We start from the raw sequence: 115,743 nt of genomic DNA, 5'->3' as shown, positions 1-115,743 counted from the left end.
AGCACTATTTTTTTTGTGTTGTCTCGAAATGGTATCGAATTTACTACATGTATTTTAGGAATACATAAATTTACACTATTGTCATCACTAGTCAAATAATTTTACATTGTTGTTGAGTTTAATTAGAACTTCAATCCCATATCTAATGGTCAACCAACAAAAAGCAAGAAGACATGATCATAGCCATCCTTCAGTGCTCTTGATCTAGAAGATTGGAAGTGTGATAAACCAATCTATACAAATTATCTGTCACCGCAGAAATCATGGTACAAATTTTTTAGTGCCAATTTTTGTTGGTATATCTAATGTGACTCCATCTTGTAATGATGAGCACCAATGGGTTTAATGCTTCACAATATTATTTGTAGATATTTTACTAGTTTAGTGCACACTTTGGTGAGAGATACCCCCACATCCATTTAATTCAGCCACTATATGTGTTCATCCTATGGTGCCGCTATACACGAATCTTGATACAAATCCTCTAATATTCAAATCAAAGTCACAATCATGCCCCATGCAGACCGCACTAGACACACAAACCTTTTGCATGGGGTCCATATATGTTTCCTCTCCTCCATATATTTCATTGTTATGGGAGTAAATGTTTCTCTCTACCACCATAGGCATAAGGAAGCTTCCCGTTCTCCTCTTTCTTTTTCATCTATCATGGAGAAAATGAAATCATTTCCCTATTATTCAGCATCTTATGCAGAAGCAAGATTTGATTTTGAAGACAGAAGCAAGTCATATAGCTTTAATGGCCCTGGTGACAATCCTGAGGTCAAGAGGAGAAAAAGAGTTGCAGCCTATAATATGTATACTATGGAAGGCAAGCTCAAGTCCTCTCTGAGGAACAGCTTCAAGTGGATCAAGAGTAAATTCACAGATACCTATTATGATTCTTGATCCAGAAACAAGAATCACTCCTAATATATCATATCTTCTTAAGGGTCTACCTTTTCTTTTCTTTTTTAATGAGATGGAGGAGGGCTTTGGATGGTTCTGAAAGGAGCTGAGGTTTGCTGCTTCTATAAAGAGTAAATACTTTCATCCTGGGCTGAGAGTTCCTTCATCACTATGAATATATTGAGAAAAGTTGTGAACAAGGGTATACAGCATTATTAGCTTTGAAAGCATGGAAAAATTATGTTTTCATGTAATTTGAATTATGCGTTGGCTTGCTGTAAACAGACTATATATATAGTATTTATGTAGTTTTTTTTTCCTCTTTTTTGAACTTCAAGAATTGTAATATTCGTACATCATGTACGATGCTAATGAAATAATTGGACATACAAATATTTCCACTGGCGCAAGTACTTTGAGTATATGATGATGTCTTCCATCTAAGAACCCAAGGTAAGATGAAAATTATACTTATGGTTTAATTTTTGGTTAGTTCTGTATCCCGAATTAGCCTTGGTTAAGTTCATTTTCTGTCATTTTTCCATGACTTTGGCATGGGATTGAGCAACCGGGAGCTACTCCGCAAAATTTTTACCTATTCGATGGTGAAGAAAGTGAACGAAAGGAAAAGTAGGGAAAGAGTACAACTGCCATGCCCAAGGAGATTGTATATATTCCACTCCTGAAATGGAAAGATCAACACAATTGGGATTTGTTTTGGAAATTGGCTACGCTTACAAAATGAAAACTTCATTTGTGATTCCACGAGAAATTTAATGAAAGGATAGAAGTTTAGTTCTCCGTGAATGTATCATAACTTTTGGCCAAAATCTTCTTCTGATGATCGATTCATCCTTGGACAAAACGATATACATTTACTAGTTACTTTCTAAATTCTTTTTTTGATCTTCTTGTGTAATTTTACATTATTTGGATCTATTAGTCTCCTTCTTGTGTTTATGTAATATACTTAGGTAAATTATTGTGAATTTATAACCTCACTAATCAAGTCCTCCATTATGTTTTTTTTTTTTTGATTTTATAACACTAATGAAACAACTAATTCACTTCCTCTAGAAATGGTATATCAACTTTTGCGTAGTATTTCAACACTTGGTGTCTTTCTCTAAAATTTTTACTTGGAGCGTGCAGAATTCATGACCTTCTTGGAGAAACTCAAAAACATTAGTTGTTTCCTCCTAGAAGTATCCTTTTCCTCTATGAAGTGATATACTATTACATGCATTTGATGTACACACAAACAATCTATATCTACCTATCTATACTCCCTCGATAATCTAGGCAAGTTCAAATGCATACATAAACAATCTATATCTATTTATCTATCTGTATATATCTATGCTTCTTGGATAGTCTAGGCAAGGGGACTGTGAAGCGATATACTATTACATGCATTAATTAGGAGTGTCAATTGGATTTTTTGAGTCGGGTTTTAACAAGTTCAAACTCGACTTACAAATTATATGAATTTGTGGGATTTGGACTCATATTTAAAGGCTCAAATTTAGCTTACACTATTATATAAGTTTTGGGTTCAAATCAGATTTGATCCAAACTCATAATTAAATACATAATTATATAAAGGGTTAAATTCACCAATTACTTGCATGAAATTAATTTTTGAATTATTTTTCAGTTGATCAAGGTGTAAAGTGCCTATTAGAATACTTTAGGGTGTAAAGTTCAACTAGGATAATAGTTTGTTAAGTTTTTATACATTTAACCCTTATATATAATATATTTGATAATTATGAACTAATACAAATTTATATAAATTATTAACATTTTATGTCATAATATGTATAATTATAAATTATAAATATTATTATATATATTTTACGTCTATAATCATACTCATACATGGGTCGGACTTTAATCAAACTTGAGCCTAGTATCGCCTAAATTCTACTCACATTTAGTTCAAATCTAATATTTAGTCCCAAACTCTATCCGATCCAATTAAAGCTTAGGCTCAGTGGGCCTTTTTGGACTGGATGGTTCGAATTCAGGATAATCCGGCTCCATTGACAGTTCAACATTTGATGGATACGTACATAATCTATATTTATCTATATCTATACTCCTTGGATAGTCTAGGCAAGTGTTTAGTAAGTAATTAGGAGTGTAAGCATTTTTTTTGTCTTAGTTGTTGGTGTGATCAAAGTACCCTTTTATCTAATTATTAGAGTCATTTTATTTCGGTTATAATAGTAATGAAATGAATAAAATGTTACCAATTGATTGATAACTTTTGCATACACGGTCAGTGTAAAATTTTTTTTACACAAGCAAGTTTGGTTTAGATCATAGCACATAACATGAATTCAAATTATGCACATATGGCATCCATTCAAAGTTGTTAGTGTAAAAATATAATTATATTGTCAGTGCATAAAAAGTTAATTTTTTATTATACTAAACTTCTTATAAATAATTTCAAATGTCTTCTTTCACGTGGTCGGTAAAGAATATTTTACTTTTACTAAGTAGTGCGAAGAAATTTTCTAACATTCCAACCACTCATAGTGCAGGTAACTAATTGTAGAAGAAGCTAATAAGAAACCAAGCAAAACTGACCAATTGATATCTATGGGAATTATAATACGCTAGACTCAAAAACCTTTTTTTTAAAAAAAAAATTCTTAAAGCTTTTCATCATATTCTTCCAGAACAAGAATCAAAATTTCAAGATCATGAAGTCCATCTCAATGATAACATCTAGATTTATAGAATATCCAAGTTTAAAAAATATATCAAACGTCAACAGAAATATAGCCAACTTGGTTATTACTTTCACTATTAATCACACAAGCTCTAAAATTGTAAAGGTAATACAAAACTTAACGCCCACATTACAGAAAAAAAGTTTTAAATTGACATACAACTATCAATCATTGACACCAATTGAAAGAGCACTATTAATCATTTACACCAAATATTAATAGCCAAAAATCATTTAGACCAATCATTAACGGCTAAGAAGAAAAAACCGAAAGAATCCACTAAAACTAAAAATACAATCTTAAAATGACATGAAGGTAAACAACAAATTAATCACAAAAACTGAAAATTTACTTCGTATATATACAACAAAAAAGAAAAATCACATCAGTAAAATGCAACGAATACACGAAGGCTCTTCACATATCTCATCTATACAAATATCACATTTTTACTAATTTCTAAACCATATTTCCAAAGGTCTTACACACAAAAAAAGAAAGAAAGGGAACAGGAGATGAGCAAAAGGAGTGTTATAGGCACCAATATTACATTTGCCTTTTTTAAAAATTGTTATTTTGGTGAAATTCTTTATATTACCTCAGATACCATCGATGAGCACAAATTCATCGATTGGCATTAACAAATAGCATAATTTGATTGTACGAAAAAAAGGAGAGACAATCGTTTGTGGAAAAATAAAAAGGAGAGACAATATTAGGAAGCGATGTTAGAATGGTAGTTTATATTAATTTTTGGTGAAAATCATCACCTATTAAATCCAAAATTTTTATGATGATTATTAAGAAATAAATAAACGGCAAAATTACGGAAACATACCTGAATTCATATTGACAAACTGGTATTTGAATCTCTAGAGATTTTGGAGTGGCATTTCAGGTCAACACGTATTTGTCAATTCTTAAAAAATCATTTAATTTCTCTTTGGTATCTTTCCTGACGATAGGATATCAGGAAATAGTTATTTTGTGATATTAGAAAAAAGCGATAATAAGTATACGTGTGAATTGGGGACCATAACTCTATTTATAAATAACATTTTTGTTACCTTTTGCATTCATATTTCAACCCATCATAAAACTAAAAAATATTTTTAAATCTCTACACATTAAAAATCAACATTCTATTAGATACATTAAAATCCAATTCATAATTGATCACTTTAATTGAATTTAATCTTATTTGACAGTCTGTAATACATAATTATTCACATATAAGTTCAATGATGGATTCTTGGATTAAGAATCCACCAATTTTTTACTTGGACTACATGTGTAACTTTATAATTATATTTTACAATTAACCATATGAGTTCAATTTTACTGTCATTATCAAATGTATTTGTAACCAAATCAGTCCATCAATCACATCAACATATGATCAAAACGGCATTTGTCACAATTTCGTAATTCGATCCATCAATGGTCACATATGCTGATACAATTGAATGACATGAATCATGATGTGAATGTATAGTATAAAAATTTCAGGCAATGTGATTATAGCATGCCTATTTTCAATTGGTTCACATTAAACTTTGTGAGATCAAATCATATAAAAAATAGAATGTAAATAAATCCAAACTTTATTTATGCATAAAATATCTTTAAAATATTAATAATAAAAAATATCATAAGAATATTTAACACAATAAACTCCCACTAAAATTGTACATCATTTAATAGTATGAAACAGTTTGGTATTTGGATGGTGATCTCTTAGTAAGCGGATCCGCAACCATGAAATTTGTCCTGATATACTCTATCTATAACTGTCCACTTTGTACTTTTTCTTTAACGGTCAGAAATTTGAAATCTATACGTTTAGATTTTGTCGAACTTCCGTTGTTATTAGAATATAGAATTACTGATTTATTGTCACAAAATAATTTAAAAAGTCTTTCAATATTATTCACTACACATAATTTTGTAACAAAATTTCACAATCAAATTTCATGGTTAGATGTCTCATAGCAAGTTATAAATTCTGCAACCATATTAGAAGATGTTATAAGAAACTGTTTAACACTCTTCCAAGATACAACACCTCTAATCAACAAATAGATACAGTTTGATGTTGATTTCATACTATCTTGACATCCGGTATAATCGAAATTAGTATATTCAATGATTTCGAACTTATCTGACCTCCGATATGTGAGCATGTAGTTTTTTATTTTCTGTAAATACTGCAAGACCCGTTGGGTTACATTCCAATGATTTAATTCAAAATTGTTTAAATATCTATCTAATATCCCAATAATGTAAGAGTATACAATAGACTCTCTACTGGTGACGCATAAGAAATCCTTTCTTTTTTTTTTTTCTTCAAAACCATTTTTAGGATACTGATCTAGATTAAACTTGTCTCCGTTACCCACAGGGGTGTCTTTTGATTTATAATTTTGCATGTCATATTTTTTAAGAATCTTTTTTATATAATTCTTTTGCGATGGTTTCATAATACCCTGAGAGCGATCCTAGTATATATGTATGCTTAATACAAAAGATATATCACCAAAATCTTTCATCTCAAAATTCTTAATTAAAATTCTATTGATTTCATGCAATAGGCACATATCATTGTTGGCAAGTAAAATATCATCAACATATAATATCAGAAAAATATATTTGCTCTTATAGAACTTATGGTATATACAATCATCTACTAAATTCATTTCAAAATCAAATGAGATGATCACTTGATGAAATTTGAAATACCATTGTCGAGACGCTTGTTTGAACCCATAAATGAATTTTTTAAATTTGTAAATCATATTATTGGGATCTCCCAATACAAAGTTTTCTGGTCGTATCATATAGATCATTTCATCAATATTATCATTGAGAAACGCTGTCTTTAAATCCATCTGATGTAACTCAAGATTGAAGTGCGCCACTATTGTCATGATAAATCTAAAAGAGGCATTCGAAAAGATCAAAGAGAACGTTTTTTTTATAGTCGATACCTTTCTTTTGTATAAATTCCTCAAGCACAAGACGAGTTTTGTATCCTTTCATATTACCCTTCTAATCTCTCTTGATTTTAAATATCCATTTACAACCAATGAATTTTGTTCCTTTGACAATGGAACAAGATTTCAAATACCATTGTCTTTCATAAATTTAATCTATTCATTCATGGTATCAATCCATTTTCGATGATTTAAATTTTTCATAATTTGATGGAAGTTGATTGTGTCATCTTCCATCAATCCAGTATCATCCTCATGTTTTTGAAGAAAAATAATATAATCATCTAGCACTGTACTTCTCATTTCTCCAGTGGATCTTCTTAATGGCATTGGTTCTGGAGTAGATAGAATTTGTTCTTCTATTACAATTTGTTTTTCGACATTGTCTTAATTTGTTGTATCACGATCAAAATCAGGAATAGGATCCTGAACAATATTAATGACACCTATAAAAATATTAACATATTTCTCTTTAAAGACAAGGTTCTTTACTGTATCTTCTCCCCAAAATTCGACATCCTCAAATAACCGAGCATTTTTCATCTCGAAAATCAATTTAGTCGTGGAATCATAAAATTTATAACCCCTTAATCTTTCAGAGTATCCAATAAAATAACAGCTAATCGTTTTTTAATCCAGTTTCTTTTCATTTGGGTTATAAAGTCTTGTCTTAACTGGATATCTCCAAATATGTAAATGTTTCAAACTAAGTTTTTTTTTTTCTGTCCAAAAATCATATGAAATTTTGTTAGTTGCTTTAGTTGAAATTTTGATAAGGATATATGCTACAGTTTTAAGTGCTTCTCTTTAGAGTGATTCTGGAAAGGTAGAATGATACATCATACTCCTTATCATGTCTTTAAAATTTCTATTTCGGCTTTCAACTCTACCATTCATAGTGGGTGAACCCGACATAGTGTACTGTGGGACGATATCGCATTTTTCTAAATATTTAGCAAAGGCCCTGGACATTGTTCATCTGAACTGTCATATTTGTCATAGTATTCACCACCACGATCAGATTTAATACTTTTGATTCTTTTGTTGAGTCGATTTTCAACTTTAGTTTTAAACTTGTTGAACACGTTCAGTGACTGTGATTTTTCAGAAATGAGATATATGTAGTGATATCTTGAAAAATCGTCTATGAATGTTATAAAATATTATTGACCATTCTAAACAGATGTAGAAAATGATCCATTAATATCTATATGTATAAGTTCTAAGACGTCTAAAGACCTATTGGTTTCAAATCTCCTTTTATTGATTTGTTTCCTTTTTGTACAGTTAATACAATCATTAAAATCTGTAAAATTCAAGGGGTCGAAAATTTCATTTGACACAAGTCTTTTCATTTTCTGTTTAGAGATATGTTCTAATCTCTTATGCCATAATGCTGTCGAATTTTCATTGGTTAATTTTCTCTTTACTCTTCTAGTACTAAAATGTAAAATTTTATTAAATGAGACAATTATATCAATTAAATATAAATTATTGTAATGCATTAAAGAATCAAAACCAATCAATTTTGAATTATGAAATAATTTAAATTTTTCATTTTCAAATGAACAAAAATAACCAAATTTGTCTAAAATAACAATTTCTTTTGTTGTTTCTTTTGAGGTGCCATACGTGCAGTTTTTGTATCTTTCTTTCTTTTAAATTCTTTACTTTTATTATTAGTGGTTGAAATCAAATAAACGCTTTCTGTTTGATTTTACTTAACATTTTCTCTTCCTCTACATAGTGTGAGATGAGTTCATTTATAGATAAAATCTCTTTTTGACAGTTATAACCCACCTTAAACAGGTTAAACTGTGTAGGAAGATATATTAAAATCAAATACACTAGTAACTCTTGATAGAGTACCAATTTAAGTGCATTTAAATTCGAAATAAGATGAGATATCTCCATGATATACTCTCTGATATTATCTTTATCACTATATTTCATTGAAAGTAAGCGTATCAAGAGCGTACAAATTTCAGTCTTTTTGTTCATGACAAATCTTTTTCAATGTTCTGAAGGAATTCTTTAGCGATAACTGACGTTTTTTACATTATTTTTTTGAATGTTTCTGAAACGGCCTTTTAATGATCATCAAACACAAGCGATTTGATCCCTCCCACCTTTCCTTATCGCCTTTTTCATCAGAGGTACTCTAATCTATAAGACGTGGAAGAGAATCATCCCTTAACTTAAGGTCGAGATCCATTATTTCAAATACTATCAAGAGATTTTCTTTTCAAGACTTGAAATTTGTGCCATCAGCATAGAAATATTATTGATATTGATAGTAATATTCGTAAGATCATTCGCAATAGAACAGGAAATATAAAATAATTAAAACAAACTCACATAAACCAAAATAATAATAAATTCAAATAATGATAACCCTATCTCAAGATACCGATATTCTATTAATATTTTATTTTTGGACAAAAATATTAGCTTCTAACTGATATGTTGACGTAGTAATAAGTACTGACAATAATAACATGTTAAAAAATAAATTTTTTTGCCAATTTATAATTCACATGTAAAAAGTCGAATAATTATCACATGTTTATCATCACAAGTGCATATGCAATTCTGTTAAACATTGATCTTCCTTTGGACTAATCAATATTCGTAAAATTACAAGTACCCAACTAATTATATTTTAAAATAAATTAATTTTCACAATATAGGTATCTTTGGTGGCATATTGTTTCAATTAATTTATTTCAAAATACATATAATCACATCAATATTCAAATTTAAAATTATACAAATTACAAAAAATATTTAATCAAAGTCAACTTTGGTCAATTTTGATCAAAACGTGGTCCAACCTGGTCAAACCAGTCAATTGGATCAAGACTTATTGGACCAAAAGCCCATATTCATAACTTGATCCAAATTTATTATTTAAACCCAAAATTTTCTTGAAATCCATAATCCTTGTCTTACTTAATTTTATTAGGGTTCACTTAAATTAAAGAAATCCTAATTTCCTTGACATATTAATAAATTACATATCATGCAGGCCCTATCAAATATTATGTTAATCAAAACTCTTGAATGAATAAACTAACAAAACAAACTATGAAAAAGACGAACAACTTTTCGAAACCAAAAATCAAGTTAATTTATATCATGGAAAGTATGTGGATCCCACATATCATGACTTGTGCCCACATATCAAGAGTTTAACAAAATTTAACAATTAAGCAAGACAAGCACACGTGTACTTGAACCATGTGCTAACTAATCATAACAAACAAACCAAATATGTGTACTTGATTGTGCATCATGATTATTGATTTCGGTAAACTCATGGATTCATATGTAATCAAAAGCAATAAATTGGACAGTACAAATTTACTGAAAATATGAGCAAACAAATTACATTAAATTCACAATTCAAGATTGTCAACCGCCACACAATCAAAATAAAAATAATTCTACTTTAAAAAAACTTGAAAACTATGAATTATTTAAAACCAAATTATTTCTTAATAATCAACCATATCTTACTCTGATATCACTTGTTAGGGTGATAGTTTATATTAACTTTTGGTGAAAACTATCACCTATTAAATCCAAAATCTTTATGGCGATTGTTAAAAAATAAATAAACAGCAAAATTATCAAAGTGTGTATTCATATTGACAAACTGGTATTTGAATCCTTAGAGATTTTGGGATGACCTTCGAGGTCAACACGTATTTGTCAATTCTTCAAAAAGTCATTTAATTTCTCTCTGGTATCTTTTCTGATGATAAGATATCAGGAAAGAGTTATTTTGTAGTACTAGAAAAATACGACAATAATAATACATGTGACTTGGAGACCATAACTCTATTTATAGATAACATTCTTGTTATCTTTTATATTCTTATTTCAACCCATCATAGAAATTACCCTTAAGTCTCTACACATTAAAAGCCCACATCTTATTAGATACATTAAAATTCAATTCATAATTAATCACTTTAATTAAATTTAACCTTATTTGACAGTTTACAACACATAATTATTCACATATAAGTCTAACGTTAGATTAAGGATCCAACAAGGGAAAAGTTGAATCAGGCAGGTGACCGAAGAGATGGAATGGACGACAAAAACAACGAGAGTTTTGGTGTTGGAGAAAATGACGGTGGTTTGATAAATTCACTAAAGTTGGATAAAAAGATGTGGACAATTTGAGTCTTTCTATTATGAAAATTTAATATTGAGCTTTATGTTGGAAAACAAAAATCTAGAACACTAATAGAAATTAGTTTTGTTGATGATTTGGTGAGAAAATATATACTTTCATATTTATCTTTTAATTTATATTGTACACTTTATTACCATTTCTAAGTTATAACCAAAAAAAATATCAGGGAAAAAGAGTTTAAGCTACATATTTGATGATATCATCACAAAATTAGGAAATACAATAAGTCGTACTTGCTCTCAACTAAAAGTGTCAACAAAACAAACACTTTTTTATGCAAATGTCAACAATGAAATTGAATTGATTTTGTGAAATTATACGCATGTCAAAGAAGATAATTCTCATAACAAGGAATATTGTCTATGCAACTATCTTGCTTGAAAGGCCAAAAAAAAAAAAAAAAAAAAACTTCCTCAAAAAACGAATAGGTAACTTTTGTACCAAAATTATATAGATTTCTTACAAACCTTCTAAAAATATTCTACGTTTATTAGATTGGATTGGTATAAACAATAAAAACCAATACAAAATTATCAAACTACATTTAACACGTACAACATTACTAGTAATAATTAAAAAAAATAGAAATTCCCATTCTACTGATCAAAATCCATTTTGCCATATGCCTTTGGCTTCTTTGCAGGCTTCATTAATATTATCAGGGGATATCTCATTCATAATCATAGATCATGATGAAAGTAGAAATCTTTATGATTGACATTGGTGCTAGTTTCTTCCTTTTCTGACTCTGGCAGTCGGAGGAGACAGTATACCAGTACTGCAGCCAGGGAGCCAAGGACGGGTGCCACGATGTAGACCCAAAGGTTTTTGTAGGCACCAGCTGCTATTGCAGCTCCGATACTCCTTCCAGGATTCATTGAAGCTCCAGTGATGGGCCTGCATTTTTCATTAAAAAGCAAGTCACCTTTACAAGTTTTTTTTTTAAAAATTTTTTTTCTTGAAGGAGACCGAAAGAATTGGTAATGTGATCTAAATTGAGGTTATCTTTACCCGGCTATGATGACATTAAACGAGACTGCACCTCCAAATGCCACCCCAGATAGTGCCTTGTTCTGTTTTCATGCATGAATCAAACAAAGCTTTTTGTCAAAAGATCACAAAATGCTGAACTAGGTTATTAGACAAGGCTTTAATCTTGACACTCTTTCTGGTCCTGCATGTAACTATTTACTTAGATGACAACCTTTTGGCAATCAGAACACTTTAGGCTCTAAATCTAGCTTTGAGTTCACGTTAGATGGTTTCTCAAGAAAATTTGTGCCATGACTACTAGAGCTCCATGGGAAGACAACAATAACAATAAGGCATGAACTCCCAAAAAAAAAAAAGATTTTAATGAAAAGTCCCCCAGTATTTAGAAGTGGAAGTTTTTCCCATGTACCTAAAGATCTAGGGCAGCCAACCTATTTGAGTATAATATAGAGGACTAACATCTTTGTATGCCATGGTTATATTCATGGTTATCATCTAAGTATTATGCTTAGATAGGCGTTTATTTGAAATAATTATTGTAGTATAAATATGTTTTATACAATGTATATGAGATAAAAAGTTGATTAGAAAAATAAAAAAAATGATTGAAAAATGTGTTATAATATAAATAAAATATTGAGAAAAAATTGATATTTGACTTTTTCAATAGTAACTGTGTAGAGGTAATGTTGAAAGTTTTTTATCCCAACTAGAATGCCAACCAATATATGAACATCATACTTAGCAGTTAGCACACTTCCAAAACTGACCTGTATGCTTGGATCGCATCTTCAATATTATCTTATCTCAGTAATGCTGAAAAAAAAAGTGACAAATTTTGATGCGAATCATCAAGGTGATGTATATGACACTAAATAATCAAGGAATATGAAGGTGATGATGAGTCCAACTTACAAATAAACAAAAAAAAAATCACATATCCGTCTCATTTTACAGGGTGATGATGAGTTCAACTTGGGTACTACTCTTCAGGTTTTTATAACTACACTTTTTCTCCATCACTTTTTGTGGGTTCTTGAATATATTCACTATTTGGATGGTCTGTTTGGATGGCATATATTTTTGACTCATTTTAGAAAAATAAAGTTTGTTTAAACATCCATCGCAACACTCTACAACACCACAAATTTTTTAAAAACACCCAAAAAAAAAAATACATAAAGTAGGGTACTGGTGACAGAAGTAGGCATTGGTGGTGAATGGTAGAGGTTGCCAGTGATGGATAGCGAGTAGAGGGGGATAGGGGAAAGGGTGTTTTCTAAAAATAGTGTGTTTTGCACAAATACCAACCTTTTTTTATAGAACAACTATTGTTTATAGTAAAATTTTAGATAAACATATTAAAAGAACTTTGCCCAGGTAGAACGTTTAAAAGGAAATGCTGAATTTTACTTTCAAATCTTTTGCTGCCATGCTCCAAAAAGAAGGGGATACAAATTATTTCGTGAAAAGGGAGAGCTTGAATCCATGTTCAAAAAGAAAGGGATACAAGTTATTTTATCTGTCTTTTTCCTTTTTTTTTAGATTTTTTTTTCCAATTGGAAAAGCTGATTTCGTAACTGTCGATCAGATATTTACTTTTTGGGATTTAAGAAAAATCTTTCAATTTGAACAAATTATTTAAAAGAATATTTTTTAGCAGCTGTTGGTACCAAGATAATTAAATATAAGTTGTTATCCAATAATCATTAACTCACAAGATTTATTTTTAAAAAATTCTAACTATACACTTTTCTTACGGCAATGTACTACCATTGTACAAATGTACGACTACTATTCCTAGCTTTGTTATAGTCCATTTCTCCGCTCTCCTAACTTGTACGAGTGTGTGTGTGTGTGTGTATATATATGTGTGTGTGTGTGTGAGAAAAAATAACAAAGAAAAATCTAAACTAAATTTTGTTTGATTAGTTGTTGGTTAATCATTCAAATTTGATGTATAAACATAGTCATATCAGAGAATATGTAGCAAACTCAAGCGATACATGCACGTTTTTTGCCAACTCATATGAAGGTTCAATTGATTGCCAAAAAAATTTAAAAATACCACCAATTTTGTAAAAAATTTATACTTTGAAATCGGTTTGATGGTTTATTTCTATATCATATTATTGGTTATCTATTGTGGCACTGAATAATTTACCATAATAACTGATTAATCTCCATTTCTGCACTCAAGAACTCATACGGCATCTTTGACAAGGAAAAAGATATATGCATGTTGCTTATCGTTTTATGCGTTCACTTTCTCAGAATCTCCTGCTTTGTTCTTCATTTCTTGAATCAGAAATTCTTTTTTAGGGGGTGGGTGGGTTTGAATTTTGAGAAAACCACTTGCATGATATCAGGCCATTTTTTAAATAATAAATTATGGAGTTAAAATCATAAAGGAGAAAGGACAGGAGACCACATGTAATTTCAATTAAGCTTTTCTCTCACCCTTTTTTTTTGTTTTTTGTAAATTTAATTTTAATTAGCATACAAACTTTGTAATTTATACACTATTTAGATAGAAATTCAGACAATAAAATTCCAATTAACATTGCACAAGACTGCTAAGTGCTACAGCTATTCCTCTCTCTCTCTCTCTCTAAGAAAAAAAAATGTATTGGCTAATCAGCTAAGTGTATTTTAGTTTGCATCTTTCTTGATTAAGCTTGATTCATCTTAGTCCCTCTGTTCCAAAACTGTGCATAGCTGTAGAGGAAGTAAACAGGGATTAAATCGCAATTTTCAATGTTGGGATTGGGTTTTATCCCCGATTGGTGGAATAAAACCCAAGTCTAATCGGGGATAAAACCCAAGTCTAACATTCATAATGGAGAATAAAATCATCTAAGCTAATTAATAATATGTCAATTTTTTTAAAATCAAATGCATAATAATGTTAACAAGCTGGGAAATTAGGAAGCATAGCATCTGGAAACAACTTTTGAAACTGAATCTAAAGCACATACTCAAACACTTCACTGGAAGTGTTTGCAGGAAGGTATAGCTGTGAAAGAGGCTATCTATAAAAGAACTGGTAAAGGGGACAAGATCTGTACAATTTGTGGGGAAGAAGTAGAAACAGTTGAACACATGTTCTTCACATGCCCAAGAGCCCAAATAGTGTGGAAACTAGCACCGATTAGATGGGAGAAGCTGAGAGACTTACAATGTAATTTGTGGAGATGGGGGGAGGTGGTAGCTCAGACAGGATCAAAGGAAGATGGGATGAAGCATATCAACTTGACAGTAAACATCCTATGGCAGATTTGGAAAGCAAGGGGCAATGTGGTTTTTGAACAGCAAAGGGGTGAAGCAAGAGATATAGTTTTGAGAGCACAACAAGAATGGCTCGAATATGAAGAGGTGTTACAGCAGGAAGGAGCTACCAAACAGAAAGGAATGGCTGCGAATCAGAAGGAACAGGTAAAGGTACCATCAGTAGAAGGAATCATCCGATTCAGTACAGATGCTGCACTCAATGCAAGGATGATCAGAACAGGAAAAGGAATAGTTGCAAGGCACCGGACAGGCAAGATTATAAGAGCAAAGGGAGTAGTAGAAAGAAAGAAGGGTGAAGCTCTAATGGAGGAAACATTAACTATTAGATTAGCTCTCCAAATGGCACGCGAAGTAGGCTGGAGGAAGATAGCTATCCTATCAGATTGCAAGATGGCCACAGACTACATCAGATGCAACAATGTGTAGGATGGGATTCTAGCAACCATCTTGGAAGACATTGAGGATCTAACACTAGATTTTGATTACTGCATAATATCTTAGGTGCCTAGAACATCTAATATAGCAAGTCATAGGCTAGCACTTTTTGCATCAAAGCTAATTAATGACATAGATTGGGTAAATGACTTCCCAAGTTGGTTGATAGAAGCAAATAGAATAGATGGAGGGGCTGTTGCCCCCTTTTGTAATTAATCCTTGTATTATCAAGTGTTAATATATATAAAGATATTATCGTTTGTTGAAAAAAAAATGCATAATAATGTTAGATTGTCTAATGAATTGTCTAAGCCATAGAGCAGACAATGGAACAAGTTCTAGTGATCAAGTTTTTTCAGTACCCTCATTCAGAAGACTACTGGCAATTAATTTTCCTGAATGGAGGCAGGCAACAGCGGGATGTGTAAGTGCTATGTTATTTGGTGCAATTCAACCATCTTATGCATGTGCCATGGGGTCGATGATATCAGTGTATTTTTTGACGGATCATAAAGAGATCAAGCAGAAGACAGAAGTATATGCCTTGTGCTTTGTGGGGCTTGCATTGTTCTCAGTGTTTATAAACATATGCCAGCATTATAATTTTGCATCAATGGGGGAGCACTTGACCAACAGAATCCGAGAAATGATGGTTGCCAAGATGCTCAGCTTTGAAATTGGGTGGTTTGATCAGGATGAGAACACAACTGGTGTTGTTTGCTCCAGACTAGCCAATGATACCAATGTGGTAAGTAGGATTCTTCCCTGGGAAACATCATTTAATGCAGCTTTGAGTATTGAATCTAATCTTGTAACAATGGCTTACTCAGTGTTGGCTCTGATTACATGATAAACCAGTTTAGATTTGTTACAACCAAGTCTATGTTTGAAACTTTCGACTATTGGTCTAGTTCATTTAAGGATCCATTTCGCCTGTTCAAAATGAAACATATATTTTTATTTAAAACCAGTTATCCTAATATCTATTGAAATCCATAATTTACTAGATTTATTTTGGAGGACTTCATGAAGACAGTGAGCCTTCAATGCTCACTTTTAGATGATTTGCCTGTAAAACAGGCTAATTATCACTATGCTGGTCTTATTGTCCTCATGCCATATAGTGCTGAACAGAACCAAGGTTCACTATGGAAAACTATTTTCTGAACTATCCTAGAGATGTCCAACCAAAATGGAGAAAAAAAATCCTATTAGTCTGGTGCTACAGGCTTGAACCAATCCAGGCTTGAATGGAAACTGTGCAAATCTGTATACTTGGAACATGTTACCCTGTAGCTCTCTTTGAACTAATCATTAAGAAATGACTCATTTTAAGATACAAGTTAGAAAATATACTGAAAAGAACAACTTTGTTGCATTACCTGTTGGAAAAAATGCACATTCTGTAGCTGAACTCTCGTATCTAAGTGACGTTTACTTGGCATGCACAGGTGCGGTCATTACTCAATAGCGGGTGATCGCATGGGGCTACTCATCAATGCTTTTTCGGCAATGGCCATTGCATGCACCTTGGGCCTTGTTATTGCATGGAGGCTTGCGTTGGTGATACTAGCCACTCAACCCCTTCTCATTTTTTGCGATTATGGTATGTTTGCTCTCCTGAAAATCATGTCAAAAAAGGCCATTAAAGCTCACGAAGAAAGTAGTAAGCTTGCAGCAGAAGCTGTCACCAATATTCGAACTGTCACAGCCTTCAGCTGCCAAGCCCGAATTCTCCATATGCTCGAAAAAGCACAAGAAGGACCACGACAAGAAAGTATTCGCCAATCATGGTTTGCTGGTATTGTGCTTGGGGTATCCTCTAGTTTGTTGACATTAACGTGGGCTCTTGATTCTTGGTACGGGGGTAAACTCATTGCCGATGGCTATCTAGGAGCAAAAGCACTTTTCCAAACTCTTTTGATGCTGATAAGCACTGGTCGTTGCATTGCTAATGCAGGAACAATGACTAGTGACCTAGCTGCAGGTTCAGATGCAGTTAGGTATGTATTTGCAATTCAGGACCGGTACTCCCAAATTGATCCTGAAGACCGAAAAGGCCACATGACTGAAAAGATCATAGGCCATGCTGAGTAACTTGAGTTGCATGATGTTGTTAGTGCGGTTTTAGTCCCAAATCGCTAATAGCAAAGAAAATTCTTTTCTTTGTTACCTATAAATACAGGTGTCCTAAGGATTAAGTGCACCACTCAAGAGAGTATTATATGAGCTATTAGCTTCTTGGGCTTTGAGTAGTGCACTCAAAAAGCTAATAACCCATATAATATTTTCTTGAGTGGTGCACTTAATCCTATCATAGGATCCCTATATTTATAAGTAGCAAAGGAAAGAATTCCTTTGCTATTAGCGATGTGGGACTAAAGCCACACTAACAGATGTTGATTTCGCATATCCTGCCAGGCAGGACGTCATCATTTTCAAAGGATTCTCACTCACATTTGAGGCAGGAAAGTCAACAGCAGTGGTTGGACAAAGTGGCTCAGGAATGTCAACCATAATCAGCTTAATTGAGAGGTTCTATAGTCCACTTGGAGGAACTGTGATGATTGATGGTCAAGATATAAAATCATATCACTTAAGATGTTCAAGACGACACATAGCACTCGTTAGCCAGGAGCCCCCATTATTTGAAGGCACCATACGCCAAAATCTAGCATATTGTGCATCAGAGGATGTAAACGAGTCAGAGATCATTGTGGCTTCTAAGGCTGCCAATGCTCAGGACTTCGTTGCAGCATTGCAGGACGGATATGATACATGGTGCGGGGACAGGGGATTGCAGCTATCTGGTGGTCAGAAGCAGCGTATTGCCATTGTTGCTATACTTAAAAATCCAGCAATATTATTGTTGGATGAAGCAACAAGTGCACTTGACAGTCAATCAGAAAAGCTCCTACAGGGTGCACTTGAGGGAGTGATGGTGGGAAGGACTAGTGTGGTTGTAGCGCATAGGCTAAGTACAATCCAGTGCTGTGATATAATAGCGGTTTTGGACAAAGGTAAAGTAGTAGAGAAAGGGACTCATTCTTCTCTGATGGCTAAAGGTCCAAATGGAGCATACTACTCACTTTTCAGCCAGCCTCCAAAGTGACCGCTATGCCACCAATAACATCAGCTAAACTTCCTACACCTTCTGCATGCTTCTCTGCAACTATCTTTGAGATGAACAATGGGGACATGAATTTACAGCGAAATGTTGCATTGGCTATTAATATTCATTTTACTAGTGCTTTTCTAATATTGTACTAGGAAGAAATAAATGCTGTTTGTGAATGAATGCTTATGTAACCTTATAAACTTATTGTAGAAGATCAATTGTAACTAAGAGAAAATGAAATACTCAATCAACATACATTACTTCACAGATTAATATTGGCATGCTCATCAATTCCTGATTTTTTTTTCTTGGTCTCCTCCTTTTACTCCTTGCCTTTTGAGTTGACTTTAGCATTTTTCAGATCGTTTCATAGTTTTGTTGCTCATCTTTTTAGTTTGTGTGTTAACAGAAACCTTTATTTACCAAAGAAAACTATCTTTCATGAGACGTTTCTACAATAGATTGTAAGACTTACCTCCTTTAGAGGCAAATTATGACCCACATGATTGATTGATATTCTAATTAATTGATTGACAATTAATTGGTATCTCCCATTAGGCAATGATTGATGATTGGTATCTTGATTAATTGATTGACATTTTGTCAATAATTAATTAGTATATTCCATTTGTTAGTGATTGATTGATATCTATTGTCAATTGATATCTTATTCAATCAGTTAATCAATCAATTGGTCAGAAAATATTAATTTCAGTTATGAATTTTGGCAAGATTTCCTTGATGGAAGGAAACCCTAGGGATTTTTGTATTTGTCAGTAAGGGTCCCTAGCCTATCCTATAAATAGCCTGTAGTATTCCATCAATTGTACACTTTTGGGTTAGGCATAGGCTAGAAGATCCTTACTCTAAATTCTCTTTCTACTTTTCCTTCTTCTACATATTTTATATTGTTAGAATAGACAAGAAGAAATCAAAGATATAAGAAAAGATCAACTTGTACTTGACAACAATGGTTAGAGGTAAGTATATTTAAATTTCCGCTACGTAGTACATTCACATGTACATAGTTAGTTTAACATGTGGTATCAGAGCCAACCTCTAACCATGTTGTTTAGCTTATAATTTCATGGTTTATTGGCAATCTGATAAAAGTTTTAGAGATTCGTATCAAGTTTAAACGAATCGAATTTAATTTGCCATGGGATCTATGGTCTATTTTCTCAATAATTGAGATTTATTGACTAATCCTATGTATATGTATCATTCATATGATACCTTATTTGGTTATGCAATTCATCCAGATTTTCTCCAATAATCTGGTATGATTGCAAGTAATTTGAATGTTTCTTGGACTTACATATTTGTGATTGCAAGGGTTATATGTATTGATTGTTATTATCAATACAATATAACAATTCGAGAAACATATAAAGAGTTGTTATATTCAACAATCAAAAGATTAATATCATATTAATCTATGCAAGATAATTGGTTGACTTTATATGAATGGATCTAGTGGTTTATTGAATCTTTGCTACCTTATTATGAGATAAATATCTGAAGGCATGATTTCAATATGAGTTTGCCTCCATGTTTCTATTGTTATTTGGAATTATGTAGTATTTTGTGCACTACACTTATGTCCATTTATCTCATATTATAAGGTCAACATTAGTATGATTGATTACATTTAAATTTCAGAGAATTTCCTTTATAAAGTGTGTTTTGCATCTCAATTATTTGATGCATGAAGTATTTTAATCACATAAAGGCTGGTGGTTAAAAATGAATATAAGAAAAAAAAAAGGAAATTATGAAATTCTTTTGTCAAAATACAGACTTTTGACTATTTTGATATCCTTATAAAGTCTAGTACACTTTATGTTTGAGAGTAGCCATATCATCTCAAACATTGATGTACTACAATTTTGATCACATATGGTTTAGTGATCAAAATCAAGGATTTTTTGGTCAACAAATTGACTACTGATTTTCTATGAATTTTCATTAAAAGTTTTCTTACACCATATATTTGGGAGTAGCCACAGCATCTCAAATATACGGTGTAAATAACTTTAATCACATAAGATTGAGTGATTATAAAACGAAAGGAAAATTCAATGAAATTCAGTCAATATAAAGTTTTTTGACTATTGATAAATAACAAGATGTCATGTTAAGAATTTTACTTTTACATTACTATTTGGGAATAGCCACAGCATCTCAAATATTTGATGAAAAAAGTTTTTCATCACATATAGTTTGGTGATTGAAATTATGGATTTTTAGTCAACATATTGACTAGTTGACAATTTTTCTTATAATGCCGTATACTTAGGAGTAGCCACAACATCTTAAGTATATTGGTGTTTGGAGAAATTTTGCATTTCTTTTTCACATATTGTTGAGTGATTAAAGAAATTAAAAAAAATTTGCATCTATATCAAGTTGCAATTAATTCATTGAGATAGTTATCCGGCCCCACAGGGAGGTAATTATTTTGATGAGATTAATTGACATAAGATGGTAAATTAGACAGTCAATTAAGAGATATTTCTATGCCCACAGGTACGAATTATTTCTTTAATTCATTGTTCTAGATTACTAATCTTATGATTAAGTAAAGTAAATTCTATGCATATTTGCAACCTTTGTCCACAGAAAGGTTTGAATTTACTATTTGAATTGACATAAGGTTGATTCAAAATCAAGGTACAAATTTCATAGCTTTTTTTTTTGATATAGTTATTGATTGTTAATTCAGTGTTTCATTCCAATGATTTTATGGTTCTTATTAGCTTGATTTTTAAATTCATCCTCTTTTGTTTTGGTGCAAGTTTTAAATTAGCACTTCCATGAGAATGAACAAACCATTCTCATAATGTGGATATATTTGCTAATATAGAGGTTGAGTATGAGAATTAGAAGCAATTTAATAGTTTGCTCATTTTGTCTCATATTCATATAAAATAGGGTTCAAACCCTAATTATTTATAGTTAAATCTTGTATGAAAGCCATAAAAGAAATTGTTGCAAGTTCTAACTAGCACCATTAGAAGGCTTTCTTTTGTGACACTTAAATATTGAAGTGTATTTTAGCTCATTTCTTAGAGTTGAGAATTTTGCTATATCATTAATTAAAGTCCCCTCAAATTGAGATTGAGTTATTTCTATCGCATTTCAATCTTGATTCTTTCATGCAGAATTTCTTAACCATTCAAACCTTTATAATACACATAAAGCTATATGGTTAATTACTTGTTTTAACCATGTGTATTAAGAAAGGATAAAGATGTTAAGAAATAAGAGAAACTTAACCTTCATGAAAGAAGAAATGGAAAGAAAGGTATTTTTGTTCTCATTAAATCAAACAGCGATAAAGACCAACGTTGTTTGTAAGAGAATGATATTTGATACTCTACTTTGAGAGAAAGTAACTCAAAAGAAAATCTCAATTGTTGAGTGTTATAAATTGTGATATATTTGGTGAATTGACTAAAACTGTCAATTTACGCTGCCAGTATAATAAATTTCTGATTATATGAAAAGTGAACAAAAGTTTCTTTATAGAAACTAAAAAAAAAAAATTGTTCACATAAAGATAAGTGATGTGTTATTGCTCATTTAAGAAAATTTGTTTTTTCAAAAACATTATTTTCTTGTTACTTTAGAATTTCTATTTTCAAATTAATTACTATTGGGTATGATTATGAATCTCATTATCCAGTAGTAGATTTTGAAAATAGTAAAGTTATTAATTCTAAAGTTTCTAGTACTATCCTTTGAATTGAGCAATAAACTGCACTTGATCATAATAATTATATTGGCAGCAAGTATGTTTATCATTGGAGAAACTCCTTAAATTTTGGCATAAGAGATTGAGATACATCTCTATAAGGAAATAAAAGAGTTGATAAATCATAAATCTTTAAAGATTTTAGATTTATTGACTATAATATTTCAGGTAGACTGCATAAGTAAAGCAGACTATTCAACCATTATGGATGCAATAAGAGTTTCTTTATAACACTAAAATTTTGTGAATTATTTTCTATCATTTTTTATTGGTGAGAGATATTTATCTCATTATTAGGTAACCATTCATCAAATATAAAGTTCCTTTCTTATTTGATAAAGGATCAATATTTGATACCTTTGTAAGTGTTCAAACAAGAAAGAAAATTTGAAATTTGAGAGATAGAAAATGAAGGCACACAAAATTAGAGGACAATCCTATATGTGCTCATTTTACAAATTCTTTAATTATGAAGCATTGCTAATGAGTAAAACAATGCTTGATTAGTTACATCCAAAATGATGTATCTTAAGGAAATAATGAGATAGTTGTGGATATAGTATTTTGACAATCTTTATATCTTGTGAGTAATGCCTTGAAATTTAAGTATATACTTAAACAATTTCCTCCAATGTTGTTTAAACACCACGTTGATTTTGGTATGGATGGAAATTAAGTTTACAATATTATGTTCAATTTTATAAGGCTAATCAACCTACACATAAAGAAACTGTACAAAGGAAATAAGGCTATTTTACTTCAAGAAATTTAGATTCCTTTACACTTCAAGAATTATTAGAACTGGAGATTTAAATTTCTTAAGAACATGAAGTAAGTGGAAGTGTTTTGACTCTCGAATGGAGTTTTGAAATGGTAAGGATTCATATTGACTCCTTTGCATATCAAAAATTGATAGCTTTTCTCAAAATAATTATTTAATTATTTTAGATAAGCAATCAATTGAAAAACTCCTTGTCAAACAAACACATAAAGATAAATCCACTTTTAACCTACTGGTTAAGTTATCTTTGACGCAGTGGGAGGCAAAATGTTCTCTATAGAGAATTGAAGTTCTCTGGTTACTATGTTGTATACTTACAAGAGTTTAAGGATGAATTGGGTAATGTATTCTTAAGGTGCAAATGGAGAATCTCCATATTCAGGAATAATGTCACAAATTACCACAAAATCTCTACCAAGTTTGAGAGATTTTATTTAGGGTAATTATGACACTAATAACTCACTATTAGAGTTACATTAAATATGAAAACAAATATCCTTAACGTGACTCTTGATAATTAGGTGTACACATGTGTCACCATAATACATTTTTGTAGAGAATGCAATTTAAATTTTTTTCCCAATGGTATTCTTCATTTGATCTTAGAAGAATTTTTTCTAGTAAATTAATATACATTAAGGTTAGTGAGAGTAATACTATGAGAGTTTTTTTCAATCATGATATTTGTGAAATCCTTCTATCATTGATATTCACAAAATAGAATGTAAAAGATAGTTAATCTATCTTAAGACGTTCATGCAAGAATTCTTTGATTGCTTTTAAGTAATAATAGTGAACAATTGCATAATGTTCGCATCATGTATTGGAATGAATATAAATTCACCAAAGATGCTATGAAATTATACCACAGGTATCTACTATTTGGCATAAAGTTTGTCGATATTGTATTATAGCCATTATAGTTATTTGATTTGACTATACCCTTTCATTATATATACATGAAAGAGTGGGAGTCAAAATAGGCAAGTCAACATAAAGTATACAATAATTATTTGAAAAGCAAAAAGTAACTATTGAGTATACAGTAAAGAGTTATTATTATTGATCAAACAACTAAAGATTGCCGGCTGAATTGTTAATGAACAAATAACTCACATGGAACTCAATAGTTCATTTCGTATTTTGCTTTTATTCTCAAACTATTGTTATTGTCTAGACACTCGAAATATTTATATGATTTTGTGCACATTGTTGTTCATGTATAAAGTAAGGATCATGTGATCCATAAAGTTAGATCCTGAATAACTTATATGAAGTTATTCATAAAGTTTTTTAAAAGCACTTGATTAGGAAGTATAATACATTATAATACATGGAAGGAAGTGTTTGCCATGAGAGCATAACCACCATGATTCGTGCATTATTATTTTCTAATTAAGCAACTGTTACATAACTGCTGAATTTGGTGAGTGACAAACAAGATTTATGGCCATTTTTAACTAGTTAGTCACTCATAAATTATCTGACTATGGCATGTGGGTCAAGTGGGAGAATGTCAGACTTACCTCCTTTAGAGGCAAATTATGACCCACATGATTAATTGATATTCTAATTGATTGATTGACAATTAATTGGTATCTCCCATTAGGCAATGATTGGTGATTGGTATCCTGATTAATTGATTGACATTTTGTCAATAATTAATTAGTATATTTCATTTGTTAGTGATTGATTGATATCTATTGTCAATTGATATCTTATTCAATCAGTTAATCAATCAATTGGTCAGAAAATATTAATTTCAGTTATGAATTTTGGCAAGATTTCCTTGATGGAAGGAAACCCTAGGGATTTTTGTATTTGTCAGTAAGGATCCTTAGCCTATCCTATAAATAGCCTGTGGTATTCCATCAATTGTACACTTTTGGGTTAGGCATAATCTAGAAGACTCTTACTCTAAATTCTCTTTCTACGTTTCCTTCTTCTACATATTTTATATTGTTAAAATAGACAAAAAGAAGTCAAAAATACAAGAAGAGATCAACTTGTGCTTGATAACAATGATTAGAGATAAGTATATTTAAATTTTCGCTGCGCAGTAGATCGATTCACATGTACATAGTTAGTTTAACATAGATCACTTTGCTTTTTATCATTGCAAACACTTCGTCTGCCAATTGGAATGCTTTGCTTTCTATTTGGCGTAGATCTCGATGAAAGACCTTGTACCTTACAACTTGCAAACTGCAACTCGTGAGTTGATGATGATATCTTTTTCCTTTTCTGGTTGACAAGCATGCAACTGAATGAAAGTGATTACTAAAGTGTTTTTGGACAGCTAAAATATTCTGAGATTTAACTATAACTGATATTCTTTTTCCCAAATGAAGAGAGTCAGGTTCTCTACATTATTTCTCTACAATTTAAGCATTTGATTTGTTGACTCCTGCATTTTCCTTTCCTTCTTATGGCTTGCTTCGTTTGCCAAGATATACGGTAAGCTGGCTTAAAATAAGCCTGACATGCTACTTAGTTTCTTTGCACATTGTTGGATGTTAACTTACCAATTTGTTGTGTGTGGATTTTCTGCAACTACTCAAATGTTGAAAATGTTAACAAGCTAAAATAACTGGCATGTGTTTCTGAATTCTGGTTGTGATCATTGTATAAGAATGAGTTTATCAGTAGCCTTTCTAAAGGAAATTTTCACTGCTGTCCAATTGTTATCAGATAGCTACTCGTAGAAGCTTTTCAGTTGCTGATGAACCTTCGTGCAATTTTCGGCAAAAGCACAGGCAGTTGTAATTTTACAGCTTGCTGATGTTCCTTGATATGTGTTAAATGCGAGAAAATCTTATTTTAATCTGTTTCTGGATTCAAACAGGTTGCTTTAATAACCTTAGCCTTGTCCTAACTGCCACCTTGAATGTCTTGCTAAGAAATGACAGCACGTATTGCACCTTAACTTCCATATCTTTTGTTATTACTAGGTCATATCTTAGCATGTATCTTCATACAAAGTTCTATGGTCCTTGAATATCATCCTCAATTTGCTATACCAGTTGGTGACTATGTAGTTACACAAAAAGAGAGTAAAAAATTTTCCAATTGGGAACGTTTTCCTCTAATATGTGTTTCCCGTTTTTGGAATAGAAAAGTCCATAAAGATTTGAAGTTCATATCAAAGAAGTGAACTGGGCAGCTGGCAATTATGCTGTTTGACTCGCTCAAGCATAATAGTAATGGAACTATCATAGCTCCAATGAAACTTTCATGAAGCATAATAGAAACATGGTCATGACACATTTGCTTCAAGTTCTCGAAAGGAAACGACCTAATAGCGAGCTACAGGACTAGGAGCTAATGATAGCTTATATGAAGCGAGATGCCAAGGTACTCCAGTTTCTGTCTGCTTTAGAAAGGTTTCATTTGGTGAAGAACTGAGGGGGCAACATACGTTTTAAACCTGAAGATAAAGTGGAAAAAACAGGATTTAAACTTGATAGCTTTAGACGTCGCTGCAGACCACAGAAATGAAAGGAAACCGGGGGTACATTTCGGTGCTTACTGGGGCTACTGCCCCGGATATGGAGAACAGCAGCCTTTGCATTCATGGAATCATCTTTTAGAACAGCAGCCTTTGCATTCATCTGCAACTGAGGCTACCGCCCCGGATAGGGAGAAAGCAAATTTTCACTGACAGATGCCATAAACGACACCAAATCAATTTGGCGCGTTGTAATTAATTATTTGTATGTATAATAGCCACTTTCCAGACGCCAATGATCAAATTTAATTAGATAGAAAGCATTTGTCGAAGTACATGAGTGAATCAAGATCGGGCTAATGAGACTTGATCTGAACTGCTCATTTCAACCACTCATTTCAAAATAAAAGGAGTAATCTAGATCAAGCCGGACCTCATTAGCTCGATCTTGGCCACTTACCGCACCGGCCAATTGACCCTATAACATTAGAGGTCTTGGATCGCACGAAAAATTTTATGTAACTTATGATATTTAAGCATAGTTATTAAATTTGGCTCGACTTGACAGTTGAATTGGTCGGCCGCCATGACCTAGGTATCAAGTCAGATCGAGTCTCTATTTTGACTGAACAAGCAATTGATCCGTTCAAATCTGTTTGATCCGTTGATTCAACTGAGAATCTATTCAGTTTTTCAGTTGACCCACCTTTTTTTTTTACAACAGTTGTGGATCTTTGTTTCTTAAACAAAATGTATATATGCTCTTAACAGGTTTTGTACATTATATCTTCATTTAAATGTGCACAAGGGTTTACCGCTTGCAAAGTTTTTATTTGATAAATAAATATTTTTTAAATAAATTTGTTTACTTTTTTATTATACAATTAATCTTTTCAACTTTCAAATGGACAATATTTGAGTATTAAAAAAATTATTTTATTTTTTAACAAAAAATAAAAAAGAGGCTATATCTTTCAAAACAAGTGATGCAATTTATTTTATATTTGACTATATTATTTATTTATGTAAAAGTACAATAAAATGAAATTAAATCTTCTATTAATATTTATATCTTCATTATATATATATATATATATATATATATATATATATATATATTTTAAGTACAACAATTAGTATCTAAAGCACTTAATAAGACATTTTACGTATATTAAAATTACTATTTTGTATTTATAAATATTAAATTAGTATCCACCAGTCCAATCAATGATTCAATTGTTGAACAAGTGACCGACCCATTGACTCGATCCCTCTACCAAGTTCCTTATCGAATTGGGTTCAATAACTATGCATTCAAATGACAATACAAATTTTGATTTGACTTTTGCTTTTTAGGATCGAAAACATAAGAATAATCCCTCAATTCAAATAATAATTTAACAGAAAATTTTTTAGCATGATTTGGTAAAGAGAAATGACCCTAATTAATTAAGTTGTCATCCAATACTCATTAACCGACAAGCTTTAATTATAAGGAAAGAAAAAAAACCAAACTGTCTCTTTTTTCCCATTCCCTAAAATATTAAGCACACTGTTGAAAGTTCAATTACCTATTTTTTGTGTTTTCGGATTTTCTGCAAGTACTCATTCTTGATTAAATGAAAATTTCCCCCTTGTAATAGCTAAGATTTCAATATTTAAAAATGTTAACAAACTGAATTAACTGGCATGTATTTCTTGTTCTTTCTCAAGAACAGACTTTATTGGTAGCCCTTCTGAAGGAAGTTTTCACTGCTGTCCCATCGTTCGCAGACGTAAAGTTATCCCTTTGCTTTTCATCTGTTATGGTCCGCGAGTATAATCCTCAACTCGCTACATGAGTTCGTGAGACATGTAATTACACAGAAAGACTGTAAAAATGTCCCATTGACAACATATTCCTCTAATATATGTTTCCTTTTGGTGAATGGAAAAGTCGATACTGTTTTGGAAGATCATATCCAGCAGTCCATCACTGACATTAAACCATCATAGAGCATTAGAGAAACATGTTAATGATGCATTTGTTTCAAGCTCTTAAAAAGAGCAGAACATGATAGCAATTTTGGTACATTATACGGAGCTACTCCTAGCTTATATGAAGCGAGATACAACATACAAGGAACTCGAATCTCCAGTTAATTTCTCTCTGCTTTAGAAAGGTTTCATTTGGTGAAGAAAACGTTTTGCAATTAATGTATGTTTTGAAGAATAAAGTATAAAAGAAAAAAAAAAAAGGGAATCTGAAGTTAATAGTTTTTGATGCCGCAATTTGTTAAGAAAAGGTCAATGCATTGAAGTTTCTGCATTCGAATTACCTTCAGGACATTGATCAACAACATAAATTTTATTTGGCAGAAATTTGTTGGTTGCATTTCAGTAAAGAGTCGAAGACATGCATACATGTGATTGCTGCAAACCTTTGAAATTATGTGAAAAAAGAATGCAGGCATGACCATATAGATCTAAACTAATCAAATATGTATATGAACCACCAACTAAAGGGGAATTTTTCTATACTACTTTATTTATACATCATTAATGTACATTTCTGGCATCAAAATATCATCATCCAGTTCTCCGGTTTTATACTTTGGCCCAACCAATCGAATCCATGACCCCTGAGTTCATCAAACAGCTCAATCCATGTTTGAAAACACAGGATTTCTTGTAGCTTGTTGAGGAAGTAGAACTTCTTCTTCTTCTATCTCATGGCTGGAGCTAGTTGGCTCCCTAACTACTTCATGAGGATTTTCCAGAGCTTTAAGAACAAATCTCATCAAGGGTCGCATTGAAGGTCTGGGATTAAGGCAAGACCTGGCAACTATAGCCACAGCCCATGCTTCCTCCAACAGTTCTTCGTCTATGAACAAAGATGGATCGATAATTTTTGTCACAAGCTCTTTATCATAAATGCTGATGTAGGGTAGTGTCTGCTCCAACCACACCTTCATGACTGCTTCACTGGATGCACTGATACCTAGCTTTCCTGTTACAAGCTGAAGCAAAACCTTCCCAAAGCAATAGACATCATCCGCCCATGTAGCCTCTGGGGTACCTAAACATGTCAAAATAAGAAAAGATGTCCGGTAAATAGTTAATGAGTAAAAGAAAACTTTAAGGTAGATATTCAGTTGTCCTTCAAAACTTTCCCTCTTTACATCTCCTTAAAATCTAAAATGCATTGCAAAGTTGCAACATTTCACGCAAAGACCAAAAATCGCCCAGGCACTGACCATATAGATGGACAACAGAATTGAGCATCAAATGGAGGGAAAACGAAGAAATATGACAAAGAAAAATCTGCAAAAAAAAAAAAAGAAAAAAGAAAATAAGGGTATGCTTACCAGAGGTGCCTTGATTAGAGCTCCTGCGTCTAGGGAAGAATTTTCTTTATCAGAGCCTTATTTTGGAATAACTTTGCAGTGTAATAGTGATATTGCAACTTGCAAATAGTGGTAAGAGCTAAAGAATACTGCTCCAGAAGAAAGAAAACAAAAACTTATATGCCTCAATGATAAAAATTGAATGTTTTATTGTATAGCTGAGCAATCCATACTACATTTCTGGTGGTGGTAGCTCATAACAATAGCTTTCAGAAGATCAAAGATCCAAGATTTTACTGTTCCAAGATCAAATTAGAAATCATCTAAAAGCAACATGAATCTTAAGAAAGTGTAAAATCTGTGGCTGCCTTCAGTTGTATATATTACTGAGCTTTTTTTTTTAAGTGTAAGTGATGTTACTGAGCTTCTGTGTTCTCATTGTAAATATTTTTTGCCTAATCAGTAACGAGAATAGTTATATTTGCCTAAAAAATCTTAATTAAAATGGAATGTTCCATTTAATTTATATCGTTGTATTACGACAACAACATTAGCACACTAAAAAAAATAGGTCCTCGTTCAAATTAAATTGGATAGGAAAAATAGGCAACTTCTCCACAAAGAAAGGCAAGAACAATTGTCAACACAACCACTTTAAACGCCGTAACTTAGTATTAACAAATTATATGTTACTGTGAGGAGAAAGATGAGTCAAGTGGCAAGGGGAGAGGGATTATAAGTAGGAGGTTTTCTGAATTCAAAACCTCCTACTTACTAAAAAAAAAACCACACTTACCCAAAAAAAAAAGTTATAAGTTACTGTGAATAACTTGTGCAAAAAAAAAAAAGGTTATAAGTTATTGTGAACAACATGTGCAAAAAAAAAAAAAAAAGTTGTAAGTTGTTGTAAACAACTTGTGCAATTCCATGATAAAGATGCAATTAATATGTAAACAATCCACATGAAGAGCAATTGAATATCACGCCTTTGTCACAAAGTTATACAAGTAGTTCACAATAAGTTATAACTTGTTCAAACAAACGTCAAGTGGTAAGGGGAGAGGGATTATAAGTAGGAGGTTTTCTGAGTTTAAAACCTCCTACTTACTAAAAAAACCCCGCTTACCCAAAAAAAAAGCTTTAAGTTATTGTGAACAACTTGTGCAAAAAAAAAAAATTTATAAGTTATTGTGAACAACATGTGGAAAAAAAAATTGTAAGTTATTGTAAACAACATGTCCAATTCCATAATAAAGATGCAATTAATATGTATACAATCCACATGAAGAGCAATTGAATATCATGCCTTTGTTACAAAGTTATACAAGTAGTTCACAATAAGTTATAACTTGTTCAAACAAACCTACATCAATTCGAAAATAAGTTATACCTCGTTGAAATAAACTTACATCAATTAAAAACCGTTATATTGGTAATTGTTTCTGCCTTTTTTCCTTTCTAAGCACAAGAGTGTATCACAATCATGCCTCCAAGCTAAGACGTAGAAGTCAGGTATTAAGGCTACTTACTGAGGCAACCGCAAGAACCTGCTAATTATATTTTGACGACTCTCAGTAGTCTCCCGCTTTTGAGCATAGACCTCACTTAAGCTTCCCAAGCGTACTTCAAATCTATCATCGAGGAGTATGCTAGTGGCTTGAATGTCCCTTCAGGAATAAGAAAAGAATATCATCAACAGGAATTTTTAGGGTTTTTTTTTTTTTTGTAGGAAAATGTATTGTAGCGATTTAATATACATATGGTAAAAAGGTGATAGAAAAATATATTCACAGAAAACGTAAAAAATTTTTGACAGAAAATCACAATGCAAACAAGGCCGCTTGTAGAAAAAAGATATTCTATAGAATCATACAAAAAAGAATCACCACTCACAATGGTAGAAAAGGGGTTCAGATTTTGAGGACAAGATTAGTAGGGTTGTCTTGCATTTTTGCAAAAGACTTGGGGGCAAAGGCTAATTTTTCAGGATATAAGTGAAATATTCTTTCTTTCTTTTTTTTTTTTTGAGAGGATAGAAAAGATTTTTAAATCTTGGAGGACAAAGTCTAATTTCCACAAGGATATGATCGAAAAATTCAAGCAGCTCCCCAACGAGAAATCCATCTATCCTAAAGGTGTGAGCGAGAGATAACAGTCATCACTTTGAATATGCCGAAAGCAGATGTTAAGGAAGATTATAGCACATTATAGAATGCCAAATGCAAAGTTTGCAAACTAAGAATGTCCTATAACGATCTAATATATGTGAGTTAAACAGCTAATTAGAAAATATAATCACGAAAAATATAAAAATTTTTCATTAGAAAACTTCAGTCCAAACAAAGCCATAAATATTCATCATGTCCCTCTTTTTTATTTTCCAAGCAAGAAACCATCAATACCAACCAACCTGACCATCCAATACTCTAACATGTGCATGTTCAAAACAAGTGCCACCAAAATGCATCTATAATATATTATCAGCCCCCCTTTTCATCAATCTGTTTAAGGTCAAACTTTTCCAACCTTTGTCTGGCTGAAGCAATTTTTTTCCCGGGGTATTTGAGGTGATTGGATTATGAATTAGTGGCCAAAATGATCACAGGCCGCAATAATTGAAAAATTTTTTCAGTTCCAATATATATTTTCAACGCGCTTTATGGACTCCATCAAATGGTGCGTTGAACAAACATCCTTCACGAATTGATGAGTGAAGATTGCAGAAAAGTTTGAACAAAATTGAAAAATTGTGTTGAATGTGACCCCAATGTTGTTTTAGAAAGATTTTAAGTACCAAAAATTTCTTGTACCACCAATAAAATAGGGAAGCATGTCAGAGGAAATTCTTGGAACGACCATTAAACTAGGAATGCACCACTACTCGTCAATTTTCCTAAACTCAGCCGTGTTAGCCTGTTCAACAGATTTGACCCGTAGCTACCCAGTCCAAAAGGCCAAAAAAAAAAAATAGGTTGCCCAAATTATTAGCATGGTTTTAACATTATTTACTATCATTCTAATCGATTGAACCCTCGACCCTGACCTCACTGCAGCCCGATCGGTTTTAAGACATTGCTACTCATTCATTTGAACCAGTAAAAAGAAGAAAAGAAAGAGATAAAACTATACCTAAAATTAACATGTAAAGTAAAATCATGAGGTACCTATGAACAAGAGGTGGATTGCATTCCTCATGCAGGTAGCACAGCCCTTCGGCAGCTCCAATTGCAATCTTCATCCTCCTAACAAAATCCAGCGATTGGGAACTCTCATCATCACCCTCCAATCCTTGAAAACTCGACAAATCCTTGTAAGGCATATACTTGTAAACCAGAAACTTGTCATCATTAATCCCATTCTCCATGCAATACCCCAGCAGAGGAACCAGTCTGCTATGCGAAACCTTCCCTAAAACACCCAACTCCGTTATCAACCGCGCTTGCTTCTCAACAGACGAAGACAAATCAATTCTCTTGACCACAACAGGAGTGTTACCTCGCAGACTACCCCGAAAGAGATCTCCAGAGCGTCCACGCTTGATCAGATTCGATTTGCTCAAGTAACCTGTAGCAGCAAGAATTTCAGCGTACTCGAACGCCTCTCCAGCTGCTGATAGTAGTAAGGTGGAGAAGTTGAAAGACGAAATTGGCCGGAGAGGGGAAGAAGCAGTAGAACTAAGATTGAAGGAGGATGACAAGAGGGATATAGCGGACACGTCGCTCGGAGTCCTTTCGCCGGTATACCGGAGATCCTCCATCCGCAGGATGGTTCGGACAAGCCTTTCCCAGTTGTCGTAAACATGAGCCATGGGGAAAGCAAGTCATACAAAGGATGAAATGATGAATTTTTTTTTTCGGTTGCACACAATTAGTGCTGTTGATTAATGCAGGAGTTGACGAGTTGGGGTCAACTTTATTCGGATATCTTACTCGTGCTTTTTAGCTCTCAAAGTCAACGCTCTTTGTGAAAATCTCGAACTCTTTTCAACACCGTCCGACCAGACCACTAAGGCCGGCTTTTGTCTTGTTTGATGGGCGTGTCTTGCTGTCAAGCTCCTTTCTGCCTTTGCACTCTATGGCCAAATTCCGTCCGATTCGAGGAAACCTTTGTACGGTTTCGTTTCCTTCCAAAGTTAGCTAACCTCTAATTTCAATTGGATTTTTCCACTTTTTTGTTTGGGTATTCGAGCTAAGCCATGTTAAAGCCAATCTTAGCAGAAAAAGATGGCCTGTTTAGGAAATTCAACTTATGATGAAAATACAAGGAAATTGTGTGTGTGTGTGTGTGTGTGAGAGAGAGAGAGAGAGAGTGAGCGAAGTGAAATACTAGATTTTAATGTTTTGCGATTTTTCCATGCTTGCAATATTGGTGTTTATTCACTTTGAGGGCTATAAATTGAAAGGAGGCAAAAGTTATTTAAAAAAAAAAAAAAGCAAATAGATTAAAGGTAATTATTTCAATTTTTTTTTTTAAAAAAAAAAAAGCAACATTCAATTCTTTCATAGCCTCAAAAGATGAATAAGCAGAAGAATATTGATTATTCAATTCATATTTAAATCAATACAATTGGTTATTGTTTCAACACGAAAAAAAATTTAACAAATTGTGATAGTTTAATTTATGTGCTATATTTATGAGTCGAGATGAATCGAGATTGAACCGCCGAGACCACTCAAAAAGTCCGATTGAGACACAACTTAGGAAGATAACGAAGAAAAGAAGAGGTGTCATGCGTTAGTTTCTATTTGTGTTTTGTATGCATGTGTGGAAGAGGAAAGGACAGAGATACCGTGTGCAAAGGGAGAAGAAATAGTGGTTTTTTTGTTTTGACCCCTCAATGTTTCAAGAAAATGTATAATTGACCTATATATTTTGCAATTTACAATTCTACCTTAATTTCTATAACTTTTTAAGTGGAACTGTTTGTGTTGAGTCTAAATCCATCAAATGTGTAAATGAGTTACAAACTCAAGAGAAAATTTTCTCTCATTTTTTTAGTTTTTTTATTATCCGATCCAATCGATTATCGAACTCATGGGCCATGAACTTGACCAAATCAATATTGCCTTGGCCAAATTTCAAGACACTAAACTTGTTGTTGCTTGTTGAGGAAGTAGTTATTCTACCCTGATGAGAAGGGAGTCAATGGGCTCCCTCAATACTTCATGAGGGTTTTCCAGAGCTTTAAGAACATATCTCATCAGTGGTCGCCTTGAAGGTCGAGGATTGAGGCAAGACCTAGCAACTATAGCCACAGCCCATACTTCCTCCAATAGATCTTCGTCTATGATCAAGGATGGATCGATAATTATTGGCAGAAGTTCCTTTTCATAAATGCTAATCAAGGGTAGTGTCTGCTCCAACCACTCCTTCATGGCAGCATCACTAGATGATGCACTCATACCTAGCTTTCCTGTAACAAGCTCAAGCAGAATCTTCCCAAAGCAATAGACATCATCCTCCCATGCAGCCTCTGGGCTACCTGAACATGTCAAGCCAAAAAAAAATTTCAAGTAAATAGTTAGGTGAGGGGGGAAAACCTCCAATTATTTTGCATTGCAAAATTTCGCATAAAGACCAAAAATTGATCTGGGCAGTGACCGTATGACAGAGTTGAGCATCAAATGGAGGGAAAAAGAAGTAAAGAGGACAAACAAAAAGCTGCAATGAGAAGAAAGGTTTACTTACCAGATGGACCTTGATCAGATCTCCTGCATGGGGGGAAAATTTTCCTCTATTAGAGCCCTTATTCAGAATAATTTTGCAGTGCAATAGTGGCATTGCAATTTGCACAAATTGGTAAGGGCTATAGAATGCTGCTACAGAAGACAGTAACTTAGATGTCTCAATTATTAAAAGGGAAGGGAGGCAATTTCATAACCTGAGAACTGTATTAAAGAAAGATAATGCCAAGTAATAAAAGTACCAGCTAGTATATGGTTCCATAAGTGAGTTCCAGACATGACAGTAAAGACTAGTTCTTCAATGCATGGTTCTATTACATGTGCTTATATGACTGAAGCCGGCATACTAAACATGTTCTTCAATGGTTCTATTGCATGTGTTTATAGAGAGTCAACAAAGATGTTACTAAACTGAAATCCGACTTCATTTACACTAAACAAACTGCATTTCACGAGAATGTTGAACATCTTAATTGATAGCAGAGCAATCCATACTACATTGCTGATGGGGTGATAGCTCACAACATTCATCTACATCTGGATCCTCTCTTTAGACTAATTCTGAATGGAAGCATATAATGTGTCCATTAAACAGTCAGCAAGACTACTTAACTTGTATAGTGCATTCAGTTTTCAGAAAATCTAGGATCCAAGGATCGTACTGTTCTAAGCTCCAATTGGAAATCATCTAAAAGCCAAATGAGTACCTTAAGTAGAACGGAGTGTATAATACCATTTTGTACCTTTGTATCAGGGCAACAACATTTATATAGTAAAAAGTAGCTTGGCTTTAAATTTAGCTGGAAAGGAAAAATAGGCAATTTCTCACCACAGGTGTGGATCAAAATCATGCTCCAAGCTAAGACGTTGAAGTGAAATGAGGTATCTGGACTACTTACAGTGGCAACCGCAAAAACTTGCTAACCATATGTTTATGACTCTCAGTCTCCCACTTTTGAGCACAGACATCACTTAAGCTTCCTAAACGTACTTCAGATCTATCATCGAGGAGTATGCTGCTGGCTTGAATATCCCTTTAGGAAGGGGAAAAGAATGTCGTCAGCAGGACCATAAAACATGTTTGTATTACTCACCAAATGGAGAAGAGTCATCACTTTGAATATGCCAAAAGCAGATGATAAGGAAGACTAAAGGAAGTAATAGAATGCTAAATACAAAGGCTTCAAACCAACGTCCATCAGGTCTCTCTTTTATTTCCTAAGCAAGAGTGCTGATAAGCAAAGCCAACCAACTTGACCATCCAATGGTCTAGTATCATATGCATATTCAAAACAAGTTCAAGAGTACAAAACTAGTGCCACCAAAATGCATTTATAATAAATTCTTATCAGCCATTTTTATCAATCTCTTTAGGGTGAACACTTTTCAACTTTTCATGTGGCTGTAGTAATTTTTTTTTTTTAATGTCCTTTTCGGGTATATGAGGTGGTGGTTAGGGATAGATGTTTTTTATGAGAGTGATAAGGTTGAAATATCGGTGGCCAAAATGATTACAGGCCCCAATGATTGAAATATATTTTTCAATCTCAACTCTATATATGTGTGTGTATATATATGTATATATATATGTATATATATATATATATATATATATATATTTAAGCAAATCTCCTAATTAACTCAAATTGCAAAATATTGCTACTGAAAGACAAAAGTATACCTGAAACATGCTCAATTATTTCAGGTACCTGTGAGCAAGAGGTGGAACGCATTCGTGATGTAGGTAGCACAGACCCTCTGCAGCTCCAATTGCAATCTTCATCCTCCTAACAAAATCCAGCGATTGGGAACTGTCATTACCATCACTCTCCAATCCACGAAAACTCGACAAATCCTTGTAAGGCATATACTTGTAAACCAGAAACCTGTCATCATTGTTCTTATTCTGCAAGCAATACCCCAGCAGAGGAACCAGTCTATTATGGGAAACCTTCCCTAAAACTCCCAACTCTGTTACCAATCTCTCTTGCTTCTCAACAGAGGAAGACAAATCAATTTTTTTGACTACAACATTACTTTTATCTCTCAACCTACCACGAAACAGATCCCCGGAGCGTCCACGCTTGATGAGATTCGATTCACTCAAGCGATCTGTAGCTTCAAGAATTTCAGCATATTCAAATGCCCGTCCCGCCGCTGCCAGCAAAAAGCTGGACAAGTATAAAGATGAAAATTGCACAGGTGAAGCAGCAGTTTTACTAAATTTGAAGGAAGATGATGCAGTTCTAGAATTGAAGGAAGGTGATGAGAGGGATGATGATATGGAGGAAACCTCACTGGGAGTCTTTTCACCGGTGATCCGGAGATCCTCCATCCGCAGCGTGGCTCGGACAAGCCTTTCCCAGTTGTCATAAACATGAGCCATGGTTATAACCCAAGTCATGCAAACCGGTGAATCATGAAATGATGAAATGATGGATTTTCAGATCAGTTGCATATAATTACTACTGTTTTGGAAATAATTCAGGAGTTGACGAACTGGGGTCAATATGATTTGGATAATTTTGTATTGTGCATATGTTCGAATTCTCAAATTCAACGCGCTTTGATAAACTAATCAACTATCCACCTTTTTTTTAATGCCTTGTGGGTTTTTTTTTAAGAAGGAACAAGCAGGGGTTCACAGCGCCGCACGCGGTGGCGGTGGAACTGCAAGTATGGCCGTTGTTCCCACCACGAGATATATATGTTTGAAGACAACTTTTCACCGTTGAGCTTCCAAGTCTTCATTCTTTTGTTTTTCAATTTTTTGATTTATTTTAATTGTTTAGATATTGTTTAAAATAGCATTAGTACCTTTAGTTTGGAATATGTACTTTTATTAGTTAGGTTTAGTCTGTAAAAATTAGAAGATTCTTCCAAACGTAGCATACCAAGAAATAGGAAAGACTGCCTATGATTTTGCAATCTAATTTCAATTTTTATGAACGTACCAAAATAAAATAGGGTAAAAAACAAAAAATCCTGTGATAAATCTAATATACAGAAAAGCCCCACGTGGTTTCAAAACATACGACACAACACCTTATATTTTGAACTAAATTGTAAAGGTAATAAAATCCATTAAAATTAACGGGGACGGACTAAATGACAAAAATGCCCTAATGTAACTGAGCAAAAAGCAGTTTAACAAAGTCATTTGTTTCATTCTCTACAAAGAGAGAATTGGGGGTTACGGGGTAGAACAAGTATATTTGTTAAAAATTAGGTATAAAAATTTTGTTTTTAGGTTCCAATAAGTCATTTCCATTAATTTTATTGGATTCCATCACATTTATAATTTAGTTCAAAGTATGAGATGTCGTTTTGTATGTTTTTCTATATATTAGGTTTACTACAAGGGATTTTTTTGTTTTTTACCCAATAAAATATGGTCATGTTTGATATTGGTTAATTTTATCAAAATTAGAATGGACAATTAAATTTTTGAAACTAATAATAAGGAAACCTTTCCCAATTCTCTTGGTCTTTTATTAACCTTAACCAAAAAGAAAAAAAAAAAAAAAAGTTCGGCCACTTAATACACATAAAACAAAGTTAAGGAAACATCTTTGCATTAATTGTTTAATTATACTGAAAAAAATTATGAACATATTAATGGTTTGAACATCAAATTAAGGAAACTCTAAATGATATGATTTGAAACAAACATTATACTTAGAAATTTCCTCACTTCTCATGATATAAACACCACATATGATTTTAGAAGCCAAAAAAAGATATCATGACAAGCCCAAATATGTTTCACTTCTTTGATATTTCTACAAAATCTATTATTTTACTAAGAAACTGACTCCACCGTAATCCAAGGCATCAAAATCTATTAGTTTCTAGCTATATATATATCTGATACAATAATACGATCGAGAAGAAATGACATGATTTCCTAAAACTTGCTTCTGCTGGAATAAAACATACAATCCACTCACAAGGAAAGGCCGCCTGCATGCTTTCTCTAATAAGACCCGCTTCTTCTCTACATTGACAACAAAATAGAGAAGAAAGCCAAAATGGAGAAAAAATATAGGGAATCTGGTATAATTTTTCAAGGAAAATTGTAGGGGGATGAAACTGAAAGTCGAGTCATTTCATCGATCGGCTTCTAGTATCATATTTTCCCTGCTAGTTCTCTGTGTTGAGACAAAAAGGAGAGCCAAAATAAAAGAACAAAGAAAACCACGGATAAGAGTGAAGCAAAGGTTAAGAAAAAGTAGAAAATAGCCTAAAACAGTTTCTCGATTCTTTAGCTATGCATTCTCCTTCATATGGAACTTATCCTGGATAATCTTGTGACTTGCAATGGTCTTTTTTAGCACATTTGCATTGGAATAAATTAAGAAATCCAAGACCGAAGATCAGCAAGTAGCAGACTCTTCAAAGTTCCGGCATATTTTGGCACATATTTGTAAAACAAGAAAAACATAAAAGGACAGGAAGTCCAACTAAATCACGTCTAAAATTGATAGTGGTGCAATCGAATCAAGTCGAGTCAGGTTTGAGTAAAGCATGACTCCAATTAAAAAGTTTGGATTCGAGCTCCGAGCTCACTCGACTTTCAAGAAGTCGAGTTCAAACTCGATTTTGTTTTGCCTTACTTGAGTTTAAACTCGAATTCATGCAAATTGAGTTCAATCGAGCTTAATTTGAATTCAGTTAAACTTAATCGAATCTAATCAAGTTTAAGAAATATAAATATATTTATTATAGTTTTAATTAAGGGACAAAATAACTATTTCATATCAATAAAAAAACAAATATAGGTGAAACTCGATTAAACTCGACAAGGTTTCAAACTTTACATATTAGGTTCAAGTTTGAACTTATCAAGTAACTTGAATTCAGTCAATACGAGTTCAAACTCGAACTTTGACTGAGCAAACTTGCAAACTACTTAATTGAGTCCAACTCGCTTGCATCAGTAAATTTTGGGAGGAAAGCCAATTTAAATTGCAACGAATATTCATAATATTTAAAGGATTGCAAGCTCCAAATCTCAATAACGAATAAGGATAGGGCATGGGGTAGTTTTCTGCTACGCTACACACGAGCCAATGCTAATAGCCTTGCCATAAAACACAATACGACAATTTTCACTAGAAATCACTCAAATTTAGACAGAGAATTTACTATTGGGTTAAAAGTATTAAACCTTCCTAAACTTTACCCTCAGTTACACTTTATTCCTTTTCAACTCAATAAATAGGTACTTTGTCCCCTTCCTTCCCCCCTCTTCCCCTCGTACTTTATATTTTAGTATAAAAGTGTTTATTCCATATTAATTATTATCTTATTATTTTCTTTTTTGCCCTTCTTCTACTTGTCTCTGTTCTTTATTTATTTTATTTTCTCCTTTTTTTCATGGATCAACTACTTTCTTTTCTTTGCTATTATCTCTGTATTAATTTCAATCTTTCTACAATTATTTTTATTTATTTCAATTTTTTTACTTTTTGTTATTGAAAATAACAATATCATAAAGTCTATACTATAACAAAGTATATATTGTCTATGCGCATAGACTATTTTATATATTACTTAAATCAATACATCTAGATTTTATAATAAATTAATTATTAATACCAACGATAACAAATTCAGGTGGTATTGATATAGTGGTTAATCAACTATATGTTTAAAAAGTAAATAAAAATATTAATTACCTTATTTTTTTTATATGCTTTTCTAAATATTAAGCAATTTAAAGTTCTAGTTTGCTAATTTTTTAAATAGTCAAATTGCTAGTAAAATATACTTTTTTATTTTATTATAAGGATTTATCAGTTTTTATGTTATGCAGTTTGTCTTGACTTTTTTAGTAGTGTAATAAATAAAACAATAATAAATTATAAGTAAAAATAATTACAATATGACACTAAGCATACAAGTGAAACAAAGTAGTGGCATGAGAAATGTAAAAAATAAAAGGAAATAGTAAAAAAAATAAAAGAAAGTAGTGAAAAAGAAAAAAAAGGGAATGAATAAACAAGAAAGAAACAAAATAAAATAGCAAAGGCACTTTTACTTTAAAATATCAAATAGAGAGGCAAAGTGTTTATTAAATGAGTTTGTGGAGGGCAAAGCGCAACTAGGAGTAGTGCATTTGACCCTTACCATTTTCTTCATCAAAATAGTTAGTGGGTGCTGGGTGCATGATATGGTGCAAAATCCGTACTTCGATTTCTATCATCTCCAACCAAATCAAATGTATTATCCACTCTAAAACAAACACTGCAATAATGGCAATAGTGACGCATTTCCTCCCTTTTCCCGGTGCCAAAAAGTTGTAAAAACGTAAAGAAGATATCATCCACCACTAGCTCACCACAAGCAGGCAGCCAGGGAGGCCTCACCACCTATTGCAGTAGCAAATCAAAGCAACAAAAGAGAAATCCTGACTAAATTTTTCTCTCTTTCTCTTGTAAGTATTCATATTCTCCTTCCCTTTTGGCCCAATTGTCCAGCTTGCAGAGTGCCCACTTTTCAGTTTCGTTCATGGTTCTCTCAGTTATGTGTGGTGGTAGCTACTGTCTACATTTTTTTAGTTGCCCACATTTGGATTTATGCAATATTTGGCTTTGGAATTTATGATTTTTGCTAGTAGAAGACTTCTTGAAACCTAGACTGTATTTTCAAGAATTGTGAAGACCCTTTTGAAATAACTTGAAATAAAGTGTACCCACTTGGAAAAAGATGGGGATTTTGCTGAAGACACCTAATAAGCTTCATTTTGTGTCTCCCTTGTGTGGTTTTGCTGATAAAGTTAGTGCCTTGAGCTCTTTGAAGCCTCAGATTAGTCAAGAATTTAGCAAGTTTGGTTGTAAAAAATCTTGCTTTAGAGGAGGGAGTGGTAGAAATGGTTGGATTAAGGCTAGTAGTAGTGCTATTTTGGAACTTGTTCCTGAAACCAAGAAAGAAAATCTTGAATTTGAACTTCCTTTATATGACCCCTCAAAAGGGCTGGTTGTGGATTTGGCTGTTGTAGGGGGTGGCCCTGCAGGGCTTGCAGTTGCACAGCAAGTCTCAGAAGCAGGGCTTTCTGTTTGTTCAATTGATCCTTCTCCCAAATTGATTTGGCCTAATAATTATGGTGTCTGGGTCGATGAATTTGAGGCTATGGATTTGTTAGATTGCCTCGACGCCACGTGGTCAGGTGCTGTTGTTTATATTGATGATCAGAATACTAAAGATCTCGATAGACCTTATGGGAGGGTTAATAGGAAACTGTTGAAATCGAAAATGATGCAAAAATGCATAGTGAATGGTGTCAAGTTTCATCAAGCTAAGGTTGTGAAAGTTATCCATGAAGAGTCCAAATCTTTGTTGATCTGTAATGATGGTGTTACCATTCAAGCTGCTGCAGTACTAGATGCAACTGGTTTTGCTAGATGTTTGGTTCAGTATGATAAGCCATATAATCCTGGATACCAAGTAGCTTATGGAATTTTGGCAGAAGTAGAAGAGCATCCCTTTGATGTAAACAAGATGGTTTTCATGGATTGGCGAGATTCACATCTTAATAATAACTTGGTACTAAAGGAGAGAAACCGAAGGATACCAACTTTTCTTTATGCCATGCCATTTTCATCAGATAGGATTTTTCTTGAAGAAACTTCCCTTGTGGCTCGTCCAGGAGTTCCGATGGAGGATATTCAAGAGAGGATGGTTGCTCGGTTAAGGCACCTTGGGATAAAAGTTAAAAGTATTGAAGAGGATGAGCGGTGTGTGATTCCGATGGGGGGCCCTCTTCCAGTAATACCTCAGAGAGTTGTTGGAATTGGTGGTACAGCTGGCATGGTACACCCTTCAACTGGGTATATGGTAGCAAGGACTCTAGCAGCAGCTCCTATTGTTGCCAATGCCGTAGTTCGATACCTTGGTTCAGATAAAACTCCTGTGGGTGCAGATATATCTTCAGAAGTCTGGAAAGATTTGTGGCCAATAGAAAGGAGACGCCAAAGGGAATTCTTTTGCTTTGGGATGGATATTCTGTTGAAGCTTGATTTAGATGCCACAAGAAGATTTTTTGATACCTTTTTCAACCTAGAACCTCGATACTGGCACGGGTTCTTGTCATCTCGATTATTTCTTCCAGAGCTAGTTCTTTTTGGGCTTTCTCTTTTCTCTCACGCCTCCAATACCTCAAGATTTGAGATTATGACAAAGGGAACTCTCCCTTTGGTAAATATGATCAATAACTTATTGCAGGATGGAGAATAAGAAACATGGACTTGCAGTCATCATGTACCAGATAAGGTGATGCATCTGTCTCTCTAATGTTAACCTCTCAGCAATCAGGAGTTATAAATGAGTTTCCTTGTTTAAGGGAAACCTTTCGTGTAACAATTTCCATTTTTTGTTCTTTTTCCTTTTTGGTTGTACCTCAGATTTAGTTCTTGCATTCGTCCTATAAGAGCAAAGTGCAAACAGGGATTGTATGGGTTCTGTGTGTTAGGATGACTAAAGCTTTCCATTGTACATAAGGAGATACCATGCCAGGTGCATTTGCATCCTGAACCGTAATTTGCTTACCAAACAAACACCGCTGGAAATATCCAGTCACTTTAATAGTTTTGCCAATAATTTTTTAGCTTTTGTCACTTTCTGTGCCTTCTTTCTGTAAATGAGCTAGAGTTTGGAAACAACGTAGACTTTGAGAATAAATCATAACATCCAGAGCATGTCCATGAAGGAAACTTTGTTGTGCTTTTTGGGGATGTACTGATACTGAAACATGTGTAAGTATGAAACTAAAGCCCCGCCCTGGGGTTGAGGTTGCGGTGATTTATAAAGAAACACTTTTGGTACAAATGCTTTTAAAGTTGGGCTCTTTAAATTTTGAAAAATTTAGTTACCAAACACTTTAGAAGTACTCTTAGTTAGGCCTGTCAACGAGTCGAGTTCAAGTTGGAATAATGCAAGTTGGAATTCATTATTCCGGACTCGGATTCGGCATACTATATTGGATCTGGATTCAACCCGTTTACCCGACGGATCTTCTACTCTATATTCCGGATCTGGATCTAACGAGTCTCGGATCCGGGTCGGGTCTACCCGAAAAAAATCTATTGAACTTACAATTTCTAACAAAAATAAGAAAAAATATATATTTGTAACTAATTTCTAACTAATACAAAAAAAATCAAATTGACCTTACTTAAATACATCACCCTAATCAAATTATATTGATAAATATATAATTTTTAAATTATTAATTCATTTATATCCGGATTCGAGTTGGACATGGATCGGAATATTATATTTCGTATCTAATCCTTTTTTTTTTTTACAAAATGGATCCGGATTTGGATTCGAGTAACGGAATTATCCCTACGGATCCGGTCCGGGTCCAGGTCGTTGACAGGCCTACTCTTAGTGCTTAAAAGCACTCCTTTTGTAAACTCACCGCAGCCCTAAATGGGGTCCAAGTTCGGCAAGCAAACATGAACACCATTCTCTATATTTTCATCCTTGGTGGCTTTTCAAATTTCTGTAGAAATCCTTTCTCGTCGAGGCTACTACAGCATGCCATGATCATTCAGTTTCTATATTTATGTTTGACCTTCTTCTTGACATTCCAAATCAATTACTCGGGGCAGAAGTTCAGCAAAATTAAGGTTGATCTAGTATTTCATCCATCCCTTTAAATGTGTGCTTGCTACCAATCCAGTCTTTCATCAATCCATTGAATGTAAATTTGCCATTTTTTGGATGTATCGATTTACCTAAAAGGTAAAAGTGCTGAATAATTATCGCACCATAATATTAATGTTGAATCAACAATAAGTTCTGTTTTCATGTCAGATTAGATACAACAAAACACGTTCAACCAACTTCTCTTTTCTTTTATTTGACTTTCCTACACTGTCAACTCTTACATAAACCATCATGCCTAGTTAAACTCGGTAGCATGATTGTGAAGGATGGATTCCCATAATGACAACATGCTACTCTTATAATTTTTGACCCAGTATTTTCCTTGGTAGAACCACCAAGATGGACATTACTTAATATGTAAGTAGCTTATACATATAAAGTGAAAAAAAAAAAAAATTGTAAGCAGATAAAGTGAAATGTCCAAGTGAAGGCGTTTGTTTTTCCTGGCATTACTGATCCTCCAAGCCAAAGAGTTTTGATATCTTCTCAGTATCCAGATTTCTGAAGTCCGTTGTGGAAATAGACCTGTGATTGAGACTCAATCTGTTCTGTTCAAAACGGCTGGCAGCTTCAGTTAGAGAGGCTAGCAGGAGAGGATAGTTCTGGATATTCTTGAGTGCATTAGGATGTGCCTCTGTTTTTGCAGATCTGCCTTGCCGAGAATGAAAAGCTGGACGTGGAGATGGAGGTGACCTTTCATGAGTCCTTCCTTGTTTTGCACTTGAGCTGCTGCTACTTGCACTATTCATTATCTCTTGGCTATGTAAGCTTATCTCTGCTGGCTTTTCTTGCTGTGATGAGACAAGTATATCAATGTAAACGTGTCTGTGATGCATATAATCCATTGTGAAGAAAGGAAAACATAATTAAGCAGGTCATATAGCTTACCGAGGGAAAATGTTGGAACTTGGTGACGTAATTTCTTTATCTTAAGAGTTCCTTTTGAAGCTTAATTAAAAGCATGATCACAAAATTGGTAGATATCTTGTTTTCTACATATAGAGGGTCATTTATTTTCAAACGCACAACTCTTATAGATTTAAGACCAAAGGGTTCTGTGGATTCTTGGCCAGGTAACACTTACACTTGAGATGTGTAGAAATTACAAAATTAAGTACCTCTTTTGAAGATCCATAATCTTCTTTGACCGTTTCAGGGAATGAGACCTTTTCTTTATGCCCTTCACGATTTCTGCGGGACACTTGCTTTGCTTTTGAAGCCCTGATCCTATCAGGAAAAAAAATGGTGTGATCAGTTTATCTCACCGCCATACTGGAGAGTGGATAAGAATCAGAACGTTAGGAGTATATTGTGGATTTTAAAGAATGGGGAAGATAGTAGCCTGATATGTGGTACGCCAATAGGCATTACTAAACCACTTGAATTGCTTCAGATAGTACAAAGAACAAAAGAAAACTAACGACTTAAGCCACAGGTCAAGAAAGAATTTACTCCTATCCTTCCCCTCCATCTCAAGTTATCTTGAGTTATCATGGTGTTTTCCAGTACAAAACAAATAATCAAAGAAACTGAAGCTCTTCTGAGTTGGTTATAAAGCTCTATTCTTGATTCCATTTATGCTAATAAAAGGGACAGCAAAATGATCATGGTTCAAAAGTATACAATCTCATGGCATATCCTCTCCTGTACATATCATTTTGGACAATAAACTGAGATCCTAGATTTTGGAACCTTTCTAAGCTGGTAATGTGTCTGTTAGAGCTATTGAAGAATACATTTCGACTCGAGTGTTGCGTTTTGTGAACACAAACTGTTGCCTCTCCAACAGTTGAGGCTTTTAGATGAAATTGTACAACGTTGTATCAGAATTTCAGAACCAGCAAACTGAAAACTTGATGATTGCAACCTTCTCTTTGAGGTGAATATTGTGAACTGTCAAACTATGTCCTCTCTTTGTGCTTTAGTGAAAGCTCAAGTAAGAAATACATTACACCCAGCCCGACTGGATTGGAGTTTTCGTAGAAATATGTTTATGAGATAAAAGGGTAATTAGAAAATCTATCAAGAGAATATTCCAAAAAAACAATTTTCCTGGATAACTCGAAATCAAACGGGCTCCATGTCTGTTTTCTAGAAATGGAAACTTCTGCAATTAACTTTTAACTTGGATAAATGAAGAGAAAGACTAGGAATTTCTTCCAATAACTGCTTGGCAGTAGAAAACCTTTGCTGCAAGAAGAAAAGGTTTTGCATTGTATCCGAGAAATGAATAAAATACATATAACAACTGTGACTTCTGAAAGAAAGAGTCTTCAGATTCTTGCCAAATACATACCTTATGCGATCAGTGTATTGGGATAGGTCATCCTCCTTGATTTTCAGCACCGGCAGACCAGAAAGATCACATGCTAATGGGCTCGTATTAAAGAACTGTAAACATGAAAGGAGCAAACCTAAGCAACAAGTATAAACGTTCACACTACGATAAAGTGTTGAATACTTGAATAAATGTTCATATGGTGAGAAAGCATTTCTGATGCATTATTTGCAATCAAAGGTGGAGATTATGCCTCTACGTCGCGAACTTAACCAAGTTCATCAGTTATATTTATACTTTTCACTGGGTTTTGACAGGTAAGCAAACAATTTTTGGGTCTGAAATTCAAGTTCCAGCATCTTCAAGTAGGCAATTTTTTTTTTTTTTATCATTCATGAGGATAGGCTACTGCAACATAAAGTTTTAGAGCGTGGCCATGACTTTTCAATGATGACAGTTCCGGTAACTAGTAAATTAGATAGAAATATATCCTCCATCATCTAGACAAGCATGATATCTTGTTTGCCAGCTAAAATCAGTATTCAGCATCCATAGTTAAGATGCAGAACATGGCTATCATTCTACAAAACAGAATGTGACAACTCACTTCACTTTCAAGAGCTCTAGTAGCAGTTCCACGATATGCTGGATCAAGAGACAGAAGTGTAGCCAAAAGATCTGTCGCCGAATCAGGTAAATTTGGAAAGGATTCCCGGAAACAAGGTTTATAATGTGGAGGTGGTCTGAAGGTTGTTGGTGGCTTGACTTTCTTCCAATAGTCCTCTGGAGGTGAACCACACAGCTTGAAGATCTTGTGAAGCTGCTCAATCTGAACCTCAGTAAAGATAAATAGATTGTAAAGGTTAATAATACGCAACCTAGAAAGTAAAATAACTGGACCCTTTACTTTCTGCTACTAAGCAGTGTAAGCCGGTTCATTGTTCCAAAATATGTTTGTTGGAAAGGATTGAAAACAACACATTTTGGTCTTGAAATTTGCTTTTGATTCGGGCAGTTACAAGCCTGTTTAACAACCAAGAGTAGGCAAATAGTCCCTTGCAAATTTTGCTTGGTGTGTTTGATCAGCTGTCGAAATTTATAGAGTGTTGACTTGAGTTGTCCTCTGAGTTCAAGGATTTATGCAGAAGTTTACCTCATTTCTGCCGGGCATGATAGGCCTTCCTTCAAACATCTCCCCTAGAAGACATCCGGCACTCCAAAGATCAATGCCAACTCCATAATCAGTAGAACCTAGAAGAAGTTCTGGAGCTCTATACCATAACGTGACAACTCGGCTTGTTAGGGGCCGCTTTGGTTTAGGCTGATAGAAGTTAGCAAGGCCAAAATCTGCGATTTTGAGCATTCCATTTTTATCAATCAGCAAGTTAGATGCTTTAATGTCCCTATGCAGAATTCCTCTCTCATGGCAATGCTGTAGACCTGAGAGCAGCTGCTGCATGTAACTCTTCACCTGCATCAAGAAATATTTAAGTGCCAAATTTCGCGAATAAGATACTCTTAATTCTCTCAAGGAAGCATGACTATATCCCACTATCCCAGTCGTGCCACATGCTGTTTCTGTACTACAAACTTTTTGACGAGTAACACTCATTTATTCTTTCTGTAATACAAATTTTTTCAGAACCATGCCTTGTAAATTTTCTGAGTAATATACCGGGAGAACATTCACTCTCAATATTCAAGTTGTTTATATGGCTTCAAAAAGCTACCAGAAAAAAGTTTCTGATGATAACTTGAGTTGCTAAATGCAGATTATCTGACCTGTGGCTCAGTAAGCCTGCCTTCCGGACGAGATATGATTCTGGTCAAGTCTGACAGCATGAAATCAAAGACCAAATAGAGACTATACTGCATCCTTGAAGTGGCCAATCCTTCAAGCTTAATAACGTTAGGATGATCAAGCTTCCTTAGTATGATGATTTCTCTTGCCATAAACTTGACACTTTCTGGTTCTGATGTATTGAAACGGATCTTCTTTAGGGCAACTATTTTTCCAGTGTCCCTATCTAGAGCTTTATACACGTTGCTATATGTTCCTTGGCCTACCTGCATAGACCAAATAACAGAAAAACATTTATTCATGATCTTTTCTGCTCCTTCATAGCAATATGTAAACAGCCATATCCATCACCTTCAAAGGTGATTGTGTAGATATGAACAGACGTTGTACTGTAGTACAATTTGTTTCTCTTAGAAAATCTAGCCGGAAGAAATATAAACTAAAAATATAACAACACTCAAATGTCTAGGAACTGGAAAGTAATACAGTAATACCATTTTACTTGAAGAGGACAAAAGTCAGCAACTTTACATGTAAAAGACAGCACTGCACGATATATGAAACTTATATTGAAGAACAGCACCATTTTAGTGTTCTCATTTTGATCTTCTTTTGCTAAACCTTTTAGTCTTGATTCTTGAACAAATGAAACTCAGCTTGTATATTTTATTTTTCTCTGCTATACTGACCTTTGCAAGTTTATCATAAGAATCAGCACTCTTTGGAACCAAGCCAGCAAGAGCATCTCTAGGAATGTTATCAACAAGCCATTTAGGCCATCCTTCAACGAAATCATCCCCAGCAATCTGCTTAATACTAATCCTCCGCGAAACATTCCCACCATGATCACCTTCTTTCTCACCTTCTCTGCTGATTTTTCTATCTTCTCCACTTCCATTAATCCCAACAGCCACATTCTTAACATTATCTTGAGGCCTTGAATCCCTCTTCAAATCCTTAATATGCACTACTTTTGAACCAACAACAATAACTTTTTGTTCGCCACTATGGCCACCTCTAACATATAAATTTTCGTTCTTCAACCTGTCTAGATTCCTAGTAGGTGTGAATGATCCACCTTTGGCCTGAACGCATCCCATGATCACTTCACCGCGGCGAGTCTCCGAGTCTTCTTAGACTTTTTCTGAGTATCTAAGTGACGATAATGACTAGGAAATGTTGTTGTATTACAGGAACCATAAGTGCTGATCATCGTAACTATGACATTCTTCGGGCATTTTGATCAAAACAAAGTGTCTGAAAAAGAATTTACGAGATGAAAATGACAGGTGATGTCCTTGTCACTTTGGCCGGCTACTGTGATATACATGCTAGAATTAGAGCCAGTGATGGCCTCTGCTTTCTCCGTCGCAAGAAAGAACCAAGGTTGGAAACAATACGTAGACATTACCAATGAATATTGGACCATTATTTCAAGGAATTTCGTCGTCTCTAGTTAAGAAATTTCAACTTCAAACTTTTTGAAAGTTCTTTTGCTCCAATTTTCTCCTTTCATCGCTAGTTTTAAGTAGTTTTCAGTGTATAAATTAGCAAAATCTTGAATAATTCTTCTTAGAGCCACTGCCCATTAAGAGAAAAATTATTTTGTTAATCCCTACCAGTAGTAGCACGCTTTGAGCTAATAACCAAAAACATATTCCCCCATTTAACAATTTAATCTAAATTGATTGAATAGTTCAAAAATCATAAGTGAAATGACTATTCAATTAAGCCAAACAGAAGAATAAGAAAAAAGAATACAAAAACAATGATCAGAAAGTTATAATGGATACTGCGTATTCTCGACCCTCATACAACACCAAATTGTTCGGCCAAGTATCAGATATTTATCAGCAACTTTAATTGCTTAACTGTAACTCTGACCACCAGGCAGTCACAACTCACAAGAAAAATCTCTTTGCTCTAATTTTTAAAAATGTGGTGAAGACACCAAAATTCACATACCATTAACTAATCTATACCTGAAATCCCAATTTGGGGATTTCCTAATTTGTATATGATCCAAAGCAAGATGTAATTCTTGCCATGGTCAATTTGCAAATTTTCCTTGCAACTATCATTCCTCCTACACAACGAACCAAATCTGTCTTTGCAATACTACCAGGTAAGGAAACACAAATTTCTCAGTTTCTAGAACTTTTTCCTCAAGTGGTTTCAAGTTGATTTGCTTTCTTTCACCACAGAAATTTGAGAGCTACCAAACAAATCCGCTGAGACTAAGACCGTCTCCACCAGTAGTAACCTGCAGTGCAGTGGGTAGACTCGGATCAAAGGGTCCCATGAACTCGTTCTGCGAATGCCATCGTGATAAAGAATGTCAACTATTTGCCTAATTTGATTAATGACATGACCCAGAGAGAGCACCATGAAAAATGTTTGATTTACATACGCATTTATTTGCTCTTAGCCCAAGGCTGCTGGCTTCATCAGACGCTCCTTGACGATGAGGCAAAACTTTAGTCATCAGTTTCTGGTCAGCAGGATCATTTGCAAGCTTGGCTTGGTTCGTCGAGCTACAAGATCAGCAACAGAAAAGTCTCTTAACAAGTGCCAGCCAGCTGACCAAAAATCATCAGCTCCAGATGTTATACAACAGATTTAATCTACTATTAGATGGTTCCGTAAGTTAATATAACCTCCTCGACCAAGAAGACAATTTTCATGAATTAGTGAATCAAGAATGAGAAACAGCATCATGTCAGGCAGAGTGCTAGAAGATTGATAGAAACTAAAAAAACTTGCGTTATTGAAATAGCATATTTCTAAGTTATAGACACAATATGCACCAGCTCATTAAACCGCACAAAAAATGTGGTGCTTCAGGTACAACACTGAAGTTGACTTCTGAAGCCTAGGAATAACATTCAGCTCATTAAACTATGTTATTGAAATAGCATATTACAAAGTCATAGATACAATGTGCACCAGCTCATTAAACTGCACAAAAAATGTGGTGCTTCAGGTACAACGCTATAGTTGACTTCTGAATCCTAGGAATAACATTCAGCAAGCTGACAAATATAGCCCAGTAATTGCTGACAAATCTCCTTCAAACACAAGGACCAAGCACTATTCTATAAGGGGCTAATCTAAAAATAGATAGACCATGATATTAACGAAACTGACCATATAAAAAAAAATCCCAAGCTTACTAAGACTTGTTCAATTCATAAAATGAAACCCCAAGCTCTGGTGACAATTTCTTCCCACAAGAATAGCAAAGAGACCTCACTCTAGATCATCGAATCACTTCACATCATTTTTATAAGTAGTACATATACTTCAATTAAGATCATTTTGGAATGTAATTGCTAGTTTCAAACAGTGCTTCAACTAAATTTTGCAAGTCATCAATTTCAAACAAGCTATCAAAAATGAAGCCAAGAAGTTTGCTTGCAAAGGTATACTAACTTGGAAGCCAGTGCAGATGATTTAGTACATCCATTGGCTCAACTTCCAGATTAGATATGAACAAAGAATGCTGTAAATCAACTTGTACCTTTGGCTCAAAAATCATCTTTGACACACAAAATATAACCTTGACATCTATTAGTATAAACCAACTGTTCCCAATGTTTACAGCAGTCAAGCTATAGCAAGATTCAACAAACCTCATTTGTATGAGGCGGTGTGGATGTCTTTGATTTGAAGGCATTGCAGGATCCCGTAGATTTGTCTCCTCCATCAGAAGTCATAGATTTTTTTCTTGATGAAGAGAGATTTTCAAAGGAAAAGGCATGGCATGTCTCTTCAGCATCCAAGATAGAAGAGAATGAGTCAGGTACAAGTGACTTAGGCGCTGGAGGATGTAAATTAAGTTGTGAGGCAGCAAAAGGTTCAGATGAATTTAAGGTAACGCTTGATGCAGCCTCTTTTGACTTTGGGTTGCAACAACTAAAGTACCGTTGTAAGGATGCTTCAGAGAGCAAGCCTCCAATACTCAAGGATATCATACTATCATCCCATGGAAATAAAAATTGTGAAGCTCCATTCTCCATAGTTGGCTTCGGTCCTGGCCTGCTGGATGCTGCATCAAAGGCATTAATCTTGCCTTGCAAGGATTCTTCAGACTGTAAGCCACCAATAACTATTTCTGAAGCTGAGTAAACAGGCTGAAATCCTTTTTCATTTTCTGCCTTCAAATCAGGGTTCTCAACATTGCATTGATAGGACACCCCAGACATCAAGTCCCTTCTACATGAATCAGACACTGGCTGAGTTAGCTGGAAGCTTAAAGACTTGCATGATCTCTGTTCATGATTATTGATCTTGTCCAGCAAAGATGCCTCAGACAGCAAAGCTCCTATGCTTATATCAGAAACTAACTCAATAGGCTGCAAGTTGGATTTGTTGTCTGATCCTTCAGTGGGATTATTTATCTTATTTAGCAAAGAAGCTTCAGATAGCAAACCTCCTATGCTCAAGCTAGTGAAGCTGTCATCCCATGATACTGCTGGGGGTAGAGGAACATCATTGACGACCTAAAATAATATGCAGCCAGTTTGATAAAGAAAACCAATTGCAAATTCATTTTAAACAACATACTGGAGCCAAATATGCCAGCCCCTTAGGCAAGTATTTGCCAAAAAAATGGTTGCAGTTCATTATATTTAAAAAATAACAGTCGTGTGCTCCAAAAAAAACCTACTCATAGACTCTCAAAGTTTATGTTGGGCAGTCAACCCTTAATTCTGTCCAATTCCATGTGCCATAACAACCACAACAACCATGTGCAACTAGAGGATCCAAATTTGTAATATTGCTACTTTAGTTACTCTATCAATGTGATCCCTTCAATAGGTTTCCATTAAAGTCCACTAAAAATGTTACACTACAATACGTTTCTTATTGTGCTACTATGTAACACTATAATCATGCCTAATTTGGAAGCTAAGTTAACAACAATCTACAAATCAGATAATTGCAAACTGTTCAAACTTTAAAACGACAAGCATATTATGCCTCAAATGCCTCTGAACATCTCAAAATTGCTCTGACGAGAAGTCACATAAATTTCTATTGCCTGAATAAAACTTCTACTCATCTAATACACATCAGTCTTGCAAAAGGGCTTAACAAATTGATTATGGATTTATAAATCAAATTGTTTATGAATAATATAAATCACCTTAACAATTCAAAATTGTGGCAGCAAGATTTTTTGGTGAAATCAAATGCAAAATCCTTTTGAAACCTTTTGTAACAATGAACGGTCAAAACTTAAGCACTCAATCTTGTAATTCATAGGTGTAGCACAAAAGGCCAAAACTGGGAAGTCACTAATGATTTGAAAGCGAGTAGATATTCACTTGAAATGCTTTGGCATGTGTTAGATTAAAATCAAACCTAGACAGCAAAACATAAAAAAATTACCACATGGTCAACAGATAACAAAGTTGGCATCTGCTTAGTTCTGGCTACATCCTCCTCTTCATGCATGTTGATTGGGCTTTGGATCCCTTGACTTGCAGCAGTAATAGTTTTCCTTTGATCATGTGTCATCCTTGAAAACAAACTGCAGTCGTTCTGACTATGCTTGGATTCTGACTGCTCCTCCGTAGCTGTAGATGTAAGAGAAACCCCACAAGCCTCCACATGAAGATTAGTGAACCATCCATACCTTTATAACAAGATAGAATCATAACGTAATACAGCAAATTAGAAGCACATGCTAGATGGAATAGTTAGTCCACATACTTTAAGCGAAAAATTGAAGGAGTTTCTAGAGCCTCATGCAGCTCTCCAGCGGTAAAGCTACCACAATCTGAAGTCCAGCTTCTGGATGAAGCAATGTTTTCCAATCTTACATCATAGGGAAAAAGCATAAGCTCTCCAAGCGCTGCACTAGAACAGCCCCACTTGGTATTAAGGTGCTTAATCACAGATGAAACTTTCTTCTGAACACTTAGAGTGAGTTCCAAGAATGGATTATGACCATCCTAAAAAAGTCAAATGAACACAGTGTCACTTTGAATATCCTGAATTTCATTCAAAAATCCAACTCGTTCATGATCACAGTAACAATTTCACCTTCTCCAACTTCAACCGAGTCATTGAATTTACTGGAAAGAGCTGCAATTTAATCTTTGAAGAAGTCAATCTGTCTCCCTTCTGAACCTTGACGTTTTGAACCTTCGCTGTTTCCTTATTAGATGGGTTAGTAACTTTAGTTGTTTCACCAGGTGAATGAGCAGTTGTTGAAGGTTTCTCCTTTAGGTCATTTTTGGGCAACAAAAGTTTACACTCCCCTGAAAACAAGAAGGTCGAAGACATGAAAAATTAGTGCCGTGTAAACAGACATCCGGCTCTAATTGAGTTCCTTGTATATCTTTCCCCTCATGCAACCTTTTTTTTTTCTAACGATACCATTTGAAAGTGAGTTCGGGGGTATTCAAACAATAACAACCAAAAAAGTGGAACGGGCAGAATAAGTCATCTAGAAATCCCTAAGCAACCAATTAGCGAACACCCAAATGTAATTTCCATAAATGATAAAACATTTAAATTGGACACTCATAATGAACCAAACTAGCCAAAAAAAAAACACAAAAGGAAAGCAATGCTGCAGCTGTATCTTACCAAAAAAAAAAAAGAAGAAGAAGAAAGAATTAATGGATAACAATAAGAATGGGTCCCGAAGAAGATACAATTAGGAGTAAAATCTTAAATCAGAAAAAGCTTTTTTTTTTCAAAGCTGCTTACCTGCTGGTTTCGGACGCCGTTTACAGCTTCCATTTGCAGATTTCTTCATTACCGCACCAATACTTTTCCGATTCTCTTCAGAAACCTCTCCTACCTTTCTCTTCCGCTGACCTGAAGCTTTCATCTTGCCTCAACTTTCTTCTGCAAATTCCATCGCGTCACCAGAAGAACAAATTCAAATAAAATTTATCATTTCAAAACTACCAATTAACCCAAGAATTATTTACAAAAACGTCCACAGCAGATAAACTAGTTTAAATCAACCAGAAAAAAAACATTAAAAGCCCAAAAAAAAAAAACACAAACGAGGGGAAAAAATCTAGGGTTTATGCGTTATAATTGGACATGCAGAACCGTACAAGTGAAATTCATCAAGACATCAACAATTGAAATCTGTCAGAAATTCGATTAAACTTCGATGAGTAAAATTCAAGGTAGAATTGAACTTTGAATTTGTCTGGTAAAATCGAGCGAGAGAGAGAGAGAGAGATTGAGAAATCGTGGCGGGAAGAATTTGGGGAAAGAGGAGAGAGAAAGAGCCGCCTTGAATTTTTTTAATTTGAATGTGAAGGCGAGCTGATCTGGCGTTTGGCATTTATAGGAGAAGAAAAAAATTATTTAAATGAGTTTCTCTCAAATCCAAATATCCAATGATATTTTGCCACGTTGGTTTATTGTTTCTAAATAAAGTTGGATCAAAAAATTTGGGGAAGCCCACCTGACTATGGATTTCGGGGCTCCCTTCTGTGTGCCCATTTCCGTGGTGTTTGATGTTGATTGGGCCAAATAATCATTTACTTGTGAGTTTTGAGAATGAGATTTGTCCAACTATTTGTGCTAGTGGCCGGTCCAAGGGACAATCAACAAATTTTGTGCTTTCTAAAAAAAAAAATTTTTGTGCTTTTAAGTTTTAATAGTACAAGCATTATTCTTGATGGGTAAATTTTTTATACACTATCAATGTATACACGTACGATATTGGATGTATGTCGCATATAGGATTGAAAGATATCAAAGTACTTGATACTCGAATTAAGTTGGATTTGGTAAGAACTCATTCGATCTTGATTCAACAACTAGTCAAGTTAAGATTAAAAGTGTGATATTTGATAACATTCAAATTCAATGAAAAAAAATTCATTCAAACTAGATTCAACAAATAAATAAATCCAGTTTAAACAAAATTTTAAACTCGTTAAAATAATCAAACAACCTTGAACATGTGGGTATTCGGTTTGAGTAAACCCATTTCCACCCCTAGCAGCATAATCTAATTTTAGATTTGAAATTTAGTTTTTACATAGATGGCATATATCAATAACTACAAATGTAAGCGAAAACTCTACATTAATAGTTTATAAAAACTTAATCCTTATTTTTTACTTTATTATTACTACAATTATCTTTTTTTTTTTAACAAAAGTCTAGGACCTATACTATCTTATTTTTAATGGAAAAGGACTTGATCAAACAATTTTTTTTAAAAAAAAAAGGGAAAATAGATGCTTTTATGTAGAGGGATTAGTGATGTCTAAATTATAAAAGATCTAGGCCTGATTTGGGTTTGCAGTGCTTTTGAGTTAAAAAAGAAAAAACTTTTGGGTGTTAAAAGTATTTTTAAAGTGTTTGATAAACATCATATGATGAAATTAGAAATGGAGTTTTTTGTGTTAAATGCGCTTTTAGCAAAAGCTAAAATTTTGTGCTTTTAGGATAGTTTTTGTGTTTAAAAAAATACATTAAATTTAATCATTTTATCTTGTATTATGAACTAAATAAAGAGATAAATATATTTAAAATATATAAAATTATACATTATTCAATACAATAAATACTTACTTAACTATGTATCCAAATAATATAATTAAAAATACTTGAACACTTAATCAACCTTTAAATTTTTTGAACCGCAGATGGAAGAGTCTTAAATTTCATGTGATGGTCAATTTGGTATTGACTAGTTGGTTTATAAGCTTCATTCAAAAAACCCAAAAAAAAAAAGGAGTATGGTTTATAAGCAGTATTCAACACAAGTGCATTTATTCCTAGCATTTTTTCTTTACCCACTTCAATGTACAATCATCTTATATGAATAGAGGTTATTCACTACACTGCTCAAATGGGACTTCAAATGTTAGCGTATTGCAAATCGTAGTCATATCAAAGTTTGTTTGGATAACTTATTATTTCCAAAAAATTATTTGATTGCATCACAAGTAATAAAAAAAAAAAAAGATTGCATCACAAGTATATTTTTCAATCACCTTCTTATCTTTTTATTTCACATACATTATATTATAAAAAAGAGCTACATTGTCTTTCCAAAAGATTATCTCAAATAATCTCATATAAAAACACAACCAATGTTACTTGGTGATAATAAATTAAATTGAGTGTTTACAGGTACCCTATCCAATTAGAAAAATCCTACAGTCATAGATAAATGTTTACTACTAGAAAGGCTTAAGTTTTGGCATGGGATATTTGTTGAAAATTTACCCCCGAAAAAGAGATATGTACTAAAATAATTAAGTTCCATTTCAATCGAACCCATCTTAATATAGAGATCGACACTTAACCCAATTCGACATTTAAATTTAATAGATTTATATCTCATCGTGTGTCGTTTAATAGCAAAAAATTGAACATCTAAATTAATTAAGTGACACTGAATTTCATACGCAAAACTTGCTCCAAAAAATAAGTGATAATCTATTCACTTATTACTTAATGTGATATACATTCAAATGTTTCAAATTTAATTTAACTATTCAATAACTTAATGGATTCAGATTTTAGACTTAAAATTTCAGATTTCAAAATTCGGTTTTTTATCAAATGCACCCTCATGAGAAAAAAAAAATGAACCCTCATGGAGAAGTGTAAGATTTAGTACGTAACTTTGCATTCTTTCTCTTGCTTTCCTATTGGAAAATGCTAATTTCTTGCGTCTGATATTAATTCGTTACTTTTGCCCCAAAAAAAAAAAAGAGTACTTGGGAATATGGAGATATGAATGTGTACTGATTACGCGTAAACTTAACTTAGAAAAAGCAAGGTAGCAGACCAGATTCATCGCCACGTGTACATAAATTGCTCTAAAAGCAAGAATCCATAAAAGTAGCCTCCGATCTAGGAATTACTCTTACATCTACTAGATCTAGATCACGACCCGTTTGGCAAGCGAGTCTTTCACGTGTTTGTTTAAAATTTTACTGTAATTTATTGTAAAAGTTTTTGAATTTTTTTTTTGAATTTTTTGAGATTACTGTAGTTAAAATTTTTAAAAAACTTGTAGCAGATAAACTTGACAAAAAACTCAAGTGCCAAACAGAACAAATTCACTACCTAAACAAGAGAAATAGTAAAGTAATCACTTACTTCTTGAATTGCAATTTTAAAGTTTTGTTATGTAAAAAAAAAAAATTTATATCGAGCTCACTTCTTATTCTTGTCCTACATCTTCGTACCACATATTAGAATAACAATTTGTGCACCAATTTTTAGGTCGTACTTGTTAGAATATTCTTAAAAAAATTAAAGATAAAAAAAATAAGCAAGAAAGAAAGAGGGAGAGAGAGATCTAAAAGGTCCCCCCCCCCCCCAATATATTACATACTACGATAGAGAGCATATGCCTTTGAATTGATTACCAAGCATCATGGGAAAATGATTATCCTGAAATTCTCAAACGTATTGCTCCCTTCCTGTCATTGAAATTGCTATACTTTCATTTTGGAATATTCTAAAATGTTTATTGTGTTAAGAAAGTCAAGGCATTTTTTAATCTTTTCTTCCAATATAGTCCATTCTTTAAAATCATATACATGTTACCATTCAAATTCAAAATTTGAATTTGTGGGAATAGGATTGAAAATAGAAGCACAAACATAACAATTAAATCACTATTTTTAAAATTTTGAATTTTCAAAAAATAAAAAAATAATTGAGACGGAGAAAGTATGTTTTTATAGGCCACCAATTTACAGGCCAAGCCAGTAGTCTATAAATCGATATTCTTCTGATATTCATGGATGGAGAGCTGGGAGTGCTTGGGACTTGTGGCTAAAGTTTAATAAATCCTACCTAAAAAAATATATTTAATGCATCCCAAAATCGTTTAGATTGCTATGTTTTACGGTATTTATAGAAAAATATACTATGGTGATTGAATATCTATGAGATAAAAGATGAGTAAAAAATGCGTGCATGGAAAATATAAAAAAAATTTAGAGAAAAATTGTAATTCAAATAAGGCCTTAGCTTCTTTTTTGTAATTTGCACAAATTTTTTTCTCTCTTTGTTTTCACGATTTTGGGAATGACGTACCATGTTCGGGCCAAATCATGTAGGACTAGCAAAATACTTGTTGCAGCAAGGGGAGGGGTGAGATTTAAAATGTAGGAATGAAGCAAAAAGATTATGATCAAGAATCTCTAATTTCTAGAACTTCAATTTTAATCAATAAACTGAGGCGTTCTTGACACCTATTATTATAGTAATAAAAACTAGTAATAGTATACGAGAAAGCTCCTTTCTCTTTTGAATTAATTTGCATATTATTGTGCTTAGGAGCCTTGTCCTTTTTCCTTTTCCAAAAAGAATACCGAAAGAGAAAAAGTCCATAATAATCCCAAACATCTTCGTTTATACGGATGGAATTAGAAAGTACCCAAAAAAGTGACAAATTGTTCTCACAAACGTAAGCTTGCTATTTTATTATTTTTTTTTTCGGAGACGATAAACCTATTCTATCCTACATTAAGGGGGAGGGGGCGGATCTAAAAAGGTCCAGGGGTAACTCAGAGAGAACTGAACCACCACCGGATCAGACGGATGCACAGCACACCCACCTAGATTTTTCAGAAACAAACCACTTAGATGTGACATTTTTTGGACGGGAGGCAAGGGTTCACCCCATCCACTTAGGTGGTGGCCTAGTGGTTTTGCTGTTTTTGTTATTAAACGGAGACTATTCAAGCGAAGTTGGCCCCAACTCCTTAGTCCCTGCTTTCATGAATACAACAAATGTTTCCATAATACTTCTTTTTTTTCGTCATTGTATATTATTGATCTTTATTAATTATAAGACTAGAGGAGGAGTGCCCGCGTATCACGCGGGTGTTTGGTGCCTGTAGTTAAAGAATGTTTTTTGGTTGGACAAATAATAATACATTGCGAGAATAATACGTTGCAATAAATAATTAGAAACATGTATTGTTATAAGACAAACAACATAAGAGTCTTCCAATATTAGAATCAGGAAGTTCCCGAACACAAATAATTAGATGCAGCAAGTTTCCAAAGGTGTACGGGCAAATATTTATGAAATTATTTCAGGTAATAACTACGAGATAGATAGCAGAGTATGTTAAATAAGATATCATGTATGTCTACTTATTTAGTGATACGAATAGTAGTAAACTCATGTAGATACTGTAATAGACAGCAGTCAGATGCATTGCTTCTTGGTGGTTTCTTCATTTTGGTCCTAACTTCAGCATCTACATGATGAGTGTAGAGCATACATGATTGAGGGCCCTCCGCAACTTCCTGCTTCAACTACTCTAACTACTGAAGTTGAAAGTGGAGGCAACGCAAGGATGTTAGTGCTTTTTCTTGTCGTAGTAGTTACGCTTGGTGCCTTTGGCTTAAGGAAGCAAGTCAGTTGTTGGCTTAAGGAAGCAAGTAAGTTGAAGGAGTTATGTGGTGAAGGACTACACACTGCTAATGTCCACATTCGGTCGATCTTCAAGTGAGTGAGTCATTAACTTACTAATAGAAGGTGATTAAGGACAAGCCATAGCAGAATGAAGAAATCATGGGACCAAAATGAAGCAGAGGCCAAGTGAAAGCCTCATCAAATCCCAAATTAACTTAATGACCCTCATAAAGATTGTCGGTCGGACCCTCCGCAACTTCTTGCTTCAATGGGTGGTGATTGTTCCATGCCTAGGATTTATGCAGTATAAGAGCATAAAAAAAATATCTCAACCCCAAAATATGAAAATGTTAAAACTGAAGAAGGTGAAGAGGAGGCATGGAAACAATCATAACCGACGCAACCGTTGGGCATTAACTTACCAACGTCTGGCTATTTAATTGAGGCTATAATGAGAAAGAAATGGAGTGTTTCGGCCATAAGTTCAGGTGAGAGGGGAAACGATGCGACATTCTGTTTTAGACAAAAGTTGCAAGAGAAAACCCAATTCTCGAAACTCATGAGCCATTAGTAGGCCCACGTTTTTTGCCATTAAATTCAAGTATAAATCATAGAGAATGAGGTCTAAAAGGAGGTGCTTCCACACTTAAGATCTAACCACGGTGACGGTTGAGCAAGGTTGGCTTTTTTTTATTTCCTTTCACTTGTGGGCTCCCTATACAAGTGATTTCCAAGTTTAGTGATCATTAGTTAAACGACAGACTTATGATGTGTGAAGGCCATTTCAGTAATGACCGTGTGATTCAATTGCCGTATTTATGGTCATGACTTTTTCTTTTCGTAATGACCGCACATATGATGTGCGAAGGTTATTTAAGTAATTTCACAAACCACAGGCTTATGTGTGTTGTACCAAAAGCAATAAATGGTTGCAGATTAATTGCATATACCATAAATATGCATATGTTTCAACAACATAAAATTTTAAATGTCTATAAATAAGGGTATTTCGGTTAATATACTTAACCACAAGTTTTCCTCACTTGTACCTATAACTTGTAAAACACTGCAAAATATTTCACATTCTCAAAAAGTCTCTGCCTATGCGGTTGAAATGCAACCCCCTCTTTCACCAAAACTCAATTTTATATAGTATAAGGATATTGGATTAATGCAAAATTGACCCGTCAAAGAATAAAATAACAAGAAAATATGTTTGGATTGCACATTATTTACACATACTAACTTACTTGCACTACCAACACCTTTTTTATTCACCTTTTTATCTCACATACATCATACAAAAAAAGTGATATAATATTTTTTTGCAAAAAATTTATCCCAACTAATCTCCTTTTCCAAACACACTGCCCCTATAAAATTGTTTCGATTGCTATTTTTTTTCAAAATTATTACGTTTTCTATGAACATATTTTTCAATCACCTTTTTATCTCATATATATCAAATCGTTATAATACATTTTTATATAAAAACTTCAAAATCTACAAAATGTTGTTCCACAAAGGCCCTTCCATCCAACTCCATCTAAATCCAAGCATTTGACTATTCCATTGGAGGCCTAGTTGTGAAACGTGAACATTTGACCATTCCGTCTAAGGGACTTAGTCGCAAATATTTGACTATTTCATGAGAGGCCTAGTTGCCTATTACGCGTATAAATTGGTACTCAGTACTCCTAGAGATGTGTACATTTACTCCCTTCCTCCCTTTAACGGAATTAATCTGTTAGTTTTCTTTATGACCAAATGAACAGTACTATCCTTTTAAATTTTAAACAAAATTTTTAAATATAGTCCACAGGTATTCGTATCCATTTTATGGTCTGCGACTAATTCTGTTCGAATCGGATCGACCTCTTGCGGGGAGAAGCTCTCCCAACATTGTAATCCTTTTCATTCTCATGAATTTTGAATCCGAGTGCTCATGGTACAAGTCTCTTCTACTTGCACCAATATTTTTTGGTAATTTTAGACAGATTCAATATGAGATGATAATCTCTTTTTACCCAACTTTAAATTTTATACAGAATGTCAACTGCAAGATTCTAGATAATGTTCTATTTTGCAGGCTCGTTTGTTGTTTTGTTTTTGCTTTTTTGCCAGAGTAGGGTTAAAAGAGTCCAAATGTTAGTGTTTAAAATAAAAATGAAATTAAATAAAATTATACCCAATAGGGTATATATATATATATCCAAAGGAAAATGGGCAGGCGTGCCGGCTTTTATAAAATTATTTAATTAAGTACACTTTCCCTAATTTTGATCTGAAAAAAAATAAATACGACTCCTCATTAAACACGAAACGACAAAACCAAGAAGAGGAAGGACCGAAGGAAACAACTGTGCCCGGATGGCACCTTTCCTTTTCTTCAGTCTACGTCTCCTTCATAATGGCTCCCCCTCCTCTTCTTCCTCCACTATTGCTACTTCTGCTACAACTATATATTATTGTCTAAGAAATCACGAAATTCAATTCGCCATTCCCCAATTTCCAGGTGCTAAGCTCGTTTAATTTAATCTAATTTAGTTTTTTTGGTTTTGACTTGGTAGAATTAGAAGATCGATCGCCATTGGTAATTGTTCGTTGTTTTCTGATTTACGCGTGTGTTCGTTGTTTCGTGTGTTTTGAATCTTTAATCATGTGTTTGTAGATAGAGTTTAGGTAGGCTATGTAAGTGCAGAGCTGTATTAGTTGCTGACCGGATTTCTTTGTGGAATGTTTGGTAGAAGAATTTGGATGGGTTAAATTTAGCTTTTATTTTATTTTTGGTGGGGGGGGGGGGGGCTGGGGTTTAATGTTAGGTAAGTTGTAAAAGTTCTTGCTTAATCTAAGTAAAATTTAGACATAGCAGATCATATTAGTTTCAGATTTTGTTTGACATTTTTCTAATCTTGTATGTTTTAAGTTTGGAAATTCATTTGGAATTGAAAATTCACCAGGATGTCGTTTTTTAGAAGATTCTTTTTAGAAAATCGTTTACTTTAGTACTATTGTAGACAAGTGTGTCTGTTAGATAAATAGGCGGTTTAATAACTTGTGTAAAAAGTCATTCTCTAGAAAAATTAGCAATCAAAATGCTTTGTGATGACTGATTAGTGATTTTAAGGGGATGGTAATATGGCGTGTGCTACATTAATCATTTGTGGCTGTCATTTTAGCTCCTTTAAGCTACTTATGAGTATATAATTGTTTTTTATGCCATGGAAAATTCATTGCTTTTATTGCTAGTTGTTTGTAAGTTGCATCTTTTGATCCCCATTATTTGTAGCATCTTGTGATTATTTAATGTTATGTCTGTGTGGATAATGTAAATTTCTACTTGCCCTCAGGTGGAAGGTATTGTTAAGGCCAGCTTGTGAGCTTTTGACCTTGTTCAAAATGATTACTTACTTTTTGTACAAAAATGTGCGTGTGGTTATTAGGACATATGACATTGCTAATTCAGGATTCAATCTCTGTGTCATTAAATTGGGTTTCCCTTTTGTGATTTTCTGCATGTGATCATGTATACAGCTGACAATGATTTTCAATGTCTTGGAAATTTCTCTGTAGGCCAGAAATCGAAATTTGTCCACTTGAGGAACTTGAATCCGAAATTGCTTCTGAAGGTTAATTGAAGGAGCATCTTGACACTTTGGTGGCAGGGGAATACAAATGTCTCTAGCAAGCAAGGATGAAAATAAAAAGGTCATTGATGTTGCAGCATGGACGTTTAATATTGTCACGTCTGTGGGAATCATTATTGTCAATAAGGCCTTAATGGCCACATACGGCTTCAGTTTTGGTAAAGATTAATGGCTTCTCACAAAATGCATTTGCTTATAGCTTTATTGCTTTATAATTACATATGTATGCTGTTTTTTATTATTAGTCTGGTGATATTGATCTACAAAAATTTGCATTTTTTGCTTGGATGGGGATTTTCTACCTTGATGCGTATGCAAGCATACTCCCTTGGCATAACCATCACATATCAAAGAGTTCCTTGTGCATTTGATGGGGCCAAGTTTTTCGGTCGAGTATATGATTGGAACATGATGATAAAGCAATTTGGGTTTGGGTAACTTATTCTCCTCTATGTTAGCCCTTCCAGACCTCTTAAAAGCTCAGAACTGTGTTCTGGTGGCTTATATTGCTTTCAAGATCAATAAGGTAGTGGGAAGAAAGTATTCATTGGGTTTATGTCTCCTTTCCTTTCTGTCCTTTTAGCCCATCTAAAGCTCTTAAAGTGTCAAACTGCATTCTGGCGGCTCATATTGCAAGCCAAGACCTATAAGGTAATTTGAGAGAAAAGTTTCCTGTGTTTGAGCGGATGTAAAAGTGTTGACTAGGCATGGCTGAAACTTAACTATTTGATTGACAATAGTTCTTGAACTAGTATTGAGGCCATACTTAATTTATGACCTTGGTGGCTTTGGTCCTCTATTTGTGTAAAAAGCTGTTTTATTTATTGCTTACATACCTCCCATTTGGTTGGTACTGCTCTGGGTGATTATATCATTGCAGGGACTCCTCAAAAATAATTCTTTAATTTGGTATTCTTTTTGTCAATTTGCGGCCCTTAGCTGGTATTGTTTTCCATATTAATTGCTGATAGAATGTTTGCTGTAACTGAATGGTTCTGAATGAGCTGAGTAGCCTGATTGAAGCTACTTTCGACAGAAAAATATTCTGTTTCAGTATCCTGTTATTGTAAACCTGATTGAAAAGGCTTGAAGTAGTCAATTCTGGTTATTCAAGTATTATAGTCAATTACTGAGTGGAAAACTGCTTAGAAGATAACAAAAAGAGTTATGCAATGCTGGTAATTCTCATGCAACATTGACTATAAAAAAGACCAGTGATTAATTTGCTATTTTCATCTAGCATTTGTATTGGCGCATACATGTCCTGATTATTAAATTGCATCATTTTTTGTTTCTGCAGCTACAACCTTAACTGGACTACATTTTGCTACAACAACCTTGATGACTATTATTCTCAAGTCATTAGGGTATATCCAGAATTCACACCTACCACTACATGAGCGAATAAAATTTGTTTTGTTTGCTAATTTCTCGATTGTTGGAATGAATGTGAGTCTAATGTGGAATTCTGTGGGGTTCTATCAGGTAAGTTAGCCTAACCATGTGTTTTTTTCTCTCATTCTGTCAAGGAATATTTAAACTACCATAATTAAATCATGAACTCCTCCTTGTCAGATTGCAAAGCTTACTATGATCCCTGTGTCATGCTTACTGGAAGTTGTATTGGACAATGTGCGGTATTCAAGGGACACCAAGCTAAGCATTATGCTGGTTCTACTGGGTGTTGCAATCTGCACTGTTACAGATGTGAGTGTCAATGCCAAGGGTTTTATTGCTGCCTCCATAGCAGTATGGAGTACTTCTCTGCAGCAATATGTAAGTTCTCCCTGGCTCAACTGATGTTATTATGTATAACTTGGCGATAGAAAACTTTGAATCAAGCAACTTTGCATGAGGGGGCATGAAACACTTTCAATCTAATAATTTGGCCATGGTACATTACCTGCATATGTGATGGTATGGGTGTGATGAGCACGACCTAGATATTTGTTTTTTTGATGGCAAGAAATCTTTCCAACGATTTGGCGTGAGTTAACTTGAATCATGATTGTTGCTTTTCTTCCTGTTGAGGTGAAGGTTAATACTATATATTGACTTTCCTTTTCATCTGCAGTATGTACACTCTCTTCAACAGAAGTATTCACTGGGATCTTTCAACCTACTGGGGCACACTGCACCATTACAAGCTGCATCCTTGCTGTTATGTGGCCCCTTTGTGGACTACTGGTTGACAGGAAAGAGAGTTGATGGTTTTAACTATACTTTGGCATCACTGGTAAGCAAATAAGATTTTCATATGAGAGAGTTTGAACTTTCCACAGGACAAGAAAATTTTAGCTTCTATTATGATGCTTGTATTTCTGCATGTGACTGGTGACCTTAGCTATGTCAAAATCTACCCTATGGTTGATCAACAAGTCTTTTGATGTGTGCTCGTCCATGTTTATTGCTCAAAGTTTGTTTTCCTGCTTATATTGTAGTCCCATACGTAGTAATGGTATTGATGGTCAACATCTTCTACATTTGTTTTAATCATTTAGAACTTTTAGGAAATCTCTCCATGTCTGAATTTTGAAGTCTCTATTGCCTAATGTATTGCCTGATATTCTTATCAAATTTCCTTTTCATTACTTAGCTACTTGTATACATACAGCATATTGTGCAGTTATAAATTTCAGGGATCATGTGTACACAAATGAAACCTTAATGATTTGATGCCTTCCTCAAAGGACTTTAACAATTATAGCAAGTAAAGATAGGATAAATCAATTTATCAAAAAAATAGTCATTATTGTATTTGCATGGAGATGTGGTTGAAGCTGCAAAAAGTGATGAGGGTTTTGAGTTACTGGGAAATAAACTTATTTTGGTGCCCAAGTATGGTTTAGGAAGAATAGTGCTTTTAGCCCCTTTTGTGGCTCTTAAATACCATTAACCCCTACTTAAAACTTTTTTGAAACTATTAAGACCTGCTATACATAATTTTGGGGAAGTCTTAACATTTCTTGTTTTTTGGTCTAATTTACTCTTCTCATGTTAGTGTAGCTTCATTTTTGTATCGATGCTAAGGCTGAAATAGTATTGGAAAATGAATTAACGTCTCGAGATAAACTTCACAGGCTATAGGTCTATCTTTATAGGACTTGCACGTTCAAGCGAACAATTGATGATCCGTATCATCAATTATTGATGTTTAAAAATGGAAACAAGGTTGTGTATGTAGTAATAGAAACAAGAGCATCAGATTTTCAGGAGTCAAATTTTTGGGAGTCACATTTACACCAGGAAACGAGTTGCATCTCCTACTCTTTCCTCAGCTTTAGACATCTTTAAAACATTTCTAAATAAAAGGACTTTTGTTTCGTGGCCACTGTGAGCGAAGGATGCTTTGATCTTGCTGGATTTTTGTACCTAATTTGTCTATCTTCTCAGTTTTGAGACTTGATCTAACTTTTATCTGCTTTACAGTATTTGACCTTTTTCTGCCTGATTGTTGTCTATTGCAGTTGTTCATAGCGTTGTCATGTACCATTGCAATTGGGACCAATCTCAGCCAATTCATCTGCATTGGAAGATTCACGGCAGTGTCATTTCAGGTGCTTGGCCATATGAAGACCGTGCTTGTCCTGGTTTTAGGATTCCTCTTCTTTGGGAAGGAGGGTCTGAATCTACATGTAGTTCTGGGTATGATAATTGCAATACTTGGCATGATTTGGTATGGTAATGTCTCGTCTCTCCCTGGAGGAAAGGAACGAGTACCACCACCACCCGCCGACAACGATCCAGAAGAATTAAGTTCCTTAGTAGAATCCGGACAGCTCAATGAGAAGGAATAGGCATTTTAATCAGAGAGGAAAAAGGATGTTTGGCATCTTACTTTGCCTGATCTCTGAACATACCATCATATTTGAGGATGTTTGTTTCCTTAAAATAGAAACCTTTATGGAAAGATATAGCCGAATTCGGTCCAAAATCTGCAATTATTCTTTAAAGGGTTATCAGTTTCAGTTGGAATCTCCCTCCCTCTCTCTCTCTCTCTCTCTCTCTCTTTCTGTCTCTCACACACACACACAGAAAAAAACACGCACACACCACACACTGCCAGTAACATCGATGATGTGACAGCAGAAAGAAGAATACAGAGGAAGGAGAAGGAACAATAATCAGGTGCACTTGAGACTACGGTTTGATAGTTGGGGATAATGTATAACGGATTCCGCGAGCAGAACTGTGCTGATTCTGCAGATTTTGTATCACAAAAAACCAAATTGACCCTGGCTGGCACATCATTATATTCTATTTGAGATCCAAAAGCAGGCAAGGGTGGTGTTTTGCGTTTAACGCCGGGCTCATCTCATGGAGAAAAAGACCCTACCCTAATTCATACATGTCACCAAATCAGGTTTGTTAGCCCATAAAAGTTTGTAAAAGTTGGTATTGAAGCTTAAAAAAGAGTGGTCTAGTGGAGTAAATGTTTGCACCAAAACTAAACAGCTACTATAATAGATACACAGTGCAAACCAAACTAGTGTAGAGTAATAAACGGAGAATCATATCAGAAGATAAAGAGAATGATGCCAATAAGAAACAGTTGCTTGGTGATTGAAGTTGGCATTTATTGTTATTGATATTGAAGGCCCTCTCTTTCACACGTGCACTTGTTTATCTTGATGATCACTTGAGGCATTCTATTTCTAGTCTATCTATCACTACTGGCTTTTTGGTGAGATTCCATTCATGTGTTTCATGCTGTATGTATGCATTAATTAAATGCCCTCTTCTAATGCTTGCCCTTGACCAATTCCATCAATTTATTATTTGGGATAAAATTTTTTTTTTATATAAAAAAATACTGTAGTACTTTTTTGATATGATACATATCAGATAAAAAGGTAACTGAAAACTGTGTTGATGATGCAAGAAAATAAAAAATTTACAAAAAAAAAAATCCAAACAAATTACAAGCTGATTCAAGTAGTGGTTTTCCCTTTTTTTTTTTTTTTTTGTGGGGTTGGGGGTACAAAAAGAAGGATGGGAACAAGGACACCTCATAAACGTTAAAAAGAAGAGGGAAAAATTAAAAGGGCCCTTTTCTTCCCAAGAAGAAGAGGAAAAGATTAAATAAAGAGAAAAAAAAAAGGTAAACACAAAGGAACCAAATAGATTGAGCAAGTAGCATGGATGACATAACAATTCTGTTATGGAAATGACAAGAAAAGGTTGTTGTTGCAGCCTCACCTGCAGATACAGCTGCAAATGGATCCCACCTCTTGTTTTCTTGCATCAACTAATTCATTTTGATTAGGGCTGTAAAATACCTACTCTGTAATACTATATGGCTGGTAAATGTTTATTTTTTTGGATGCTATCAAATGTTTTCTATGCATTCCAAGCAATGGCTTTCTCATAGATGAGTTTTTGCCAGCCCCCCTCCCTAAATTTTCATTTTTTTTTCCTTTCAAGAAAGAACCCAAAAAGGTTTTTTTTTTTATTTGTTATGCACTGATTTTCAATTACATTACATTTTTTTAATCTTATAACATATTTATCAATAACAAAAAAAGCCATAATAAAATTTTTTGTAAAAGGCACTCAAAAAAAAAAAAAAAAAAAGAAGCAATCATCCAAACAGTTTAACTTATGTATTAGCGCTGTGCTTGTAGTCATAGTCTGTCATCATCCGCAGGAATCAGTAGTAAATCTCTAAATTAGGAAAGCAAATAGACAGCAAACCAAAAAGATTGGCTTTTCTTGACTTTGTCAAGTTGATTGTCCTTGAAGACAACTGAGGAAACGTATCAAACTAAGTTATCTTGTTTGTCATCCTAATCAATGTGGTATACAAAACTACGAGGCTGCTGCTACATATGATGTTAACATTCACCTTGAAAGGTTACTGATTCAACTGCAAATAGTGAGCTACAACTTAATCTGGCAATAGGGTAGAACAGGTAGCTGCAATTTGGCAATAAATCCTCTTAAAACTTGACAGCCCAAGAAAGATTTTTTTTCAAATTTGATGTCGATGACCGGTCTAAAGAAGCACACAAAGAACTGTTCAACTAAAAATCTGATGCTTTTTTCTACGAGTAAAAGGAAAGCTAATCTGATAATGAGATTTCTTGTGTTTTAGTTTGATTTGTCTACCGCTTGTTATGTGAACGTTTGGAACTTATAGACAAATAAAATTCTTTTTGAGATTAGGGTTCTAACGTACAGGTTAAAAGCATAGTAAGGATGATGAGAAAAAAGAAAGTTGTCAATTTAAATGTGTCAATGCCCTCTGCCTCTCCTTCTCTTTAGAACTATTTTCTCCTCCTTTTCTCTGGAACTCCTCCAACTCTCCCGTGGAAGAGAAATCAGACAAATTCGGTCTTTTTCTAATCGGAGAGAACATCAAGAAGAAAATATAGCCGCTAAACTTGTTACAAGTCATCCATTCATGCCAAAGTCTGCATAGAAACGTTGAGTTAAACAGGACAAAACCATATAGGGTACATTTCTCTCCTACTCCTCCTCTTCTTCTTCCATCTTCCTCCCTGTGGAGGTGGCAGACAAAATAAATAGGACACAAACAGCAGAATTGGTTAGTGCAAAAATAGCTTGTAAGTTTTTGCAATTAATGGCTTTCTTTTCTGTGAGGTTGTGACTTGGAGACAGCTGGGCTTGTGGTTTGTATTTATTGTTGTAGCAGGCTTAGTCCTAAAGGACAGTGTGTCTTCCATTGAAATAGCCCTCATGCATGGCCCAACAAAGTTCTCACACCCCTTGATAGGAAAATAATTTGGTGGTGGGGCAGTTAACTCAAACTCATTTCAATTCATTACCTCTCGTGTGCCTTTGATTTTCATTCTCATCTTTTTCTTTCTTTTGTACTTGACTAATGGCTACACAAGAAGACAGACCAAAAAGAAAAATTTTAGTAGTCACTTGGTCCACCCTTCCTATCTCCAACCAACACACCATAGCTTAATGATACATGCTTCATTAATGATTCCTTCTACTACAATTAATTCCATTATCATCATCATTTGAGCATAATGATTTTTATTCATTTCTTTATTATTTCCACATAGACCCCTCTTAGCTTGAGTTCCCAAGTGTTTCCTCTTTTTGTCCTCCTCCTTACCTTGCAATTTCCCTAAATCTTGCATCTAATTTACTTTAGTTTATCTAATCCAAGTCAATAAGTGGGAGCCACAATTTTGGATACTACACCTTTTTCTTTTTTAGTTTTTACCTTCAATATTCTCTCTCTCTCTCTCTCTCCAATAATTTTAGGCAAGTGTTGGTGCACGTGTGGTGTCTTTTAGGACCCTTTTACCTTCTAATCTTATAATCATGATTACATTAAAAGGGTAATCAAAATGATAGTTTGATATTCCACAGCCATAATTAGCCATTGGCCTTTATGCACTGATTTTCTACTAACTTCTTGAACAATAGTTGCTTTTTGGGCAAGAAGAGATGTCAAATTAGCATTTCTTGAAAAGGGCACATGTTGTTGTTCTTGTTTCTCTTTGTACGTACGTACTTCTTTTTCCTTTCTCTGTAAGATGTCATTATTCAGCAACGTATTATTATGCTACAGAAAGATTCTTGAAAAGGTGCTTATATACCTAAATTCAGTGCACGCTTGTGTTGATGTTACACTCCGTCCCTTGTTCATGGTGGTTAAGCAAAAAACTTGCTAAATGTTTCTCTTTGATGAGATTTTGTTTTGCTAGGTGTGGAAGAACTTCAAGAACTTCCATATATACCAGAAAAGATTTAGTGCCAGCATTGAAGATTGGAAATTAGAACAGGACATTAGGTAGGAATTGGATGCAACCAACGTTTATTTGCAGAACTCATTTGGATTGATCGAGCATGGGTTTTGCTGCTAACTTTTATGCTATTTTTTTTCAGTACTCATATTGTATTTGTCATCTTTGCTTTTACTTGCTTTCGTGAAAGAATTTCACCTTTCAAAAAAAAACTAGAATTTCACCTTGCATGATCACCTATTATCTCTTCTTTACAATCCCGTGCCACCTTCTCGCTTCTCTCTTTCCCTCCCAAACCCTTAGTTATAGAGGGAAAGAAAGCACGGGGAACAAGAAGAGGAAGGGCAGGGAAGGCGAGGTGGGGAAGAAGGGAAAGGATCATAGGAGAAGAAAACTGCAAAAGTACCAGTGTTAGGGATGGACAGAAAAAGGGGAAAGGGAGAGTTGGTTGAAAGATGGGCAGAGGCAGTTGACAATGGGAAAAAATGTTGCAGGAGAAGGGGAGAGGCGGGCAAGGATGGAAGTAGAATTTTTTTTTTTTTTCTTGGTTTAAAGAGGTAAAAAGTTAAAACAAAATACTCCAAAACTCACCTCAATATACACTCATCCAAGAAGTTTTAAAAAAAATTTCTACACTAAAGTTTTTCGAAATCACCTAGTCCAAACTGACTTGATAATGACAAATGTTAAAAGACAAAATATCCTAAATCGACTTTTGAAAAATTTCCAACTGGATTAATAAGATCGGAGACCACATCATTCATTGTCAGCTGATTTTGAAATGGAACTCGTATTTTACAATATATATATATATATATATATGTGAATTTCTATTTTGATTATGAATTGAAATTAACTAAAAGCAATCTACTTAACTAGCACTCTAAAAAAATTAAAATTGTAAATTTTTTTTTTAATAGGAATAGTATGACAGCTGTCAATGTGTGTAGTCAAAGTGACAGATGAGGCACATTCATCCTACGTCTGTGGTTGGTCCACGTTTGCATGCTGGACAATGGCACGAGTCTCCTCCAGATAATGGGCCCCCATTCACTATCATCAGCTTCTCTTTTTCTTTCTTTCTTTCTTTCTGAGCCTCCAACCTAAATCAAAAAGTAGTAAACAAATGGAAGGATACCCTCTTTCCATTTTTATCCCTTCAAAAATCCATTCAAGTTTTTCAGAGCCATTGATTCAATCAGAAATGGATATGAATTGAAGGCAAAGACCAGAAAAAAAAAAAAGCAAAAATAAAATAGTAAAATTTATTAAAAGTACCTGGGGAATTGGATATTATGGAATTTATCATGTGGGTCCTTTCTTTATTGGTGAAAGGACTGACAGTCATGTCCCTAAAGAATTTTCATTTGGCATTTTTTTCTTCTAGTATTACACATGAACATATAATGGATTTTTTTTTAAAACCTGCAAAACTTTAGGGAACAAAAAAAAAAAAAAAGGGATGATCCGATATGAAATATAAGACACTTAAAATTCACCTAACTTATTATGTATATATGCATACTAATAATTATTATGATTCATTGCATTTATATACTTTTTTTGTTTAATCTTACCTATCTTCCTATATATTTACAATTAATCTTATATTTTCAAACATCTAACATTTGAAATATATCTTAATCAGTGCCCAACGAATGCCCCGTTAGATAAACCTATCATTAGATCAACAATGTGCACATTGACAAAGCTCAAGTTGTAGATCTTTAGGGTTTTTAATTTCATGACAAGTTTTACAAAATAATGAAGGAGAATAGGATCCTAACATAACTCTATGAAGAAACTTGGGTAACTCAATGGCTAAGTTGTTGAAACTTGAAATCCATCTAGAGGATTTTCCAAGTATAAAATGAAAACTACAGAAAATGATTCTCGCAGAAATTGAATGAGTAGTTGATAACTTGATATAGTCCAACTTAAGATTAATGTAATTCAAATTTCTTCGAACAAATATATTTTAATAACAACAAAAAAGAGTGTTTGACAAAAGAAAACGTTTATCTTAGATATTACATAGCAAATGGTAATATTTTGGGTATTACAGACACTTACATTTATTGTATCCCTTTATTAAAAATTTTTTCAGATTAATTTTTACTTTTACTAAAAAAATTAACACATGAGACCTTTTTAACATGTGCTTTCGAGCATTCGTTAACCAAACTCATTAATATTCGTAAAAAAAGAGACGAATTATAGTCTCGCTATCATATGTTAATGTAGAAGAGTTAGAATTTATATTAAATACAGAAACTAGTAAAAAAAAAAAAATACCCCATGTAAGTATGCACTATTTTCTTCGAAGCAATATTTAGTATAAAAAGTATGCAATATTTTGTTCGAAGCATAAAAAGATGTTACACAAATATGGTGTGAATATTTCTCCACACGTGCGGTTAAATCCAAGAAGAATCTAAGAATTGACTGCCTTTCAATCCAAGTGACGTTTCCCCCTTTTACTTTGCAAAGGAAAGATCCGACAAACTGTAAAAAACTGATTTCTGTACCTTCTCTATGGGAACAATTGTGCTAAGTCCCCACATGCTTTTACGGTTTTACCTCTCATCTCATGTACTTTTTAGCATTTATATCTCTTTTTTTTTTCCCCCACAAGAATGAAAAGAAAAATCTGGTCAAATACTTTCATCCTTTAAGTGGATGACAGAAAGATAAGTGATGAAAAGAAATATTCATCCTTACCCCATATATATGGACTTGAGTAAAGAAGTTTTTAAAAAAAAAAAAAAAACTTCTTTTTCACTTGGCCAATTACCTAAAATTCTTATAGTTATGCTATAATTTAGACATTACTAGAACATAAATTACTTGAGAATTTTTATCCTTGAAGCCCCCATGCACCCAAGTAATAAATCTTTGCAACCAGACCAAGACAAAAAAGTTGCATTTTGTAATCCAAAATTTTGTACCTAGGATTGTGACAATATTGAAGTTACTTAGCTTAGGTGCCTCATTAAATTTTGGTACGAGCTAGTAGATTTTTATTGTTGATATGCTCAAATTGAAAACAACAAGCCATAGTACATTAAAGTTAGACATTGAAAGAAGCCATTAAAGATTCTATTTGGGGTAAGTGGGAAACACTTCAACAAGAAAAATAGTTATTTTTGTAATGTGTGATTTAAATTAGTTTGGATACAATTTTTAATTTCCAATAAAAAAGTTTTACTATATATGAAGCAATAGAATTCTACGTCCTTGTCCTATCAGACTTTTTTTATGCCCATTGGCTGAGCTTTCAGGCCATGCATGCAACGGTTTCATTTTCCTTTGATTCGCTTTTACACACTCATTTTAAACCATATATTCAAAACTTAGGTGCAAAATATTCGAGTGAAGTGCAAATCTAGTATGTCATTTAAGAATAGGACTTGTAGGATCTAAAACAGTCTAAAATATTATTCAAAATACTATTTATAAGATTTTAAACATTTTTGGCTGGTGAAATATAAAGATTGGCCAAATTATACGATCTGTCCATTGTTCTGGTTTATTTTTTCATTAGGTTTAGTTAAATGACCAACTTATCACCGTGAAAATTTCGTAATTTAAGAGGACCAAAGTCTTTTAATGTAAAACTAGTTAGCGTAATCCAATAGTTTTGAAGGTGATAGAACAAATATGCATAAATTGATACTATACTATACTGAAGCTTTAAAATTACTAGTGTAAAGTGCAAATTGATGATAGTTTAGGGATACGTATTGTAGTTAACCCTATCTTATTTTTTATCAGAGCTATTATTCGAGTCAAACCATTCGAATTGTTTAGGATCGTTTGAGATCGACAATAGCTCGTTTGAGATTTTATATGAGTTTGAGTTCAAACAAATAATTAAGTTCGATAAGCTATCGAGTAATCTTGTTCACGAACTTAAACGAGCATTCATGGACATGTATCTCATTGTCATTTCACAGGTTTAGAGGTTAGATGGTAGTATTTTTGGCTGTTAGATACATCACACAACCAGACTGGAATTTGTGTTGATGAGGATGATTATTAAATTGTCCACTAGATTTGCTTCAGGCATAATTTCATTTTATATGACTAGACTGAAATTTGTATTGCTCTGATTTCTTAATAGAATAGGCAAATTGTACAAATTATAAAAGCTTGAATTTGAGCTTAGTTACCTTATTCGAGCTCGGCTCATCCTTGTTAAAATGGGTTGATCCCAAACTCGAACTCGATAATTATCGATCAAACACGAATCTTGTTTCAATAGTTTAACGAGTCAAGTTAAAGTAAGAGATACTCGATTCCACCGGACCAATTTACAGCTCTATTTTTTGAGAATAATAATTATGTGAGAATAGAACAAAATGGAGTAGTCATGCTTCATGATAGCAACAATGCCTCAACTGGTCACACGTGCGACTCCTCTATTTAGTAACCACATAAGACAAACCCATACTTTTCAATTGACCAAAATAGCCTTCTTCATCTTCAACCCTTCGGATAACAGTTAAAAAGTCGCCATTTACCATTTCACCCTCAGATCTACTCACCAATGGGGCCCAAAAATTGCTTACATCAGCAGATGACAGACATGGGCACTTACGTCATTTCACAGCAAAGCTCGCTAGATTTACTGCTAGATCCAGTAGGCCATTCACATTTGTTACTCATCTGGTACAGCCATTATTTAATCTGGCCCGTCAACCAAAGCGACGGTATGGATTGACCGGATGTGGGCCCGAGAGAACTGTACCATGCTGCAGCGGGAAGTACCATATAATTGGTGAGAGGATAGTCCAATCAAACAGATACATAGAGCGCGTATCGACACGCCCCCTTGTTGAATCTGAAAGCTCTATCGCGAGCGTGTCGGTACGCTCTGAACAGCGGATTGAAGTTCGGGAGTGAGAGGATTTAATGATACAAGGTAATTAGATTTTTTAGCAGCCTTTTTTTGGGATAAAAACTGGCACTGCCAAAATTGTACTGCCTTGTAGTCAAATTTCTATCATGGAATTGAAATTTACCTCTTGGTAAAGTACAAATGGAATGGCGGGGTAAAAATCAAAATGGAAGTATTTTCTCTTCTTTTGTTGGACTTCCCTAAATATATATAGTTTGAGGTTCTTTATGTAAATTGGTATCTTGCTAGTCATTACATTAGTAAACACTTATTTAACTAACCAATAACACAGCATGAATAGAATTGAGCAACATATTTCCTTATTCTTTAGAGAATAAATATTTCGAAATATATGCAATTTTTTATTAATCATGTTAGGAAATTAAATTATCCAAAATTCATCCCTCTCCCTCTTTTCATTCCATATATTACTTTCACAAAAGATTGTGAAAGAAAAAATGATTTTTGTCCAAATTTAAATAACTCTAACGTCTAATTAGCACGAATAATTTGTAACATTTACCAATACCATGTAGTTAAAATCCCTATTTCTAGTAGGAATTGTTTAGTGCTATGAATTATGGGGCTAAGTTAAGGGAAACAATTAGCTCAAAACCTATCTCTCATCTAGTTTTTTTTTGTTTTTTGGGATTGAAGTGCTTAAGGCATGAACAAGATCATGAATGATCTCTTCATAGTAGAACCTTAGCAATCTTTGAATTTCAGGGTAATATTTCCAAGATCAACCTAATAACTATAGGCTAAGAGTAATGGCAAAGCATTTTCATTTATCAAAACTACTAGATTCATAAGCATTACCTTAGGATTCTTAAAATTTCCTCTTACGAACACAACAATATCTCTTATAAATTGAAAAACTAGAAAATGTAAAGGGTCCAATTTTATAATTTTGATGACATTGAATCTTGTTTTGTTCGATTATTGATAAATTTCTCTTTATCTCCCCAAATTTGAAAAGAAAAATCTAAAACACAAAAGAAAATAGAAAAGAAAAAGAAAAGAAAAAACTAGCATGGTAGAGTTGTCGTATTATAAAGAAAAATTAGTTAATTAATCTCAAGGTTCATGAGTAAGGACAAATTAATTAAAGGCAATGGAATCTCCCATTAAGATTAAGATATAGACAACGACGGATCCATCCGTGCTTAATCACACGTACGCGGAAATCTAGAGATGGAAAGAGAAAGAGACACTGAGTTTGTTTGGATAGTGTATTATTTGAAAGAATTACTGTAGCACTTTTTGTGATGTGATATATGTAAGATAAAAAGGTGATTGAAAATATAAAAAGATGAGTTAAAAAATGTGTTTATAATGTAAACGAAATATTATTTAAAATAAAAGCATTATTCAAACAAACCCACTACTATTGATTTTCACCGCTGGTGATAGAGAAAGAGAGTGAATTAATTCAGTGACCTTTGCACTATTTAGAGTAGGGGTGGAAATAGACAGCAACATGATTCAGTCAAAATTGAAGCTTGAACTCTCGTTGATTGAGTTCGAACAGCTTGAACTACTTAACGAGCTCTCAAACTATTTGATGAGTTCAAGTTCAATACCTGAAATTCGAAAACTCGTTAAGTTTAATCGAGCTTTACATATATATGTTTTTTTATATTTTTTATTTATTAGTGTGAAATATCTATTTTATCCCTAATTTAAACTATATAAAATATAACTTTATATTGCTTAAACTTGATTGGGTTCAATTAAACCCGAGTGAGCTTGTTTGATCGAGTTCGAACTTAAATTTGAGTAAGGCAAAGCACAATCGAGTTCGAGATTGAACTTAAATTTCAAGAGCTTGACGAGTGAGAGTATTAAGTTTTTTTAACTTGAGTCTAGGTCGAGTAGTGCAATACTCGAACTTGATTTGAATGCACGTTTAATTTAAGGACTAAAAAGAAAAAAAAAATTTACATATACATAATGTATATATGAGAAAAATTTAAAGTTTTGCTATTCTTTTATTGGATTAATCTTTTTTTTTTTACTCCTAGCGTTAAGTTATTTTTACATACGAGCAAGATTAAATACATACAAAATATGCAGAAAATGAATTAAAACTTCAATTTTTTTAGAAATTTCATTTTGTTTAAATCTTCCATTTTCCAGAAGCTTAATATTCTTGTACTAGAGTATCATAAACTATAGATTCCTACCTTATATTCAAAAAATGAATTTATGTTTATTTTTCCATGTGCACAAAAAATTGACTCAAAATACAAATTCACCCAATATAGGATATTTATTTCTTGTAAAAAAGATGTATATATCTATTACTACTAGTAAATTGATTGGAAACTCTGCTAAGAAAAATAGAACTGAAATATAGTGGTAAATTATAATACATTTCCATCTCTATATGGGACTATGGGTCACAATATCACATGGCATGTGAGCAACAGCTGTGTCCACTCCTCTCTCTCTATCCTTCCCCAACAACCCAAAGCCTTCCCAAAGTCCAAATCCCTCCCCCTCTTCTCTCTCCAATTTTCTACTTCTTTGGCTCCTATATATAGGCATCTTACCTTCCTTACTCCATCTTTTGACTCCCTTTCACCTCTCTCCATCTCTCTCAAAACTCCAATCATCTCTCTCTCTCTCTCTATAATGGAAGCAAAACAGCTGAAATCTTGAGAGGAGCAACGCATTTAACAGAAGAAATGAAGATGAAAGCTGAAAATAGCACTTGCACTCACCTTTTCTTTAGCTCAGCAAAGCTTTTCTTGCTCTATCACCACCTTTATCTTCAACACCTCATAGTTTTCCTCACAACCATTTTCTTCTTTCTCTCTACAATATCCCCAGCTGCTGCTTCTTCTGCAGCTTCAGCTTCAGGTTCCTCCATTAATGGCTTATCCAGGGACTCACAGCAGCTTTTATCCTTCAAAGCTTCACTCCCTAATCCCACTCAGCTGTCAGACTGGTTACCAGCCAATAGTCCTTGTAATTTCACTCGTGTTTCATGCAACAAGAACTCCAGAGTTTCCTCCATAGATCTCTCAGACTTGCCTCTCGGCATAGACTTCAGCTTGGTTTCATCTTCTATGATAGCCCTTCAAAGCTTGGAGCTTTTAGTGCTGAGGAACACCAGTCTCACTGGTGCACTAACTTCTTTAGTAAGATCTCAATGTAGTGCATTCTTGAGTTCTGTAGATCTCTCTGAAAACAGCATTTCAGGTCCTGTTTCCGATATACTGAGCTTTGAAGTATGTTCGAGCATTGTTTCTCTTAATCTGTCCAAGAATTCATTGGACCCTCCAATGAAGGAAGATAAAGCTTCAACCTTTGGAGTCCAAGAGCTTGATCTTTCTTTCAATAATATCTCCGGCCAATATGTGGTTCCATGGCTGTTATCCAATCAGTTCCCTGGGCTTCAGCACTTGTCTTTGAAGGGTAACAGAGTAGTTGTCGATTTTCCTGCTCTAAACTTGAAGAACTTGTCTTATTTGGATCTCTCAATGAACAATCTCTCAGCTGGATTTCCTTCCATAACTGACTGTTCCAATTTGGAGCACTTGGACTTATCTTCAAATAAATTCTCTGGTGATGTTGGAAGCTCACTTTCCTCATGTGGGAAGCTCAGTTTTCTCAACCTCACCAATAATCTGCTCAAAGGTGCCGTTCCAGAGCTGCCAAGTGGTGCTGGTGGGGTTATGCAGTTTTTGTACCTGGGAAGAAATGGTTTCCAAGGTGTTTTACCACCTTATCTATCTGATTTGTGTCCAAGCTTGGTGGAGTTGGTGTTGTCCTACAATAATTTGTCAGGTAATGTCCCTGAGAGCTTTGGTGCATGCTCTGTTTTGGAACTATTTGATATCTCAAACAATACATTTTTTGGTGAATTACCTGTCGATACCCTTGTGAAGATGAGTAACTTGAAGAATTTGTCCTTGTCATTCAATAATTTCCTTGGTTCTTTGCCTGAATCTTTGTCCAAGATGGTCAGTTTGGAGACTTTGGATGTGAGTTCTAATAATCTCTCTGGGGTGATTCCATCTGGGATTTGTCAAGACCCCAGGAACAATTTGAAAGTGTTGTATCTTCAGAATAATTTGCTCACTGGTTCAATACCAGAGAGTCTGAGTAATTGTTCCAAGTTGGAATCCCTTGATCTCAGTTTTAACTACTTGACTGGGACAATCCCATCTAGCTTGGGATCATTATCTCAGCTTCGTGATTTGATTGCTTGGTTAAATCGGCTTCATGGAGAAATCCCACAAGAGCTGATGTACTTGCAGAGGTTAGAGAATCTGATTCTTGATTTCAATGATCTGATTGGATCAATCCCTGCTAGTCTCAGCAATTGTACGAATTTGAATTGGATTTCACTCTCAAATAACCAGTTGAGTGGTGAGATACCAGTGTCATTGGGTCGTTTGGCATATCTTGCGATTTTAAAGCTCGGAAACAACTCGTTATCTGGGAATATTCCTGCAGAATTAGGGGATTGCCGTAGCTTGCTTTGGTTGGATCTTAATACCAATTTTCTTAATGGGACTATCCCTCCTGGTTTATCCAAACATGCTGGCAATATTGCTGCTGCACGGCTTACAGGGAAGCGGTATGTGTACATCAAGAATGATGGAAGCAAGCAGTGCCATGGAGCAGGGAATTTGCTAGAGTTTGGAGGAATCAGACAGGAACAGCTGGATAGAATTTCAACGAGGCATCCCTGCAATTTTACACGAGTTTATAGAGGGATCACTGAACCAACATTCCACCATAACGGTTCAATGATTTTCCTAGACATTTCTCACAACCATTTGGAGGGCAGTATTCCGAAGGAGCTTGGATTCATGTATTACCTCCAGATACTGAATTTGGGGAATAATAATCTCTCAGGGCCAATTCCCCCAGAGCTTGGAGGCTTGAAGAATGCAGCCATTCTTGACCTGTCATATAACAGGCTCAATGGTTCCATTCCACAGACACTAACTGGCCTTACGTTGCTTGGGGAGGTTAATCTGTCAAACAACAATTTATCTGGACCCATTCCAGAGGTAGCTCCATTTGATACTTTTCCAGAAACTACATTTGCCAATAATAGCGGCCTATGTGGGTACCCTCTTCCTAGGTGTGGGACAAATTCTGGTCCCGGTCCAAATGAGCATCAGAAGTCTCATCGCAGACAAGCATCCCTTGCAGGAAGTGTAGCAATGGGTTTGTTGTTCTCACTATTCTGCATTTTTGGATTAATCATAGTTGCCATAGAAATGAAGAAGAGGAGAAAGAAAAAGGAGGCTGCGCTTGAAGCTTATATGGAAAGTCATTCCAATTCAGCAACAGCCAATAGCAACTGGAAGCTAAGTGCTCGAGATGCATTGAGCATTAACCTCGCAACATTTGAGAAGCCTCTCAGGAAGCTCACTTTTGCAGATCTTTTAGAAGCCACTAATGGTTTCCACAATGACAGCCTTATAGGGTCTGGTGGCTTCGGTGATGTTTACAAAGCTCAACTGAAGGATGGAAATGTTGTGGCCATCAAGAAACTCATACATGTCAGTGGGCAAGGGGATAGAGAATTCACAGCTGAAATGGAAACCATTGGGAAAATTAAGCATCGCAATCTTGTGCCTCTCTTAGGCTACTGCAAGGTAGGTGAAGAGCGATTGTTGGTCTATGAGTACATGAAGTTTGGAAGTCTAGAAGATGTTCTGCATGATAGAAAGAAAATTGGACTCAAGCTAAATTGGGCTGCAAGGCGGAAAATTGCAATTGGAGCTGCAAGGGGCTTGGCTTTCCTTCATCATAACTGTATTCCCCACATTATTCACAGGGATATGAAATCTAGCAATGTCTTGCTTGATGAGAATTTGGAAGCTCGAGTTTCTGATTTTGGAATGGCAAGGCTCATGAGTGCAATGGACACTCATTTGAGCGTAAGCACTTTAGCAGGCACCCCTGGATATGTACCTCCTGAGTACTACCAGAGCTTTAGATGTTCAACAAAGGGCGATGTTTACAGCTACGGTGTAGTTTTGCTGGAGCTGCTAACTGGAAGGCAGCCAACAGATTCAGCTGATTTTGGTGATAATAATCTAGTGGGATGGGTGAAGCAGCACGCCAAGATGCGAATAAGTGATGTTTTTGATCCAGACTTGATGAGAGAAGACCCCAGCGTGGAGATTGAGCTTTTAGAACACTTGAAGGTAGCATGTGCTTGCTTAGATGATCGACCTTGGAAGCGTCCGACAATGATTCAAGTAATGGCTTTCTTCAAAGAAATTCAAGCAGGGTCCGGGATTGATTCGACATCCACGATTGCTGCTGATGATGGCAGTTTTAATGCAGTTGAAGGGGTGGAGATGAGCATAAAAGAAGGCAACGAATTGAACAACCACTTGTGAAGGACTCAAGCAACGTCTGCATCAAATTTTTTTGGCCAAGAAACAGAAGAAGGAGGTGCTGAAGATTCATTCAGCTCCCAATTTTTCCCTCTTCTATACCACTTCAAAAGGGTACCCACCTAGCTGCCTCTATAGTATTTTTTTTTTACCAACTATTGTATGTACCACTAGTCCCACCAAAATCTTGTCATACGTAAAAAGTTGTTTAACTTGTAACACGGTTGTACATATATAGTTTGAATTTTGTTATCCTTCTCCTTTTACCAGTTCAAGTTGTTTCTCAGAAATAGAACATTAGATTTCAGATCTAATCCTTTAAAGGAGCTGTTAAATCTCTGTCTCTTTGATGGTGACCAAGTAGTAGTAGCATGGGACTTTTTGAGTACTATTTCTTCTTGCTACTTCATGTATTTACTTGCTCATCCATTCTCCACTTCATCGCCAGCTTATAAAATATATATAAAATGTGAATTCTTGTCTCTACTTCTGCAAGCATACAAATCGCACATCAAATCCTTCATTAAGAACCTTGCAATTGTATGTCTAGTAGTAGGCCCTTCAAGCTATGCTTGCCAGCTTTCAAATTTATAGAGGGTATCCTGTTCTAGTGGACAATATTAATCTTCCTCAATTCTCTGCTAGGATCCCTTGTTGACAAATTCATCCGCTTCTTTCCCTGCCCTAATCTTGACCTTCCTAGCTAATTGTGTTAAAAAGAAAAAAGAGGGAGTGGTGCTGTATTCATGGAGCAAAGAACTTGAAAAATTGAACAAGGACTTGAGATTGGGAGGAATAGCCATGATTATGCAGCAGCACCAATTTTAGTTCCACAGCAAATTGGCTACAAAATGAAATAACTTTTAACTACTGAAGAGCATGGTTGGCATTTACAATAACTAAAATTTTTACTATGACAATATCATTTACAAGGAAGAACTATAAAAATATCATATTCTATAGGAATAATCCACTCTTTTTTTTGGGGTCTTTTCGTTGGGGGTCGGGAAGAGGGGGGGGGGGGGGTACTTCTTTGAGGTTTGGGAATGTTGGCATTTTGCTAGCATTTTGCTAGATGTGGAATCTAAGAACGTTCCATCATTCCAGACTACAAAAAGGGACTTATGCTGCGTTTGTGTAACCAATGCTTTGAATGCAATGTGTGTATGGTTACTGGTGTTGCCTAAAGCAATGAGTTTTGCTTTCAGTCATTATTGTTGAATTTGGCAGCAGCTTAAGCAAGAATAACTCTTAACAAACCTAGGATATAGATCAAGGACAAAGACCAGAAACAGACAAACTTCAAAAATTGGCAATTGATGATGGAGTCTTGTGGTTGCGATACTGTGATATTGAAAATTGTTTTTGTAACATAAGGCGGACATTTGCACAAGTTACTCTAAAATTCTTATTTATCAAATCTTTGCCCATATCATAAGCAATATTCTCTTCCCCACCTCCACCCCTCTCCTTTATGTTATGAACCATATTACCTTTCAGTAGATTTGGTTAATAGAAAGTTCTTAACATCATTAAGTAAGTCACGTATTTAGGTTCTCACGAATGATTGTAATCAGATGATCTTAAGATCAAACCCAACGTAGACCTAATAATCTTGACATCAATGTAATATTCTCATGGTCAAAATTTCATCTTGACTAAAAAGGAAAATGAAAAAGAAAGCTGAGGAAAAAGGTTAGCTTAGTTGCTTACAATTTGGATTGCCAAAGTATTCTTTCCAAGTGCAAATGGTAACATTTCTATCCTAAATTTAGGCTTTTGAGAACAAAGTGGTCCTACAGTTTCATTCGTTTTATGTCCATGCATGCGCATGTGCACGTGTATCCTTGCTTCAAGACCATGCATTCCACAAAGCAAGGGAGCTCTAAAACCAAAGCAAGCAACTTACCTAAAAGTGCTAAAACCCCATCAAAATAGAGGTCCAGAGCTGCAGGGCTTTGGAGGGAAAATTTTATGTTAATTTGATTAATCCTGACCAACATCAATTGATTCAATTAGTAAGAACAAATCATTTTTTCATAAAAGATTGTGTATTTGAATTTGACTGTTGATGTAATTGTTATATTGATGGACGATATATAAGAACTCTTGTAAGCGACCTATGATTTCGGGAGTATGTTTTGACTCGTGATGGTGATTGGAACCGAACTCACGTAAACTTTTATTCTTGAAAAAAAAAGATTAATTTTGGACCATTCTTACTTTGCTCCTAGTTTTTCTCCAAGCACTTAAAATAAGTCATCTTGCAGTGCTCAATTCCAAGGCTAGACCATAGAATAAGCCCCCTGTCTTATAACTTCAATGCATGCACACAAAAACTATGGATGCTTATAAATGTCTGGACACTTGGATTCAAAGTTTTATGTGTTTATATATTGATGAAATTCAAACTTTGTCATCTTCTCACAAGCAATTTGCTTCATCCATGCTTTCTATCGAGGACGTGGAGATGTGTTGATAAACTAGTAGCATATAGATTATACATTAAGTAACTTCTGTTGCCAGTATGTGTTGAATGTAATAATTGTGTGGAGTGCACACTGCACAAGAGTCAAGATATGACACATAATATCAAAAAAATCAGGACATAATCCAGGGAAAGGCAAGCTAGAAAGTCCAAAAAGTAAATGGTGTAAAATTTGTAATTTCCATTTGTGCATGAGGAAATTGTCTCTAGTTATTAGTTGCTTAAAACCATTCTAGTTTTGTTAAGCTAAAAGTTGTTTTGATTTTTTTCTTTATGGTTGTACGTTTGGCTTTTAACTTCTTATATATTAAGAACTCTAATTCTTACAAGAATTAGTCTTGGAAATTATATTTACCAAAACAATCCCTTCTTAAAACTTTTAACTAAAGATACCCTTTAAAGTTTGACATGTTTTGTATCTTTTTTTTTTTTTTTTAAAAGACTCTCAAGTACTTGAAGCAAATGAGAATATTTTCTTGATTTACTACACGTTCTAGTGCTACTATTGCTTCTTCTTCTTCTTCTTCTTTTACACTGCTTTGAAATTGCATTTAACCAGCTAATTGCAACTCCATTAAAGGAGTTCAATGTAGTCATGTACCATGTTGGAGATTCTTTTCTTTCTTTCTTTTTTTTTTTTGGGTTCAAATTTGCAAACCTCAGTGTTACAGTTGTATATGATCAGAATATTAATTTGCCTTATGTGCTGTCCTCTAAGTTGCTTCTACATATTTTAAATGTCCCTCTTGTTGTAAGTTGCTTCTGATTAATTGTATTTAGACCATTTTGCATCTCTAAATCTCAGATCCCTAGGAAGGAGAATGAAAATTTTCTTCATTTCCAACTAAGCTCAATCTCAAAACAAACTATTTTATGAGATTGTCTCCAGTTGTCCTTGAATAAAAATCCATCCCCTGCACATCTCAAGGCCTCGTGTTCTTAAAAAAAAAAAAAAAAAGGTTTTGAACACCAATGAAATACACATTTAATCCGTATACTTGTTTTTATGAACACTTTTATGGAGATAATTAGAAACTTAATTTGTCTAGGACAATTAGTTAAATTGATGTGTCATTCCTTAATTATTGAAGTACTTTGGTTGTCCTCATGTACGTATATGTACTAATGTGTAAGGTACCGCTGACTTAATAAGAATTAGACTAATTAAGTACAATTTGAATATCCAATGCAAAAGTAAACAAAGGAAGGTGAGCATACCTAATTATATATTCTAGGAGATCAAGATTTGTGTCTGGCCTTCAAGGCCTTGCTCTTTTGAAAGTTTTGAAATGGTCCCTTTCATAACTCACAGTAAGCAAAAAGTTTGAGCAATTGGATACTGTTAATAAAGGGTCTGTGAAACGGCTCAGTTGCAGTAAATTGTCCCACAACATTATCCAATCCATTGTCGGGAATAGTTGGCTTTAGCATAACATGATTGAAAGCCTGAAAGAAGATTGCTTTTACTTTGACATGTGAAGTGGGAATTTATTTTTCTTTTACTTTGTTTTACCCCCTTGAGTAAGTAAAGGTAAGACTTTAGATGTGGAAAATCAGACAAATAGAACAATGTCATGACCACATAAATATCAGTGTCACATCTTTAGAAACAATTCCTCCTATTGTCGACACGATGCAAGACTTTGGAATGAAATAGATATTTGTTAGCCGATTATACTGAAGTTACTCCTACCTTGTTTAAATACATTGGTTTTTTTTTTTTTAAAAAAGAAAAAAAAAAGAGAAGAAACAAAGAGTACATGGGGTCGATCTTCAAAAATCTGCTACCACATCTTTTGATCTGACGGAAACAAAGAAGACAAACCATGAAGTAAATTGCTGTCTGATCAGGAACAGTAAAATTGAAAGCTTTCAAGGTGAAATGAAGTGATCAGTTTCTCTTTGGCTAAGTTGGGATTCTTTTGAGTTTTCACCTGATTCTGGTCCTGCAAGTTTTACTACGACTAACAAACTTGTAGCTCATAACGAAGAAATTCTTTTTGGTGTACCCATGACTACAGGAGCAGACGTGCCTGCCCGTTCTAGGAATGTTTATTGATGATAAGGTATTGTACTCTATGCAGAACACGGTGCATGCACGATTCCTATGTCTGTCTACAAGCTATCGCCTACAAAAAATCTGCCCATATGACCTACCGAATATCGATCATCTGGTGTAGGTGCATTTGCTCTAAAGATTCTTGTTCTTACTAGTTAATTAGTAAGTTTTAAGAATAATGTAAATCGACCAGAAAGCATAGCCAGTTTTTTTTTTCTTCTTTTTTTCGCTCTTCGACCTCTCCTCGCACCCTTTTCATCCTCAACCGTCAAATAGAGGATTTAAATAAAAAGCATAAAGCAGACTACTTATTTGGTTTTCCGTTATGAAATGTACACCCCTTGCTAGAAGAGAAAAGGTTAGTATTGATTTTGGTGGCAGGCCAACGGTGGCTATCAGTCAGTCATTACTAGCTACCATTGAAGAACAATAAGAGAAATCCGAATTTTAACAATGGTTAGCTTTGTTTTTTCTTTTCACCTAAAGTGGACAAGAACTCAAATAATCAAGTTAATCAATTTGCATTCTATTGTAAAATGAATAATCCAATGAATAATAGAGTCCGTGATGTGTGATGTGCTAATATCTAGATATACAAAATGTATACGACATAACATATGTCATTTTCTTTTACCAAAAGAAGTAGTTAGAACAATGTATTCTTGCTTGGAGCTAAACAATACCAAATTTCCTTCAAATTATCTCTAACAAGAAGTCATCTATTCATCTCATACCAAAGCCTTAAATATCCCAAGAAGATATCTTCATTCCATCCTTGCTCGAGTGAAAAGAAACATGGCGCATCAAGGCCAAAGGGAGCAATTGACTGGCAAATAAAGGAGCCAATCCTCTTCAACAACGATAGAAAGCTGCATTAGACATTGGCAATTATACATGTTGCCTAGCTAGTGTCCTTTTCTTTTTTTTCTTTTTTTTTTTTCAGGGGACTGGTTAAGGGTCTATCTCTTTTGTGGGTGAGAGTTGAGAGACAGAGAGGGAAAGCATATTGAGTGACAGATTGCATGGGACAAGACAGAGTTTGTGGTTTGGAAGAGCAATGTGTATACAATGAAGTGTAGGTTGTGGTCGAGACAAACACCTCCAAGGCATTTTTAGCCTAGGACGCCTTGCGCGGGGAGGACAACACATGGGCCAAGGTACTGTTTTTGTCCGAGGGGCTCTCCTACAAGGTCACCTTCTTGTAATAAGTTGCTGTCGCTTTCTGCTCCCTGCATTATGCCATTGATGACTATTGAATATTTTGTAGTGATCCCCCAACTGGCCTTTTCTCTTTTCTCCTTCTCAGGTTCTAGTTCTTTATTCATCATTTATTAAGCAAGATTTGATTATTCTTGACAGTAAATTAATTGCATTAAAATCTGCATCCATGTGACAAAGGGTTACATATGTGTATGTTATAACTATCACAAACCATGGATCCCCCTTTTGATATGGGTAAAGACAATAATATTTCTGTCCACATCATTTGTGTTTGCAATCAAGGGAGAAAAACATTTGTGTTATCACTAAATTTGATATTGTATTTGAAGTTAATTTTCCGGGACACTAATCCAACTTGACTAATTTACATAGAAAAAAAAAAAAATCTTGGTGACATATATATTGCATTCGCTTTTGGTGACCTTAACTTGTTGAAATGGTTAAAATCACCTAAAAGTCTTGGAAGTTAGGCATATACGCACGCACACCTTATCTATTTAGCAAGATATTTTCAAAAGTAAACAGGATAGTGAGAAAAATAAGACCTTATATGTGGGAGAATTATGGGTTCAGCAATCTTTCGATTGCGAAATCTTTCCGTCCCTAATATATGACTATTACGTCCGGCTACGAATTTTCTATTACTTCCAAAAGTGTAACACCCTCGTTACCTACCCTAATATAGTGACGCCTGTCTGTTCATTGAAAATTTCATTATCTCCATCCCTTTTTCATCTGTCCAAGACTACAAGTTTCTCCTCCATCTTCCCTTTCAAGTCCCCAAATTTAGTCTCAGTTTGAAGAATGTAATTAATCTCAAGAAAATAAATAAATAGAAGCTCAGTATTTGATGAAAATATATTTCAGAACAGATCTCGTACATGAGAAATTATTTGAGAACGATAGCCAGGGGACTTTTGATGGTGAGAAAGATTAGGCAACTTGGAAGAGAATGAGAAGAATGCGTGGAGGGAGGGAAAAGAACCATGTCTTGTTCTTGCTTTTGGTGACTATTTTGCTCCATTAGTGGGTTCAGAATTGGATGATCAACGGTTGTTTGGATTAATAAAAGTTAAAACTCAACAGAGATGTTAGTTACACCTTTGAGTGTAGCAAAAGTCCTACACCTGTTACAATATTCTAGCTAGCTTCTCTTCAGTATATTGATTAGACCGAGTATTTTGGTCATCCTCCTTGCTTGCATCGAATGTGTTGAACTCAAGAATATCTTCATGTTTGAGAATCTGAAATGGAATTGAAAAATGTACGACAGGAATTTGTTGGCTCTTATCGCTTAACCTGTGCATTTTCTTGTTTCACTGGACCATGATATAGGTTTGCTTTATGACGTAGAATTTCCTCAGGACTCGAGGGAAGAACTGGCCAGATCAGAGGATACCTAGGGTCGGATCTAGTGCCAGATCAAAAAGGCCAATTTCGATTGCTTCCAACCGTGATCTAGTCTCGGATCCATTCTTGCAGGCCTTGGATCCAACCCCAGATCCTCCATGGATGGTAGACTTGATCTTCAGTAACTTTCTTTGTATTTTGTTTCGTTTTCTATTTAGAGTATTTAGTAGTTTCTTATGTGTTAAATAGTTTCCTTATTTACTATTTTCTATTTCTTATGTGTTTCTAGCAATTGGCGTGCTTATAAATAGGTTTAATCAAGACCATTGTATTCATTCATCTCTTGACATATTTTATCAAAATTTAACACTATTGTGTTGGCGAATTATTTAACGTTTCTTGAGTACGCTTCAAAATTAAGATTCTAGTTTGAATCTTTTTTTTTTTTTTTTTCAAAGAGCTGATCGTATATTGCCTTTGGTTTATTTCTTATAGAAAAGTGTTTGTGTCATATTTATAACATCCGGCCTGACCTAGCAGTCGAACCGGTCAATCCGATGAACCTGTAATAGAATCGGGTTGGGTTACTAATTAGGCTAATCAAGCAAAATACTCGTTGACGAGTCAATGATTCAATGGTTCAATCGATGAATCTTTAAAAATGATCGGTTAAATTACATCACTAAATTAAAAATTTTATTATTTTTATAATTTAAATATATTATTATATTATATTATATTATATAGTTATTGTGTAATTCATGGTTGAACTGTTTAACTCGTGATTGAACCGGTGACTTAATCGCTTCTTCGGATCGAGCTCCGGACCGAGTTTAATAACTACGGTTACGGTTTGTATAATCCTTTCCCTGTCATACTACGTTTTCGTTCCGTGTCGATTGGTATTAGTGCATGGTTTTTCCTGGGATGACCACTGAAACGCTTCAAAATCACTTGTATCATATATGAAGACTCGGGTGAACATGCCAAGAGAGTCGTTGCTCATGACTGCGCATTTATTCAACACGACCTACATATTCCTCGTCCAGAGTCAAACTATACGTGGAGTTGTCTTTGATGACAAAATTTGATGCGATTCGCCCTAACTTTAAATTGACCTTCGTCAAAATAGCTAGCGTGCGTATATGGTTCGTAATCTCTTACCAAAGAAAAAAGAGGATGAGACTTGAGGAAATCAATTATTTCAAACCAAGTGCAGAATTTCTAATTGTATATTTAATTTAGTAATTAATTGTGGTACTTGTCAAAATTAAGTACTTTTAGCACCAAAGTGAATTTGCTGAACTTTCCCGTTGAAGGGCATCCCAAACTGCATAGGATTGGTTGGGTAAAAGAAATAGAACCTGGAGAGGTGACTGTAAAGTGTCATGTTCCGTTTTCATTAGTATAAAAGTAGTAAATCAAACATAAGAAATTAATGAAAAAAAAAGCCTTTTCTTTGAAATTAATTTCTGCAAAAAATTTTTTTTTGTGTTGAAAACATTTTACAATGTACCAAACTGACTCGTAATTCCTGTTTCATTTATTTGAACATTCACAAAATAAGTATTTATTTGAACTCATTGGATAAAATGTTCATTTTTTTATTACAAGTTATAATGTACTCAGGAAAGTTATTTTTAACTGGAAATAATAATGTACTTCCTCTATCCCCTTAAGATAGGCCTACTTCTATTTTCATATAGATTAAAAATTATTAGTTGATATAGTTAAAACAATTGTTTTTGGATGAATTATTCAAAGTATATGACCCATAACCACTCAGATCAACCTAATAATCAAGGAAGGGTTTTTAGAGTTTTCATTGCTGTCAAGTTCAGGATTTGAATATCATATTTAGCAATTAGGGCGGGGGTTGGAAAGACGGGGGAAAGAGATGGGAGGATGAAAAAAAAGGATATATGACTCGTATTACTAATCACTCTTGAAACTTTAATTGCTCAATGCAGGACTTGACCTAGTGAACGTCAAAAATTTGACTAAAATATAATAATAATAATAATGAAATTGCGGATAACAATGTACATTAAATATGAGCATATTAGTAAACTGACAGAATATCTAATTTTAAAAAAAGGAAAATAAACATATAATTTGGAACAGATACAAAAAGAAAGTGAAACTACTTTTTTTATGAGACGGATGGAGTAGTAAATATTAACCAAAGTAGTCTATCACATATTATGCACATTTAGCTGAAATATTTCTTGATGGTATATAAAAATGTATTTAAAAAATACACATAATGCAAAAGTAGATACTACAAGAATTAATTTGTGGATGTGCATTATAAGGCTACAAGAAACTAGATGCTACAATTCCGCTCTAATGCTAGGGTACTAGCACAAACCGCCAGTAGAACTTCCGACTATGATCTGCCACGTGTAAGGCGCTGAAACCAGAGCAGCAGCAGCAGCATCCAGCAGAAACAGACAATCCAATGTCACCATTTGGATTTTTTCTTCAAGTGGGTCCCAGTACCAGTTGAATATACAGCGTCATAATAGGAGATGGTGAGGCTGGGTGGGCTCCACCTCACCTGGGAAAATAATCCAATGCAAGCGTGTACGTACACATCTCTCCAATCACCCATGCATGCGTGATGTTCGCGGCCTTCATGCATGGGCACCCACGTCAATTTACATGTCATCAAATTTAACTTTTAGTCTTAATTGGAACTAATGAGGACATTTTGAGCAGTATTTTTTGAGGCCCACCCCAAATTTTTATTCTTTTATTTTTGCTAAAATGTGTTTTTTTTTTTTTGCTACATTGGGTGTTGTTAGATCAGCTAATTTGATTCATTTCCTAACTGAATTTTACCCATGACTTTGGACCAATGTTAATTTAGCTTTTAAAATTTAGTAGAAAAATATGGTTGCTTATCAAGTATCGATATTGCAAAAATCCTAACATTTTTTTATTAAAGGGCTGAATAATTAGAAAAAAAAAATATGAGAGGCTTAACTGACACAATTTATATTCATTAAAAAATTGAAAATATTTATGGAAATCACCTTATGTATGTAAATTAAGCAATTAGCTGGAAACTAATCACATCATGATTATCCGCGGGCCACTCTTGTAATTTTATTTATCATGCATCCAAATTATCTTTAACATGTTGATTTTAATTTCTCACTTGTACATTCAAAAAAAAAAATTAATATCTACTCCTTTTAAGACTCACAAGATATTTATAGCATTAAAGATTCAGAAGTCACCTACCTTTCATAGATCCCTAGATCCGCCACTAGTTGTCGACTGCTCGTCCATATATCATGCTTGTACTCCATCAATGGTCCAAACCATGTATCAAGTTTTTATTAATCTCTTCGAGCGTGTTTGGATATTAAATTATTTGAGATAATTTTTTTTTAAAAAAAATTTTGTAACTTTTTTTAAATGTGATGTATATGAAATAAAAGGATGGTTGCAAAATATATTGATGATACGGGTAAATATATTTTTGCTAATAATCCACTAACTAACCAAACAATTTATGGCAGAAATTACCATCTTACAGTGCAGGTGCCAAGGGTCGTATCATGTATGCATCACTCTATACAAATATCTTATCTATTAGGCCAATTTTTGGTATCTTTCTCTAAAACCAAGTATTCGAAACAAAATACATTTAGAAAGTAGTAGGTGAGTTTTTCCGAGATTTTTCTGTCACGATGTGAAAAATAAAATATCATATTTGTTAAGATTAACTTCATACAGACTGACTGATAATGTATATATATGCTAATGAGCGTGTATACATATATGTAAAAATTAAAGTTTAAATTCATATGAAAATTAGGTGATTTGTTGTATGCACCGTCATTATATACAAGATTAATCTATTTGTTATTATTAATTAGGTGGCTTTTAAATTTATTAGTTTAGGAGCAATACTTCTATTCTTCCCACGAATGCCAACCTAGAGAGAGATTTCAATGCACACACCAGCTGGGCACGAGAGGGGCTGACGGAGGTTGGCGAAAGCAGCCTTGGAGGGTAACGGGCAGCAGACAATGCCCGAGCCGTGTACGGGGGCAAGTGGGGCAGCGGAAATTATTGAAGACTTTGAGAGGGCAGCTACTGGATGAAGCTGCCCACGTGCGCAAGCTGAATAAATTGGCCCCACATCCCATCGAATTCTGGGTGAAACGACGCAGAAACAAATGGGACTGCCCCCACCGGTATCTTCAAACTTAGGTCAAAATTTTCTTTGATAGATTAGTAAGGGTCAAAATTTAGGCACCTTTTTTTTTTTTTCAATCTTGGATGCATTCATTCTTATTCCCAAAAATCGGATAGAGTTGCTTCTCCATGTTGGTTTTACCTTTTGTTAAGGGGGTAAATTTAATCATATAAATAACTAGATTTCATACAGAAAAATATTTAATTTGGGAAAATCGCCTTGTGGAAGGTTTGGCGCGGACCTTACCACCTTATAGTGCAAATTTGAGTACTCCCTTCGTTCCATTTTGATAATTTTGATTTTTTAAATATATTTTAAGCAAAATTAGTTAATTTTATTGGAAGAATAAATCTAGCATACTATTTTTCTAATATATCCTTAAATTAATATTAAGAATATAATTAATCACTATACTTTTACATTAATTACAACATCAATACTGATAAAAAAAGTTGTACTATTCAAGACATGAATCAAAGCCATTATTGATGGAAAGTTGAATAACGTGAAAATAAAGAATCAGTGAGCATTTTAAATATGGCCACACCGATTTCAACTTGGGCAAAAAAAATTCTCTGCATTTCAAATATGACTTGTTCATGTTCTTGATTTGTAGAAATAAGATCATACTCTTTTGTTGGAGTTTTATCAAAAAATTTGTGAGAAGATGGATATTTTGTCAAATTTTTACTCATGGTTTGAAGACAATGATGACTTTAATTCTCCTACTGATGTAATTAAGCTCAGAATGGTAACTAAGTAAAGCTTTTGACATGCCAATACGTTTTGGAAAAGTTAACTACATTAAATAAGTTAGTTTATATTTTTTTCTATATTAACTAAAGATATTTTTAACTAAGGTAGTTAAAAATTAACTATACTCTTCTATTAGAAATTAGACTATAATTTGGGATGGATGAAAAGAAAAACAAAACTATCAAAATGGAATAGACGTTGAGATGCTTAAACATCATTGACCTGGTTAATCTTTCAAGGTAAATTTTGTTATTGCATTACTCTTTGTTAACTCTAAGTTGAAAATTTCTTAATTAGCAACACCATATAGCGGAGTGACATGGTAACATCTCTTATCTCTCTTATCTCCACCATAATCATATTGATTTAGTAGTATAAGTTATCTGCAAAAGTCGTAAGTCGATGCAATCTGTTTTCGCACTCTTTCATGAGCACACTAATCCACAATTCATTACAACTCCAAAGCAACAAATAGACATTCTCGTCTTATCTTTTCTTGACCTTGTACAAATTGAATAAAATAATAATTTCATAATGCCAAACATATTTACCCTATTCAACATATATGCATACATTATATATATAAATGAGTATGAAAGTAAAATGCTAAGCTAGCTTACTACCTTCTTTTTATCACTATAATTCATTTCATACTTAATACAAAGGATACTAATTTGGTGATTTTTATTGTTAGCAATTTTGTGTAATTATACTGTTTATTTATCTCCGATGCAACAACACTAACATGTAAATTTATTTAAAAAAAAAATGGCAAAAAATACAAGGAAATCTTACATTTATCTATCTATGGTCAAATTAATTAAACTTGAAAGAATTAGGGTTTTCCAACCCCTCTTGTCCTCTTGAATATTGGAATGCTCCCTTGGCATAAATAAATAACTATATGGCTTATTAAGGGCCTTGACATTAGGGTTTGAACGTGCGGGTCACGAGGGACCACGTGCTGGTCTACGGTGGCTCCCGGGGGTCTGCATTGAAAGGTAGAGGAAAGAAGCATGGTCATGGTCTACTCTTATGCACCAGCTTTCCAAGGCAACATAGAATATAGAGACCCTTTTCTTTTAAACTTGATTACAATATATTTTAACCAACATTTTTAAGCATTTGATTAGCAAGTAATCCAAAGAGTTTGGTTGGAACTAAGTGATTAACAAATTAATTAATCTAGACATGGTAGAATTTCTAGTAGCCCTCACGTGCTTGGGCTTTTCTTTGGGCTAAGTTCCTACTAATATACTACTACTTGTATTGTTATTGGATTAATATATCAATTGGCCCAGTTCCCAAGTTCCAAGTGAGTTAACCAAGGATGACATTTTAGTACAAAGAGATAAAGATGGCAATTAGGAAGTTCACCTCTAATTTCCAACTACAAAATTAAGGTTTTTACTTTCATTGGATGGATGTAGATGTTTATTTATATATTTTTTTAACTTTTCTCAACTGGGACGGGGTGAAATTTAAGAAGCGGAAAAAGAGCAGGAGTATTTGAACGAGAATCTCTAATTCTTAACGTTTCAACCTCTGTATTTTATGGTTAATTTCCTGGTAATGGATGTTTACCTACCTATTCATATTTTAGAGTGCTTTGTTTTCATACAAGCCTCCAAATGTTTAAATTAAGAAAAAGTTGAGTGGAACTGCATAAATTCTGCTTCTGGTACTATAGTTTCTCTGCAGACATTATGATGTTAATTAGTACTAATAACACAGTAAAAAAAAAAACAATTGATTTACAGAGGCATGCAATGTTAAAAGATCTTCCTCTTCAAGATTCTCTTTTGCATGCAAGCAAACCAGAGCTTTTCCATGAACATTCACTACCTGCGTAAAGCATCAAAGCATATTTCTTGGGGTTTCAACAAACTTGTACGGGGCTCTTTTGTTTCTTTATTCAACGTTTGTCCCCTTTTTTTGGTCTGATCCATTACGGCAATCAGAAAGTGTTAATTGGAAAATAAATTAATTTTAGCCCAATGAACAATTGTCAGAACAAAAGCTTGACATCCAATTGGTTAGTATCAAACAATTAATCCAGATCTGACATAACAAATAAAAAACTATTGATCCAAATCGTGCATGAGTTTATGTCATTTCCTCTAGGTTTGCAGTCAACAATGTAAGTATCGCCTAGAAGTGACCATTTACCAAATAATGAAACAAGATCATGCACGTCTAGCTCTGTTAAAGACTTGAAAAATTCAATTCGAGTTCATACATCTCATCTAAAGTCAAAACCTTTCATTCTTTGTTTAAAATCCCAAAATAATCTCTTTGGAAGACAAATTGATGAGTATGAAACGTATAGGATAGTGATGGTACGAGAATGAGAAAAGGGAAGAAGGAGCCCAAGCCCTTCTAGATCATAGTCCCATTGGGCATATTGGGCGACAAATTAGTTCTGGGCTGGGCGAATTTAGTTGAAGAAGGGAGGAGGTTTTACACCAACATGGAAGCAAGATGGAGAAAATTGCACCACGGCTTTTGGTGTAGTTGCCTGGGGGAACCTCTTAGGGCCTGCTTAATTAAAGGGTTTGGGAATCACAGAATGGAATAAACCCCTTGTTTGTTGCTTGGGTTAAGTCTATTGAAATACAATTTTTGGAATCATTTCTAAAAAATCAGACTTATCTCACTCCCTAGCAAATTGAGAGGTTTTGGGCAAAAACCTCAACTTATTCCCTCAGACAACATTTATGACGGACCTGTCCTCTTTTTCTCTCCATCACACGCCGCACTTTCTGTTCTTCTTCTTCATCAGATTTCCTATCTCTTCTTCTTCATCATATAGTCTTCATCTCTTATCCAAAATTTCTTGAAAAAAAAAAATCTAAAGTAGATCTAAATGGGAAAGGAATGGACAAATATTTTTAGCGATAAAGAGGCACTCGATCATAACAACTCTTGTTCTTCTCAAATTTGGCCTACATCTTTTGGTCGATTGTAGAAAATCATCAGTCAACAAAGAAATGGACAATCTGGGTCGAGCCAAAACTTCTGATTTTACATTTTGCCAAATTTTCCTTACTACAAAGTACCTTTAGAAAAGTGAATGCAATCCCTTTCATTTATAAACTGTAGATAGTTTGAATTTACAGGTTACCTGGGGTTAAATCATGTATGTATTGTTGAGGTCTCTGAGATTTTGATTGATGAGCCGTTCATGTTTTGGAAGAGGGAGGACTCCATAGGCCAACGAAATTGGTTAAATAACACATTAAATACAAAACCTATCACTTTCCCATAAAAGAGCTAGTATGTTATGGGCAATTTCTTTTTTTTTTTTTTAACTTTCACATATTTAATTTATGTTAAATACAAAACATACTAGTTTTCCTTTGGGCACTATTTAACCAATTTTTTCTATAAAGAGTTGGTATGTTTCCCATAAAAAACTAGTACAAAACATACTACAAAACCTGCCAATTTTTCATAAAGAGCTGGTATGTTATGCATTATTTAACCAATTTTTCATATTTAAACAATTTTATGAAAATTAAAATAACATATTTGAAAGTTGCATTTTTATTTGGAAGAACACATTCCTTCGATGTGTTTTTCACCATTTGGGAAGAGACTCAAAAATCGCCACTCTTTGGGAAGTTAGTTTAAAAACTCTCTCTTTTTGGGAATTTACTCCTTATTAATACCACTTGTTAATACAGCCAATATATTTATTTTCTGGTATTAATTTTTGTTATGGTTTATGATTTTTTTTTATATTTTGTCAAAAAAATTAATAACTATTGTAGTTACGATTATTGAGATGTTAATTTGTCATATGTGTAATTCTTTTGTTTTATAAGAATTGTTATATCAGGGGTAAATTTGAAATTTAATTGTATTTAATTCTGAAACACTCGTCAAACCAAGCATCAAGAATTGGAATGATGCTAATTCCAATGTGTGAACCAAGTTAGATATTGGAATGAAAAGGTTAATTCCAAAACCAGAGTATATGATTCCATTTCCATTTTTGATTCCAATCTATGAAACAAGCACCCCCTTAAAGTTCTCTCTGTTACCAGGTTTAAGATTCGAATTCTGAACCTAGCAACACCAATATGGAAGCAAGATGTAGAAAATTGCACCACGGCTTTTGGTCTAGTTGTCGAGGGGAACCTCTTAAAGTTCTCTCTGTTACCAGGTTTAGAATTCGAATTCTGAATCTAACAACAACAGTTGAAGGTGAAAAGGGTGTGGGGAGGGGTGGAAGGTAAGAAAAAAAAGAAAAAAAATATATTGATAAAACTGAAGGAGGAGGGTTTTATCGAACTTTCCTAATTTTTTTTTGTGACTAGTCATGGTTACTTTGTTTTTTTTTTTTTAATTAAAATGGGTTCAATAAGCACATGATGCATGATATAACAAACTTTTGTCCAAAAATACTTGTCAAGTTTGGGTCAGTTTTATAGTTCTAGCTCTGTGGAAGAGTTCCATTCTCCTTCCAACAAAGCTATTTTGTTGATTGGTTTAACTCTTGAAAATTCTTCTCCACAAAAAATTTTGGTGTTTGAGTTAGAATTCCACCCTTGCACTAAAATTTCATGGAATTGACAGGAGAAGATACATAGCCAATGATATTTTTTTTTTTGGTTGTTGCTGGAATACATTTAAATTCTTTTGCTCGCAAATTGTTTAAAAAAATGAAAATTTCTTTTTACATGCATTATTAGTGCGAAAAAATTTTAATACGAATGCATTTAGATATTTGCTATATGTGCATAAGTGACCCCAACAATCTGTCTGGTATTTTGTTTTTTGTTAAACATCTTGACTCACTAGTATAAATAAAATTTTACACTAACAATGTATATACAATTTATTCTCTGAAAAAAAAAAGCATTAATAATTCTATACTAAACTAATGATTGAGATTCTCGACTCATTAGTATAAATAAAAACTTTACAATGATAGTATATACAAAATTTACTCTTTGAAACAAAGTTTGAAAATTTCATAAGAAAGTAATGATTGAGAGGCAATCTTAATATCAAAATCATAATAGTCGAGAGTAGTAAAAATAAAAATATTTCAAAGGGCTTGCATAGAGGTCTATAGGTCGGCCCAACTATGTTTCACAGCATTGATCACGCAGTGTAGACCATTCAGACAGGGGTTCAATAAACCAAGTTTAGATTTTGGGCCAGATTCAGCGAATGCGCCAGGGCCAAGAGATTTGACGGGTGCAAACGAGCATAGCTAATTCATAGTGGGTCAATCTAAGAGATAAAACGTGGATGAAATAGTGATACCACCATAATACAAGGGAACTGATCCACTAATGGTTGGAATGCAAGATGACGTACAAGCCAAAAGTGAAAAGTGATAAGCACTAGGATGCCGAAAAATACATTGAAATTGTATTGATTTTTTCTTTCTTTCTTTATTTTTTTTTCAATCGTGAACTTTTACTTGTACTTGTACTTTAACATGTACTAAAGAAAGGTCTAATTTGGCTAATGAGACTAGAGGAAAAAGCCACCGGCCTTTGGTCTGGTGGTCACTGCCAAGCACTTTAAGTCTTGACGGTGTTAGAAGGTCAAGGGTTTAACATTTGCCTTCTATAAAATTGCCACTGTATGTGGTTGTCTTCAGTGAAGTTTTTACTCCCAGGGGCTCTCCTCTCTCTAAATTAGGATAAATTAGGTTTATAAGAATGTTATTCTCTTAGATTAGGATAGATTAGATTATAAAAATATTACCGTTGTGTCAAAAAAAAAAAAAGAGACTAAAGGAAAGGAAAGAGATCCCATCACTCAACCAAAAGGATACACTATTATACGTCCTTCGAATTTTACTGAAGGTGCAGAGGTTTGAAACCAAAATCATATTGATTGTAAAGATTATTATGAATACGAAGGAGACAAGCAAATGGAATTAAAGAACCAATTGAGAGATTTTCAGATTTAACAATAAACAATGAACAAGTATAACCCATGAAACATGAAGAATAAGAGCTTGAAAGCAATCGCCAATAGAAATGCAGTCAAGAATTTTTGAAAACAAAAATTTATTATTTTGGCTTGTGTTGGTAGGGACTAGGGAGACTAACCAAATAATCATGAAAGCTCTAATTCAACTTTCAAATTGTCCATTTTTTTTTCTCCTTTTTCTTTATAGATTTTTATTTCTTTTGAAGTCCCGCTCATATGGTTTAGAATGTCTCTCCAATTGATTAGTGGAAAAGTAGTATAGCCTTATAGGAGATAGCCTAACCAAAAATAAATAAAAGGAGAAACTTCCATTATGCAATATGAGCGGACCTTGACCTATACAGTTGCGCTCCATCGGATTCCATCTAATTAAAGTGAAAGCCAAGTAATTGTTGTATCCCAATATATGAACTATTATATACACGATAAAATTTGTATGCAACAGTGACAGCGTATATACAAACACGAATAAAATACATATCACATGTACAAATATAACATTCAGATTTAATTAAATTGTGATTAACTGTCATGCATCCATCCAGATCTATTTGTATAATATATATATATATATACTGTCAATATATACAAACTTTATAATCTTTATGTATATGTCTATCACCTTTTCTTTTTTTCAAATACAGCAATAATGTGTTATTATATGCCAAATAGTGTAATAACTACAACAAACTGGACGAAAGAACAAATCACAGTCCAACTGCCTGAGTTCCAACATAAACTAGTAGTATTACATTAGCATGCATGCAAGCCCCAATAAAACAAGGGCACATGACATGTTACACACATTATAACTACGAATCAAAAGATGCACAAGTTGAAAACTTCAACTTACATATGCCCAGTTGAATTCAAATGCGTAGTATTAAGATGTAGTATATATGAATAGAAAATGGACAAAATCAAGAGTGTATACCAGAAAGTTTCACCATGGAAAACACACAACATACAACTTTATACTACGCATATAAACTCAACTTTTATATATATATAGAAATGTATTCAACTTGTAGATCTACCAGAAGAAGTTGTTCATTTGAGATGAAGCTTGTGAATCATCCTCGTCCTGGGATGGAGAATGTATATGTCTTCCTTCATAGGTTGTTATAACCATTCTGGGATCTTCTGCTAATCGTTCCACTCGCTTCTTCACACGACAGTTATCTTGTGTACAACGATAATAGCTCCTGCAGCCAAGTCCCATAACATGTTAGTAACTAGTATATATAGTCCTCCAAGCTGCTGTAGGGACAGATTTGTTTTCATCAAGAAGCCATGGCTTTCAGTTAATTTTGGTTGGGATCTAAAGCACTGTTCAATATGAAATGTAGCATCTCAAGCAGTGACGACTTATGTGCTATACTTCGATAATGCAAAGCATACATAGTTCTCCCATTGTGACATGCATTTGTACGTATAATATTACATCTGACATATAGTTGTAGAGAGAGAGAGAGAGAGACGTTTTCAGGTATAGTTTTTTAGTTATTCCCAGCAACTATTAGTGCAAATAAAATAGCAAAGTCCTTGGCACTGTGATCAAGCCTTTTTGGTTTTGGCGGTGCTTCATTCGTCCCAGTTGTTTTTCTTTTCTTTGTCTCCTTTTTTTTTTGTTTGCTTTGTTGAAGAGACTATATTATTTTGTCTAAAAATGTGATTGTATATTTCACGACAAAACAACACAGAAGAGACTCCACATATTAGGGGAAAGAAAAAAATTCCACATATTTCTCTCCTTTTACACTTGTCAATAGTCAATTTTCTGGCTCCAATTTTCACAAGTTACCTATATAGATCTGAAAGTAATTTGTGTCCAAACTCTGGCAAAAGAGTGAAGCACAGTATCGAAAAAGATAAGGATTCTGCAAATTCTTCAACTTAATTCTCGGTCAGTAAAATTATTAACATGTTCATTTGAAGAGGGGGGGGGGGGGGGAGAAAGAATCTTGAAGGGTATTTTATTGTTTTTTGACCTTGCGAGGTCATTTCCATTCCCTCAAGTCAAATTTTTATTCCTAGCTTCAGCACACAATTAGAACAAGGTGTGGACATGGTGAACAAACCTACATTAATGGTAAAAGTAGTTTAATGCATGTTGACCTTGGTAAAAGTAGTTTAATGTCTGAAAATCTGAAAAAAAAAAAAAAACAATTTGACAACATTCACAAGGTTGATGGTAGGCCAATGTGCAGCCATGATACTGTTACTTACTACATCAGTACATGTAAAAAGGGAAAAAAGATGACCAAGAAAATGGAAAGCAGTAGAGCAAACAATTTTTAGAAGCAGATGTAACAAACTGGCAATGGCTGGATTCATGATCACAAGAGTAGCTTTAAGCAGAGTGGGCTCCTATTCTCAATTGTGGAAAGCACTATATGCCCTTTGGTACTAAATGAGATTGTGTAATGTTTTCAATGTAGCTCATGAAAAGAGGAGAATTTATGTTTGTTGTAATCATTAAACAATAAAAGTTGATTTACTTTTTAGCCTAGCTAAAGCAAATCATGAAATGGGATCTCAATGAAATCCTCATTATCAAAGCGTAAAGAAGCAAATAGTGAAAAATCATTTAGATTTTGTCTAGGGTTTTGCATTTGAAACTTGAACAAATGCTTTTGCATGGTGTTTCAACTATGCATTAACAAGCGAATAATTAACCGCTCAAAATCGTACGACTTCCTTGCCATTGTTCGAAAATTTGGGTTCTCAATCCTATGAATCCAGACATAAAAAATATTTACTGGAACTTGCTTGAAATTTCTCGGGAAATCTATGATGTTCTTGATGGCTAGCAAGTGTGCCATCAAACCTCTGAAAAATCAAAACATGATTAACTTTTTCAGACTATTCATCCATAGATATCCATTATAGCATGGTTGCTAAAAGCAACTAAAAGAGAAGAAATCCAAACATAGGAGTATAGAGCGGATGATCAATCTTGATTAAGGGCTAATGATCACTTTCATTAGAGCCAACTTTTCCCTTAACTAATACATAAGCCATGATTACCGTGAATATAATGGTATAATCACTCCGCAGCTTCTGAATCTGATATAACACAGTCGTTAGTGATCTTTTTTACTTCCCGACCCCTTCTTAAAGAAAACTTCAAAGACTATCTATGCAATCACTAGACTTCTCATGAATCCTAAAGCAAGTCTTGAATCGCAGAAAAGGAGGGAAAGAGCGGCCTGAGAGGTGTCCATGCTTTGTTGATTAGGTTCTAGCTAGGGCAAAAACATAAATGAATAAAAATAACAAAAAAATGTTTGATAAACGGAACTTGTTGACATATTAAGATTTTTAATGAATTTGAAATATGAGAAAGCGAGAATGTCAAACCTGGGATGCTGCGTGTTTTTTACCACTTTCTGTCCATATTTCCTCCACTTGTACCCATCATCCAGAACATCCACTTCACTTAAGGTCTTGAAGCAAAACCTTGGCTCTCTTACCTTCCTCCTGGCCTTTATCTTCTTCATCTTTATTGTTGCCACTCCCAAATAATTATCTCCTCCATTTTTCTTGGAGTTCATGCAATCATTCACTTCTCCCCATGCCCTGAAATCATGGCAGACATCAGAAAAAAAGAAAAAGTGATAGCCAAGTAAATCACAGATGAAAGAACATGCACATGGGAATCAGAAATAACCTAGCAGTTCAATGAATTTTTCCTTCATTTTAGAGCAAGTGTTTGATTCTTTTATTTCACTTTATCTCCTTATTCCCTTTTTCTTTCCTAATTCCCTTTTTTGTCCATAAGAAATTCAACATCTACAAATAATTCTTGACATGATCAATATCTTGAAAAAAAAACCGATAATTTACCACAGATTTGCATTAGATCTTTGTAAAGAACGGAGCTGGGGGGGTTCTCCAAAATGAGAAGTGACATCTTCTTTTTGCTTTTGAGTAGCAGATTCAGAGAGGGTTGTTTGTGTATCTGCAGCCAATGAACCAGCTACTGCTGTGAGAGTTTTTAGAGAAGGTTGACTGCACCCAAAGGGTAGATTGTAAGGGTTTGAAGAGAAGGCGAAGAATCCAAGTTGTGATGACATATCTTGATCCTCGAACAAACTTTGGTTGAGCATGGTTTGTGATGCTGAATTCAATATTTCTCTCATTTTCTCACAAAACAAATGAGAAGATCAAAGAAAGGAGTTGTAATCTAGCTAGGTCTAGAAGAAGGGCCAGCTCCACTGAGGAAGAAGTTTTCTTCCTTATCCCCTTTTGTTTGATTTTTGTTTTTTCACAGTTGCTTTCTTTCTTTATCTAAGTCAGAACATTTTGCACTCTTCAATGTTATAGCTTGTGGAGTAAACTCGGAAAGCAACAAGACAAGTCCACAACATAGAAGAGAACTGACTGGCTGAAGAGAGCAGTAAAGAAAAGAATTTAAAAGATTCACAACCAAAAGAAGGAAAGGAGCCATCAGATCAAAAAAAGACAACAGCAGTAAAAGAAAAAGTGGGAGGCTAGTACTGCTGTTTATACAGTGCTGCGTAGACTTTTTTCTTTTTAACCCTTTTTTCACTCAAATTGAAGTCAATTTGTCTTGTACTAATCACTTGGAATGGTGCCAAAAAAAGAAAAAAAAAAAAAAGAAAGAAAAAGAGAGCTAGAGGTTTAAAGAAAATTCCACTTGTTTTGCGCTTTCATGTTGCTAGGTACATCACCTTGCTATCATGAAACATGCAAGTCTCTGAGATGGAAAAAGATGCATGGAAGTGAAATCTATATGATTGCTGCATCAGCCATTTGTTACAATTGATGATCAAAATGTAACCTTATTCTTTTGTAACCTGTTTAAATAGTTCAAAATTTTCTCCCTATTATACGTTGAATTTTTTTAGTCTTTTTTTTTTTTTTGTAAATTCCTAATTAATCTTTTACTGATTCAGAGAAATATATATAGAAGGGATTGTCCCTTGGTCGAATATATCAAATCAAGAAACATTGACAATTTATTAATTGTGAAATAATTTTTTTAGTTTGTCGACATCTACACCTTTCTTTTGTTTAAAAAAATAATAATAATTATGACACTTAGGTAATTAAGTCGGGCAGGAAACATTGACAAGCCATAGTCAATCTCCACCATGCATTGTTAGAGACAAATTTGGACATGATCGATTTTCCGGTGCAGATCGAACAATTTGAATGTTGGGAAGATGCTATATATGCTGATTTGTATCTACGCCTCTTGTTTCTTTCCTAGCTCAGCTTGTCCAAATATGAGGAATTGCATTCGACAACGGTTGCATGGTGGATCTAAGCACTCAATTGTGATCTTTAATGGATCCAATGATAAAAGTGAAAACGGATGAGTGCAAAATAATGGGACAAAAAATATGACAATAACCAGCCTCCTCCTCTCCTCTCCTCTCCTCTCTCACAAAAAAGAAAAAGAGAAGGTGCATATATATATATGTGTGTGTCTAGGCCATCAATTGCTATAGGGGTGGTTTCTTTTTGTCACCTAAAAACAAAAATATCCATTGCAATGATGATGATGATCTTGGTTGCAAATCTCTTCCTCTGCCTCAGCGGTGAAAATATCATTATGATTAGTGAAAGAGGGCCTGTTTGACTTTTGGCAGGAAAAAAGCTTCTCACCTTTCCACTCTCACTCTTTTGCTAATTTAGCTTTTTTATACTTCCCTCTCCAAACCCCACTTCCACCCACCATTTCTCAATTTCCAAACAACCCCATAATATTGTTATGATCTCTTCAATTTCACTTCACACATTCATCTATTATGTTAACTTTGTTTAGCAAAATTGGTTTGTGGGGCATATATATGTATAGTTTTGTCATCATTTTGATTACATTGATGAAGCCATTTTCATGTATCAATTATGCTCTTTAGGTGCCTTTTTACTTCTTAATTAGTGAGGTATAGATGCAACAATCAGCTGCTTGTCATTGGTTAACAATTGTAGTTGTTGGAATCACAACTATAATTAAGTTCCAACCAAATATATATACATATATATATATGTTGATAAAGTGTGTGCAATTAATTCTCCACCACTTGCCATAATCAAGTTTTATAATAATTATTATTTTTTTTGGACAAGATTACAAATACAATTCACAGTTCAACCTAGCTAGACCATGATTAATGGTAGGAATTACAACTCTTACTACAAGCTAACTCACATAAAATGGGAAAAGAACTCATGTTAATCAATTAATTAGTGAGACTTCATGAACATATATAGGATCGATCTCCAATAATTTTTATTCTTTTTATGTAATTGGTGGTAGGAAAACTCGATATTTTTTTATATCTAAATCAATGCGCTTGTTCTCGGTTGCTTTAGATTTTACAAAATCTGATTCTAAAAACTAATTATAAAGAATAATCAAAATCAGCAAAAAAAAAAAACCCTATAATCAAAACACAAGCTGATTATCCAAAATCAGAATATATAATCAAATAAAATAATCAATCAAGAACAATTAAAATGTCTTTAATTATAGTTTGTCACATACACGTCTTAAAAGACATATAAGAATCGTGACTTCATATCCGTAGCTAATGGATTTTGATTTAACGTACTAAATTTTAAAGAGTAAATCTCAATTTGTATATTACTTAAAACTAAGCCTCAAATTTTTCCCAGTAATACAATATTAATATTGCAAAAGCAAAAAGAAGCCTCCAATTGTACTCTAGAATGTAGTGGATTTTTCACCTCTTTAATGGAGTATAATAAAGTATATTATATCGAGCTTTTGTTACGGCAGCTTATGTGAGCCCTACACTGGGTTTCGTCATCACCCCACTGTTCCTGCCGCGGTGCTAACGTGCGGATGATGTCATGTTTGATGCAGGCAAGGCATTTCCGTAATTGCACTGCATCGTCCACCATAAAATTCTTTAAATAATTGTACTGCTACAGTAAATAAGGTTACCGCTACTACTACTACTTTTATCTACTTTAATTTGGCGCGTCACTTTGAGACTGGGGCAAAAATCGGATATCGGATCAGCCATTTTGAATATCTTACTCTGTATACAATTTTTAAAAGGAAAATTTGTTCAAAACATTACTCATATTCTGTCAAATTGAAATTGGTTGCGTTTGTTTTTTAAATGGTAATTTTACGTCGCTTACAAAATCAAGTCGGTAAAATTTTATCCCAACCTAAATTCTCAACCACTTTTTACCTAAATCCATCGCATGATTGATACATGGTCAATGTTTTAAGAGTAAAAGTGTTAGATTTTATTCGTAGTTAAACAAATGATCTGATTCATATTTATTTTTGTTCCTGAAAAAATATGATCTAACCCGAACCATATTCATTTTAAAAAAAAAAAAAGTGAGATTTGACCCAATTCATATTCATTTTTGTAACAAAAATAGTGGAGTCTGACATTTTTATGCATAAAAAATGACTATATGTGGTTCACATGGTGATTTTAAACTAAAAGGTAGTCGAAAATTTAGGTTAAGACCCAATTATACTGATTTAAATTTTATAAGGGATATAAAGTTAACATTCTAAAAGTGAAGGACAAAAAAAGTTAATTTGACAAAATGTAAAGAACGTTTTGAAAGATTTTTTCTTTTTAAAATTTCTTAAAAAATAAAAATTATAAATCCCAAAGACAAAATAAAATTTAATAATATTAGAATTCAAAAGAATAATTATTTGCACTCCCACTACCTAATTTTCATCTTGATGAGACCATATTACCTTTATCCTAATTTCTTTTCCTACTTTGTTTGTGTTCATATGCAAGGAAATTAGGCACAATTGTAGTACGTGTCTAAAAGGTTAAAAAATTTAACTTTTGCTTCTCTTTTTTTTAAATCTACATAACTGTTTTTTAATTTATTTTTCATATTTTTATTTCAATTTCAATTTTACAGATTTTTGATGAGTACGATTGAGGTTCTATTGCATCATTTGGATACTAGATGTTGTTATGTTTTTGTTAAAATATACTAGAAAGGTTCACTCTTCTCAATGGTGGCTATATGAGCTATTATTAGTAGATTTTTTGAAATATTAGTGTCTTATTTACGAGATATTGTAGTTATACTCAGTTTTTGGTCATCTTTGAAGTTTGGAATTTATTTATTTATTTTGGGTTTGAAGTGTGGAATCTATTCATATTACATTGCTAGATTGATTTTTGGCATTATGTAATTTCGTCAAGTTTTGTAGAAAAATACATAATACATATTAGTGATGATTTTAAATTAGCCATTTTAATGTATAATAGACAAATTAATTGCTTTTAGAATGTAAGAATAAATCTAGTAAAGTTAACTCATAAGCAAGGAATTATAAGACCATTAAAGCTACTATTAGATTTCCTTCTTGACTGGTTATTTCGTTTCAGCTATAGAATCAACCGCGGCTACATGTTTAAGTTGGTGCTTAGGAAATTGGCTATTTCGTAAGTTATCTTCACTTAATATTACTTATTTGTCAAACAAGTCTACTTATATATTTAGCTAAAGAAAAAATTATCCTAACTCTACTAAGACCATATACTAACTCACTAAGTATAAAAGTCAACAAAGATACCGTTTATAGAAATTGGTTAATAAATTTTGGCAAAAAGCCTATTTGGTTTTAGTTTCCAACCATTAACTATACTTTTTTTTTTTTTTTGGTGTCCTAAATGATTAAGTGCATCTTTTTGCCTCTTGAAATTTTAAAATCACATATTGACATAGTCCTTCTATCCATTTTGAACCGTTATAACTTAATTAAAAATAGTATCAAAATTGCATCATATCAAAGTAGGTTCCATTAGAGTTTGTAATTGAAATTAACACAAGGGATTAGAATATTGCCTTTTTTTTTAAATTTCAGGAAGCAAAAAGATGCATGAAATAGTTAAGTTGGAGGGTTAAAAGTGTGCGAATCTGAAAGTTTGAGAGCCAATTAGTTTTTTTTTTTTTTTTTTTTTGTTTCCCTTCTTTATGAAATTAAAGGGTTCAAACATCCTCTCTTCATCAAATTTTCAATGGCCAAAAACTAAATTATCAAATACTTTAAAATTTTCTCAAATATATAGAACACTAGATAAATAAAAGTTCAAAATTGAATAAACTTTTTAGAAGTTTTTCAAAAATATATAGAATACTTGATAAAATTTCAAAACGCAATACATTCCAAATTATGGGCTCCTAAATCCTAATGGCTTGAAGAAGGGATCAAAGACAGAGGGCGTGAAATGAAAGGCCAGTGGCCTTGTTGTTGCATTGTTGTTGGCAAACAGGCATCATTTCTTTTTGTCTTTGCTCTTTCTAGTTGCAAGGTGGCCATCATACCACTCTGCATATTAATTCAATTTATTCAATTCTGGGTCCTGTCAAGCCACGGAACCACCACCCATGGTGGCGGTCGAGTGGTTGGAAACTGAGCAGAAACCTCCAAAATTGCCAGTCCAAGATCATCGATTGAACTTATTGAGAATCCTCTACTAATACTGCTACACTTATTACTCCCGCAGTTGCTTTTCTATTCTCATACGGGCCTCAGCTCTTGTAAAAATATTACTAAAAACAATTAGATTAATATTTGTATACAACGACGACGACAGTGTATATACTTTCATCATTAGATATATGACATATAATTCAAATTTGAATTTAAAATTTAAATATTACGTATATATCATGCATCCAGTCGTGATAGCGTATAAACTGTCAGTGTATATAAGATTTATTTAAAACGATTATAGTTAAGATTAGATTGGATAAATAAACATTTCGCTACTCAATGTCACTCCTCAAAATGTGCAAGCAAGTATATTTTTGAGTATACACGATGAACCATTATTCGTTTGGATTGCGAGTTTTCACAGAAAAATTCCGTTGATATATTTCTCAATCACTTTTTTTTTTATCTCACATATATTCCATCTTTACAGTGTATTTTTCTTTAAAAATTTCAAAAACTTGTAATCCAAACGGGCTCGAACTTCATATTTATTGGAATAGTTGTATAAAAAACTGTCATGGTCAAATGTTCACGCAGCTTGTCCCTTATATTCCTGTATGCCATAAAGCACTCTAGCTTTTTGTTCCTTTTTAATTGGACTTGTTAGTTTCTGGTTCTTTGTTTTTTTTCCCCAGTTACATCTAGGTCAATAAACGATCAATAGGTTTGACGAAAATCAATCTAGAAGTCTTATAATATTGATAATGGAATTGCAAAAAAAAAAAAAAAGCTAATTTTGCCTATGTATTATACTCATATTGTTTTACTTCTGTATTTGTTAATCAAAATCAATCTATAATTTAATTAATATGCTTACCTGCTGCTTAACCCCCAATCTTTTTGAGGTTTTTTTTTTCTTTAAAGGATGCTTGTGAGATCATTTTAAAAAATAAAAGAAATTGCTTACCTGCGGACTATAAAAAATGACTTTTTTTATTTTAATACGTAATTCAGCAATTCTTCAACTTGAATAAACAAAGGGAATCCCATCTGTTTGATTCTTCTCCTTGCCTAGCCAAGATACTCATTTTCCTAGAAACCTTCATTAACAAAACAGGTTAATAGGGACCTTTTTTTTTTTTTTGGTATATAAGATACTCATTTGAGAAAATTCCTTAAAAAAGTGGGATTAAAAAAAATCCCAAGGAATATGTTGAGCATCCGGGATCTCATATAGCTTTGTGTCTTTAATTTTTTTTTTTTTGTCAGCAACGATACATTTGTATAACCTACTCTATCCTAATCTAGGGGGAAGGGGGAGCCTAAAAAGTCTGTGGTAGGGGGTTAGTGGGTATACAGATCCAACTAGATTAAGGGAGTGTTATGACACAACCCTTAGATTTTTTTCGTTGCAAGTGAAATTTGAATTCTCACCTGCAGCCCAAGGAGGGACTTAAGCCCCTCCCTGGTGGCTCAGTGGTTGCTTTGTGTCTTCATTTCATTGAGGGGAAAAATGGTGGAAACCAAAAGGAAAAGAAATTGACAAAACAAAAATACCTTAATACCTATGGGAACTAAAAGTACATTTGAATTTCTAAGTTCATATTTTGCCTCTTTAGAATAATGCAATCCAAAGAATGAACAGAACCAGAAAAGAAAAAGAGAGAGACAAAAGGTACATGTGATGTAGACTAAAGTGGCATGGATATAACATATCCAAATTTTTCACACCATATCATATGTATTCAGGTGTCAATCTGAGTCACCTTTAATTAGATGGAATGATTACAAGACCAATCCCACACATCTGTCACATACAAACACAAACATACAAGCTTGCCAAGTTATATCCCTCCATGCCCACTTTGTCAGATGGCTTAGGACTTTACCATACATTTTCCTCCTCACAGGCATTGCCATATTGCCATCTCTCCATCAGTGTGTTGCACAGTAACAGTAATCATCCCCTTCCTTTTAGTCCTCTGCATTTTGCTCTTCCATTATGAAAGTTTTCAGTGGGAACAGCCCTTGCTGGGCTGGTAGATTGTACCATACAATTCTAATTTATGGTACATTATGCATGCCCCCTCTGATATTTTTTGTTTAAATTTGACTTTTATTATTAATTTTCTAATATTTTTGGTTTCAATATTATAATAACATAATTTTTTTGTTGCAACGACAACATTCCTATAATTTAATCTATCCTATTTTATAAGGAGGGAGAGTCTAAAGAGACTATATAAGGGAATAGTAGGTATATGAGTGTTCTGACACCTCCCTTGAAACTCCCGACTTATAGTTCAAGGAGGAACTTAATCCCTTTTTGATAGGCACCGAGTCAACGGCCAGTTGTCTACAAAAATGTAATTAACCGCCTACTTTTGGATGCATGAGCTATCTGTCAAAGACTAGTTTGCCAAGCTAGTCGAACTCCTAATCTTTGGAGGTATATCCCTTTGACGTTTTGTTGCCAAATATTTTGATTTCAATAACCTCAATTCCATGCTAAAGGTAAAATTTCTTTTCCTAATGTCATGATCTAGGAATGTTTGTGTGACAGGACATCTACTAATTTGAAGGAATTACCACAAAAATTCCACAAGAATTGTTTATAAATTTGGCAAATACTTGAGGAAATAAACCACTCCTACATGACACATTCATAAGAGCTGCAGAACAATTTTCTTTAGGGGGCCAGGCCGGGACTTGATGGACTACAACTATTTTGCCATGAGTTAAAAGGACAAAACTCAAATCGTGGTCCATGGCACTCATGACCTCCAGTTTATCATTCAGCTTGCTTTCTTGTGACCTGAAGTGAAATCTGTCGTGTTTTCTGCAATTCTGGTGTAGGAATATATAATTAATCTCCTCATGTGAAAGCATGGAGCCTCTCCAACAATTTTTATATGTGTGATTATTGGGCCTACATTTCAAGTTGATAGGAATTATATATATTCCACAAATATAGAGTGTCATATATATGCATCCATCCAATGCGCAGAAGTATCAATCACATAAAATAGGAAAGGCAGTACTTTAATCTCTTAATAAACATTGTAGTCGTGTCTTAATCTAACTTGTTTACTATATTACTTCAACCTTAAGATCGAGTAACCCTAAGATTATGTTTTGCGTGGAAAGAACATCACAATTAAGCTGGCATGAAGCTATAGAGTTAGTTTCTAGTGCTCTAGAAGATATATTATAGGAGTACCATGGCAAAGGGATTGAAGCTTTATGACAATGAATTTTCGAGATCAGGTAATTCAACTGAGTTGTATAAGAGAGGTTAGGGAGAAATACCATCTAAACTAGAGGTGTCAAAATAGGTGACTTTGACGGGTTTGGGTTGGATAAAATGGGTAATGGGTATAAATGAGTCAACCCATTTATATCCATTTAATTAGATGTGTATATATAAATGGGTAAGTCAAAAAATGAATTGGGTAACCCAATTACCCATTTATATCCCATTTATTTTAATTTTTTGTAAACTCATTTAAATTCACTTTTGCAAACTAAGTTATCAATTTATACCGCTCTTGGTACCCATCATTAGTTTTAAATATTTACTTGTAATGCTCAATAAGCATAATTACCAATTTTTTTTTCCATTTATACTCTATGTCGCAAAATTACATATTATTTAATAACTGACTAATAAGAATAAAAAAATTTGAACTAAGTACTATAAAAGTTAATATAAAAACTTAATTCAAAAATTTTGAGCCCCTAACATTTTTTTCATATATAAATTTAAAATTTCATTTTAGAAAGATAAGA

The 115,743-nt window shown here is 33.9% G+C and overlaps 10 protein-coding genes and 1 long non-coding RNA gene across 23 annotated transcripts; 6 read left to right on the top strand and 5 right to left on the bottom strand.

Annotated features, from left to right (window-relative positions):
• Positions 1 to 14,948: 14,948 nt before the first annotated feature.
• LOC113699577 (uncharacterized) lies at positions 14,949 to 15,563 on the top strand. Its single transcript, XM_027219948.2, has one exon. The coding sequence runs from the start codon at positions 14,949 to 14,951 to the stop codon at positions 15,561 to 15,563; it is 615 nt and encodes a 204-aa protein (XP_027075749.2).
• A 292-nt stretch (positions 15,564 to 15,855) lies between these two features.
• Positions 15,856 to 18,684, top strand: LOC113699576 (ABC transporter B family member 15-like). Its single transcript, XM_027219947.2, has 3 exons — positions 15,856 to 16,329; positions 17,037 to 17,665; positions 17,961 to 18,684. The coding sequence occupies exons 1-3, from the start codon at positions 15,856 to 15,858 to the stop codon at positions 18,682 to 18,684; spliced, it is 1,827 nt and encodes a 608-aa protein (XP_027075748.2).
• Positions 18,685 to 29,085: 10,401 nt separating this feature from the next.
• LOC113698687 (probable LRR receptor-like serine/threonine-protein kinase At2g16250) lies at positions 29,086 to 33,866 on the bottom strand. The gene is made up of 4 exons (XM_027218584.2): positions 33,167 to 33,866; positions 31,532 to 31,669; positions 30,024 to 30,052; positions 29,086 to 29,734 (listed from the first exon to the last, which is right to left on the bottom strand). The coding sequence occupies exons 1-4, from the start codon at positions 33,808 to 33,810 to the stop codon at positions 29,316 to 29,318; spliced, it is 1,230 nt and encodes a 409-aa protein (XP_027074385.2). The 5' UTR covers positions 33,811 to 33,866; the 3' UTR covers positions 29,086 to 29,315.
• A 974-nt stretch (positions 33,867 to 34,840) lies between these two features.
• LOC113699575 (probable LRR receptor-like serine/threonine-protein kinase At2g16250) lies at positions 34,841 to 38,421 on the bottom strand. Of its 3 annotated transcripts, XM_027219946.2 has the most exons (5): positions 37,980 to 38,421; positions 37,396 to 37,857; positions 36,586 to 36,720; positions 35,691 to 35,713; positions 34,841 to 35,484 (listed from the first exon to the last, which is right to left on the bottom strand). In XM_027219946.2, the coding sequence occupies exons 1-5, from the start codon at positions 38,063 to 38,065 to the stop codon at positions 35,120 to 35,122; spliced, it is 1,071 nt and encodes a 356-aa protein (XP_027075747.2). In that variant the 5' UTR covers positions 38,066 to 38,421; the 3' UTR covers positions 34,841 to 35,119. The 3 variants fall into 3 exon arrangements, with proteins under 3 accessions (XP_027075747.2, XP_071912773.1, XP_071912775.1); XM_072056672.1 differs by having other exon boundaries at positions 37,396 to 38,421; XM_072056674.1 differs by lacking the exon at positions 36,586 to 36,720 and having other exon boundaries at positions 37,396 to 38,421.
• Positions 38,422 to 41,791: 3,370 nt separating this feature from the next.
• On the top strand, positions 41,792 to 44,272 carry LOC113697829 (lycopene beta cyclase, chloroplastic/chromoplastic-like). Its single transcript, XM_027217419.2, has 2 exons — positions 41,792 to 43,960; positions 44,092 to 44,272. The coding sequence occupies exon 1, from the start codon at positions 42,398 to 42,400 to the stop codon at positions 43,922 to 43,924; it is 1,527 nt and encodes a 508-aa protein (XP_027073220.1). The 5' UTR covers positions 41,792 to 42,397; the 3' UTR covers positions 43,925 to 43,960; positions 44,092 to 44,272.
• Positions 44,273 to 45,478: 1,206 nt separating this feature from the next.
• LOC113699574 (probable serine/threonine-protein kinase At1g54610) lies at positions 45,479 to 50,812 on the bottom strand. The gene is made up of 7 exons (XM_027219944.2): positions 50,130 to 50,812; positions 49,422 to 49,706; positions 48,793 to 49,110; positions 48,247 to 48,468; positions 47,658 to 47,752; positions 46,480 to 46,588; positions 45,479 to 46,152 (listed from the first exon to the last, which is right to left on the bottom strand). Exons 1-7 carry the CDS (start codon positions 50,538 to 50,540, stop codon positions 45,811 to 45,813), a joined length of 1,782 nt encoding a protein of 593 aa, XP_027075745.1. The 5' UTR covers positions 50,541 to 50,812; the 3' UTR covers positions 45,479 to 45,810.
• A 397-nt stretch (positions 50,813 to 51,209) lies between these two features.
• On the bottom strand, positions 51,210 to 56,736 carry LOC113697833 (uncharacterized). Of its 7 annotated transcripts, XR_011817849.1 has the most exons (8): positions 56,523 to 56,736; positions 56,164 to 56,304; positions 55,492 to 55,709; positions 55,159 to 55,400; positions 54,835 to 55,081; positions 53,073 to 53,942; positions 51,851 to 51,974; positions 51,210 to 51,751 (listed from the first exon to the last, which is right to left on the bottom strand). XR_011817849.1 is itself a non-coding variant. In XM_072058107.1 (6 exons), the coding sequence occupies exons 1-6, from the start codon at positions 56,285 to 56,287 to the stop codon at positions 52,002 to 52,004; spliced, it is 1,719 nt and encodes a 572-aa protein (XP_071914208.1). In that variant the 5' UTR covers positions 56,288 to 56,736; the 3' UTR covers positions 51,210 to 52,001. The 7 variants fall into 7 exon arrangements, 2 of the variants coding, with proteins under 2 accessions (XP_071914208.1, XP_071914207.1); XR_011817851.1 differs by having other exon boundaries at positions 51,851 to 52,019; positions 56,164 to 56,736; XR_011817852.1 differs by having other exon boundaries at positions 51,210 to 51,703; positions 51,851 to 52,019; positions 56,164 to 56,736.
• Positions 56,737 to 64,146: 7,410 nt separating this feature from the next.
• LOC113699402 (UDP-rhamnose/UDP-galactose transporter 6) lies at positions 64,147 to 69,447 on the top strand. 5 transcript variants are annotated; one of them, XM_027219754.2, is made up of 6 exons: positions 64,147 to 64,340; positions 65,404 to 65,533; positions 66,773 to 66,957; positions 67,048 to 67,248; positions 67,547 to 67,708; positions 68,940 to 69,447. In XM_027219754.2, exons 3-6 carry the CDS (start codon positions 66,814 to 66,816, stop codon positions 69,267 to 69,269), a joined length of 837 nt encoding a protein of 278 aa, XP_027075555.1. In that variant the 5' UTR covers positions 64,147 to 64,340; positions 65,404 to 65,533; positions 66,773 to 66,813; the 3' UTR covers positions 69,270 to 69,447. The 5 variants fall into 5 exon arrangements, with proteins under 5 accessions (XP_027075555.1, XP_027075554.1, XP_027075553.1 ...); XM_027219753.2 differs by having other exon boundaries at positions 65,404 to 65,630; XM_027219752.2 differs by having other exon boundaries at positions 65,399 to 65,630.
• An 11,101-nt stretch (positions 69,448 to 80,548) lies between these two features.
• On the top strand, positions 80,549 to 84,725 carry LOC113698072 (brassinosteroid LRR receptor kinase-like). Its single transcript, XM_027217742.2, has one exon. It carries the CDS (start codon positions 80,790 to 80,792, stop codon positions 84,474 to 84,476), a length of 3,687 nt encoding a protein of 1,228 aa, XP_027073543.1. The 5' UTR covers positions 80,549 to 80,789; the 3' UTR covers positions 84,477 to 84,725.
• Positions 84,726 to 89,720: 4,995 nt separating this feature from the next.
• LOC140010257 (uncharacterized) lies at positions 89,721 to 91,979 on the top strand. The gene is made up of 2 exons (XR_011817559.1): positions 89,721 to 90,177; positions 91,577 to 91,979. It is a non-coding gene; the product is annotated as an uncharacterized lncRNA (long non-coding RNA).
• Positions 91,980 to 103,213: 11,234 nt separating this feature from the next.
• LOC113698447 (uncharacterized) lies at positions 103,214 to 106,904 on the bottom strand. Its single transcript, XM_027218269.2, has 3 exons — positions 106,368 to 106,904; positions 105,882 to 106,100; positions 103,214 to 103,723 (listed from the first exon to the last, which is right to left on the bottom strand). Exons 1-3 carry the CDS (start codon positions 106,661 to 106,663, stop codon positions 103,552 to 103,554), a joined length of 687 nt encoding a protein of 228 aa, XP_027074070.1. The 5' UTR covers positions 106,664 to 106,904; the 3' UTR covers positions 103,214 to 103,551.
• Positions 106,905 to 115,743: the final 8,839 nt, after the last annotated feature.

The sequence above is a fragment of the Coffea arabica genome, chromosome 7c (assembly GCF_036785885.1).
Source record: "Coffea arabica cultivar ET-39 chromosome 7c, Coffea Arabica ET-39 HiFi, whole genome shotgun sequence".
In the NCBI taxonomy this organism is placed as follows: Eukaryota; Viridiplantae; Streptophyta; class Magnoliopsida; order Gentianales; family Rubiaceae; genus Coffea; species Coffea arabica.
This window is presented reverse-complemented; position numbering and strand designations above follow the sequence as displayed.

Bases quoted from the DNA above. Each gene is read 5' to 3' on its own strand.
- LOC113699577 (XM_027219948.2), top strand. From the start codon at position 14,949: ATGTTCTTCACATGCCCAAGAGCCCAAATAGTGTGGAAACTAGCACCG.
- LOC113699576 (XM_027219947.2), top strand. From the start codon at position 15,856: ATGTTAGATTGTCTAATGAATTGTCTAAGCCATAGAGCAGACAATGGA. The intron at 16,330-17,036 runs ATTCTTCCCTGG...TGCGGTCATTAC, and splicing joins ATACCAATGTGGTAAGTAGG to TCAATAGCGGGTGATCGCAT. The intron at 17,666-17,960 runs GTAACTTGAGTT...GACTAAAGCCAC, and splicing joins AAGATCATAGGCCATGCTGA to ACTAACAGATGTTGATTTCG.
- LOC113698687 (XM_027218584.2), bottom strand. From the start codon at position 33,810: ATGGCTCATGTTTACGACAACTGGGAAAGGCTTGTCCGAACCATCCTG. The intron at 31,670-33,166 runs GTACCTCATGAT...TTATTCCTGAAG, and splicing joins AATCCACCTCTTGTTCATAG to GGACATTCAAGCCACTAGCA. The intron at 30,053-31,531 runs GTAAGTAGCCTT...ATTCTTCCCTAG, and splicing joins AGGTTCTTGCGGTTGCCTCA to ACGCAGGAGCTCTAATCAAG.
- LOC113699575 (XM_072056672.1), bottom strand. From the start codon at position 38,090: ATGACTTGGGTTATAACCATGGCTCATGTTTATGACAACTGGGAAAGG. The intron at 36,721-37,395 runs GTACCTGAAATA...CCCTTCCTAAAG, and splicing joins GTTCCACCTCTTGCTCACAG to GGATATTCAAGCCAGCAGCA. The intron at 35,485-35,690 runs GTAAGTAAACCT...TGACATGTTCAG, and splicing joins ATCTGATCAAGGTCCATCTG to GTAGCCCAGAGGCTGCATGG.
- LOC113697829 (XM_027217419.2), top strand. From the start codon at position 42,398: ATGGGGATTTTGCTGAAGACACCTAATAAGCTTCATTTTGTGTCTCCC.
- LOC113699574 (XM_027219944.2), bottom strand. From the start codon at position 50,540: ATGGGATGCGTTCAGGCCAAAGGTGGATCATTCACACCTACTAGGAAT. The intron at 49,707-50,129 runs GTCAGTATAGCA...TGGTCTATGCAG, and splicing joins CTTATGATAAACTTGCAAAG to GTAGGCCAAGGAACATATAG. The intron at 49,111-49,421 runs GTCAGATAATCT...TTCTTGATGCAG, and splicing joins GCAGGCTTACTGAGCCACAG to GTGAAGAGTTACATGCAGCA.
- LOC113697833 (XM_072058106.1), bottom strand. From the start codon at position 56,287: ATGAAAGCTTCAGGTCAGCGGAAGAGAAAGGTAGGAGAGGTTTCTGAA. The intron at 55,710-56,163 runs GTAAGCAGCTTT...TCTTGTTTTCAG, and splicing joins ACGGCGTCCGAAACCAGCAG to GGGAGTGTAAACTTTTGTTG. The intron at 53,943-54,834 runs GTAATTTTTTTA...ATATTATTTTAG, and splicing joins TGTTATCTGTTGACCATGTG to GTCGTCAATGATGTTCCTCT.
- LOC113699402 (XM_027219753.2), top strand. From the start codon at position 65,501: ATGTCTCTAGCAAGCAAGGATGAAAATAAAAAGGTCATTGATGTTGCA. The intron at 67,249-67,546 runs GTAAGTTCTCCC...TTTCATCTGCAG, and splicing joins GTACTTCTCTGCAGCAATAT to TATGTACACTCTCTTCAACA. The intron at 67,709-68,939 runs GTAAGCAAATAA...TGTCTATTGCAG, and splicing joins ACTATACTTTGGCATCACTG to TTGTTCATAGCGTTGTCATG.
- LOC113698072 (XM_027217742.2), top strand. From the start codon at position 80,790: ATGAAGATGAAAGCTGAAAATAGCACTTGCACTCACCTTTTCTTTAGC.
- LOC113698447 (XM_027218269.2), bottom strand. From the start codon at position 106,663: ATGAGAGAAATATTGAATTCAGCATCACAAACCATGCTCAACCAAAGT. The intron at 106,101-106,367 runs GTAAATTATCGG...CCATGATTTCAG, and splicing joins AGATCTAATGCAAATCTGTG to GGCATGGGGAGAAGTGAATG. The intron at 103,724-105,881 runs GTTTGACATTCT...ACTTGGCTGCAG, and splicing joins AAAAACACGCAGCATCCCAG to GAGCTATTATCGTTGTACAC.